Genomic DNA, 144,179 nt, shown 5'->3' with positions numbered 1-144,179 from the left:
ACGGAAGCGTGTTTTTGCATACCACATGGGTGTTTCCGTTCGTGTGACCAGTGCTGAAAACCCCATCTTTCATCCCCCATGTAAGATGAGTCACGCGCAACAACGCGCCACTTCTTAATTCTTTTATTGTATGGTTTATGAAAGAAAGAATATTATGTCATTTCAATTAAGCGCAATGAAATATATTAGTATGCAAGACTTTTAAACAAAATTGAAAAGAAATAATAGTTAAAACGCGGTTTTAGAAGAACTATTTAAGGTCAATGATAATTTAGAATTACTGCGTTTTATGACGTCAGTAAACAACGTCGCTCGCGCTTTTTGGTGAAATGTACAAAAGTGCGTTTTCAACGTCATTTTTTTTCACAAATTGATAATTTTATATATGCAAGAAAAATATCAATAATGTTTTTCCTGCCCGGGTCGAAAAACAGGACTCGTTACAGGCTTACGCGCGTGCCCTCGGGTCATATTTTTTAATCCGTATCGTAAACACATGATAAATACTTATATTCCTGCAGTATACTATTTACTACACCAAATACCAAAATACCTGCGGGAAACCAGTAAGAGAACATATTTTACTCATGGTAAAAACAATATTATAAACGTATTATGAACAATTTACTACAAATGTTAGTATCATCCAAATCAGCTGCAGAAATATGTCGCCAGTTTTATCATAAAGACGAATAACCAGAAAAATATTGATATCATTACACCGACATACGGAACTATTCTGAGTGCTGGTCATAAATAATTCAACACTCAGACTGTTATCTGTCCTCATACGCAACCCTGTCAACGGAGCGTAGCTAAGGTTCGTCCCTGGAGTATCCATTGTTTTTTGAGGTATTCAAACTGGAATATACATGTTGTTCAGAGTTTATCAAGGTCTGTCCGTGTTCATTGGATGAATTATAGATTGGTTCTGCCGTCTGCCCCATCACGACTTAAATGTCTTTTTACCAAGAGGATATTTGTAATATATCAATGGAGTAAATTCAACTCCTATTAGATATTATGTGATATCGTTTACATTAATACTTGCTCGAAGGAATGTGCTCCTGACCGGAAACTTTTAGAATAGCGATCGTATAAGGCAGCTGTATGATAGTATCGGATGAACTTATAAATGTTTTGCCTCACCGAAGGAGATGTCGGCATACAGGGCCAGGAATTGTTTAATGCCCGGAATACCTCCATTCCCAGATATTTTGACCATTGTCCTTGCTGATGGTACGAATGGGGCATGAATATAACGAATTTAACAAAGGTAAAGAATATGTCCAGAAATAATTAAAAATTCTGAAGATATACATAATCTCTGTAATTGAAGTGTTTACAACATTTTAAATGCAAAAAAAGGCATGGTTGACGTGTTTTAAAGTACAAGGAAATGGGACTTCATTTTGTTCTTACCAACAGTTTTTTGTTGGAAGGGGTACGTACATACATCCATTTAAACCCTTCAATACACAAAGGCTATCGACCACAAATCATACACAGTTCCCCCGTTTGCGAAGGTATGCTACACCTCTGAGGTTAAATTGGACAACACGTCTACAGTTGCCCCATCACTGCTGCTACAATGCCTCCCGCTGGATTAGGAAATTAAAAATTACGATGACGAATATACCAGAAGCCCGGAAAATAATAAGAGTATTATAAAAACAAGAAACAGATGATAAGCTAGTATTGAATTATCCCTATGAGCTAACGTTGCAGACTTTTATCGCTCTGTTCTGTTAAAAGGTAAATAGAATAGAGGAGTGCACAATGGATTGAATAGTAAAATAAACTTATTTACATGAAACATATATAGTGGCAAATTCAGTAAAAATACATAACTTTAAGATAAAGTGGTTGCAACGTCGATTTCTTGTGAATTATGCAAAAATTGTGTTTGTCTTTGGCTTTTGAAATGTGAATTGCACAATGAACAGGAAGGTAAACATCGATAACTCAACGATAGTGTGGAAGATTCGGCCATCGATTTCATCGAATGTTTCGAACCAAAGTGTAGTTAAACTAGACATAGGAGGAACAATATTTAAATGCTACCGGGAGACCCTGTACACCTTTCCAGAATCTAAGCTTGCTCGCTTGCAAGAAGATGACTTGGTACTCGAGACCAGTACGGACAGGAATGAATACTTCTTTGACAGAAATCCAGTCTTTTTCAATATCATACTGGACGCGTACAGAAAAGGTGTTGTCCATCTGCCGAAAGACATATGCGGGTTGGATTTTAAGAAAGAACTGGATTTTTGGGAGATTTCACCGGGGCATGTTGCCCCGTGTTGCTGGGAAGCCTACTACAGGTAGGGAACACCATTGTCGTATACACAGTACATTCGTACCTTCAATTGTTTTTTTTTTGTACTTGATATACACGTTATATTACACCAGACATTTTTATCGCATGCCTCTTTTGACGTCCGTAATGCATTTTCTTGTCCATGTAGCTATATTATGGCACATCACGGTTGTAGTGCAAGACAGACATGCCTCATTCGAGTTAAGACCATCTGGCGCTTAGCCATCGAAATATGATTTATGCACTTATACTTTTCTTTCTACAGGGGCCAGTCAGAAGAAGATACAATGACACGCCTGATGGACAACTACAAGAAAAACACAAACGTCTGTCTGATGCTAGGGCAACGAAAAAGCTTTAAAGAGAAACTTTGGCTTTTCTTGGACGAGCCACACTCGTCGAGGCATGCGTTCGTAAGTTGAGTGCGATGATTTTTATGATTCCGTTTACTATACTGATCCTACATAATTCCGTTTCACAAGCATATTCAATAACATTCGATACAAAGTGAAAATTGTACTTGTCATTTCCACTAACAAGAAGTTAGACGGATTGCATGAGTGTCATCGCTAAAATCGGGAGTTTTAAAGTGTGTCTATATGTCTTAATTAATAGGTAAAACATATCAAAGGCTTTAAGAGAAATGTTCACGATATTGGTTTTCCTTCTATAAATAATGAAATTATTCGTTTGGGGTCTCTTATATTTTCTGTAGAATGTTAACATTATGTGTAAAGTACTATTGTATACATGGGAGATTGCTCAGTTCACTTTTAAATATAGTATTTATTATTTACATTTTAAGGTTTTACTTTTGCAGTTCAATTTTGGTTATACAATTAAATGAATAGTTAAAAACGCCAATAGATGTTATCTTTGTCAGTTTTAATACAAAATGTATGCTCTTGATATGACTTTTAATGAATTAAATGTACGTCATGTCTTGTACTTTTGTTCATCTTTGACAAATAAATGCGTCTATTAAAATATTGTTCGTGCGAAAAAAAATCCAAAATGGCTTTGAGATTTGTAACTGAATTTTTAAATATATTCAAGACTGGTAAAGAAATTATTTTTCTGACGCAAATAGCTGGAAAAAATATATATTCCTACGTAAACCTCAACAATATTGTTGCCATTATTAAATATATCATATCAGTTATAATCTGCAAATGAAATTTCGTCGAAACAATAGAGCAAGCTTACGGTCTTGAAAGATTTGTTAAATATAATTTAATAGAATTAGTCCGATGAATTTGTTATGGTAGCTTACGTCTGCCACTTTGTAATTGTGTCGCATGCGCCAGAATTGTAAAGATCAATACAATGAAACATCAGACATGACTAAAAGGTATTTTAAATATGTATGGGTTGATATTTCTAGACCTTGTTATAGGCAATATTAGGTTTGTTCTTGCGCTGTGATGTTATGATTCTGTGTGCCAGTATACTATTTTGTTTCGCAAAACTTCGTTTGTCAAAAAATATTGCTTGCCATTTACTCATATACAAAATTAGTTAAACTTTATTGTAAATGCATTTTTAAGCTGATGCATCACTTACGAGTCCTTTTCTTTAGATAAAAGCAAAAGCAGTAATGTTATCAGAGGTAAATAATGCGCAACTATAGGGGATGGAACCCACGATCTATGTGTTCAAATGTGGATATCCACAACTAATAAATGATTACATTTGTTTTCAGATCTGGGCAGTGTTTATGTCATCCATTGTCGTACTGTCGACAGTTTTACTGTGCATCGCAACTTTGCCCACAGACTTTGACAAAAGTTCTGAAGATGAAATTAAACTCGTTCAAAGAATTGCTGATATTTTCGGCTTCAAAAACCAAACGGGTAAACAGTTGGAAGAGTTGAAATGGAATAATGCATTGTTAATGAGCATGGCGGCTTTTACATTAATTTTGACAGCAGAGATATTGGTCTGTTTCACCTTATGCCCGATTAAGAGACAATTCTGGAACACACGCAGAGTTCTTACCTTTCTTGGCTACATCTGCTTTTGGATAACTTTTGGTTTAGAGTTGAATCTCGAAATTTTGACTGCAAAACCAGGTATTGTACTATTTGTGATCGTGCGGTATGGAATAATTCTGCAGTTATTTCGACTTTTTGATTTTGCACGCGCAATTAAGTCGTTTAACATTATGGCACTTACCGTTCGTTCCTCAAAAGAGGAACTTATAATGGTTCTCTTTTTAACGGCAATACTTGTGTGTCTGTTTGGATTTTTCATGTTTGCAGCCGAATACTCATTTAACGAGAAAATGAATAACGCTTTCAGCGCCATGTACTGGGCCTTGATCACCATGACAACAGTCGGATACGGAGATTACGTACCAGAAACAGTATTAGGTCATGTGGTTGCTTGCGCATGCGCAGTATGCGGCGTAATAATTTTAGCTTTGCCAATTGGTGTCATTTCTTCAAAATTTTACACGTTTTATAATTATCACAAATATGCAGATAGACACGTGACCGAGTATGGAAATCATCTTAAAGGAAACGTATGCCCGTGTGAAACCAAATGAACGACTACAAAAGTACGGCTTAGTTACATCATGGCAGTCATATTTAACTACAAGACACAAAACATGATTTGAATAGTAAAATGTTCGATGCACCATGTTGTTTTTATAAAATTTAAACTTTAATAGATGCACATTTATCTTCAATTATATGTTCTCGTAAAAAAACTGGTTGTGAATTACTTTATCATTTGTAGTACTGTCAGATGCGTATATGCAGCCTTCTTTATTCAGTCCAATTGGGCTATGAACCTCGTTCAAAGTTCACGACTACAAAGACAAGATTTTATCATTTATTTAAATTTGCCGCGTATCGAATGCTTTCAGTTGCTTTGTTTTTCTAGAAGCTTATTGTACGAATGTTTGTCTGAAAGCGCGAAAAGGATTTGAAACAATTCTTTAAACAAGTATTGTAATATTTACTGACATTGTTACTTGTAATTTGTATGTGCTCTACACACTAAATCCATAGGAATCTAACACCTTTCAGTTGGAGTTAATACAATGTCCATCTGATCGGTATTAAAACACACTTTTACCGTTAACACATCGGTTGCCGTTACACTCGCACTCACTTCAGAAGTGTGTTCTGTTCCAGAACCTGACGTTTCTGATTTTGAATATTGTACTGCTTGCGTTGCCATATAAACAAAATTAACTTAATTTCAACAAAAAATACTTAAAAGCTTATATGTATGCATTCACTAATTGAGAGTATATATCTTGTTTGGAGGACTTATATTTATATTATTTATATTTATTAGGATTTATATACAATATAGACTATATGTATTCACATAAAAATCCAGATTGTAATTGAAACAAAACAATATTAAACAACTGCACACTGGTTTTGTTGCTAAATGGTTATCAAAAATTCACATTCACAGCATACAGTATGTACAGGAAAAAAATCAACATCAATTAGGCCAATCAGTTTTCTGTCATTTTAATCCCAAATGCAGCAACAAACACCGTGATAGCAAAAACGAAGCCGACGATGATGTTGTTAAGACGGTTGGCGTTACGTCTTCCCTCTAAATGCTTGCCTTCCATGCCATCAAGGACAAGCGGCAAAGCTCCTGTCACAATCTGGAAAGGAATTAAATACTTTTTTGACAAAACGCAAACAATAACAGCCAGCCTTTGGAATCTCCACCTACGAGGAGTACATCCTAAATAACAATCAGGAAAGGGGAATTTCATACAGCGGAAAATAATTTTGACAAGCAGACAACTTTATTCAACGGTGTTTTATCGCTGTTCCCATCCCATGCCTCCAAGGACAAGTAGTAAAGGCCATAGAACAGCCTTGAATTTAGAATGATAACTTCCCTAAGTAATGGAATACAATTTTGACCAGAAAACAACTATATTCAACGTTGTTTCGCTGGCTGTTCCCCAAAATGATTGCATTATATGCCTCCTCCAAAGACTAGCAGCGAAGCCCATTTCACAATCTTGAATGGGGAATTGGTTTTAAAGAAAAACAGGTATGAAAAGGCAAGACTTCCTTCTAAATGCTTGCCTTTCATGCCAATAATTAGAAGCAATACATCAGTAACAATCTGGGAAAAAGGAAGTGAAAACGGTTTTCGATATTCCTCTAAATGCATGCTTTCCGAACTTCCAAGAGCATAGCCACTGAATTGATGAACCGTATTTTTATCACGTATACCATATCAGGAGACAGAAACATTTTTTGACTGGTTTTTATATTAGCAGACTCGTTATAGGAATGCACACTAATGTCCAAATGATAGCAAAATGGTTTATATGTTCAATATTGTGGCTAATTTGTCCTTGCGATAGCCACGACAATGTTGACGGCGATATTTATGATACAGTTAGTATAATGCTGTTCCACTAAATGCGTATATAACATACCTCCAAGGACAAGGTGAAAGCCTAGAAAAAAGTGTTATTAGTCAAACGCTTAAGGGCAACGTTAAACTATTTTGATACAATCTATGTCTTGTTCATATCAAAATGAACTTGGACCATATCGAAGGACGAGAACACTAACTATATACAGATCAATTAGGAATTTCCGGAACAATAAAGAGACTGCATAACGCCGGTTGTATGTGTCTATACAGGTGAGGATTGCGAGTTACGTCATCCAAGAAGTTGTTTAGAATGAAATGAGTTTACAACGATTACAACGCATAACATTAATAAATTACCTTTTTAAGAATTTAAAATGTATAACCTTAAGTAAATGTCGCTAGTCCTTGAATAGAACATAAAAGCAATGTATCAGCATTACGTTGTGTAGTGTTTGTTCGTTTGTGTATGTCTTACAGTTGTATTTGTGCCCTGGAACCGTGCCTTTAGGCAGGGTTTGTACTTCATTATTTGACTTCTGTTCTTGTCCATGCAGTTTAGTATAGTATAAAAATGAGACACGAGATATTGTTTTCTACATAGGCATTATACCTGGCAATAAGAACATGCGCAAATCTTGATTACATATCACTCAAAACACCCAGTCGAACACTTACATGTACACGTACAATTGGTCTTATCTGAAGTGTTACAGAGAGACTTCTGAGCACCAGGTTTGGATAATAATACTCAGCGGCGGGTCCAAGACTAATAAGGGACTTTTAATTGGGTTGCATTTGCCACTAGAAGCCCAAGATCAAGGAGGCCCTCCGACAGGGTCTTCTTAGTGTTGTAGCTGCTGAATCCTAATGGGGAGATGCCGTCAGCCTGGTGAGGAATTGAACGTTTGCGACCAAAAGCTTTTTAGTAACTATTATAAATATGTAGGAGAGTAAAAAGGTCATAAAACAAAATATTTAAGGAAATAAATGTGTTCACGATAAGTTTGAAACATTAAAGATACAGGTGAAGCTTGATATAAAATCATTTTATTCTTTACAATAGTAAAAGCAAGTTTATGTTGTCGATTATGAAAGGTTGACAAAGCTAGCTGCACCACAAAAACTGAAAGATGGGAATCTTTTTCAAAGAATAAACCACTTTCACTTTAAGAATGTTTGACAGTTATAATACGTTTGTGTAAAGCACGATTATGTTATGAATCGCTCACGAACGAAAATGTGACAGGAATAGCTACAAACGTTTGATGTCAATAAATCATGATTGTTAGTCCGTAAGTCATTCCAGATGAGAGGCGTTAAGGTTTCTTGAAATGGTATATGCGTTTGTGTACTTCAACGTGTTTTGTTGTTTATCCGACCATACCTATGTCTGTATCTGTAACTGTCTGCCCGTACCTACTTTTACCTGATTTCAAATAGAATATATCGATCGTTTGTTTGGTCAAAATTAAAAGAACTTTCTGCTCTCTGCTCCAATTCCACGTTTGCTCCAGACATTTCTCGTCCAATTAAGGTTCCTTATAAAAAGGCTTTTAATTTAATAAATCCTTAGTTTTCGCAGTATTCTCAAGAAGTTCTTCTTGGTGTGAATAATTTAAACCATCAAAAACGTATGAGATCATCTTTTTTATTATCACTCTTTTCTTATCAAATACCACTGCGCAGAATGAGTTTGTCTTTATCAGCAAACTTGGTTGTTAAACAAACTGGTACTGACAAATGCCGTTTGGACAGGTTAGCATAAATCTAAGGCCTTTCTTCGAAATTTACAAGGGGGTGTAGGAGAGGTCGGAAGAAATTCCCCTTGATGTTCAATTTAATACTTCCCCGACTTCGAATTACGTGTATATGTAGCATAGACGTGATACTGCATCAAATGTAGAATTATTTTATAACTGCGTTGATTAATTGTATTTTTCATGTATGCCTTGTGTAGTACATTTTAAATCAATAAATATACAAAGTTATCTTTCTTTTGATTATCTTTCTCTGTGCGCATATCTTAAACCTTACCACGCTTTAATTTTTCTTTACAGACTGGATTAGCTGAAATGAAAACGGATATACAGGGGTGTAGCTTGGATGGAATCAATGTGTAGGCCGAATTCCACGGGGGTGGGGGGTTCTTGGGGCATGCTCCCCCAAATTTTTTTTTGACCCTAGAATGTCAGAGGTGCGTTTTGGCGTATATTTGGTACAAATAAGAATGTTTCATAGACCATATGTATCATAAAATATTACTTAGATTTAAGTCTCATGACTAGAATAAAGTTAATAGCAACTGCACGTTGATTTTATATTGTTATTTAATACACTTATTGCTGGCTAGTTTCCACTTGAGGTTTGTTTGCTGCATAAACATAATTATATTAATGAATTAAATAAAATGTTATGCTAGGCCGTTATGTTAAACAATATGTTTTAACCCTCGAGTATTTTGTAAATCTTATAAATGTTTTTGAAATTCATAAAATACCAGCGAGTATTGCAAGTAAAAAACAAGAAGAAAAACTATCGACACAAACTTTCAGCATCTGAATGCGTTTCAAGTCAATCTCAAAGTGACAAAATTCCAACGTCAATTTAGAAAAAGTCTAGTTTTCTACATTTCTCTGAGGCAAACACGTTGATCACTTGGAAAACATCCATGTTCATGTCCTTTTGTACTTGGATCAGGGCTAACGACGAAAGCCTGTCAGACGTCATTGTTGTTTGCAAATAGGACCCCGATGATGGTACAAATCATACAAAAATGTATTGGAGTATTGAAGCCTTTAAGTTTGTTATACTCCATCTAACTCTCCATCGAGCAATTTCCGACTTGAATGTCTCGTATGTTTGAGGGGGGTCGGGGGCAAAGGCGGCATATATTGTCGGCACCGAGTTTCCATTTCCTGAATGGTCCAGGATAACATTTTACAAAGTGACCCTCTAGTAATCGGACACCGTTAAGACATCAGGGCTAACTCTGTTCTGCTGTCGACCAGCTTCTCTCGGCATTGATGGTTGAATGTCTATATCAGCGCTAACATCTACGGCCTTGTCGTAAAGCGCATCCCATACATACTTATCAGCCCTTTCATCGTTGCACAGCTTAATAACGACACGTATTTCACTCACAGCATGCAACACGGTTCTACTCAGAAAGTGTTCCGCCACAAGGAGCGCAATTCTTAATATGCAACGCAATATGGCAGCCGGATATTGCCCTACCTTTTCGACTCTCTGCCTTTAATGTCTTCAATGCGTGAACCACTACAGGGAACGCATTCTTGAAATTTTAAATAGCGTCTGTCCGACTGGACCAACGTGTTTTAAACAGAGTTCGGAGCTTAGTGCGCTGGTTCATTTCCTCTTCGGTAGCAACATCGTGTGACCGTTCGTTCTGGAATGCGAGCAACCGTTTAGCAGAATAATCGAAAAGGAAGCTTTTGTCCTGAACAGACGACATCAGGGTTCTGACACAAGGAATGTTTGAAATATGTACCAAAGACAGGTTCAAACAATGCAATTTACAATGCACGTAATTTGCATGTAATGAACGTTCACGGAAATTTCGCAGACATGTTTGACGCACCGTCATAGCACTGAACTCTGATCTTAAGTAAATCAAGATTTGCTTCTTGCAAGAACTCCACAATGTTTGCGCAAAGTGTGACCCCTTGATCGATTCACACTCGACGAATCAAAGAAATTCTTCTCGGACTACGCAACTCCTATTGACGAAACGCACTCAAAAGACAATTGTTCTTTTGTCGATTTGTCTGTTGCTTCATTAATAATAATGGTATAAATATTGGCACGACCAACAGTCTTCCAACAGTTGTTTCTTCACCTGACTTGAGCAAATGCCAACTAATTCTTTTTGGATTTCTGGTGAAGTGTATACACTGTTATAGTGTGAGTTGTCTAGATTATTGATTTGCTTGAATTTGGACATTTTGTGCTAAGGTCCTCATTATGGCCAAGAAATTATTGTTATATTCGGTGTGTCCGCATAACGGTATATTTTGTTTTGCACAAAGCACTTTTTTTTAATAATTCTGGACAATATGTATCAATTTTTGTTTACCGATTCTTTGGATATGGTTTTGTTTATCGAATCATATTTTCTGGGCAAGATATCCATATAGCCTTCGACACGAATAGACGCATCAAGATGGGACTTTTCAACTGCATGCCGTTTAATTAGCATGAAAATATTTTTCCAATCCCATGTGCCGGCCGTAAAGGCTTTCTCTCGTCCGTCTCTACCTCCGAACAAACAGTAGTTCATACAAAAGACAGAATCCTTTGTCATGGAGTACCTCAACCATGGTGTTTCCATTAACCATTTTCTGCTGAGTTTTCGCAGCTTACTACTTGTTCCAAATGTAATGGGAAAAACTACAAAAATAAATAATTGTATTTTAAATTGTTACAAGACAAAGAATCGAACCCGATATGCGAGACGAGCACTGATCCCCAACGCTATTATCTCAATACAACATTTAATTTCATGTATGTATAGCAGGATGAAAGCGTGTGTTAAAGTCGCAAATGGTCTGACAGACTTCTTCGCGTGTAAGATAGGCACAAAACAGGGGTGTTTGAACTCGCCGATAATTTTTGCATTGTTTATGAACGATTTAGTTCATTATTTACGAACAAATACTAACAATGGCATCTTTATCTGTGATGAAGTTGATAAAATGTATGCTTTTATGTACGCTGACGACGTCTCAAGCTTCGCAGAAACGGCTGTAAATTTGCAACGCATTATCAATAATATAGCGGACTTCAGCGATAAGGTTGGCATGAAGGTTAATACAAAAAATCACAAGTTATGTTTTTTTGAAATGGCAGACCATTGCGATATTACGAGCGGTGGAAATATAAAGGGGCGCAACTAGAAGTGGTACCATGTTACAAATATCTTGGCGTTTTTTTCACACCCAAACTATCTTGGACAATGACGAGAGAAACATTGGCTAAGCAGGCTCAAAAGGCAGTTTATAGCATATTTAACTACTGTAAACACTTCGGTTTCGTTGGACCAGATGAATCATTTAAACTATTCGACGCGATGGTTGTATCTATTTAATGCAATTCGTCAGAAGTATGGGGTTATAAACTGTCAGACTGCACGGAAAGAACACATATTAACTTTTGCAAATATGTGTGTGGATTAAACAAAAATGTAGCAAACTTCTTTGCTTTAAGTGAATTGGGCGATTGCCAATTTCAGTGACCTATATGACACGTTGTGTTAAGTATTGGCTTCGACTTACGGATATGCCAGAACATCGGTATCCCAAACAGTTTTATAACTTGCTCAGAAACCATGACAATTCTAGTAGATCCAACTGGGCCACAAATGTAAAACGAATGTTATATAAGTATGGATTTGGATTTGCTTGGCTAGCAGATGGTGTTGGAGACTCAGTGATATTTCTAGCACAGTTTAAGAACAGGCTAAAGGATTGTGCATTTCAAGACATACATTCGAAAATAAACAGTTCACCCAAAGCATTGCATTACAAGGAATTTAAGACTATGCTTGACACTGAAAGATATTTAACATTAGAGTTGCCTTTCTTACTGAAAAGATCACTGTCAAACTTTAGATGTTCAGGGCATAACTTGATGATTGAAAGTGGCAGACATTTAAATGTTGACAGAGAATTTCGATTTTGTGCATTTTGTTTAACACGTAACGTTTATATCATTGAAGATGAGTTTCATATGCCCACTGTATGAATCGATAAGGCTAGAATGCTTTGAAACTGTATGGTTTGATAGGAATCGAACTCTTGCATTATTTTACTGTATGATGTCTGATGTTAGAGAGAGACAAATATTTTCATTAACAAAGTTTCTACATAAAGCAAACATGTTGAGGCAATCTTTTATTGAGGGTAATAGACGTGGCTAGTCTTGTCTGTACCTCTTGTATTTTAAACATTATTTAATATATGTTACAACGAAATGGAAATTGAATATGTTAAGACAATATATATTTAAAAGCAATAACATCTCTATATATGCATGTTGTATATTGAAGTTTGTAAAGATAAGTATACATGTCATTGACAATATGTTGTTGATTAATCGCTTCTGATCTATGTTTAAAATGCATATATATATGGAACCTGTGTATTTTGGGCCGATGGCCTTAAATTGCAAATAAACCCGTATTGTATTGTATTGTATTGTATTGTATTTAAATGTATTATATAATTTAATCCAATAAATTAAACACTGTCATTTGGAAACAATACGATTGCAAAAAATTACTGGTTTACATAGTAAATATATCTTTAATAATTGGTTTACATTTTAGTTTCTTACTGACAGGCCAAATCCACTATAACAATATACTGGGCTGTGAGTTATTGTACCAAGCACACAATTCAATATAATTTATTAAAACTTTGAAACTTGTTTATTTGCTTAAACGCCTATTTCTACATATAAATACATATTCAATGGCGATGTACAATAATGATTTATAAGATAATAAAAGCAATACAGCAATACAGACACAAGAATTAAATAACCAGTAATCAATGGAAAAAAAAAAAGAATTCGAATATTAGCACACAGTAAACAACATACATAGTTCAATGAATAGTATATAAATTATTTACAACATGATGGGTGTTCACCATCGTATAAATAGTTCATGGGTATACATTTTAAAACAATGCATAATAGTCTCTGAAAAGATGGGTTTTCAAATGTTTCTTGAATATGTTTACTGAATCAATTTGTCTTAGGTTCAGAGGCAGTTCATTCCAAAGCTTAGGGCCAATAGTTCTAAAACTTCTGTCACTGAAGGTCTTTTTCTTATTTAAAGGCACAACATAAGCATCCTATTAATAATTCCGAGGATCGTAGTGTGCGTTTTGAATTTTTTCTAGACAAAAGTTCAATAAGGTATTGAGGAGCATTTCCAATGGAACAGTTATACATATAAGTGAGGATCTTAAAATTAATTCTTGCCTTTATGGGTAACCAGTGCATGTCATATAATGCCTGTTTTGAACTATCACACCTAAAGCGGTTGAGAACAAGTTTGGCACACATATTCTGGATGCGTTGTAATTTATGTAGTTCACACTGAGCGACACCATACAGAATGACATTACAATAATCCAAGTGTGAAATTACTAATGACAGAACTAAGACCTCAGTTGCTTCTTTGGTTAGAAACTTACGGATAGTTTTTATCTTAAAATAGTTCAACATAGCAGTTTTACACTTTCTTTTAATATGCTCTTTGAAATTAAGTGTGGCATCCAGAAAAGCACCCAAATGTCTGATATAATTCTGCAGTTTGATGTTATCACCGCATATTTCAATTTCTTTGGTGTTACATTTATCCAACTGCGGGCGACTACCAAACATGATAAATTCTGTTTTGGATGCATTCATTTTTAGTTTGTTATTGTTCATCCAGTCGTTTATGACAATAGCACAGCTTTGAAGTTCCTGAATTGCAGACTCTTCTGCGATTGTTGTTGGTTTGAAACGAACGTTCGCTGTATGGTCGTCCGCAAACCCAAACACGGAAATGGACGGGGGTACAATGTCAAATAGAGTCCCAGCATAGGTCAAATAGAGCCAAGGACCCAAACAACTTCCTTGCGGGACACTACATGTAAGATGGCGCTGAGATGAAGAAATTTGATTCACCTTCACGCAGCAGCCACGTGGTCGCAGGTACGAATCCACCCATTCCAGCGCTGATCCACAAACTCCATACTGGCTGGTATACATGGACGAGAATGTCGTGGTCGACCGTGTCGAACGCCGCACTAAGCTCTATAGCTATTAGTGCCGTAACCTCCTGATGTTCCATCCCATCAAGGAAATCATTCACAAGCCGAAGTAAAGCGGACTCGCACGAGTGAAACTGTCTACCAAGCAGTGTTTGAAAAGTTTAGAAGACGGAACTTTACAATGAGCGATCGGTTCCAACTTAACAATATGTGGGCTACAGTCGTTCGAACTCTTCCTTGGGGTCTATTGACTATAAATCATTCCATACGTGTAGATTCCGACAAATAAAGCAGAGTCTGGTCTTGGAAAATTTTGAGTCTGGTGTCCCATTTACCCATACCCCCATACCACTCCGATTTTTATTGCATTTTTTGGCATTTTATTTTTTCGACTCTGTGGGAATGAGTAGGCCGCGGCCTACACGGCCTATAGGAAGCTATCCCCTGGTCACTGCAGACAATCTAGAATCTTTTTTTCCCGGGGGAGGACCGCCGGACCCCCGCCAATATCATTTTGCGTACACATCACAAAACCCTGAATTTAACGCCTTCTCGATCACGCCCGATAGCTACTGTACAAATTTTTAAAACATTGACTGGATGAGACCGGGACCGGGAAATAGTACCGCTTTAAAAATAAAATGCTTCAGAATTCTAACTTTAAGTGACACTCGTATTCGTAATCGATACTTGTAAACACAATTATAACAAACATAAATTTTGAGTTATAAAACTTTTTACTAAATAATGCATTTATGCAAAATATAAATAACTGATAACAATATTGTAACAGTGTATTCAAAAGTTGAATACCTAAAAATATTAAATGACTGGTGAATGCTAAAATAATTACTATCGTCACATGAGGTAGACATATATTCATTTTTTTCATCTCTTTCAAATTCAACACGGTATCCTATATAAGATATTTATTCATCATGTTTGGTAAGTTAAAAAACAACAACATTAATTGTGTATATATCATTTTGGAGTAAAAGTGCATCTTTAACTATTGATTGTGTTGCAGGAGATGCACGACCAGCTGTCTAATGTATTTCTGTCAACTGATTTGTGTTAGTTGTATTTGAATATTGTTCTTGAGTAATTTTATGTTTCACCTAAAATGTCAAAGTAATAACTGCTATCACTATCTCTGTTATAACTGAGGATGACTGTTGTTTCAAGGTCATTCATGTCGGAAAATAGCTCATATTGAGTTTATATTTTATTGTCAAAATGTACCCGACTTTAGATAACGATTCATGTTTCTTGTAAGATATATTTTATTTGTAAAGTAGCCTCCGAATATTTCAGTAGGTAATTAATTATTATACTTAATGAATTTCTCAAGGATCTCTTCATAACAGGTTTATGACAATACACAATAATGTCATATCATGAAAGGTGTCAATGCATTATACAACGCGTGTCAGAGATTAGGCCCTATCCTTAATTAAGGACATGTTAGAACAGATTAGCCAGTTTTATTACATACGCATACGATAATAAAGTTTGGAAATAATACGATTTTAACATATAACCAAATTTGAAAATAAATAATATAATCAGCATCATATTTTTTTAACAGTTAGAGATTCATTGCAAAGTTCCAGAAGACAAATAAAATATATACTACTAAAGTTGTTTAATAATGACGAAGGTATTTGAATTTATTTAATGTTAGCGAATAGCACAAAAATATAAACGAAAAATTCGGACGTATATAATTGTTTACACCTCTAACAAATTGCATATATTTACAGTTTACATCCATAAGATATTGCATGAATTAAAACATAATGTTTGTATATCTTATTTCATTTTGTTACATATAAAAGCAAATAAGATAAACATACATCGGCAACACAATCCGATGCGTGAGGCCATACGTTATGAACCGGGAATTATGAGACCGGATGAGACCGGATTTACGAAGAGAGACCGGGAAATAGTACCGCCGAATTGTCTTGTAAGTTGTGAAGTGCGCCAAAAAATTTTTGTCCCATCTTTTTGGTGAGTTTAAACAAAGTTATTGGTGAATCTCAATAGTCTTTAAAGTTTATCTTTAATAGTCACATCATTGTTCAGATACTTGTGTAATATTCTGATAATAGTTTTCATGTAATATGTTTTCGCGACATACGAACGAAATAATTATGGTCATTTAGTAACCTTTCTATTTCGTAAGCGCTCAATAATAGTAATTTCGTAACCATTGTGTTAACTAGTCATTTCGTAACCGTCAAGAAATCGAATGGTCATATCGTTACCGTTGGTTCATATGTTGTAACCACGGCCCCCCAGTAGTCTAAAATAATAGACATGTTAACTTATACGGGATTCTTCCAAACCCTAACGTCTAAATGGGAATGTGCAAAAAAGTTTTAAGTGAAGTAATTTATGGTTGAAATTGATCATAAAGAGTTATATTCATATTTTACCATGTAAGTGAAATGTTATTTTGCACTAAACAAGCATTTAATGCATTAAAACAAGTTGTTTACCTTTCCAATAAAACGAAAGTTGACTGACACAGACCACAATTATGCGAAGGGGAACAACTCGATACAATCATATTACCTCGGCCTCCTCCGACAAAGCTTCGAGATAGACCTCGTTATACAATCGTAACAACTCGGCCAAGTCCGAAATGTTCCGAGCGATTTAAAACTGTGCCCTGAAGCCTTGCAGGTGCCCTTCATGTATATATCGTTATGTTTTGACAGAATGAAATGAAGAAAAGCCGTCAAACTCATAATTATAAGTTGGATATTTATTTTTTGTGTACGGAACTAATATAAAATAACTTTATCTGGATTATTTCTTGTGTTTATGATAGTTTATAGACGCTATATGCTTTTACCCGGAATCCTGGTCGGAACAACTACCCACTTTTGATACTAAACAATTTGTACGTGAAGGATTTGCCATATCAAAATTCAAAAAAAAATCTGTCAACGTACAATTATTTGGACTTAAGGCCCCCAGGGCCAAGGGGTATACCGGGGTAAAATGCCGTGTTTTTACTTTCCAGGTGGCCCCGCGGGGCCGGGTGACTGCGGTGGTTTTATCATAGCGCCAAATTTAGCAGAGATTGGGCCTTATATAGAGTCTCTGGGGTGCGGGGGCATGTGGCCGGGGTTTAACCATCAGTTCGTCCTCGCAGGGCGGGGATTTTACCCGGGGTTGGCTGGACCGAAAGTCAAAGTCCCGGCTGTTCCCCGGAGCTGGGGGCTGTGGTTACAATTAATTGGTGCATTAGTCTAAAATGATAGCCGTGTTATACAGGATTTTTCCAATCCCTAACTTCTAAATAAATTGTGCAAAAACTGGGGGTGTTTTGAAAAATATTGAAAGTGTATAAAGTGAAGTATTTTATGGTTGAATTTGATCATAAAGGTTTATATCCATATTTTACCATGTAAGTGAAAAGTTATTTTGCCCAAAACAAGCATTTAATGCATTAAAACACATTATTTACCTTTCAAATAAAACGAAAGTTGACTGACACAGACAACAATCACGCCAAGCGGAACAACTTGACCCAATCGTAATAACTCGGCCACCTCCGACAAGCTTCGAAATTGACCTCATAAATACAATCGTAATAACTCTAAATGTTCTGATTGTTTTAAAATTGTGCCCTGAAGCCTTGCAGGTGCCCTTAATGTATATATCGTTATGTTTTGACTGAATGTAATGAAGAAAACCTGCCAAACTTAAAACTATTTGTTGGATATTAATTTTTTGTGTACAGAACTTATGTAAAATAACATTATCTGGTAATATTTCTTGTTTTTATGATAATTTATAGACGATATATTCTTAAACCCGGAATCTCGATCGGAATAACTACCCACTTTTGATACTTAACAATTTGTACGTGAAGAATTTGCCATATCAAAAATTGAAAAAATCTGTCAGCGTATATATTATATATGAGGAAATAATTTAATAAAATTGAGTTTACAAATATAAGTAAACTGTAAGTATGAAAATAAATATGAAATTTGAAACAGAGTAAGTGAGAACATTAAATGTTTATCAATACAATTAGCGTGACTGATTAACATTTAATTTAAATAATAAATTTATAAAATAATTTGCCAGAATGTAAAAAACAATGTAATTTATTTGTTTTACTGTTCATATGCTTTTGTAATAATTTGTGTCACTTTAGTTTTAAAAATGGATATGAACTGCAAATTTTGCCATATTCAAGAAAACTCTTATGAACATTATTAGTTTTATTTTTGAGTCAGGCCAAAAAAAAATAATTGTTTGTTTCGGGTAACCTTCCCAAAATTTTTAGGTAGGGTAGGTAGGGATTTTTTTTTTTCAAAATATGTAAGTTCAGAGTGTTTCCTTGCACATGGCAGTCTTTCCTACATTACTGTCATTGCCTAACTTTGTCTTATCATATAAACAATAATTCTGATCGTCCAATTTGCATTTATCCGCCCTTCGTAACTCTCTATTCGCTAACAAATATTTTTTTGCTCAGAAACGGAAAAAATTAGTTAGGGTCGGCGCATTTTTATAGGTAGGGTCGGGTTACCCGAAACATACATAAAATTTTTTTAGGCCTCAGCAACATACAAACAAATTTAACAACGTAAGCTCATGCGAGCTTTTGAACCGACTATTCATGCATAAACATATTGTATATCGTATAACAATTGTATAAAAGCTAAAAGTCAATGGTATATATAGTGTAATATTAGGGCACCTGCTAGTTACTTAGAAAATGGATACTGATAGATGGTACATTGAGTATATAAAGCTTGTGTGCTTAGAGAAAGGATCCATTGCCATTGGTGATGTCCCGGTAGTGCAAATAATTGTATGTGGACTGATTGTTTTTTAAATATTTTTTACATGGCAAAGCCTGAACGTACAAAATGTTTTCTTCAATTTGGGCCATTCATTCATTCTGATTTGGATTTGGGGCTAAAAGCATAATAATTTTGTCTATTAAAGATCATTCTCTTCTTCATGTTTCATAGGTTTTTCAACTTGTTATATAATTGATAGTTCACAAGTCAAATCATTCAGAATGAGATGCCTGAATCTGTCTGAATTTGTCCTTGAACCAAATCATTTGAACTCAGTGTCCATTTCGGCTGGCGGCCAGTTATTATTGATTATACCTTGATTTAATTTCTGCTAAGATACATTTTGCAACTTGAATGACTATTTTATGAGTTTCATGTTTATTTTATATTGAACCGGTGACCAGACTATAATAACTGATCATTTATGGAAAAGTGACCAGTGGTCAGTTTGAGTGACACTTTAACCCAAGTTAACAATTAAGTTGACACCAATAACTTTCCAATATTCTTACCCATATTCTATCCTTTGCACTGCCCATTCTTATTCATTTGTATGCTAAATTCCAGAAGTTTGTTATAGCTTAATACACATTAATACACATTATTTAAAGTTTAAAACAGTAATGGAGAATTTAACATAACAAGTTAATGTGATTCATGGATAAGGATATTCCTGGTATGCACTTGTATTGATATGTTACTAAGTATAATAACTTTTGAATTATGAATTTCATATGCTTTAATTGAATGAATTATTGTTAAATTTCTTAATAAATATTCTTTGTTATAGTACAATAATGAATACATTGTTAATTACTGATAACATTATCAGGTATTATTGTTATCCCCTGCCAATAGACAAAGGGGATATAGTAATGGTAGGCATGTGTATTTGTATATCTGGGCAATCAATGTAACATCCATACCCGATCCTGATCTACCAAAATAAGATTAGCCCCCAGCTCTTAATGATTTTTTGATAGGACGTGTTTTTATCTCATTATGATTGTTTAAAATGTTTAACAGTAACTGTTCTTGTTTTAACATTATATAGATGAAGGGCACTTTCAGTTCACGTAATTGACTGTCCTCGGAAATGTTGCACTTGATGAACTCTTGGACATTTTTAAACAGGGTCACATGTGATAAAAAAAATAAGTTGTGAGGTGAAATCTTATTTTTTCTGGAACCATAGTGTCAAAACAATATCTTGGTATTAATTGGTTAAATTATGTTCAAACTTGGACAGAATGTTTCCTTTAATCAAGTCCCAATCCCGTGTTAAAGTGGGTCACATGGGGAATTTTATCAGAATGTTTTGCCTTGATGATCTTTTGGACAAGCTTAAAACAGGTTCACATGTGATAAAAATTAGGTCACTTAGTAGAAAAAAATTCTAACCATATCGTAATTATCGGTCAGATTACATTTAAACTTGTACAGAACGTGACCTTTGATGAAATCTCTCTGCATTTCATGAGGGTCAAAAACTAGGTTGATAGGTCAAATCTTATAAAAGGTATTTTGAAAATACTAGAGGCAATATAATTGGTCCAATAGTAATTGAAATAAATGTTTTCCTTAATTAAATCATTGACTATATATATAGATAGGAACTTGGTCAATTGAGGTCAGAAACTAGGTCAGTAGGTCAAAACTTTGAAAATCATTTCTGGAACCAAATATTCGTATTGATGGACTAGACTTTAATCAAAATTTGGTAAAAATGTTCCTCTTGATGTAATCTTTGTAGTTTTTAAAAGTGAGGCAAATAGGGCCAAAAATAAGGTCATTGGGTCAAATCGTAGAAATTTTCTGAACAGAATAAAAAAATATAATAAATTATATTAGCTCCAAACCTATATATTTGAAAACTCCTGGTTCAGTTTTTCATTAATCAAGAGTATTTGCCTTGATGAAAATTTTTATAAGTTTTAAAATTGCTTATAAGCAACTGCATTGCGTGTTTTGGTTGGAAAATTTCACCAACATGTGCATGTATGCCATCTACATTGCGTAATCTGGTAAGGAATAGTAATTCAATGAAGTTGCTGGTTTAATTGTTTAAATGCCTATGTTAGTAACCTTAAATTGTTGTCTTCAGATTATGCCTGCTTGCAAGTTTGAACTGATGAACCTTTGTTGATTCAACATGGCCGGGTAATATAATCTCCTACATCATCAGCGCTAGCCCTGACAAATTGTTGCAGACACCACAGTATAAGTTTCCTTGTCCACCTCTACCCGACAACCATCACTTGCTGAGAGCTAAGTTTAATTTGCCAACTTCTCCATTTATTGCATTTTTTTCCAGCTCAACTCATGTTTTCAATTGAGGTAATTAATATGATGAGCATTAGTAATTACATTTTATTATGTTAAGCACTTCAAGTAGGAAGAACATTGTAAAAACTGTTGTTCTTTTTAAGTGATTATTTTTGCTGCCTTCTAAAGGCTGTTTCTCCTTGTATAAAAATGTCCATTTCCCCCCAAAATTGATCGGTTTTTTCCATTATGATAAATTCAGATTATGTAAAAGAATAAAATACTTTTAACAATAAATTTGTTGAAAAATAAAGAAAATCTTTACCAATCTAACCCTTTCACAGCAAAATGTATACATTTAAAGGTAGAAACATGTATATTTGCCATTTTATTTGCTATTTTGTTCTGATATTGCATTTTTTCCCAATTTCATTTTTTTTTCAAAATTTGCAAGGCACGGGGTAAAAATATTTATAACTAGAAATCACTGATTTATGGAGCATTTGTGTACATAATGAGTTCGATTAGCATTGTGCCCAAGTGATGTCTTTGCAATCAGTTTAATTAATTATTCCTGGAAATTACAAATGCAAGCAATTTGCTGATGAGTATTGAATATAAGATAATACATATCCTGCATTTGTTGCACACTATGCAGGGCTTCTTGACCAAAAATTGTGATGAGGCCTAGCCTTTTCATTTTGGGAAATATAAACGCGTGAAATTCTGCAAATTGGGAAATTTAAATGCGTAAACGTCTCAAAATGGGAAATTTCACATATGAGGATTGAAGACACCTTTTAAACACTGGTCAAGGTATCCATATAAAACTTGGAACTCATGTTACAAAAAAACAGGGGCATATCTTGTGAGTCTTCTTCTGTTTTTTTTTTTAATTATTACCTTTTTAATATGAAATGTGTACAAACACTCCAAAGGGTCAAGCTTGAAAGGTGTAAAATGTATGGACTTCCAATTGATACACATGTAAATCTTATTGGGGGAGAAATCATGTCTTTGACTTAGCTTTTTTAACATGACGCAATGACAAAAGAGGGAGAGAGATTAGTTTTAATCATCATGGATTTGATTCTAAATGGAGGGAAAGAATTTGATAACAATATATGGACTAATTATAATTATTGTTCCTTGAATAACGTTAACATTATACAGCATTCTTCTTATGTTAACTTTAAAGAAATAAAGAATAATTTGCTCAAACATAATAAATTTTTGAACTAAGATCTTTCTTTTTGGGAAAAATATCTAGGAATTGTGAAAGAAATATTTGGAAATTTGGAAAATATGCTGTTTTTCCCAGTTGTGATGTAGCCTTATTTCGGCCCCTAGCAAAGAAGGTGAAAAAGCCCTGCTATGAATAGGAAGATCATTGTTATACATTCCCCTTCTAAACTAGGGTAAGCCTTTAGCCCAGTTAGCATTATGTGTACAATGATATATCTGCAAAGGATTATGCCTGCCAATTCCAAATAAAGTATAAGTAGTGATAACTAATATACATACCTACTTCTGTCCAAAATTCTTTTAATTCTTAATGGCAATTTGCATTTAGCTCTTTGCTTTTCAAATAAGTTCGCTTGAGTGTGAAGGTAGGTATGGGACAGGTTTTAAACTTCCATGTACAATTTACATAAGCATCAGTTTAGTCTTTGCTAGTATGTCTGTATGAACCCTGGTATAAGAAACGTTTGATTTGCCTTTTAGGTCACTGAAAGTGGCATTTTTCAACAAAAAGTGGACTTTTGCTTATCCTTGGCTAGTAGACAAGACAATGAAAGTAAACACAAATCAATTGTAAACATTGCATAAAATAAATTGACATCAGTAGAATGGGCGCCATCTGCCCAAAAGTCTGACCCAAAGTTGAATAAAACACACATAACTCTGTGTACCAGTACCACCAGTTATACTTTGAAAGTCTGATAAATATCTTTGAAATATCGATGAAAACTCCTTGATTTTTTGCTAACAGGGCTGTATGAACCCTGTTTTAAGATTATATTTAGGATTTAAGTAAATGATATCTTTCAAATGATTAACCAAGGCACATTTGTGTTTATGTAAAAAAATGGTTTAAAACTATGAGCATAGTGACTTTTATGAGTCCAATACACATGTTTTGTGAATATTATCTTCACAGTCTCACAGTGTAACCTCAAGAAATGTTTGTCCGTATAATTTGCAAATGATTTACCAATGCTCATTTAAAAAACAAAACATGGTAAAAAATTATTAGCATTTTGCATATAATGTCAGTGTTAATGAGATTAACATTTGTGTTAGTCGTAGCTACGGTGACATTATGTGTAGAATAATTTAGACTTTCATGAGTCAGTTACGCATATTTTGTAAATATGATCTTTCTAATGATTATCTATAGATTTTTCAAATAGTTGACAAATGCACTTTTGTGGTTATGTGAAAAAACAACATGGTTTAAAACTAAGAGCATTATGCATATAATGTCATTGTTAATGAGATTAACATATGTGTTAGTCGTAGCTACGGTGACATTATGTGTAGAATAATTTAGACTTTCATGAGTCTGTTACGCATATTTTGTAAATATGATCTTTCAAATGATTATCTATAAAATTTTCAAATAATTTACAAATGCACTTTTGTGCTTATGTGAAAAAACAACATGGTTTTAACTAAGAGCATTTTGCATATAATGTCACTATTAATGAGATTAACATATGTGTTAGTCGTAGCTACGGTGACATTATGTGTACAATAATTTAAACTTTCATGAGTCCGATAAGCATATTTTGTAAATATGATCTATCAAATGATTATCTATAATTTTTTTAAATAGTTTACAAATGCACTTTTGTGCTTATGTTAAAACAACATGGTTTAAAAAGAGCATTTTGCATATAATGTCTCTGTTAATAAGATTAACATATGTGTATGTCGTAGCTACGGTGACATTATATGTAGAATAATTTAGACTTTCATGATTCCATTACGCATATTTTGTAAATATGATATATCAAATGATTATCTATAAAATTTTCAAATAGTTTACAAATGCACTTTTGTGCTAATGTGAAAAAACAACATGGTTTAAAACTAAGAGCATTTTGCATATAATGTCACTGTTAATGAGATTAACATATGTGTTAGTCGTAGCTACGGTGACATTATTTGTAGAATAATTTAGACTTTCATGAGTCCGATACGCATATTTTGTAAATATGATATTTCTAATGATTATCTATAAATTATTTAAATAGTTGACAAATGCACTTATGTGCTTATTTGAAAAAAAACAACATGGTTTAAAACAAAGAGCATTTTGCATATTATGTCACTGTTAATGAGATTAACATATGTGTTAGTCGTAGCTACGGTGACATTATGTGTAGAATAATTTAGACTTTCATGAGTCCGATACGCATATTTTGTAAACATGATCTTTCAAATGATTATCTATAAAATTTTCAATTAGTTTACAAATGCACTTTTTTCCTAATGTGAAAAAACAACATGGTTAAAAACTAAGAGCATTTTGCATATAATGTCACTGTTAATGAGATTAACATATGTGTTAGTCGTAGCTACGGTGACATTATGTGTAGAATAATTTAGACTTTCATGAGTCCGATAGGCATATTTTGTAAATATGATCTTTCTAATGATTATCTATAAATGTTTCAAAAAGTTTACAAATGCACTTTTGTGGTAATGTGAAAAAACAACATGGTTTTAAACTAAAAGCATTTTGCATATAATGTCACTGTTAATGAGATTAACATGTGTTAGTCGTAGCTACGGTGACATTATGTGTAGAATAATTTAGACTTTCATGATTCCATTACGCATATTTTTTAAACATGATCTTTCAAATGATTATCTATAAAGTTTTCAAATAGTTGACAAATGCACTTTTGTGCTAATGTGAAAAAACAACATGGTTTAAAACTAAGAGCATTTTGCATAAAATGTCACTGTTAATGAGATTAACATATGTGTTAGTCGTAGCTACAGTGACATTATGTGTAGAATAATTTAGACTTTCATGAGTCCGATAGGCATATTTTGTAAATATGATCTTTCTAATGATTATCTTTAAAATTTTCAAATAGTTGACAAATGCACTTTTGTGCTTATAAATGTGAAAAAACAACATGGTTTAAAACTAAGAGCATTTTGTATATAATGTCACTGTTAATGAGATTAACATATGTGTATGTCGTAGCTACGGTGACATTATGTGTAGAATAATTTAGACTTTTATGAGTCTGTTACTCATATTTTGTAAATATGATCTATCAAATGATTATCTATAAAATTTTCAAATAGTTTACAAATGCACTTTTGTGCTTATGTTAAAAAACAACATTGTTTAAAACTAAGAGCATTTTGCATATAATGTCACTGTTAATGAGATTAACATATGTGTTTGTCGTAGCTACGGTGACATTATGTGTAGAATAATTTAGACTTTCATGAGTCAGTTACGCATATTTTGTAAATATGATCTATCAAATGATTATCTTTAAAATTTTCAAATAGTTTACAAATGCACTTTTGTGCTAATGTGAAAAAACAACATGGTTTAAAACTAAGAGCATTTTGCATATAATGCCACTGTTAATGAGATTAACATATGTGTTAGTCGTAGCTACGGTGACATTATGTGTAGAATAATTTAGACTTTCATGAGTCCGATACGCATATTTTGTAAATATGATCTTTCTAATGATTATCTATAAATTATTTAAATAGTTGACAAATGCACTTATGTGCTTATTTGAAAAAACAACATGGTTTAAAACTAAGAGCATTTTGCATATTATGTCACTGTTAATGAGATTAACATATGTGTTAGTCGTAGCTACGGTGACATTATGTGTAGAATAATTTAGACTTTCATGAGTCCGATACGCATCTTTCAAAGGGTAATCTATAAAATTTTCAAAAATGTTGAAAAATGCGCTTCTGTGCTTATAAATGTGAAAAAATGACATGGTTTAAAACTAAAAGCATTTTGCATATAATGTCACTGATAATGAGATTAACATATGTGTTAGTCGTAGCTACAGTGACATTATGTGTAGAATAATTTAGACTTTCATGAGTCTGTTACGCATATTTTGTAAATATGATCTAAGAAATGATTATCTATATTTTTTTTAAATAGTTTACAAATGCACTTTTGTGCTTATGTTCAAAAACAACATGGTTTAAAAAGAGCATTTTGCATATAATGTCTCTGTTAATGAGATTAACATATGTGTATGTCGTAGCTACGGTGACATTATATGTAGAATAATTTAGACTTTCATGATTCCATTACGCATATTTTGTAAATATGATCTATCAAATGATTATCTATAAAATTTTCAAATAGTTTACAAATGCACTTTTGTGCTTATGTGAAAAAACAACATGGTTTAAAACTAAGAGCATTTTGCATATAATGTCACTGTTAATGAGATTAACATATGTGTTAGTCGTAGCTACGGTGACATTATTTGTAGAATAATTTAGACTTTCATGAGTCCGATACGCATATTTTGTAAATATGATATTTCTAATGATTATCTATAAATTATTTAAATAGTTGACAAATGCACTTATGTGCTTATTTAAAAAAAAACAACATGGTTTAAAACAAAGAGCATTTTGCATATTATGTCACTGTTAATGAGATTAACATATGTGTTAGTCGTAGCTACGGTGACATTATGTGTAGAATAATTTAGACTTTCATGAGTCCGATACGCATATTTTGTAAACATGATCTTTCAAATGATTATCTATAAAATTTTCAATTAGTTTACAAATGCACTTTTTTCCTAATGTGAAAAAACAACATGGTTAAAAACTAAGAGCATTTTGCATATAATGTCACTGTTAATGAGATTAACATATGTGTTAGTCGTAGCTACGGTGACATTATGTGTAGAATAATTTAGACTTTCATGAGTCCGATAGGCATATTTTGTAAATATGATCTTTCTAATGATTATCTATAAATGTTTCAAAAAGTTTACAAATGCACTTTTGTGGTAATGTGAAAAAACAACATGGTTTTAAACTAAAAGCATTTTGCATATAATGTCACTGTTAATGAGATTAACATGTGTTAGTCGTAGCTACGGTGACATTATGTGTAGAATAATTTAGACTTTCATGATTCCATTACGCATATTTTTTAAACATGATCTTTCAAATGATTATCTATAAAGTTTTCAAATAGTTGACAAATGCACTTTTGTGCTAATGTGAAAAAACAACATGGTTTAAAACTAAGAGCATTTTGCATAAAATGTCACTGTTAATGAGATTAACATATGTGTTAGTCGTAGCTACAGTGACATTATGTGTAGAATAATTTAGACTTTCATGAGTCCGATAGGCATATTTTGTAAATATGATCTTTCTAATGATTATCTTTAAAATTTTCAAATAGTTGACAAATGCACTTTTGTGCTTATAAATGTGAAAAAACAACATGGTTTAAAACTAAGAGCATTTTGTATATAATGTCACTGTTAATGAGATTAACATATGTGTAAGTCGTAGCTACGGTGACATTATGTGTAGAATAATTTAGACTTTTATGAGTCTGTTACTCATATTTTGTAAATATGATCTATCAAATGATTATCTATAAAATTTTCAAATAGTTTACAAATGCACTTTTGTGCTTATGTTAAAAAACAACATTGTTTAAAAAGAGCATTTTGCATATAATGTCTCTGTTAATGAGATTAACATATGTGTATGTCGTAGCTACGGTGACATTATGTGTAGAATAATTTAGACTTTCATGAGTCAGTTACGCATATTTTGTAAATATGATCTATCAAATGATTATCTATAAAATTTTCAAATAGTTTACAAATGCACTTTTGTGCTAATGTGAAAAAACAACATGGTTTAAAACTAAGAGCATTTTGCATATAATGTCACTGTTAATGAGATTAACATATGTGTTAGTCGTAGCTACGGTGACATTATGTGTAGAATAATTTAGACTTTCATGAGTCCGATACGCATATTTTGTAAATATGATCTTTCTAATGATTATCTATAAATTATTTAAATAGTTGACAAATGCACTTATGTGCTTATTTGAAAAAACAACATGGTTTAAAACTAAGAGCATTTTGCATATTATGTCACTGTTAATGAGATTAACATATGTGTTAGTCGTAGCTACGGTGACATTATGTGTAGAATAATTTAGACTTTCATGAGTCCGATACGCATCTTTCAAAGGGTAATCTATAAAATTTTCAAAAATGTTGAAAAATGCGCTTCTGTGCTTATAAATGTGAAAAAATGACATGGTTTAAAACTAAAAGCATTTTGCATATAATGTCACTGTTAATGAGATTAACATATGTGTTAGTCGTAGCTACAGTGACATTATGTGTAGAATAATTTAGACTTTCATGAGTCTGTTACGCATATTTGGTAAATATGATCTATCAAATGATTATCTATATTTTTTTTAAATAGTTTACAAATGCACTTTTGTGCTTATGTGAAAAAACAACATGGTTTAAAACTAAGAGCATTTTGCATATAATGTCACTGTTAATGAGATTAACATATGTGTTAGTCGTAGCTACGGTGACATTATGTGTAGAATAATTTAGACTTTCATGAGTCCGATACGCATATTTTGTAAATATGATCTTTCTAATGATTATCTATAAATGTTTCAAAAAGTTTACAAATGCACTTTTGTGGTTATGTGAAAAAACAACATGGTTTAAAACTAAGAGCATTTTGCATATTATGTCACTGTTAATGAGATTAACATATGTGTGAGTCGTAGCTACGGTGACATTATGTGTAGAATAATTTATTTAGACTTTCATGAGTCCGATACGCATCTTTCAAAGGATAATCTATAAAATTTTCAAATAGTTGACAAATGCGCTTCTGTGCTTATAAATGTGAAAAACGACATGGTTTAAAACTAAGAGCATTTTGCATATAATGTCACTGTTAATGAGATTAACATATGTGTTAGTCGTAGCTACGGTGACATTATGTGTAGAATAATTTAGACTTTCATGAGTCTGTTACACATATTTTGTAAATATGATCTATCAAATGATTATCTTTAAAATTTTCAAATAGTTGAAAAATGCACTTTTGTGCTTATAAATGTGAAAAAACAACATGGTTTAGAACTAAGAGCATTTTGCATATAATGTCACTGTTAATGAGATTAACATATGTGTTAGTCGTAGCTACGTTGACATTATGTGTAGAATAATTTAGACTTTCATGAGTCTGTTACGCATATTTTGTAAATATGATCTATCAAATGATTATCTATAGATTTTTCAAATAGTTGACAAATGCACTTTTGTGGTTATGTGAAAAAACAACATGGTTTAAAACTAAGAGCATTTTGCATATAATGTCACTGTTAATGAGATTAACATATGTGTTAGTCGTAGCTACGGTGACATTATTTGTAGAATAATTTAGACTTTCATGAGTCCTAAAGCATATTTTGTAAACATGATCTTTCAAATGATTATCTATAAAATTTTCAATTAGTTTACAAATGCACTTTTGTGCTAATGTGAAAAAACAACATGGTTAAAAACTAAGAGCATTTTGCATATAATGTCACTGTTAATGAGATTAACATATGTGTTAGTCGTAGCTACGGTGACATTATGTGTAGAATAATTAGGCTTTCATGAGTCTGATACGCATATTTTGTAAATATGATCTTTCTAATGATTATCTATAAATGTTTCAAAAAGTTTACAAATGCACTTTTGTGGTTATGTGAAAAAACAACATGGTTTAAAACTAAAAGCATTTTGCATATAATGTCACTGTTAATGAGATTAACATGTGTTAGTCGTAGCTACGGTGACATTATGTGTAGAATAATTTAGACTTTCATGAGTCCGATACGCATATTTTGTAAATATGATCTTTCTAATGATTATTTTTAAAATTTTCAAATAGTTGACAAATGCACTTTTGTGCTTATAAATGTGAAAAAACAACATGGTTTAGAACTAAGAGCATTTTGCATATAATGTCACTGTTAATGAGATTAACATATGTGTTAGTCGTAGCTACGGTGACATTATGTGTAGAATAATTTAGACTTTCATGAGTCCGTTACGCATATTTTGTAAATATGATCTATCAAATGATTATCTATAAATTTTTCAAATAGTTGACAAATGCACTTTTGTGGTTATGTGAAAAAACAACATGGTTTAAAACTAAGAGCATTTTGCATATAATGTCACTGTTAATGAGATTAACATATGTGTTAGTCGTAGCTACGGTGACATTATGTGTAGAATAATTTAGACTTTCATGAGTCCGATACCCATATTTTGTAAACATGATCTTTCAAATGATTATCTATAAAATTTTCAATTAGTTTACAAATGCACTTTTGCGCTAATGTGAAAAAAACAACATGGTTAAAAACTAAGAGCATTTTGCATATAATGTCACTGTTAATGAGATTAACATATGTGTTAGTCGTAGCTACGGTGACATTATTTGTAGAATAATTTAGACTTTCATGAGTCCGATACGCATATTTTGTAAATATGATCTTTCTAATGATTATCTATAAATGTTTCAAACAGTTTACAAATGCACTTTTGTGGTTATGTGAAAAAACAACATGGTTTAAAACTAAGAGCATTTTGCATATTATGTCACTGTTAATGAGATTAACATATGTGTTAGTCGTAGCTACGGTGACATTATGTGTATAATAATTTAGACTTTCATGAGTCCGATACGCATCTTTCAAAGGATAATCTATAAAATTTTCAAATAGTTGACAAATGCGCTTCGGTGCTTGTAAATGTGAAAAACGACATGGTTTAAAACTAAGAGCATTTTGCATATAATATCACTGTTAATGAGATTAACATATGTGTAAGTCGTAGCTACGGTGACATTATGTGTAGAATAATTTAGACTTTCATGAGTCTGTTACGCATATTTTGTAAATATGATCTATGAAATGTTATCTATAATTTTTTTAAATAGTTTACAAATGCACTTTTGTGGTTATGTGAAAAAAACAACATGGTTTAAAACTAAGAGCATTTTGCATATAATGTCACTGTTAATGAGATTAACATATGTGTTAGTCGTAGCTACGGTGACATTATGTGTAGAATAATTTAGACTTTCATGAGTCAGTTACGCATATTTTGTAAATATGATCTATCAAATGATTATCTATAGATTTTTCAAATAGTTGACAAATGCACTTTTGTGGTTATGTGAAAAAACAACATGGTTTAAAACTAAGAGCATTTTGCATATAATGTCACTGTTAATGAGATTAACATATGTGTTAGTCGTAGCTACGGTGACATTATTTGTAGAATAATTTAGACTTTCATGAGTCCTAAAGCATATTTTGTAAACATGATCTTTCAAATGATTATCTATAAAATTTTCAATTAGTTTACAAATGCACTTTTGTGCTAATGTGAAAAAACAACATGGTTAAAAACTAAGAGCATTTTGCATATAATGTCACTGTTAATGAGATTAACATATGTGTTAGTCGTAGCTACGGTGACATTATGTGTAGAATAATTAGGCTTTCATGAGTCTGATACGCATATTTTGTAAATATGATCTTTCTAATGATTATCTATAAATGTTTCAAAAAGTTTACAAATGCACTTTTGTGGTTATGTGAAAAAAAACATGGTTTAAAACTAAAAGCATTTTGCATATAATGTCACTGTTAATGAGATTAACATGTGTTAGTCGTAGCTACGGTGACATTATGTGTAGAATAATTTAGACTTTCATGAGTCCGATACGCATATTTTGTAAATATGATCTTTCTAATGATTATTTTTAAAATTTTCAAATAGTTGACAAATGCACTTTTGTGCTTATAAATGTGAAAAAACAACATGGTTTAAAACTAAGAGCATTTTGCATATAATGTCACTGTTAATGAGATTAACATATGTGTTAGTCGTAGCTACAGTGACATTATGTGTAGAATAATTTAGACTTTCATGAGTCCTAAAGCATATTTTGTAAATATGATCTTTCTAATGATTATCTATAAATGTTTCAAAAAGTTTACAAATGCACTTTTGTGGTTATGTGAAAAAACAACATGGTTTAAAACTAAAAGCATTTTGCAGATAATGTCACTGTGAATGAGATTAACATGTGTTAGTCGTAGCTACGGTGACATTATGTGTAGAATAATTTAGACTTTCATGATTCCATTACGCATATCTTTTAAACATGATCTTTCAAATGATTATCTATAAAATTTTCAAATAGTTGACAAATGCACTTTTGTGGTTATGTGAAAAAACAACATGGTTTAAAACTAAGAGCATTTTGCATATAATGTCACTGTTAATGAGATTAACATATGTGTTAGTCGTAGCTACGGTGACATTATGTGTAGAATAATTTAGACTTTCATGAGTCAGTTACGCATATTTTGTAAATATGATCTTTCTAATGATTATCTATAGATTTTTCAAATAGTTGACAAATGCACTTTTGTGGTTATATGAAAAAAACAACATGGTTTAAAACTAAGAGCATTATGCATATAATGTCATTGTTAATGAGATTAACATATGTGTTAGTCGTAGCTACGGTGACATTATGTGTAGAATAATTTAGACTTTCATGAGTCCGATACGCATATTTTGTAAATATGATCTTTCTAATGATTATCTATAAATGTTTCAAAAAGTTTACAAATGCACTTTTTTGGTTATGTGAAATGGTTTAAAACTAAAAGCATTTTGCATATAACGTCACTGTTAATGAGATTAACATGTGTTAGTCGTAGCTACGGTGACATTATGTGTAGAATAATTTAGACTTTCATGATTCCATTACGCATATCTTTTAAACATGATCTTTCAAATGATTTTCTATAAAATTTTCAAATAATTGACAAATGCACTTTTGTGCTAATGTGAAAAAACAACATGGTTTAAAACTAAGAGCATTTTGCATATAATGTCACTGTTAATGAGATTAACATATGTGTTAGTCGTAGCTACGGTGACATTATGTGTAGAATAATTTAGACTTTCATGAGTCCGATACGCATATTTTGTAAATATGATCTTTCTAATGATTATCTATAAATGTTTCAAAAAGTTTACAAATGCACTTTTGTGGTTATGTGAAAAAACAACATGGTTTAAAACTAAAAGCATTTTGCAGATAATGTCACTGTTAATGAGATTAACATGTGTTAGTCGTAGCTACGGTGACATTATGTGTAGAATAATTTAGACTTTCATGATTCCATTACGCATATCTTTTAAACATGATCTTTCAAATGATTATCTATAAAATTTTCAAATAGTTGACAAATGCACTTTTGTGCTAATGTGAAAAAACAACATGGTTTAAAACTAAGAGCATTTTGCATATAATGTCACTGTTAATGAGATTAACATATGTGTTAGTCGTAGCTACGGTGACATTATGTGTAGAATAATTTAGACTTCCATGAGTCAGTTACGCATATTTTGTAAATATGATCTTTCTAATGATTATCTATAGATTTTTCAAATAGTTGACAAATGCACTTTTGTGGTTATGTGAAAAAAAACATGGTTTAAAACTAAGAGCATTTTGCATATAATGTCATTGTTAATGAGATTAACATATGTGTTAGTCGTAGCTACGGTGACATTATGTGTAGAATAATTTAGACTTTCATGAGTCTGTTACGCATATTTTGTAAATATGATCTATCAAATGATTATCTTTAAAATTTTCAAATAGTTGACAAATGCACTTTTGTGCTTATAAATGTGAAAAAACAACATGGTTTAGAACTAAGAGCATTTTGCATATAATGTCACTGTTAATGAGATTAACATATGTGTTAGTCGTAGCTACGGTGACATTATGTGTAGAATAATTTAGACTTTCATGAGTCCGTTACGCATATTTTGTAAATATGATCTATCAAATGATTATCTATAAATTTTTCAAATAGTTGACAAATGCACTTTTGTGCTTATGTGAAAAAACAACATGGTTTAAAACTAAGAGCATTTTGCATATAATGTCACTGTTAATGAGATTAACATATGTGTTAGTCGTAGCTACGGTGACATTATGTGTAGAATAATTTAGACTTTCATGAGTCCGATACCCATATTTTGTAAACATGATCTTTCAAATGATTATCTATAAAATTTTCAATTAGTTTACAAATGCACTTTTGCGCTAATGTGAAAAAACAACATGGTTAAAAACTAAGAGCATTTTGCATATAATGTCACTGTTAATGAGATTAACATATGTGTTAGTCGTAGCTACGGTGACATTATTTGTAGAATAATTTAGACTTTCATGAGTCCGATACGCATATTTTGTAAATATGATCTTTCTAATGATTATCTATAAATGTTTCAAAAAGTTTACAAATGCACTTTTGTGGTTATGTGAAAAAACAACATGGTTTAAAACTAAGAGCATTTTGCATATTATGTCACTGTTAATGAGATTAACATATGTGTTAGTCGTAGCTACGGTGACATTATGTGTTAAATAATTTAGACTTTCATGAGTCCGATACGCATCTTTCAAAGGATAATCTATAAAATTTTCAAATAGTTGACAAATGCGCTTCTGTGCTTATAAATGTGAAAAACGACATGGTTTAAAACTAAGAGCATTTTGCATATAATATCACTGTTAATGAGATTAACATATGTGTAAGTCGTAGCTACGGTGACATTATGTGTAGAATAATTTAGACTTTCATGAGTCTGTTACGCATATTTTGTAAATATGATCTATGAAATGATTATCTATAATTTTTTTAAATAGTTTACAAATGCACTTTTGTGGTTATGTGAAAAAAACAACATGGTTTAAAACTAAGAGCATTTTGCATATAATGTCACTGTTAATGAGATTAACATATGTGTTAGTCGTAGCTACGGTGACATTATGTGTAGAATAATTTAGACTTTCATGAGTCAGTTACGCATATTTTGTAAATATGATCTATCAAATGATTATCTATAGATTTTTCAAATAGTTGACAAATGCACTTTTGTGGTTATGTGAAAAAACAACATGGTTTAAAACTAAGAGCATTTTGCATATAATGTCACTGTTAATGAGATTAACATATGTGTTAGTCGTAGCTACGGTGACATTATTTGTAGAATAATTTAGACTTTCATGAGTCCTAAAGCATATTTTGTAAACATGATCTTTCAAATGATTATCTATAAAATTTTCAATTAGTTTACAAATGCACTTTTGTGCTAATGTGAAAAAACAACATGGTTAAAAACTAAGAGCATTTTGCATATAATGTCACTGTTAATGAGATTAACATATGTGTTAGTCGTAGCTACGGTGACATTATGTGTAGAATAATTAGGCTTTCATGAGTCTGATACGCATATTTTGTAAATATGATCTTTCTAATGATTATCTATAAATGTTTCAAAAAGTTTACAAATGCACTTTTGTGGTTATGTGAAAAAAAACATGGTTTAAAACTAAAAGCATTTTGCATATAATGTCACTGTTAATGAGATTAACATGTGTTAGTCGTAGCTACGGTGACATTATGTGTAGAATAATTTAGACTTTCATGAGTCCGATACGCATATTTTGTAAATATGATCTTTCTAATGATTATTTTTAAAATTTTCAAATAGTTGACAAATGCACTTTTGTGCTTATAAATGTGAAAAAACAACATGGTTTAAAACTAAGAGCATTTTGCATATAATGTCACTGTTAATGAGATTAACATATGTGTTAGTCGTAGCTACAGTGACATTATGTGTAGAATAATTTAGACTTTCATGAGTCCGATACGCATATTTTGTAAATATGATCTTTCTAATGATTATCTATAAATGTTTCAAAAAGTTTACAAATGCACTTTTGTGGTTATGTGAAAAAACAACATGGTTTAAAACTAAAAGCATTTTGCAGATAATGTCACTGTGAATGAGATTAACATGTGTTAGTCGTAGCTACGGTGACATTATGTGTAGAATAATTTAGACTTTCATGATTCCATTACGCATATCTTTTAAACATGATCTTTCAAATGATTATCTATAAAATTTTCAAATAGTTTACAAATGCACTTTTGTGCTTATGTGAAAAAACAACATGGTTTAAAACTAAGAGCATTTTGCATATAATGTCACTGTTAATGAGATTAACATATGTGTTAGTCGTAGCTACGGTGACATTATGTGTAGAATAATTTAGACTTTCATGAGTCAGTTACGCATATTTTGTAAATATGATCTTTCTAATGATTATCTATAGATTTTTCAAATAGTTGACAAATGCACTTTTGTGGTTATATGAAAAAAACAACATGGTTTAAAACTAAGAGCATTATGCATATAATGTCATTGTTAATGAGATTAACATATGTGTTAGTCGTAGCTACGGTGACATTATGTGTAGAATAATTTAGACTTTCATGAGTCTGTTACGCATATTTTGTAAATATGATCTATCAAATGATTATCTTTAAAATTTTCAAATAGTTGACAAATGCACTTTTGTGCTTATAAATGTGAAAAAACAACATGGTTTAGAACTAAGAGCATTTTGCATATAATGTCACTGTTAATGAGATTAACATATGTGTTAGTCGTAGCTACGGTGACATTATGTGTAGAATAATTTAGACTTTCATGAGTCCGTTACGCATATTTTGTAAATATGATCTATCAAATGATTATCTATAAATTTTTTAAATAGTTGACAAATGCACTTTTGTGCTTATGTGAAAAAACAACATGGTTTAAAACTAAGAGCATTTTGCATATAATGTCACTGTTAATGAGATTAACATATGTGTTAGTCGTAGCTACGATGACATTATGTGTAGAATAATTTAGACTTTCATGAGTCTGATACGCATATTTTGTAAATATGATCTTTCTAATGATTATCTATAAATGTTTCAAAAAGTTTACAAATGCACTTTTGTGGTTATGTGAAAAAACAACATGGTTTAAAACTAAAAGCATTTTGCAGATAATGTCACTGTTAATGAGATTAACATGTGTTAGTCGTAGCTACGGTGACATTATGTGTAGAATAATTTAGACTTTCATGATTCCATTACGCATATCTTTTAAACATGATCTTTCAAATGATTATCTATAAAATTTTCAAATAGTTGACAAATGCACTTTTGTGCTTATGTGAAAAAACAACATGGTTTAAAACTAAGAGCATTTTGCATATAATGTCACTGTTAATGAGATTAACATATGTGTTAGTCGTGGCTACGGTGACATTATGTGTAGAATAATTTAGACTTTCATGAGTCCGATACGCATATTTTGTAAATATGATCTATCAAATGATTATCTATAAAATTTTCAATTAGGTTACAAATGCACTTTTGTGCTAATGTGAAAAAACAACATGGTTAAAAACTAAGAGCATTTTGCATATAATGTCACTGTTAATGAGATTAACATATGTGTTAGTCGAAGCTACGGTGACATTATTTGTAGAATAATTTAGACTTTCATGAGTCCGATACGCATATTTTGTAAATATGATCTTTCTAATGATTATCTATAAATGTTTCAAAAAGTTTACAAATGCACTTTTGTGGTTATTTGAAAAAACAACATGGTTTAAAACTAAAAGCATTTTGCATATAATGTCACTGTTAATGAGATTAACATGTGTTAGTCGTAGCTACGGTGACATTATGTGTAGAATAATTTAGACTTTCATGAGTCCGATACGCATCTTTCAAAGGATAATCTATAAAATTTTCAAATAGTTGACAAATGCGCTTCTGTGCTTATAAATGTGAAAAACGACATGGTTTAAAACTAAGAGCATTTTGCATATAATGTCACTGTTAATGAGATTAACATATGTGTTAGTCGTAGCTACGGTGACATTATGTGTAGAATAATTTAGACTTTCATGAGTCTGTTACGCATATTTTGTAAATATGATCTATCAAATGATTATCTATAATTTTTTTAAATAGTTTACAAATGCACTTTTGTGCTTATGTGAAAAAAACAACATGGTTTAAAACTAAGAGCATTTTGCATATAATGTCACTGTTAATGAGATTAACATATGTGTTAGTCGTAGCTACGGTGACATTATGTGTAGAATAATTTAGACTTTCATGAGTCAGTTACGCATATTTTGTAAATATGATCTATCAAATGATTATCTATAAAATTTTCAAATAGTTTACAAATGCACTTTTGTGCTAATGTGAAAAAACAACATGGTTTAAAACTAAGAGCATTTTGCATATAATGTCACTGTTAATGAGATTAACATATGTGTTAGTCGTAGCTACGGTGACATTATTTGTAGAATAATTTAGACTTTCATAAGTCCTAAAGCATATTTTGTAAACATGATCTTTCAAATGATTATCTATAAAATTTTCAATTAGTTTACAAATGCACTTTTGTGCTAATGTGAAAAAACAACATGGTTAAAAACTAAGAGCATTTTGCATATAATGTCACTGTTAATGAGATTAACATATGTGTTAGTCGTAGCTACGGTGAGATTATGTGTAGAATAATTAGGCTTTCATGAGTCTGATACGCATATTTTGTAAATATGATCTTTCTTATGATTATCTATAAATGTTTCAAAAAGTTTACAAATGCACTTTTGTGGTTATGTGAAAAAAAACATGGTTTAAAACTTAAAGCATTTTGCATATAATGTCACTGTTAATGAGATTAACATGTGTTAGTCGTAGCTACGGTGACATTATGTGTAGAATAATTTAGACTTTCATGAGTCCGATACGCATATTTTGTAAATATGATCTTTCTAATGATTATTTTTAAAATTTTCAAATAGTTGACAAATGCACTTTTGTGCTTATAAATGTGAAAAAACAACATGGTTTAAAACTAAGAGCATTTTGCATATAATGTCACTGTTAATGAGATTAACATATGTGTTAGTCGTAGCTACGGTGACATTATGTGTAGAATAATTTAGACTTTCATGAGTCCGATACGCATATTTTGTAAATATGATCTTTCTAATGATTATCTATAAATGTTTCAAAAAGTTTACATATGCACTTTTGTGGTTATGTGAAATGGTTTAAAACTAAAAGCATTTTGCATATAATGTCACTGTTAATGAGATTAACATGTGTTAGTCGTAGCTACGGTGACATTATGTGTAGAATAATTTAGACTTTCATGATACCATTACGCATATCTTTTAAACATGATCTTTCAAATGATTTTCTATAAAATTTTCAAATAATTGACAAATGCACTTTTGTGCTAATGTGAAAAAACAACATGGTTTAAAACTAAGAGCATTTTGCATATAATGTCACTGTTAATGAGATTAACATATGTGTTAGTCGTAGCTACGGTGACATTATGTGTAGAATAATTTAGACTTTCATGAGTCTGTTACGCATATTTTGTAAATATGATCTATCAAATGATTATCTTTAAAATTTTCAAATAGTTGACAAATGCACTTTTGTGCTTATAAATGTGAAAAAACAACATGGTTTAGAACTAAGAGCATTTTGCATATAATGTCACTGTTAATGAGATTAACATATGTGTTAGTCGTAGCTACGGTGACATTATGTGTAGAATAATTTAGACTTTCATGAGTCTGTTACGCATATTTTGTAAATATGATCTATCAAATGATTATCTATAGATTTTTCAAATAGTTGACAAATGCACTTTTGTGCTTATGTGAAAAAAACAACATGGTTTAAAACTAAGAGCATTTTGCATATAATGTCACTGTTAATGAGATTAACATATGTGTTAGTCGTAGCTACGGTGACATTATGTGTAGAATAATTTAGACTTTCATGAGTCCGATACGCATATTTTGTAAACATGATCTATCAAATGATTATCTATAAAATTTTCAAATAGTTTACAAATGCACTTTTGTGCTTATGTGAAAAAACAACATGGTTTAAAACTAAGAGCATTTTGCATATAATGTCACTGTTAATGAGATTAACATATGTGTTAGTCGTAGCTACGGTGACATTATGTGTAGAATAATTTAGACTTTCATGAGTCCGATACACATATTTTGTAAATATGATCTTTCTAATGATTATCTATTAATGTTTCAAAAAGTTTACAAATGCACTTTTGTGGTTATGTGAAAAAACAACATGGTTTAAAACTAAAAGCATTTTGCATATTATGTCACTGTTAATGAGATTAACATGTGTTAGTCGTTGCTACGGTGACATTATGTGTAGAATAATTTAGACTTTCATGAGTCCGATACGCATATTTTGTAAATATGATCTTTCTAATGATTATCTTTAAAATTTTCAAATAGTTGACAAATGCACTTTTGTGCTTATAAATGTGAAAAAACAACATGGTTTAAAACTAAGAGCATTTTGCATATAATGTCACTGTTAATTAGATTAACATATGTGTTAGTCGTAGCTACGGTGACATTATGTGTAGAATAATTTAGACTTTCATGAGTCTGTTACGCATATTTTGTAAATGTGATCTATCAAATGATTATCTTTAAAAATTTCAAATAGTTGACAAATGCACTTTTGTGCTTATAAATGTGAATAAACAACATGGTTTAGAACTAAGAGCATTTTGCATATAATGGCACTGTTAATGAGATTAATATATGTGTTAGTCGTAGCTACGGTGACATTATGTGTAGAATAATTTAGACTTTCATGAGTCCGATACGCATATTTTGTAAATATGATCTATCAAATGATTATCTATAAATTTTTCAAATAGTTGACAAATGCACTTTTGTGGTTATGTGAAAAAACAACATGGTTTAAAACTAAGAGCATTTTGCATATAATGGCACTGTTAATGAGATTAATATATGTGTTAGTCGTAGCTACGGTGACATTATGTGTAGAATAATTTAGACTTTCATGAGTCTGTTACGCATATTTTGTAAATATGATCTTTCTAATGATTATCTATAAATTATTTAAATAGTTGACAAATGCACTTATGTGCTTATTTGAAAAAAACAACACGGTTTAAAACTAAGAGCATTTTGCATATTATGTCACTGTTAATGATATTAACATATGTGTTAGTCGTAGCTACGGTGACATTATGTGTAGAATAATTTAGATTTTCATGAGTCCGATACGCATCTTTCAAAGGATAATCTATAAAATTTTCAAATAGTTGACAAATGCACTTTTGTGCTAATGTGAAAAAACAACATGGTTTAAAACTTAAAGCATTTTGCATATAATGTCACTGTTAATGAGATTAACATATGTGTTAGTCGTAGCTACGGTGACATTATGTGTAGAATAATTTAGACTTTCATGAGTCCGATACGCACATTTTGTAAATATGATCTTTTTAATGATTATCTATAGATTTTTCAAATAGTTGACAAATGCACTTTTGTGGTTATGTGAAAAAACAACATGGTTTAAAACTAAGAGCATTTTGCATATAATGTCACTGTTAATGAGATTAACATATGTGTTAGTCGTAGCTACGGTGACATTATGTGTAGAATAGTTTAGACTTTCATGATTCCATTACGCATATTTTGTAAACATGATCTTTCAAATGATTATCTATAAAATTTTCAAATAGTTGACAAATGCACTTTTGTGCTTATAAATGTGAAAAAACAACATGGTTAAAAACTAAGCATTTTGCATATAATGTCACTGTTAATGAGATTAACATATGTGTTAGTCGTAGCTACAGTGACATTATGTGAAGAATAATTTAGACTTTCATGAGTCTGTTACGCATATTTTGTAAATATGATCTATCAAATGATTATCTATAATTTTTTTAAATAGTTTACAAATGCACTTTTGTGCTTATGTGAAAAAACAACATGGTTTAAAACTAAGAGCATTTTGCATATAATGTCACTGTTAATGAGATTAACATATGTGTTAGTCGTTGCTACGGTGACATTATGTGTAGAATAATCTAGACTTTCATGATTCCACTACGCATATTTTGTAAACATGATCTATCAAATGATTATCTATAAAATTTTCAAATAGTTTACAAATGCACTTTTGTGCTTATGTGAAAAAACAACATGGTTTAAAACTAAGAGCATTTTGCATATAATGTCACTGTTAATGAGATTAACATATGTGTTAGTCGTAGCTACGGTGACATTATGTGTAGAATAATTTAAACTTTCATGAGTCCGTACCTCATATTTTGTAAATATGATATATCAAATGATTATCTATAAAAAATTCAAATAGTTTACAAATGCACTTTTGTGCTTATGTTAAAAAACAACATGGTTTAAAACTAAGAGCATTTTGCATATAATGTCACTGTTAATGAGATTAACATATGTGTTAGTCGTAGCTACGGTGACATTATGTGTAGAATAATTTAGACTTTCATGAGTCTGTTACGCATATTTTGTAAATATGATCTATCAAATGATTATCTATAGATTTTTCAAATAGTTGACAAATGCACTTTTGTGGTTATGTGAAAAAAACAACATGGTTTAAAACTAAGAGCATTTTGCATATAATGTCACTGTTAATGAGATTAACATATGTGTTAGTCGTAGCTACGGTGACATTATTTGTAGAATAATTTAGACTTTCATGAGTCCTAAAGCATATTTTGTAAACATGATCTTTCAAATGATTATCTATAAAATTTTCAATTAGTTTACAAATGCACTTTTGTGCTAATGTGAAAAAACAACATGGTTAAAAACTAAGAGCATTTTGCATATAATGTCACTGTTAATGAGATTAACATATGTGTTAGTCGTAGCTACGGTGACATTATGTGTAGAATAATTAGGCTTTCATGAGTCTGATACGCATATTTTGTAAATATGATCTTTCTAATGATTATCTATAAATGTTTCAAAAAGTTTACAAATGCACTTTTGTGGTTATGTGAAAAAAAAAACATGGTTTAAAACTAAGAGCATTTTGCATATAATGTCACTGTTAATGAGATTAACATGTGTTAGTCGTAGCTACGGTGACATTATGTGTAGAATAATTTAGACTTTCATGAGTCCGATACGCATATTTTGTAAATATGATCTTTCTAATGATTATTTTTAAAAATTCAAATAGTTGACAAATGCACTTTTGTGCTTATAAATGTGAAAAAACAACATGGTTTAAAACTAAGAGCATTTTGCATATAATGTCACTGTTAATGAGATTAACATATGTGTTAGTCGTAGCTACGGTGACATTATGTGTAGAATAATTTAGACTTTCATGAGTCCGATACGCATATTTTGTAAATATGATCTTTCTAATGATTATCTATAAAGGTTTCAAAAAGTTTACAAATGCACTTTTGTGGTTATGTGAAATGGTTTGAAACTAAAAGCATTTTGCATATAATGTCACTGTTAATGAGATTAATATATGTGTTAGTCGTAGCTACGGTGACATTATGTGTAGAATAATTTAGACTTTCATGAGTCCGATACGCATATTTTGTAAATATGATCTATCAAATGATTATCTATAAAATTTTCAAATAGTTTACAAATGCACTTTTGTGCTTATGTGAAAAAACAACATGGTTTAAAACTAAGAGCATTTTGCATATAATGTCACTGTTAATGAGATTAACATATGTGTTAGTCGTAGCTACGGTGACATTATGTGTAGAATAATTTAGACTTTCATGAGTCTGTTACGCATATTTTGTAAATATGATCTTTCTAATGATTATCTATAAATTATTTAAATAGTTGACAAATGCACTTATGTGCTTATTTGAAAAAACAACACGGTTTAAAACTAAGAGCATTTTGCATATTATGTCACTGTTAATGATATTAACATATGTGTTAGTCGTAGCTACGGTGACATTATGTGTAGAATAATTTAGATTTTCATGAGTCCGATACGCATCTTTCAAAGGATAATCTATAAAATTTTCAAATAGTTGACAAATGCACTTTTGTGCTAATGTGAAAAAACAACATGGTTTAAAACTTAAAGCATTTTGCATATAATGTCACTGTTAATGAGATTAACATATGTGTTAGTCGTAGCTACGGTGACATTATGTGTAGAATGACTAGAATTTCATGAGTCAGTTACGCATAAAATTTGGTAAATATTATCTTTGAAATGATTATAAAATTTTCAAATAAATTACCAATGCACATTTGTGCTTATGTAAAAACAACATGAGGTCTTAAGACAACCTACACTTAAGCAGTTCATATTGTTAAACTGTAAATAAATTCATTTCTACATATTGATATTAGCGTCTTTGAAGATTTCATTACTTGCAGGCCTGACTGAAATAGGTGTTTGGGAATTTCAAACTTATTTTTTCATGGATATTTCTTCTAGTTGATTTTGCTTTTAAACTTTGATGTCCCTATTTTAACATGGTCAAATCAGTATGTTAAAATTGTAAAACCGTATGGCGATTTCAGTACAGTTTCATTATATTTGTTGATGATGTGTTCAATAGCGTATTATTTTTTACAGCAAATATGTTTCATGTTACTATGAAAACGATTTTTTACCAAAATGCTGACAAATTAATGAAATAAAAGATCTCGAGTGAAAAAAATCTGAAATGGAAGATGGATATTTCAAGTTCAAATAAAATTGCTCTTTGAAAGAAAAAAATCATTTAATTATTTTTGATGAATCCAGTAAAAGATACACATTAAGAAATTATCAAGCTAATCATAGTTTGAAATGATGCTGATTTTGCCCATTAGGGTCTTACTACCTTAATTAAGTTATCTCCCCATAACCATTTTTTAACTCTACTATTGGAAGAATGTGATCTCCCCATAACCATTTTTTAACTCGACTATTCGAAGAATAGGTGGGCTAGATTCTACTCGCCCTGGCGTTGGCATCCGGTTAAAGTTTTAGAGCAAGTTGGGATTTTCACTTATAAGTCCAGTACCTTCATTCAATAGACTTAATACTTCACACAGTTGTTCAGGGCCATCACATGATGAGGTTAATTAAATAACTCCATATTATTCTTAACACAGATTATGGCCCCTGATTGACTATGGAACTTAGGTTAAAGATTTAGGGCAGGTGAGGATATTTATACCCCCGACAAACAAAGTTTGAAGGGAGTATATATATTGGAGTCACTCTGTGGTCGGTCGGTCGGTTAGTCGGTCGGTCCGTTGCAAGTTACCTTGTCCGGAGCATAACTTAAAAACTACTGGATGGAATTGGATTAAACTTCATACAACGACAGAGCATAATGAGAGGAAGTGCAGTGTACATTAACCATAACTCTATTCTTGCTTATTACTGAGTTATTGCCCTTTGTTACTTTTGTTTGTCAGGAGTATTACTTGAAAAGTACTGGATGGAATTCATTGGAACTTCATACAATGGTAAAACACAATGAGAGGAAGTGCAGTGTTCAAGAACCATAACTCTACTTTAGCTAATTACTGAGTTATTGCCCTTTATTTGTTTTTTTTCTGTCAAATATTTTTCCAGACATTTACTTGCAAACTACTGGATGGAATTTATTAAAACTTAATACAATGGTAAAGCACAATGAGAGGAAGTGCAGTGCACAAGAACCATAACTATATTTCAGCCAGTTACAGTAATACTGCCCTTTGTTACTTTTTCTTGTCCGGAGCATAACTTGAAAACTATTGGATGGAATTTAATAAAACTTCATACAGTGATAGATCATAATGCGAGGGAATGCAGTGTACAGGAACCGCAATTTTATTTCAGCTAATTACAGAGTTACTGCCCTTTGTCACTTTTTCTTGTCTGGAGCATAACTTGAAAACTATTTTAATTTAATAAAACTTCATACAGTCAAACCTGTATTAAGTGGCCACCCTTGGGAAATGATCAAAGTGGCTGCTTAAGACAGGTGGCCACTTAATCCAGGTTTGACATTTCCACCACTTTAGCTTTATTCAGAGATGGAGTATGTATCTTAACCACAACATTCGCCGACGTGTAATAAACATGATTTCTCGATGAGTAAACACGCATGGCAATCGTGTGATGCAATTATCATTTTCATTGGATGACGGAGATACCCGAGGCCGTCGTTCTTCTCCGTACACTTCTATACTTCTATACGCAATTAAAGCTGTGTATTGCAAAAAATATAAGCGGAAGTGTCAGTGACAAGGGATTAGTGGCCGCTAATTAGTGATTATATGGCTTCATGGAGACAAAAATTAGTGGCCGTGGCCGCGTTAGACAGTTGGCCGCTTAATGCACGTACATTATATAGTAAAAACGTACGGGGGGAATTTGGAGTGGCCCGTTAAGGCAGGTGGCCATTTAAAGCAGGTGACCGTTCAACCAGGTTTGACTGTACAGTGATAAATCATAATGAGAGGGAGTACAGTGTACAGGAACCATAATTCTATTTCAGCCAATTACAGAGTTACTGCCCTTTGTTATTTTTTCTTGTCAGAAGCATAACTTGAAAACTATTGGATGGAATTTAATAAAACTTCATACAGTGATAGATCATAATGAGAGGGAATGCAGTGTACAGGAACCACAATTTTATTTCAGCTAATTACAGAGTTACTGCCCTTTGTCACTTTTTCTTGTCTGGAGCATAACTTGAAAACTATTTTAATTTAATAAAACTTCATACAGTGATAAATCATAATGAGAGGGAGTGCAGTGTACAGGAACCATAATTCTATTTCAGCCAATTACAGAGTTACTGCCCTTTGTTATTTTTTCTTGCCAGAAGCATAACTTGAAAACTATTGGATGGAATTTAATAAAACTTCATACAGTGATAGATCATAATGAGAGGGGGTGCAGGGTACAGGAACCGCAATTCTATTTCAGCCAATTACAGAGTTACTGCCCTTTGATACTTTTTCTTGTCTGGAGCATAACTTGAAAACTACCAGATTGAATTTAATAAAACTTCATACAGTGATAGATCATAATGAGAGGGAGTGCAGTGTATAGAAACCACAAATCTATTTCAGCCAATTACAGGGTTACTGCCCTTTGTTACTTTTTCTTGTCCGCAGCATAACTTGAAAACTATTGGATGGAATTTAATAAAACTTCATACAGTGATAGATCATAATAAGAGGGAGTGTAGTGTACTGGAACCTTAATTCTATTTCAGCTAATTACAGAGTTACTGCCCTTTGTTACTTTTTCTTGTCCGGAGCATAACTTGAAAACTATTAGATGGAATTTAATAACACTTAATACAGTGATAGATAATAATAAGAGGAAGTGCAGTGTACAGGAACCCCAATTCTATTTCAGCCAATTACAGAGTTACTGCCCTTTGATACTTTTTCTTGTCTGGAGCATAACTTGAAAACTACCAGATTGAATTTAATAAAACTTCATACAGTGATAGATCATAATGAGAGGGAGTGCAGTGTATAGAAACCACAAATCTATTTCAGCCAATTACAGGGTTACTGCCCTTTGTTACTTTTTCTTGTCCGCAGCATAACTTGAAAACTATTGGATGGAATTTAATAAAACTTCATACAGTGATAGATCATAATGAGAGGGAGTGTAGTGTACTGTAACCACAATCCTATTTCAGCCAATTACAGAGTTACTGCCCTTTGTTACTTTTTCTTGTCCGGAGCATAACTTGAAAACTATTAGATGGAATTTAATAACACTTAATACAGTGATAGATAATAATAAGAGGAAGTGCAGTGTACAGGAACCCCAATTCTATTTTAGCCAATTACAGAGTTACTGCCCTTTGTTACTTTTTTCTTGTCCTGACCATAACTTGAAAACTACCGGATAGAATGTAATAAAACTATACAATGGTACAGCACAATGAGAAGGAGTTAAGTGTACATGAATCATTACACTATTTTAGCCAATTACAGTTATTGCCTTTTTCTGTGTTTTTTTTGTCTGTACAGAAACTTGAAAACTACTAGATGGAATTTCATAAAACTTCATACAATGATAAATCATAATGAGAGGCGGCGTTCGGGGGGTATTAATCACCTTCAGTGATAGCTCTAGTTATTTATAACTTCAATACCCTTTGTTCAATCGACTTAATACTTCACACAATTGTTCAGGACCATTAGCCAATGAGTTTACATAACTCCATATAATGGGCCCTGATTGACTTAGGTTCAAGTTTTAGGAAAGTAAAAGTAACAGGCAAGTTGGGATTTTAATAAAAAAAACTTCTATACCGTTCATTTAATGCACTTAATAAAATTCAAAATTATTATTTGCGACCATCTTACAACAAGAAACATAACTCCATTTTAACCCTAAATACAAATTATGGCCCTTGATTTTTTTTCCTTTTTTAAAATTTCTTTTGAAAGACATATTTGTATATTCTTAACCACATTTTCAAAATGGGAAATCAAGTTAGTTTAATGACTTGCATCATTGTTCGGGTGGGCTGGTAGGAGGGCAGGATCAAAGTCACCTTATGTATGGAATAATTTTAGTTATGTCTGACATTTGATAAAGAGACCAAACTTGGTAATATTACATCGTTATTGTATTCACTTCTAAGTTAAAGCAGCGTAGTCAAGCGCGCTGTCTTATGACAGCTCTTGTTTCAGATTGGTGCTTGTTCCGGTCATATCTTAGAAATTACTAAAAGGATTAAAATAAAAGTTCAAATATTATATAGATAGATGGCAATAAGAGAAAGTGCAATGCACAAGAACCATAATCCTGCCCTTAATATTTTTGTTACCTCCCTATACCTGATATTTTTCATAGATGCGTACTTCTCCACTGGCCCTATCTTTGAAAATACCTAATTTATTGTAATGAAACGTATATAGATGCCGAAATAAGAAGTGTATTTCAAAAGACACATTATCCTGCCCATCAATGTTTTCTGTTACCTCCCATTATCTGATAGATTTTTAAAATCTTAGTTTGTCTGGGTCATATCGGATATTTGTGAATTTCATACTTTTAATTTAATTATAAAACCTGCTCATATCTTACTATGTTTTGAATTCTTCCAACTGTTTATAATAATGCTACAACAACAACTGACCTTTCACCAGCACATTGTATTACAATTTCTGCCTTTTTATAGAAAAAGGGCATATATCTTCTAGCGATATTCTTGCTTAACTAGGAAATTTTGGCTGTTGTTATTGTTTGATCAATTCATATATTTTTGTTTTTAGATTTTGAAATGCTGACCGAAGATGAATGTCTATACTTCACCATTACAAGACTTTCCTGTTGCCACTAGATAGAACTGTCTTGGTCCATTTATCTGCTGGTCAGAATAAGCACAACCATCTCTAAAATGTCACCAGGGCGGCAACTCACCTGACGAAATATTATCATGACCACCTCATCTACTTGCCTGTCCTAAAGACCTTATCTACCTTAAATCCACCCTTCTTGCAATGGCTTGATGTTGACAACTCCACCAACGGTAATTGAGAGAGGTTGAAATCGCCAACTTTTCTGTATATTGCAATTTGTTAGAACTCAAACAATATGTTTTCAATTGTAGCAATTGATGTGGCGAGCATTGAGAAAATGATTATGTGAAGCATTATGCATATGATGATCATTGTAAAATTTAAAGGATCATGTGCATTTTGCATATTGTGAATAACATGTGAATGTCAGATGAGCATTGTGAAAACAATGGGATGTCACCCTCAGTTACTGGTGACCAGTATATGTATGATGAATAGTATGAGTATGATGACCAATATATGAGTAAATGATTTCTTTGAAAATGATTCTATTGTAGTATCCCTGCAGCATCATGCGTTTCACGGATCATTTAAATAGATGGAAAGCGTTGAAACTTGAAATGGAAAGGGAAATGGACAGCGAGGTAGCAAAACATCTTCATGAGAGGTTTGTGTCTTAACAGTTGTCACAGAACACCCCCCACACCCCCACACACACTTTTATTGTCTTAGTTATTTTCAATTTCAATATGAGCTACAATAATTAGCAATCAGGGTTACTTATTTATTATTTTGTCATTTCCTATGTATCTCTGTCTGCTATAGAAATTGAAACAGTCAGAAGACTTGTTGACGGCGATTTAGGTGGACTTATTTTAATATAGGAGAAAAAACGTAAAACAGAAGACCAATATGCACCATTTTGGACTAGAAATTGATGAAATTTTGAAGGGGGAGTACCAAAAAAAAACCTAATACTTTCAACCAGAAAGATTTTGGTTTTGAGGGAGGAGTGCAAGTGAAAAGGTTACGCCCCTAAGTTACGCCCCCTTAAATGTTGAATACTGGATCCACTTGGCAAGCTTTGGTGAAACATGCCTGGATTACTGTAAAATAAGATGACATGTAAAATGTTAAAGGACAATAGTTTGCATTACAAATGTATGTGCAAGTTAGAGTTATTGTCAAATCATCAAGCTAAAATAATTGTGACTTTTAAGTCATATAAAAAGAAAAAAAAATCAACATGAATTAGCATTTAAAATATTTTTGTGTTTTTTTCCCTGTCAACTTGCACAATTCCACTTTTAGCAAAATTAATGCTTGAGTCCTGTTACTGAAGGACCAGACCCCATCCTGCCAAATGTAAAAATACAGCCCTAAAATAAAAGCATTCTTTTGTTAAGAAAATCCATTCCTTTTGATCATTTTGATGTAAAGCAAAAAAGCATCTAAAAAATTCATTTTCATATCAATAATGTTAGAACCTGACCTAAAATAGAAATGTATAGGCATACCGCCTGTATATATAAATACATGTAAGTGTAACATTAAAGGTAATCCATCCATCATAAATCAAAAACAAATATATTTTCTAAAACAAAATACTAAGAGCTTGTTTAAAAAAAGATAAATGGATACCTGAAATTTCTATATAATCCCTCAATACAAAGTACATGTAACAGGGTTGTTAAGGAAATTGATGTATTCCTAGTTTTCAGCATATCTATTGACATCACACTTCAAGACTCTTATGAGGAGGCTGGTGGTGATCCAGATTTTGATTCCGACTTCAACATGTCAAATGTACTGTTAGTACAGTTATTGCCAAAAATATGGGAAAAAATAACATTAACTTTTCAAATATAGAAAATAATAGGTAGAACTTGACTAACTCCAACATCTCCCCAAAAGACCCTATTTTGTCACATTTTCAAGTATAACTTATAACAGAGGTCTTGTATGAATTTGAACAGGCGTTCATCATTGGACCAAGTATTTTGAATGATTTAACCCCACTTTTGACAGTAGAAAAATTGGATGATTCCCATTAAGCAATATCTCAAATTTCATTATTTTACTTTAAGTTATAATAACTTGTCCTCGATTGGAGGTGATTGTGCCAGAATTGTCTTCTGTTGGTGGCCATTCACACTGCAGTGTATTAACTAAGAATATTACACAGCACTGAGGGTCTATGACATAATAAGGACCGGCCAGTCAGTCACCTTCGGGGGCTGACTGGCCGGGCCTTATAATGCCATATGACTTGAAGTGGCGTGTTAATATTTCTTATATTATACCGAACATTTTATAGTACCATTAATTATTTTTAATGCACTTTTGCCGAACCTACCAGTTGCATGACGTCATCGGTCCATATTACATTTTTGGCGAGGTCCGGACCGGCCAAAAATATGATATGGACCGCTGACGTCATAAAACTGGATTTTCATCAAAATACAGTGATATACGGACCGATCGAGTTTATATATATACAAAGAAGGGTCACATTTATGTGAGGTATAATATATAGCTTTTCTTGTGTGGTATTTTATAGTCTTGTTCTGTATTTGATGTTTCTGTCACTTTTCAGTGATGTGATGTTTTTGCATTGCAGCTGGTGCCATGATGTGGATGTTGATAATGTGGATGCTGATGGTGTGGATTTCCTCCATAATCAACCAGGGACTAAAAATGGTACACTTATCTTTTTTTTATAATATGAGATAAATGGGTGCCTGACATTTGATGTTTTCATATAGATTTGCCATTGTTGGTAAAGAATTAGTCTTGGAATGTAGTTTTCATAACCGGTTCAAAGTGATTGGAATCAAGTATCTCCATTTGGATGTCAATGGATGTGTGACCAAATTAATTACTTTAGCAATTTATCAGTAGTGAAAGACTGTCTTTTGAGGTGATGATTATGTTTAATAAGTTACTTTGATATAATAAGAAATTCAAACAATCAGGGATATTAAAATCAGTTTGACATCATTCTAGTCCTAGGTTGAAGATAATTAAACAATATTGGTTATACATTGCATGTAAATTAGGGAGTAGTGAAATTGTTACTTGAGTACTCAGACAATCTTCTGATTGAGTACTCGGGTACTCGATTACTCTGATAACTTTAATTGATTTTCAGGAGAAACATTTTGTGTGTACACGTATCGTTCATGTTCTTTGTGCTTTGGTTGTAATGTTGGCCATTTTCATTTTTAGCTCTACTATTCGACGAATATGGAGAGCTACACTACTCACCCAAGCGTCAGCATCGGCGTTGGCGTCGGCGTCACACCTTGGTTAAGGTTTTGCATGCAAGCACACATATGTTAATATCTCGGCAACTACTTGAGGTATTGCATTGGGACTTTACAGAGTGGTACTCAACCATCCAACCTTCTTAATTAACCAAGTTAGAAATTCTTATTTGCATTTAATGCAAATAAAGGCCTTTATTATTCAACTTAGAAATTCTGGTTAAGGTTTTGCGTGCAAGCACACATAGGTTAATATCTCAACAACTTCTTGATGTTTTGCATTGATACTTGATACGAAGGTACTCAACCATCCAACCTACTTAATTGACCAAGTAAGATAACACTTGTTTGCATTTAATGCAAATAATTGCCCTTTATTATTCAACTTAGAAATTCTGGTTACGGTTTTGCGTGCAAGCACACATAGGTTAATATCTCAGTAACTACTTGAGGTATTGCATTGAGACTTTATACAGTGGAACTCAACCATCCAACCCACTTAATCAACCAAGCTAGATAACTCTTGTTTGCATTCAATACAAAAAATTGCTCTTTATAATTCGGCTTTAAATTTCTGGTTAAGGTTTTGGGTGCAAGCACACATAGGTTAATATCTCAGCAACTACTTGAGGTATTGCATTGACACCTTATACAATGGTACTCAACCATCCAACCTACTTAATTTACCAAATTAGATAACTCTAGTTGTATTTAATGCAAATAATTGCCCTTTATTATTCGACTCAGAAATTCTGTTTAAGGTTTTACATGTAAGCACACATAGGTTAATATCTCAGCAACTACTTCAGGTATTGCATTGAGACTTGATACAATGGTACTCAACCATCCAGCCTACTTAATTAACCAAGTTATATAACTCTAGTTTGCATTTAATGCAACTAATAGACCTTAATTATTCAACTTAGAAATTCTGGTTAAGGTTTTGCGTGCAAGCACACGTAGGTTAATATCTCGGCAACTTCTTGAGGTTTTGCATTGAGACTTGATACAATTGTACTAAACATCCAACCTTCCTAATTAACCAACTAAGATAACTCTAGTTTGCATTTAAAGTAAATAATTGCCCTTTATTATTCAACTAAGATATTCTGGTTTAGGTTGGTTAAGGTTTTGCGTGCAAGCACACATAGGTTAATATCTCAACAACTACTTGAGGTATTGCATTTAGACTTTATACAATGGTACTCAACCACCCAACCTACTTTATTAAGCAAGTTAGATAAATCTAGTTTGCAGTTTACTCAAATAATGGCACCTTTTTTAGACATAGAAATTCTGGTTAAGGTTTTGCTTGTTACCACTTTTTATAGTCAATACCTCAGCGAATACATCATGTATTGCATTGAAACTTTACACAGATGCTCCCAACCATTTAACCTTCTTCTTTAATCAAGTAAGATAACTCTATCTTTCATATTATGTAATGTTTTGCCCCTTTATTATGCGACTAAACTCTGGTCAAGGTCTTGCATGTTAGCACACATAGGATAATATCTCGGCAATTACTTGATGTACTGCATTGAGACTTTATACTATGGTATTCAACCACCCAACGTAATTGAATAACCATGTTAGAAAACTGTATTTTGCAAATAATGGCCCTTTAATTATCATTTGACTAAAAAATTCTAACAGTCTTCCATGCATGTTTTGTCAAAACTTTTCAATCCTTACACTGAAAAGAGGCAGAATAGTCGAGCGTGCTGTCTCTGTGACAGCTCTTGTTAAAGCTGCACTCTCACAGATATACTATTTTTACAAGTTTTTTTTTGTCTGGAAAGAGCAAATTTTTGCGTAGATATCTGCAAACCAATGATACATGATTGCTGACAAAAAAATCAGATAGTAGATTTTCATATTTCCGTTCGTAAAATTTATGTTTTATGGCTTATACCGTGACTTACAGTTTAAGAAATATGCATAAAACATCATTTTTTTTAACTTAAATATAAAAATCTGCGATCTTATTTTTTGTCAGCAGTCTTATATACCTGGTTTCCATGGATTTTTGCAAAAATTGGCTCGTTCGCAGATTATTTTTTTTTAAAGTTGTCAAAACGTTCAATTTGTGAGAGTGCAGCTTTAAATAAGACTGTTGTTATGAACCTTGACAAGAAAACAAATGTTGTTTCATGCTTTTAATTTGTCCAATTCATTTCATTTTATACATACATAATTTTTGTTTATATGCATCAATTTCATTAAATTGTCAAGAGACACAGGTCAACTCAAAGCAGTCATTCTTGCTGGGATTGGCACAAACCATGCAAGAACCATAAAAAAAATTAACAATTAGAAAAACTTTTCTTTTAAAGCAAATTTCATTTAATTTTTTTTATAAAAAATAAAACTTAGCCTATGTGTCATGTTACAGATCAGTGTAGGAAGTAACAGTAAAAAAAATCTAATTGTTCGTAACAGAATGGCCTTGATTAAATTTCTATTAATCAAATAAAATCCTGAAGTCAAACATGTTTAACATGGAATACAATGTATATTATATGGCATTGTAAGATATTTTGCTCAGGTCAGAGCTACAGAAAAGATGAGTTTGCTTACTTTGCCCATTTTATTGTACAAATTCAGTGAAAACATCATTTTGCATTCAGGTCATCTTTATTAATTGACTTGCAGTGGCAGAACAACCAAGTGCTGATGATGATGCTGATGATCATCATGTTGATTGTAGTCCAGATTGTTCCTCTGTTTGTGAATCCAGCACTGCTACAAATGAATCAACTGCCATTTCTGATGACAGCTCAGCAACGAAGTCTACAGTATTAAAAATAGACCTTTTGGTATGAAAAACTTGGGTTTTTCTTGCTTAATGTGTTGTAATTTAAAAAATTCTGGTGGCCACTTTTAAATCTAGTGTTATTCAATTCCAATATATAAGGAAAAATAAGATTCTGCCAAATATTCTCTTTAATTAAGAGTAAATTTAGGCCATAGAATGAGACAACTGATGATGATCAATAATTCTGTTCTCCACAACTTCTTTATGCCTATTAAGCTCGAAATTAAACTTCATATTGCTCTCTTTTCCAAATGTAGAAATATTAGAAAAGAAATATTCTTAATAATAATACCAGATTGATTGCTGTTGATTTCATTTGAATAACACTAATAAAATTGCATTAAATTAACAGCTTTATTTTAATGGCCACTTAAGCACTTTCAAGTCCTCCAAGATTCTCCCTATTGCAAATTCCTTCTTAGGCTACTTAAATTGATAAAACTCCCAAGATTCTCCCTATTGCAAATTCCTTCCTACTCTACTTAAAATGATAAAACTCCCAAGATTCTCCCTATTGCAAATTTCTTCCTACGCTACTTAAAATGATAAAACTCCCTAGATTTTCCCTATTGCAAATTCCTTCCTACGCTACTTAAAATGATAAAACTCCCAAGATTCTCCCTATTGCAAATTCCTTCCTACGCTACTTAAATTGATAAAACTCCCAAGATTCTCCCTATTGCAAATTCTTTCCAAAGCTACTTAAATTGATAAAAATTGTGCCCAAAATAGATGATATTATTGTGATTTTGTGGCTACAAAATAGACTGTATTTCTGTGTTTTAGGATAAAAGAACTGCTACAGTCAGAACAACTTGGAGCCGGGATGAAAAAGAAGTGATATAAAATGGACTTAACGCTTAATACTCCACCAAAAATAAGTGAGAATGTCTTAAAAGGAGTATCCAGTTCTTGCCAGGCGATCATGGGCAATGATGAAAGGATACATTAGAACAAAGCAACTAGCCTTGCAAAAGGCTCATGAAAAAGACAACAAATAGACAAAAAGACAGTTTAAATAATAGACTAGATTTTGATTTATTAAGCTATAAAGCTGAATACCGTCAGTGATGGACATGTTATTTCGATATTGTTCTATTTTGTTTGTTGTTCAACAATTGAAAATTTGAACTTGTCCTCAATTGGAGGTTATTCACACTGCAGTGTATTCATTTTTTTTCTTCCATGGTTTATACTGTTATGTATAGTATTGTTTTATATTTAATGCTTCTGCCACTTCTCAGTGATGTGATGTTTTTCACATAATGTGTTTGTTGGATAAATTTTATGAAATGCAAATAAAATTTCATTATATATGATTGAACATGTCAACAAAAAACCTATTACTATCTTATGTATCAAAATGTTAAGCTATGTTTTATTAACCAGGTTTTCAGTCGGGCGGGCGGGCGGCCAGGCGGTGTCAAACTCACCTATGAAACTGAATAACTTTAGTAAGGGTTGACATATCTTGACCAAACTTGGTCTATAGAAAGAGTTTATGGGTACCTTTCATGGGATTGCGTTTGAGGTCCCTAGGGTCAAGGTCACTGTTACTAAAAATAGAAAAACGGTTGAAACTGAATAACTTTAGTTATGGATGACATATCTTGACCAAACTTGGTCTATAAAAGAGTTTATGGGTACCTTTCATGGGATTGCGTTTGGGGTCCATAGGGTCAAGGTCACTGTAACTAAAAATAGAAAAATAGTTGAAACTGAATTAACTTTAGTAAGGGTTGACATATCTTGACCAAACTTTGTCTATAGGAGGAGTTTATGGATACTTTCTTGGGATTGTGTTTGGGGTCCCCAGGGTCAAGGTCACTGTTACTAAAAATAGAAAAACAGTTGAAACTGTATTACTTTAGTCAGGGTCCGCACATCTTGACCAAACTTGGTATAAAGGAAGAGTTTATGGATACCTTTCATGGGATTGCGTTTGGGGTCCCTAGATTTAAGGTCAAGGTCACTGTTACTAAAAATAGAAAAATGGTTAAAACTGAATAACTTAAGTTAGGGTTGACATATCTTGACCCAACTTGGTATAAAGGAAGAGTTTATGAATACCTTTCAATGGATTGCCTTTGGGGTCCCTAGGATCAAGGTCACTGTTACTAAAGATAGAAAAACAGACACAGGCTGAATTTCTTCTGTCAATCATTTAAAACCTGGTTTCGTCGAATTGTGGCGTTTCTTGTTTGTATCTATAGCCCAATGGATGAAGATTTGTTTATTTTTGAAATTTGATATGCATCAATTTTTGTTAAAGAAATCCATTTTTCAAAAATAAAATTCTTAGCACCTGTCATGGCTGTAGGTATCAAGCAGTCTTTTACCTAGGACAGTAACTAAATCACTTTTCAAAGATATTTAAATGAAACTTGTTTAACATGTTGCCAGGGACAATATGCATGTGTCCAGCAAGGGGCATATCTCTCACTTTGGTTGGTATTGAGTTATGCCCCATTTTCGACTGAGAAAACCCCCTAGAACGCGTGTGTTCTCTTCATGGCGCTCTTGTTGACCTTGGCAAGATTAAGGCTCAGTGTTAAAATGAAGATATGCCTTGTAGGTTATATTAACAAACGGGGAAGTCTGACATTCAAGTCGAGAATTAAATGGCTTAAATAGAGATTGATTGTGTAAATGGAAATTCATCATATTTTATGAAATAAATAGAGTACAAATTCTGCTGTTTGGAGCTAAATATTATCTACTTATTGTCTGGCTTTTAATAATTATGTACTTATTTCACAGATCCGGAACACGTTTATTATGTATTAGAGGTTCTTTTGAAAAGTATTCATATCCATGTGTCTGCATTATGCTGATTACTTCTATTTAAATATATTCATATTTAACACATTACTTCTAGTGATCAGCTATATATATGCATGCATTGCTCCGGTGTTATCCATATGAAATTGCTGTTGACACTCAACTATCACAGTATTACAATCGGACCAATAAAATATTTATGAAAACTTTACTTTTGTTTTTTTGCTGACATTATCCTTGGTTGATATATGCAAACATAAATCAGTGTCACATCCTTAAAGTGCGAATGATTCTAGTGTTGTTCGCACAAGATGATGCATTGTTCACATTACATTAATTATATTAGTCCCATGTAACACACTTGAGAGGTTCATTTTTAGCTTGACTATTCAAAGAATAAGGAGAGCTATCCTAGTCACCTGAGCGTCGGCGTAACAACTTATGTTAGTTTTTGTAAGAGTTTGTGTACCACCTCAAATACTGACATATGGCTTTGAAACTTTGCACACTTGTTCAACATCATGCCCCCAACCTGTACACAGGAGGAGGTAACTCTATCAAGCATTTTGACAAAATTATGCCCCTTTTTTTACTTAGAATTAACGTTCAAGTTTGCGTACCACCTCAAATATTTTCAAAGTCCAATGACATCTGGCTTTGAAACTTTGCACACTTGTTCACTATCATGCCCCAACCTTTGCACAGGAGACAACTCGTATCAAGCATTTTGACAAAATTATGCTCCTTTTTCAACTTAGAATTTATGTTAAAGTTTGCGTACCACCTCAAATATTTTCAAAGTCCATTGAACTCTGGATTTGAAACTTTGCACACTTGTTCACCATCATGCCCCCAAACTGTACACAGGAGGAGATAACTCGTATCAAGCATTTTGACAAAATTATGCCCCTTTTTCAACTTAGAATTTATGTAAAGTTTGCGTACCACCTCAAATATTTTCCATTCACTTTATGTAAAGATCTCAGCACATCATGTATTGCATCTAATCTAACAGTGATCCATGCATGTTTCGCTAAAAAAAATCAATCCATTCACCGAAAAGCAGCGTAATAGTCGAGCGCGCTGTCTCTGTGATAGCTCTTGTTTTCAGTACAGTCGTTATCATAAGCTGAAATGGCCATTGAAATTAACGGGCACCATTTAAGACTATGATCAGCTTGATAATTTCCTGGATTCAAAAACAAAATTTAAAATAAGTTTCCGTCAAATAACAATCTTATTTAAATTTAAATTACCCTACCCCCATTTCAAAATTGTTGATAAAAATGACATCACCTGAGAGAAGAAAAATCCTTTATTTCATTTATTTTTCAACATTTTGGTATCCGAGTAGCAATAAATCTATTTGCTTTCAGAAATAATACATAATTGATCACATCACCAACAAATATAATCATACTGTACTGAAATAGCCATATGGTGTTTCAATTTTAACATACTGTTTTGACCGTGTAAAATTGGAACATCAACGTTTAAAAGCAAAATCAACAAGTTCTAGAAATACTCCAGACCTGTTCTTTATTTATAATTATCTTATCTTTAGGGAATATAAGCCCAAAAAAATCAAAATATTTTACCGTCTCATTTAAACGATTTAAAAAAAAAAAAGTTTGAAATTCCCAACCACCTATTTCAGCCATGCCTGCAATTTATAAAATCTTCACAGAAGCTAATATTTATGTGTAGAAATGTGTTCAATTACTTTTTAATGAAAATACAATATGAACTTCTGTAATAAAAAATGTTCGCTAATGAAAACAATGAAGAAACAATAACAAGAGGGCCATGATGGCCCTAAATCGCTCACCTGAGTAAAAGAGTTTAACCTTTGTTATTAATATAGCTTGTTTCTCAAAGAATATTGAACAAGAGCTGTCAAAGTATGTGACAAATTCCCCCCAATGTGACATTGATCTATGAACAAGTACATAAAAAGTTGATCTTGCCTTTATGTGTCAAATACATATTGCAAGTTATATTAAATTGCCCCTGAGCATAGAAACTAGAGGCACATCAGTGCCTGTGCTCCACTGGCCAAAAGGTTCAAGCAAAGACCACCTAACGAACATTTTCGTCAAGTTTCATAGAAATACAATCATCAATTTTTGAGGAGAAGTTATTTAAAAAAATTTTTTACTTTAATAGCTCTGGCTGCCATGTTGTGCAGTGGACCGAAATGATTTGGGCAATTTGAGTAAAGGAGCACCAAACAAACATTTCTGTCAAGTTTTATCGAAAAAAGGTCATCGGTTTCGACGACAAGTCGTATAAAGTTTTTTTTATTTTTTAGCTCTGGCAGCCATGGTGTGCAGTGGACTGGAACCATTTAACAAATTTTGGTTAATGACCACCCAAGGAACATTTCTGTCAAGTTTCATCAAAATCTGATCATCGGTTAACATTTAATCTGAATAGATTATGAAGCAAATATCTAACCTGAACAAGAACTGACGAGATAGAATCAACTTGGTGTTTCACTTACACTTTTCGGCCATTTAAGTTACTAAAAATAGCTGTTTCATAAACTTTCAGAATGTCACTTAAACGAAAATTAATGTTCAGTCTATATATACTTTCCTATGTATAAATGTAAGGTTTTTAAATTGATCTTTTTGTGAGAACTTTATGCTTATATGTTTACTCATAAATTATTATTGTTTAAAAATTATTTAAAGATGCTATACGTGAAAAATTAAGACATTATTTTTTTTCTATTAAAGGGAGGTAATTCAGTAGTAAAATGTAATCAAAGCTATTAAAGCATGGCATTTCTTTTCTAACCATGTTGATATTATTACAGTCTATTCAAGCAAGATGCCTTTTGTTTTTACATAGTACCCATAGGTTCTGAAAAACAAGGAGCACTATTCCCAACAGAAGGATGTCACTCCCTATCACTGCATGAGCATCATAATAAAGAAATGTTTACTCAAACTGCAAGCTGCTCAATTGAAATAGGTATTTACCTCAAGCATACAGTTTTATAATGTGGCAAAATAGTCGGACTAGTAAAATATGCCATTATGCTAGTCCAACTGGCTAGTAGGTTAAAATGTTTTTCGTGAAGACTGCGGACGAGAAGTCCTTAAAGGTTTTTCTATTTTTAACTCTCGCAGCCATGTTGTGTAGCGGACCAGAACCATTTGGGCAATTTTGGTTAAAGGGCATCCCGATGAACATTTACGTAAAGTTTCATCAAAATCTGATAATCGGTTTCTGAGAAGATGTAGTTTAACGTTTTTTTCTATTCTTAGCTCTGGTGCCCATGTTGTGCAGCAGACCAGAACTGTTTGAGCTATTTTGGTTAAGGACTACCCAAGTAACATTTCTGTCAAGTTTCATTGCAATACGATCATCGGTTTCTGAGGAGAAGTCGTTTAAAGGTTTTTCTATTTTTACCTCTGGGGGCCATCTTGTGCAGTGGACCGAAACCATTGAAGCAAATTTGATAAAGGACCATCCAAGGAACATTTCTGTTAAGTTTCATCAAAATCTGATCATCGGTTTCTGAGAAGATGTTCTTTAAAGGTTTTTCTATTTTTTTGCCCTGGCAGCCATGTTGTGCAGCGGACCGGAACCATTTGAGCAATTTTGTTTAAGGACCACCCAAGGAACAATTCTGTCAAGTTTCATCAAAATCTGCCTATCCGTTTCAGAGGAGATGTCGTTTAAAGATTTTGCTATTTTTAGCTGTGGCGGCCATATTGTGCAATGGACCAGAATCATTTGAGCAATTTTAATAAAGGACCACCCAAGGAACATTACTGTCAAGTTTCATCAAAATCTGCCGAACCGTTTCAGAGGAGATGTCGTTTAAAGATTTTGCTATTTTTAGCTCTGGCGGCCATATTGTGCAATGGACCGGAACTATTTGAGCAATTTTGGTAAAGGACCACCAAAGGAACATTCCTGTGAAGTTTTGTCAAAATCCGCTTATCAGTTTCAGAGGAGATGTCGTTTAAAGTAAAAGTTTACGCACGCACGCACGCACGCACGAACTCACGACGGACAATCTGTGACGACATGCAAATTTGATAAAGGACCATCCAAGGAACATTTCTATTAAGTTTCATCAAAATCTGATCATCGGTTTCTGAGAAGATGTTCTTTAAAGGTTTTTCTATTTTTTTGCCCTGGCAGCCATGTTGTGCAGCGGACCGGAACCATTTGAGCAATTTTGGTTAAGGACCACCCAAGGAACAATTCTGTCAAGTTTCATCAAAATCTGCCAATCCGTTTCAGAGGAGATGTCGTTTAAAGATTTTGCTATTTTCAGCTGTGGCGGCCATATTGTGCAATGGACCAGAACCATTTGAGCAATTTTAATAAAGGACCACCCAAGGAACATTACTGTCAAGTTTCATCAAAATCTGCTGAACCGTTTCAGAGGAGATGTCGTTTAAAGATTTTGCTATTTTTAGCTCTGGCGGCCATATTGTGCAATGGACCGGAACCATTTGAGCAATTTTGGTAAAGGACCACCAAAGGAACATTCCTGTGAAGTTTTGTCAAAATCCGCTTATCAGTTTCAGAGGAGATGTCGTTTAAAGTAAAAGTTTACGCACGCACGCACGCACGCACGCACGCACGCACTCACGACGGACAATCTGTGACGACATAAGCTCCATGGCCTTCGGCCAGTGGAGCTAAAAAAAACCAATCATACTAAATGACAGCCAACACTCTTTATGTCCTCATATTCAGCATTCCATTGTGAATAAACACTTAGTGTATCTTTCACCTTAGAGGTAGGGACATGGGTCTTGCACACGACACGTTGTCTTGGTATTTCGAAAACATATGGCAAGTCATTTTAAAATCTCTCCATATAAGAGAAAGTCACAGCGCGGACACGACAGCCTATATTTTTCTTCAGGTTGCCATGGCAACCAGAGTTCTGCATGGAATTAATTTTTTTGAACAATTTTGAAAAAGCACCAACCAAGGATCATTCCTATGAAGTTTCATCAAAATTGTCCAAGCGGTTTAGGAGAAGAAGATGATTGTAACCAATTGTTGACACTTTTCCTTTAGGTTGCCATGTCAACCAGAGTCCTACATGGCATTAATTTCTTTGAACAATTTTGAAAAAGCACCAACGATCATTCCTATGAAGTTTCATCAAAATTGTCAAAGCGGTTTAGGAGAAGAAGATGATTATAACCAATTGTTGACATTTTCCTTTAGGTTGCCATGGCAACCGGGCCAAACAAAATTATGTGAACAAATTTAAGAGAGGTCCATGCAAGGACACTTAAAACCAAATTTGCTGAAGATCTATCAAGGGGTTCATGCGAAGAAAATGTTAAGTATTTTTTACTAATTTTAGCTCTGGTGGCCCTTAAAAGGGGCCAAACAAAATTATTTGAAAAGACCTGACAGAGGCCCATGCTAGGATGCTTCAGACTTGAAGATCTATCAAGCAGTTAATAAGATCAAGTTGTTTAAAGGTTTTTCTATTTTTTGCTCTGGTGACCCCTTAAAGGGGCCAAACAAAACCATTTAAACAAAGTTGAGAGAGGACCATGTAAGGATGCTACATATCAAGTATGGAGTCATTCTGACCTTTACTTTCAGAGGAAAAGACGTTTAAGTGACAAGACAATGTAAAAACAAATGACCCCTGAGCAAGGCCAATTTGACCCCAGGACAATAATTTGAATACCTTTGGTGTAGGTCCACTAGGTAATACTATATACCAAATATGAAAGCTCTAGGTCTTATATTTTGGAGAAGAGGATTTTTAAAGTTTTATTATATAAGACTATATAAAAATATTGAAAACCTAAGCCTATGAACACAGGGCGTGGCCAATTTTGACCCCAGGGCTAAAGTTTGAACAATCTTAATAGTGGTCCGATAAACAATGCTTCATACCAAATATCTAAGGCCTTTGCCTTTTGGTTTCGGAGAAGAAGATTTTATAAGTTTTCATCATATACATATATAAGGAAACCCATGACCGCCCGGGTTGGGCCATTTTTTGACCCCAGGGCCAAAGATTGAACAATATTGGTACAAGTCATCTAGATGATATATCATGCCAAATATCTAAGCTCTTGTCACTACTTGATTTTACGTGTGTATCTATATATGTATATTTGTTATTAATTGTTGTATGTGGCCCATATTGAAAATTGGTATGTGTACTAAATATGTTATCCAGTTTAAGTTAAGACGTTACTTGTCTTTGTGAGTTCGGAGAAGATTTTTTAAGTTTTCACTATAACACATATAGAGAAAACCCATCAGCCCCGGGTTGTGGCCAATTTTGACCCCAGGGCCATAATTTGAACAAACTTTGTAGAGGTCCACTAGACAATGAATCATGCCAAATATCTAAGGCCCCAGGGTGTGGCCAATTTTGACCCCAGGGCCATAATTTATACAAACTTTGTAGAGGTCCACTAGACGATGAATCATGCCAAATATCTAAGCTCTAAGCCACGTAAGTTCAGAGGAGATGATTTTTGAAGTTTTCACTATAAACATATAGAGAAAACCCATGACCCCCCAAGGGGGCGGGGCCAATTTTGACCCAAAGGCCATTATTTGAACAATCTTTGTAGAGGTCCACTAGACGATGAATCATGCCAAATATCTAAGCTCTAGTCCAAGTAAGTTCAGAGGAGAAGATTTTTGAAGTTTTAACTATAAACATATAGAGAATACCCTAACCCCCCAGGGCGGGGCCAATTTTGACCCCAAGGCCATAATTTGAACAATCTTTGTAGAGGTCCACTAGACGATGAATCAAGCCAAATATCTAAGCTCTAAGCAACGTAAGTTCAGAGGAGATTTTTGATTTTTTTTAATATAAACATATAGAGAAAACCCATGACCACCCAGTGGCGGGGCCAATTTTGACCCCAGGGCCATAATTTGAACAATCTTTGTAGAGGTCCACTAGACGATGAATCATGCCAAATATCTAAGCTCTAGTCCAAGTAAGTTAAGAGGAGAAGATTTCTGAAGTTTTAACTATAAACATATCAAGTATACCCATGACCCCCCGGGCCGGGGCCAATTTTGACCCCAAGGCCATAATTTGAACAATCTTTGTAGAGGTCCACATGACGATGAATCATGCCAAATATCTAAGCTCTAGTCCAAGTAAGTTCAAAGGAGAAGATTTTTGAAGTTTTAACTATAAACATATAGAGAATACCCATGACCCCCGGGGCGGGGCCAATTTTGACCCCAAGGCCATAATTTGAACAATCTTTGTAGAGGTCCACTAGACGTTTATCATGCCAAATATCTAAGCTCTAGTCCAAGTAAGTTAAGAGGAGAAGATTTTTGAAGTTTTAACTATAAACATATCAAGTATACCCATGACCCCCTGGGCGGGGCCAATTTTGACCCCAAGGCCATAACTTGAACAATCTTTGTAGAGGTCCACTAGACGATGAATCATGCCAAATATCTAAGCTCTAGTCCAAGTAAGTTCAAAGGAGAAGATTTTTGAAGTTTTCAATACAAACATATAGAGAAAACCCATGACCCCCTCGGGGCGGGGCCAATTTTGACCCCAAGGCCATAATTTGTTCAATCTTTGTAAAGGTCCACTAGACGATGGATCATGCCAAATATCTAAGCTCTAGTCCAAGTAAGTTCAGAGAAGAAGATTTTTGAAGTTTTAACTATAAACATATAGAGCATACCATACCCATGACCCCCCGGGACAGGGGCCAATTTTGACCCCAGGGCCATAATTTGAACAAACTTTGTAGAGGTCCACTAGACAATGAATCATGACAAATATCTAAGCTCTAGGCCAAGTAAGTTCAGAGGAGAAGATGTTATAAGTTTTTTTAGAGAAAACCCATGACCCCCCGGGGCGGGGCCAATTTTGACCCCAAGGCCATAATTTGAACAATCTTTGTAGAGGTCCACTTGACGATGAATCATGCCAAATATCTAAGCTCTAGTCTAAGTAAGTTCAAAGGAGAAGATTTTTGAAGTTTTCACTATAAACATATAGAGAATACCCTAACCCCCCGGGGCGGGGCCAATTTTGACCCCAAGGCCATAATTTGAACAATCTTTGTAGAGGTCCACTAGACGATGAATCATGCCAAATATCTAAGCTCTAGTCCAAGTAAGTTCAAAGGAGAAGATTTTTGAAGTTTTCACTACAAACATATAGAGAAAACCATGACCCCCCGGGGCGGGGCCAATTTTGACCCCAAGGCCATTATTTGAACAATCTTTGTAAAGGTCCACTAGACGATGAATCATGCCAAATATCTAAGCTCTAGTCCAAGTAAGTTTAGAGGAGAAGATTTTTGAAGTTTTAACAATAAACATATAGAGCATACCCATGACCCCCAGGGGCAGGGCCAATTTTGACCCCAGGGCCATAATTTGAACAAACTTTGTAGAGGTCCACTAGACGATGAATCATGCCAAATATCTAAGCTCTAAGCCACGTCAGTTCAGAGGAGAAGATTTTTGAAGTTTAAACTATAAACATATAGAGAAAACCCATGACCCCCCAAGGGGGCGGGGCCAATTTTGACCCTAAGGGCCATAATTTGAACAATCTTTGTAGAGGTCCACTAGACGATGAATCATGCCAAATATCTAAGCTCTAGTCCAAGTAAGTTCAGAGGAGAAGATTTTTAAAGTTTTATCTATAAACATATAGAGAATACCCTAACCCCCCGGGGCGGGGCAAATTTTGACCCCAAGGCCATAATTTGAACAATCTTTGTAGAGGTCCACTAGACGATGAATCAAGCCAAATATCTAAGCTCTAAGCAACGTAAGTTCAGAGGAGATTTTTGATTATTTTTAATATAAACATATAGGGAAAACCCATGACCACCCAGGGGCGGGGCCAATTTTGACCCCAGGGCCATAATTTGAACAATCTTTGTAGAGGTCCACTAGACGATGAATCATGCCAAATATCTAAGCTCTAGTACAAGTAAGTAATAAGAGGAGAAGATTTCTGAAGTTTTAACTATTAAAACATATCAAGTATACCCATGACCCCCCGGGGCGGGGCCAATTTTGACCCCAAGGTCATAATTTGAACAATCTTTGTAGAGGTCCACTTGACGATGAATCATGCCAAATATCTAAGCTCTAGTCCAAGTAAGTTCAAAGGAGAAGATTTTTGAGGTTTTCACTATAAACATATAGAGAATATGGATTTCAATTCTTTGAACAATTTTCAAAGGGGACCACCCAAGGAACATTCCTGTGAAGTTTGGATGAAATTGGCTAAGCCGTTTATGAGGAGATGTCGTTTAAAGTAAAAGTTTACGGACGGACGGACGCCGGACAAATTGTGATCACAAAAGCTCACCTTGTCACTATGTGACAGGTGAGCTAAAAATATTTGTGTGCTTCTGGCTGGATTCAAACCAATACCTTGAAACCCTCAAAACTTTGTAGTCTTGTGCTTAACAACATAGGCTAAAGTATTAAAATTGAAGAGTTTCAAGTGGAGGTTTTCATAAGAGGTGTGGTACCAATCGGAACACCTCGGCCAGTTTTCAATATTGTCCATCTCGAAGCTCGCCGGAGATGGCTGAGTTGTTAGTTTCAGTTTTACCTCCATATAAAGAGCTACAATATGCAGGGGTTATATTTTTTAGTAAAGAAACGGTGAGAAAGATTATACCAGCTTGACCTATAAACGCACCAATGAATTGCTGGATTGATACCCGTCGCCAAATTAGGCTATTTTCATGCATCACAAATGCAAAAAGTATAGTCGGTTTATTCCAGTGGATAGCAACAACATCATAATAAACGCATTGCACAAATCCATTTGTGCACCCTTTTCAAGTTCCATCAATTTGTAACCAACCAGAGCCTTCCCGGAAGCCCAAGACAGAAAAAACATGAGTATTTCGAAGTGGCAAAGAGCCTTGAGAATTTCGTTGATGAACCAATACTAAGATACATGAATGGCTCCGCATGATTGAAATTAAAACACCTAATAACAGAAACAAATAGTCTCAAATAAATAAATCAAACACATTTAATACATTTTAATCAATTAGCTAGATGGAGTATTCATGACATGGTGACCTGTATGTTAATCTATATGCGCGTTGCTTTATTTGAAATATGATTCTTAAAAAAATCGGTATCAAATATTTGCCGCCGAATTGCCTTTTTGTTAAACCTTGTTTTACTACCATCAACTTATACCTTTTAAGTAATTTTGATGGTGTTAATATTTGCAATAAACACACACGCATCGTATTTCTTTTTTTATACTTTTCATTCGAACTTCTCGGACATTTTTATCGAGGAGTTCCTATAAATGCGTTGTTACGAGATTTTCCATTCAGAACTACTCGGCCATTTTTATTGTTTGCGATAAAATTGGTCGAGGATTACCGAATGGAGATGGTCGAAGTGTTCCGATTGTAAACTGATGTAAAATACAGCCCATGCAAGACCCTATGATAATTGTATACAGGAAAACACGGCACTGACGGGGATATAATTATGGCGTGAGACCACAGTTATTTTTACTATATGTTTCATATAGACCCTAACCTGGCTTTTGACTTCATACACATCCCAATGGAAAAACAAGGACATGGCCTCTCTAGAACAATTCAAGACACAAAATATAATCACAAGAAAACACCAGGTTGACCATTGACCCGACTGTCAAAATTGAGTTCATATACATAACCCTTCCGCCAAGGAGTCAATCGGCTACAAACAACTAATTTTCAGACTTCCACAAGCTATGATTTTTCCAATATTTACACTGAAAACTATCAATTTCTGCAATAGAGTGTCAAATTCAGTCAAGTTCTCTGCAAAAAGAACATTTTTTGCTTCTTTTTCATTCAAAATGTTAAACTGCAAACCTTTGAAGGGCCATTATTTCCTTATGCATTGGAATAATTTGACCAAGTAAAGTTTTCATTGTAGCTTTCAATTGTGTCTATAGAACAGCACCACAAAACTGGCCTGCCTACTCTTTTAAGATTTTTTTCTAAGCAAAAAAAGGTTTTTCCACTTCATGGGCTTAGTGTTTTATATAAAAAATGACATAGAGCAAAACTGAAATGCCTCAACTTGTCAAAAATTTGCTTTTCTGGTCCACTTATATACAAAGGTAACAGAACTGTTCAGTTTAACACAAGAAATTTAGTGATCATATGTTAATAGACAGTCTAAACAACACTATATGCCAAATTGTTGGCTTCCGGGACAAATGGCGCAACAAAGGAAATGGCAAAAAACACCACCAAAACTTAAAAGATTCATGACAACTGCTAATGTTTTCATGTATGAGGTGGCTACATGATGTAGAAAATGCAGAGATAGCATTATTATGCCCATTTAAAAAAACAAAAAACTTTAAGAATCTGTTTTGAAGGCTAGATTTGGCATTAAATTCAGAGTACAGCACTTCACCATTGTCTATAAGATGCTTATTTACACCTAATTTGCTGTAAATCTCACTCATTGGAATCATTTACACACAAACAAGTACTACAGAGTTGACTAACATCTTCATTCTTCTGAAATATTGGATTCAGAGCTGCATCTCCTGGATTCAGATTGCAGGACTACCGCCTGGGGAAAAGGCCGCAGCTAACTGGAGCTTATTGGCACATCATGATCTGCAAGCAAAACACAAAAGCAATGTTTTACACAAACTAGAACTCCACGAGTCGGATGTGTCGCCTGACGAATTATTTACTGTCGACATTATAGCTGTTAGATTGGCATTTTATTCATTTATAGACAATGATGTTGCCATTTAACTTTCAAGTGTAGATGGCATTTGAACTGAAGGTAACAACGTTAAGCCAGGAGCAAGCAATTGGTTATATAAGCAAATATGAGCACAATGAATACTGAAGTCAATGACAGTGAGAAATAATTTGAAGATAATGGATTAATACGTTTTCAGGTGTGAAATGAGCATCTCTGTCTTGCTTCTGTCTAAACTGCTATCCAGACCGGTTTATGATGGCTGAAGTAAGACTCCAATTCACCAACAGATTTGTAACTGTCAAAGTTCACAAATATCAAATCAATGGTTGTGTTATTGTTCGTAGTAACACCTTTTACGATTTGTGTGAACTGATATTTCTTCATTATTGAACACAGCTGCTGGTAAGTTGTACTGTCTGTGTTGAAGTCTCCTATGACAATTGACTTTTGTGAACCACAGAATGATTTCAACTTTTGTACAACAGCATTGAATTTGGCCAGGTAGTTTCAGAGGAGATGTTCTTTAAGCAATTGTTGACGGACAGACGACGGACAAAGACCGATCACAATAGCTCACCTTGAGCACTTCGTGCTCTGGTGAGCTAAAAAAGTGTGCAAGGTAAAGTTAAACATGAAAATTAACAAAGGGCAATAACTCTAATATGGAAGCAAGAGATACAGTTTTTGTGCACTGAGATCCCCTTCAATAAGATCTATCTATCTGTAAAGTTTCAAGTTGATAACTCTTATAATTTTCGAGAAATGCCCAGGACAAAATTTAAGCTTGAAAATTAACAAAGGGCAATAACTCTAAACATATAGATGCAAGAGTTACGGTTTTTATGCACTGCACTTTCCCTCAATCAGATATACCTACAGAATAAGTTTCAGGTTGATACCTCCTATAGTTTACGAGATATGGCACGGACAAAACCTAAGCATGAAAATTAACAAAGGGCAATAACTCTAAAAATATGGCAGCAAGAGTAACGGTTTTTGTGCACTGCACTTGCCCTCAATGAGATCTATCTAGCTATGAAGTTTCAAGTTGATACCTCTTATATTCTTCAAGATATGCCCCGGACAAAACTTTAAGCATGAAAATTAACAAAGGGCAATTACTTTAAAACTAAGAAAGAAAGAGTTACTGTTATTGTGCACTGCACTTGCCCTCCATGAGATCTATCTACATATAAAGTTTCAAGTTGATAACTCTTATATTCTACAAGATATGCCCCGGACAAAACTTTAAGCATGAAAAATAACAAAGGGCAATAACTAAAAATATGGAAGCAAGAGTAACAGTTCTTGTGCACTGCACTTGCCCTCAATTAGATCTATCTACATATGAAATTTCAAGTTGATACCACTAATAGTTTAGGAGATATACCCAGGACAAGCGAAAATGGGACGCGGATGCCGCCGACAAAAGTAACCCCTATATGTCGTCTTTTCAGGCGACATAATAAAACTATCTGCCACTACTGCTAAAGTTTGAAAAAGGCCTGTAAACACTCATTTGAGGCATACACAACCTTTAATATAGTCATAAATGTGATAAATATGCAGAAAATTTCATGAATTCAAAGATTTCAGGACAAATTTAATAAAATATAATTATAGTCTTTTGGACATTTTGCAATCAGTTTTTAACAACTCAAAGGTAAATCTCATCTTATTGAGTACCCAGATGCATTTTGAAAGCATTCAAACCAGACATGCTTAGAATTTCTTCTTACTTGGAGATGGTATTCCTTTCTTGAAAATCCTTGCCGAGAGCCGGTATGGAAAACCACACGAAACCAGTTTTACCAGCGCTGGTTCTTGTCCTTGAAAATTCCTCTGTGGCTACAGCAACCAGGCTGGCTATTAAAATAAGCAATAAATTAGGGTTTTTAAAACATTTATAATGTATTAAGGTTGTGTTTTTTTAATGCATGAAGTGAAAAGGCTCTATTCTTTATGAAAGCTGCTCACTTTTTATTTCTTTTGCCTTGAGAAATGTCAAGTTTTTTCAATGAATAAACTAAATAAATGAATGAATTAATGAATATATATAAATGATTGATAGAATGAATTAATGAAAGGTGGCATTATTTCTTTAAAATTGGGATCTCATTGTGTTGCTGAGATTGTTAGTACATGTTTTCTTGTCCATAAGCTGAAAATCATATGCACACTAAATAAAACATCATTCTGCATCCTATGTGCAGTAAGTTTTGTTTAATTGCTTATAGAATTTGCAATTAATGTAATGTTTGCTTAAAAGAGCAAACAAAATGTGTGAATAGATGCACAATACAGACCAAAGACTGATACAAGTCAGCAGTTTCATTAGAAAATAATATTATTATCAAAGCCACACCAGAAATGATTGACAACATGAAAGAAATTCATTTAGGAATGGAACAAACAGTCTCAATGGGCTTATATGACCAAACTTACTCACTTTGTACTTCAGTTTTGATACAATTTTCCATTATATAATCTTGAAGTACTTACAAATTACAGCATGTTGGCAAACACCAAGTACAGCTCGGCCTGGTGGGCAGCTTGGTGGGAGGGGGGGGGGGGGGCTGTCTGGCTGGCTGGTTCTTCAACAGTTCCTCGTGGGTCTGCTTCCTATGTTTAAAAATCCCTCCATTTATACTTTGGAATTGAAAGTGAGGCTTACATTCATTAGTTACCATCATTTGGAACTATTTCCAAACATTAAATTGAAAGTGAAAGTAGTTTTTTTTAAAAATGTCAAAAATATATAAGAAAATTATATATTATTAATTTATATTATGTAATATAAGATTTTCAAATTTCATACTCATACACCAATATTCTATGGCTAAGCACTGTCAACTGGCCAAATTTCAACCAGATAGCTGTATAAATTAAGACATTATAACAATTTAAAATAGGCCACCCCTCCAAAAGCTTCCTCTACACTAACCTGGCTTTTGACTTCATACACATCCCAATTGAAAAACAAGGACATGGCCTCTCTAGAACAATTCAAGACACAAAATATAATCATAAGAAAACACCATGTTGACCATTGACCCGACTGTCAAAATTGAGTTCAAATACATGACCCTTCCGCCAAGGAGTCAATCGGCTACAAACAACTAACTTTCAGACTTCCACAAGCTATAATTTTTCCAATATTTACACTGAAAACTATCAATTTCTGCAATAGAGTGTCAAATTCAGTCAAGTTCTCTGCAAAAAGAACATTTTTTGCTTCTTTTTCATTCAATTTTAATAAAATATTGATACTTGAACACAAGCACTCTTTTTTCTGTATTCACATCCGGATCTTGGTCAACGGGGGGCAGATAACTGTGGTCTTGAGCCATATACGACCCTGTAGTATTCGAGTTATTAATTTACTCATTGTTAAATTTGGTTTGGGCATTCCGATCGTAAACTTATTTAGTAAAAGTGTAAAATCCGACCCCAAGTGCGACACTTGAATAATTGTATAGAGTTAAACACGGCCCTTTTGGGGTGAAATGCGACCTCAATGTATTAAAAAAATCTGTATTTATTGTTGAATTTTGTCGAAGTTCGGCCTATGAAAAGGAAAACGAAATGCAAACGAAAAATACCCCACCAATACAGCTACTATAGTCCAGTTTAAACATATATAAAAGTTAGAAAAATGACCGTAGATTTTACAGTCTTGGGCGATAAAGTATTTCCGAATGAAGTGGCTTTATTTATTTAATTTAAAATTTGATTTCAAAATTTAGAAAGAACAAGAGCTGTCACAGTATGTGACGAATGCCTCCGATTGTGACATTGACCTATGAACAAGGTCAGTACATGAAAAGTTGATCTTGCCTTTACATGTCAAATACATATGGCAAGTTATTTTAAATTGCCTCTAAACATAAAAAATACCACCCATACTTGACAACCGACACTGTTATGTCCTTATATATGCAGCATTCCATTGTGAATAAACACCCAAGTGTGACCCTGACCTTAGAGATAGGGACACGGTTCTTGCACGCGACACGTCGTCTTGGTATGTGGAACACATGACATGATTGTGGCAAGTTATTTTAAAATCTGTCCATACAAGGGAAAGTGACAGCCCGGACACGACAACCTATACTCTATGTCCTTATATGCAGCACTCCATTGTGAATAATCACCCAAGTGTGACCTTGACCTTAGAGGTAGGGACACGGGTCTTGCACGCGACACGTTGTCTTGGTATGTGGAACACATGTGGCAAGTTATTTTAAAATCTGTCCATACATGGGAAAGTTACAGCCCGGACACGACAACCTATACTCTATGTCCTTATATGCAGCACTCCATTGTGAATAAACACTAAGTGTGACCTTGACCTTAGAGGTAGAGGCATGGTTCTTGCACCCGACACGTCGTCTTGGTATGTGGAACACATTTGGCAAGTTATTTTAAAATCTGTCCATACAAGGGAAAGTGACAGCCCGGACACGACAACCTATACTCTATGTCCTATATGCAGCACTCCATTGTGAATAAAGACTAAGTGTGACCTTGACCTTTGAGGTAGGGACACGGGTCTTGCACACGACACGTCGTCTTGGTATGTGGAACACCTGTGGCAAGTTATTTTAAAATCTGTCAATACATGGGAAAGTAACAGCCCGGACACGACAACCTATACTCTATATCCTATATGCAGCACTCCATTGTGAATAAACACTAAGTGTGACCTTGACCTTAGAGGTAGGGACACGGGTCTTGCACGCGACACGTCGTCTTTGTATGTGGAACACATGTGGCAAGTTATTTTAAAATCTGTTCATACAAGGGAAAGTTACAGCCCGGACACGAGTTATTGAGCCGGACACACGGACGGACGGTGCGATTTTAATATGCCCACCTTTGGGGGCATAAAAAGGGTAATACATGTAAATGATTCAAAATCTTGGAACGCAGGCGAAGTCGACCATATATAAGAATATTTATGAAGTTGACATGGGTCATTATGTCGTGACCCCAAAATACCCGACTAATGTTTTTCTTTGTGCGAATCAATTCTTAATCACACAATCTCTAGGAATCAATTTTATGATAGCCTTTGGGTCGTTCTGATGTCTTTTTTTTTTAAATGGTCACCACATTGTAATTACCTCCCTTGTTGAAGACTTGTCGTCTGTAGCATCAAGGAAATCTTGTCTTATGGTAATATTTAGAACGCTAATTAATTATTTCTCGCTTCTAATGTCACCTTAAAACAGTTTTCACGCACCATTCAAGAAATAATGCTTCATTCTCCTTAGAACTATTTAATGTCATCCAATACCTTTTTTGGGGGTGAAAAAATAAATAACAAAATTAAGAAATTGTACCACTTTAATACATTTCTTTGAAAAATATGTGCTCAGCTCAACAGTTTAATAATCAGTTAAAGGGCTAATTTAAAACTTTTTAGATTGAAGGCTTATAACAACAAAATAGATCCATCATAGACAAATAACAAGAAACCATTGTAGGAAATTCAGTACATAACTATTTCTAAATCCACTCAGCTGAACAATATAATAATATACAAGTATATACAGTTATTCTACATGAACATTTTTTCTTCAATGACAAAATAGCTATTTACCTAACAAAAATGAAAAAGAATGCTTTCCTGGCTTTGAAAAAAGCTAATTCAAAGTTATTGAAACTCATTACAAGAATATATCCTTAATTTTAACGTCACACTATCCATTCAGCTGAGCATTTTAATAATATACCAGTATGATCAGTTAGTATTTTGTTAAGGATACAGTTTTTTTACTACTAAAACAAGTGTTGTTTTTTTTACCTAATTCACAAAAAAAAAAAAAATTCTTGCTTTACATGCTTATAAATTGAAACAGATATTAACGAAAAAGAACCATCGCCAACAAACTACTAGATGACATTGTTGATACCAGGTAAGTTTAACTTAAAATGAAAATTCTGGCTAAATATGAGCTAATTAATTGATCCTGATACAACAAAATAGATCAATAATTATCACTAATAATTATCAAGAAAGCATTGCTTGAGTATATAATACATAACTATGTATACCAGGGTAATCTACCCTGGGCTGAACAATTCAATAATATACATGTATATACAGTTACTAATACATATTTTAACTGCAAAGATAAAATAGCTGTTTTCCTAACAAAAAAGAGTAAGTATGCCTGCCTGGTATCCTATGTTTTTTTTAAATAAATTTAAACAGATAAGGTTGCAAATTTAAATTAATTGAAAAAGATTACTATGAAAAATATCTACCTTTGAAAAAAATAAAAAATTGAATGCAAACGATTTACTGACTGCCATCTTTCTACTAAGTATATTTAACCTTGTAACAAGAGCTACATACATGGACATCAAGGATGTTCTATAGTAAATGTGAAAATATTGTGACCCTCAAATAGATAAGTTCAATGCTGCCATGAGAAAATCCATACGAATAAGAGCACTCCAAACTAGAAACAAAATAATACTCGTCTGTTTTTTTTATCGGTTAACCAATAGATGTAACTGGTCTCTTTGAACATGTGTAACATTCATTTTAGTTTTCATTTTGAACGGATCGAGTAATGGCTGCATAATATTACCGGTTGTCCATTAAGCGCAGTGGTTAGCACACTTGCTTCTCACCAAGGTGACATGGGTTCGATTTCCTGCCTTAGGGCATGTGAGTTTGGTTAGTGGTCACCAAGCCGTACAAGTAGCCTTTCTCCCGGTACTCTGGTTCCCCCACAACACAAGACCACACTCTCGCACAACATCATGCCATTTACGAGAGTGATTAATATAAGTTGTAATAGCTTGTTTCTCAATCATTGTAAAATTAAATAAGTTTTAAACTAATTAATCTTTATATGAACATCAACTTTTGATGCATATTTCATATTGATTGGCTCAACATTTTGATTAATAACAAAACAACATTATATTTTACAGCCCTTTCTGCCAATAAGAGATCCTTTGTTCAATAAAATTGCGATCATAAATCTTTTTTCATGTTTTTTTTAATAAGTTGAATGAAAATCTATCATATAAGATCATAATTGATTCTTGCCACTATAATTTGCCTGGTATTATTCAAACATCCCAGTAGCACTAGATTTTGCGGTTAAGTAGAATAATCCACAGTTCATTTTGTCATGTGCAAAATTATAAATTCATAATAAATATCATGAATTAATGTATAAAAGAAAATGTTCTTTCTCACAACTAGACTGTTGATTCTTTTTTTTTTAAAGCAGACAACACTAGAATGGGTAGAAGGCATCCTCATGTGTGCCATCATGGTATTGAAATCAGCGACATAAGCATTGGTATCTTTCATAATTATTATTTCATTTATTTGTTTTACAATAAACCAGTATACCAGTTTGATTTCTTGCCGGCCAAATGTTAGCCCAATACAATTTGATGATACTTTAAATAAAACAATACAGCCATTGTATGCATTTATCATAATTTGCCAAAAAAAGATTGTTTACATCAAGTATTTGAAAGAGAATATATATCTATCTAACCAAAGCAATTGACTTTAATGTGGTTGCATCTGATAGCTGATATTCTGTGAAATGTGATTCATAAATGTTTATGGATTTGCTCAATGAATTGTTTTGATACTGGTACGTGTTACTGCACGAGTACCAGCCTTAAAGAAATACTTTTGGAAATATTGACAAATGCGAAAAATTATTGTGGTACTTGTAATGTAGCTGGAAAAAGTGGGCGTCACACTGATGAAACTTGTATAATGCTTCTTGTTGTTTGTCAGTAAAAGATCATTTTCATTGTCATCTGATTCAATTGTAACCAGAAAGACATTTATAAAAAAAATATTTGGGTAAGAGAAATGTTTTATTATTGTAGAAAAACCTTCTGTTCCACGCACATGTAGAAGTAACTGTATTTACATGTACATTTTTATTTTAATCAGCTGAACAGTTGTGTAATTGTTATGTATTACACTCATTCTAACCACTGAATAACGGTTCAATGTATTATGTACCTCAAATATACATCATTCATGTGGTGGGAGGGATGCTAAGAAAGTGAACATTGAAGAAATACAAGCTGTATGAAGATTTGCATATCAGGTGTTGTTAAATTTAATATTTGAGAGAATGTAGGTTCTTCCAATCAACCAGGGCAGAAGGTTTCTGTACCACTCTCCTCCTTAGTGGCATGTACCACTCTCCTCCTTAGTAGCAAAGTGGAGCAATGTAACTCCCTTGTTTTATTCCCACTCCGCACAGCTCCAGTTCTATGCCATGGTTGATTAAAAAAAAAAATCAAGACATAATTTCATTAAGAATGTTTTAGGTGTTTTTAGTCTATTTATGCTATTTATTATTGACATCTGATGGGGTATGGGGGCATGAGTCCCACTTTAAGGTCACTCAGTTTTCCAGAAAAGAAGGCTTGAAGCCCATCACTAGCTACAAATCCAAACAGGAGAATAACTTCCAGCAGGCAAGTCAACCGACATCTAAAGATGCAGTGGCCAATGCATTCTGCCTCCCAGGACACACCACAAAAAGGGAAGATACCTAATGTATTTTGCCTTCTGGGAATGACCACAAAAAGGGGGAGATACGGAATGTATTTTGCCTTCTGGGAATGACCACAAAAAGGGGGAGATACGGAATATATTTTGCCTTCTGGGAATGACCACAAAAAGATGTGGAGATACCGAATGCATTCTGCCCTCTTGGAAAGACCACAAAGAAATTGAGGAGATTTGTAATGCATTCTGCCTTTTTGGAATGAAGTGGGGGAGAGAACTTGTGCGTTCTGACCTTGGTAAAGACCACCAAAAATGGGAAGATACTTGATGTATTCTGACTTCCAAGAAAGGGGAGATACCAAATACATTTTGCCTTCCAGAAAAGAACACAAAAAGTTGGGGAGATATGAAATGCATTCTACCTTCTTGGAAAGACCACAAGGAAGTTGGGGAGATATGGAATGCACTCTGCCTTCTTGGAAAGATCACAAAAATAGTTGGGGAGATACGGAATGCACTCTGCCTTCTTCGAGTAAATGGTTGGCCTCTGTGTGGTAGCTGTCTCAGGAATCTGATTTTACGATCAATTCACATGCCAATTTTTTTAGAATGTCCCAGTTTAGATACGCTATTTCCATTCTGTAGTCGAGGAATGTTTTAGCAATAAAATTTCCCAATTTAAGGGATGCCTAGTAGTATTTATGATGTTGAGAAGAATACCTTTGTGAAACTTATTGAGAATTTAACTCACTCAGTCAAGACTGTCTTGAGGTCAGACAACATTTAGTTGTTGTGTATAATTTTTTTCATTTTTTTTTTTAGAAATTCTTGACAGAAGTTCCTGAAGTTCCTGAAACATGAACAAACAGGTAATTCTAGACCAGGGTGTAGCCAGCTGTACGCAATTACGCATGTGTACAACAATTTTAAAAATAAAATAAATATGGCCAAAAATGGCATTGAATTCGAGGGCTAAGCTAAAAAATGATATTAGAATAAAAGAAAGATCAGCTAAAGTAAGCATTGCTTCTCTGTACCATATAGCTGACTGAGTCCAAATTTATCACTTGGTAACTACAGGGTTCGAATATAACTTTGAGGAGCACTCGCAAAATTTTGCGAGTGGTTTTTAAGGCAACTCGCAAAATGAAATATCAACTTGCATATTCATGTATTCTTACTTGTAATTGTTCACAGACAAGAGGTTTAAGGACCGTTGGCCTACTGCTGACCAGGGAGGGGGAGGAGGCCATTCTCGCCTTCATGAAAAATGCTGGGATACCCATTATCCGAGGTGGGCTACTTTTAAAAGTGTACATTGTGAAGGTATTTGAACAGATTTTTTACCCAATCTGGCCTTTTTTTAATGACGAGGGAGTGAGAAAAGGTTCATAGTTTGGATAGTTTTTTTTTACTCAAGACTTAACATTTCTCAACACAACTGTACAGAAACAGATAAAGAATCATTGGGCAATTGTTGTCTAGTCTTTGGTATTACTTGCTTTGTGAATTTTTGAGACAGAGCTTTTTCTAAAGTACCCAGTCTGACTACAGACTCATTCCGATAGCAAAAAATAAATTATTTGCAATCTTTAGAAAAAAAATCCCCGAAAGTGTTTTTTGTTTTTATGAACGTCTTATAACCAGTACTGTTTCACATTCTTACAAAATGTGATGTAATGTTTATATGTGATGTAATGTTTTTGGGGGTAATTGAATTTATGATGGCTTATTTCATCACATTCAGAGATCATATGTATTATTACACAAGTTATAATTTATTGTTACATCTTTTATAATTTATTGCAATAGATACTTAACCCCAAGGATTGATATTTTAGCAGTTTCATGTTTTTTTGAAAGGAAAGAAACTAAGCTTGTTCTTTGAACTTGAAATTTTCCCAATTCGGACAAATTTCATTGGAATTATTAAAACCGCCTGTGCCTTGCAAATTGGGAAAAAAAGTTGACTTTGGGAAAAATACAAAGTCCAGCCAAATGTAATGTGCATTCATCGAATTGGGAAAAATATATAAAAAATTTGGAAAAATGGATAGTTTTTCGGAAGGGGAAACAGCCCTTAAAAGGCAGTAAATTGCACCAAAAAAAATCACTGAAATTGTGGAACATAGGAAGTATGCTTTTCAACAAATTGACATGTGTAACAAAACAAATGTGTTGTATTCTAAAGTAAGTTATCATTGTTAATGTTTTTCAAAAATAAACATTCATGTAAAACAAATGGTTAGTTCATAGAATTAGAATACCCTTCTAAGTAACCATCCACCAATTGAATTCTTGTAACAGTTATTGCTCGTCATATTTTGCCTGGATGTACTGGATGTAAATGGACTGGAACCACCTTCCAACAGAACATTTAGCTACGAACTTTCAGAGCTGTCTTGTCAACTCATAAATCTCAAACTATGTTACTTTGCCATTAAATGCATGATTTCAAATTTTGTTGAATTTTACAACAATTAGCGATTTATGAGTAGTCTGCTGATGCCCTGATGACAGCTTAAAATTGAAAATGGAAGTTGGGACCACATAGATATGTTTTAGTGGTTGCCATTATAGTTGGTCCAGCTGTTAAGGTTGAGCAATCAAAGTTTTGTTCATTATCATTGTGTGGCATTATAACTGAAACATATTTATAAAAACATTGATTATTTTTAAAGAAATAAGATGTTGTTTTTAAATACCTTTTTTATTTATTGACAGCTGAAGGCGAGGTGGCCAATGAGTCCTGCCTCCCTGGTAAGAGGGGCAGGAGCCCATCACCAATTGCTCCTGCCCCAAAGCGGAGGAGGGCCAGTTAGTACATTTATCTTTCTTTCTGTCATCTCTTCATACAACCCATCAATATGTACATTTGTTGTCAATGATATTGTGTAAGAGTTGAATAGTTATAGTAAGCTTGCATGTGAACAACAAGTACAATAAAGAATGAAGAATAAGAAATCAAGATAAGCTCACTTCTGTTAACTGTCCTCTCTCTAAATAGTGGGAGTTTAGTGTTTATAGAAAGTTTATTTCTCATTTTTAGCTCTATTGGCCAAAGGCCAAAAGAGCTTATGCGATGGTAATGTGTACGTAGTATGTGCGTCTTTAAACAATCCTCGATAACACGAAACAGCCTTCAGTTTTGATTGCAACACGAAACAGCCTTCAGTTTTGATTGTATCTTGATGAAACCTGTATAGTATAACCAAGAAAAGCTCCAGATTATTTTTATTTGTTCCTTTCATTCTTTACTCATCATTAACCATGTGCTTTAAAAACAAAGAGCGATTGTAACCAGCGATTTAAAAAAAAAAAATTACCACCGGAAAAAAAGTTAATATAATGGTAAATATACATGTTCTGACATTTTTATGTATATATTATGCTGTGAAAGAAGATCCTTATATCAGGAGCTCTGCTTAAGTGACAAATTTTAATTGTATAATGAATATTGTTTTTCATTTGGAATTTTTCTTGCAGACCCTGAACCATTAACACCCATACGCCGCTCCAAAAGGATTCAGGAAAGTAAGTTGACTTCGCCTTACATGTTCTATATTTGTGTGTCTAACGTCATGTAAACATTTCAACCTTGTTTATAAAAATCATCATGCGAAGATTAATGTATGTTACCAATGGTATTACCTAATGTTTGTTACATTTAAAACTTTGTGCCAAGTTGTTTTGTTTTCATTTCACATTATACTCTGTTTAGAGAAAGAAAAGTCGCTGCCAATCGTCTGGGCGCTACCAGCCCCTAAAGCAGAAAGGAGGCCGAGCAATCGCCGGGGTCCTCAAGTCCTCCCATCCATTGAGGTATGTTCAAAACAGTTATCATATATATATATGTTCTTGTTTCACATTATACTCTGTTTAGAGAAAGAAAAGATGACACCAACTTCCCGGGCCCCACCAGCCCCTCGGCCCACCAGCCACATGTTTTTACATTTAAAACTTTGTGCCAAGTTTAATGTTTGTTACATTTAACACTTTGTGGCAAGTCCGCCCATCCATGGAGGTATTTTAAAAATAGTTATCAAATATAATTATATTCAGAAATGCATTATACAAGCTTACCCCAGAAAATAAAGAATGACAAGGGATCCAAGAAAAAACAATGTGACAGAGAAGGGAATATTGTTTTTCATTTATACTCTTTCTTACAGTTCTGAACTGACCACAGGGCACTCAGGCATGTTGTCGGAAACCAAGAAAGTATCAAGTGATAATAAGAGAAGTGAATTTTGTTTTTCATTAAGACTCTTTAAACCCAAAACCATCCCGTCCACTGCAGAGATCCAGTCGTATTCTTAAGAGTAAGTTGATCTACCTTCCAATATGTTTTTCATGTGTGATATAGCCCTTGAATCATTATTTAATATGGATGTTACTATTCCAGCCTTGTTTATATATTTGGAATCTTATTTCAAAAAAATAATTAAGTACCATGTTACCATGGTATTACTTCATTGGTGTCATATTTAAAATTTTGTGCAAATTTTTGTGAATGTTGCCATTTTGTATTGAAGTACTTTATTAATTTTACAATATATGCGGTTTTGAGAATGACCGTTCAAAGAAGGCCCCTAAAGAAGCTGGACAGGTCCCTCAAAAAAGGAGAGGAGAAGCGCCCCAAGGAATCACCGGGATCCTTAACATGAAATTATAATGTCATGTAATTGTATTTTGTCCAAATATATGATATAGGATCCAATCTGTCACATTGAGCCAGGTCCAGTCAGGTCATGTTGGGTCAGGTCAGACCTCATTTTGAGTGAGGAACGTTGGGCCATGTTGGAAGAGGCGTGGCTATAAATTGGTCTCAAGTCTGATCAAGAAAGGGTATGGTAGGAAATGGGGAGTGGAGGTGAGGGGGGGAAAGGAATAGAAAGGGATGGGGGTAGACCAGGAGGTGGGGGAGAGGAAAGGAATGGATGGGGAGGGGGCAGGAGAGTTGGGATGGAAGGGGGTGGGGTGGAATTGGGATGGAGGTAGGGGGGGAGGAAGGGCTATTGAAGGGGAGGAAAGGAAAGAAAGGGGCAAACTGGTGGAGGGCGAGGGAATGGTGAATTGGAAGGAAGGAGGAAATGGCGAAGGGTATGGGGCAAGTAGATTGCAAGTTAGGGAGGGAAATGTGATAGAGGGGTAGAAGCAGTAGGGGGAGGGTGTGTGGATAGAAATCCTCCTCTACCCATTTCCCTCTCATTTCAGCTACTGCCTCTTTCCTCCATTTCCCGTTATCCCTCTTTACCAGACTTTAGACCAATTATAACCAGACCTCTTCAAACATGACCCAACGTTTCTCACTCATTAGTCTGACCAGACCTCACCCAACATCACATGACCTAACCTCACTCAAAAAGAACTGACCAGACCCAGTATAGTAGGTTTGAACAAAATAGAACTTCACATGATCAAATTGGTGAACTATGATAACTGACAAATTGCATGATCTGACAGAACCACATTTAAATCAATTGAACACTTCTTAGACCAAAATTGACTTGACCATCTTGTGATTCAATGATTGCTGGCATGTGGTTGGTGTCTCATGAGTCTGACAGATATTCTGATATTTCACAATGGCAAAATTCTTTAAGATGTTCCAATTTTGATCAGATAACCATGCTATTTCCTACTCAATGACTGTTTGGCAATAACATATCCCAATTTAGGGGCAAATAAGTTCTTATTTTACCTAGTAATATTAATTGATGATGAGTAATTTTGCAAAACTAATATTAAAGCTAAAGCATTTAACCAACTGTCTTGAGATCTGAGAACATTTAATTGTTGTATTATTTGTTTTATTTTCAGAAAACCTGAAATCAAAGAAATAAGGAAAGATGATCTCACAGGTAATTCTTGTTAGACATTTGACTTTTTATGAAGAAACAATTGTTTTTTAATCTTCTTGTTATTAATGCTTAGATTCAGGGTCTAAGCCACATCAAACATAACGCTGTATTTGTACCAAAATTATACAAGGATAATTTATATGAACTCCTATATTTGAAGACATTCTTGCAGTGATATAAGGTCCCCTTGAGATCTTTTCAATATAATTCTAAGGATGCAAGACATTTCAGTCATAGCAAACCAGAGCATTTAGGCTATTTGGTATTTCATGTTTGTCGTTGCATTTGTTGAAATATTATACTAACCATTGCATTTTTCCCCAAATTATCATTTGTACATGAATATTCTTAATTGAGAGGGATAAACTGTCTTAACAGGACAGACAGATAAAGACATTGTGTTAGAATGACAATGTTAACATTTTGGAAGGAGACGCCGAAGAATGGCGACTGCAGTGGTGGCAAAGAAGCTGAAATCAAGGACAGGAATCAGTTATGACTTACTCAAATATTTTTCAACACAAATTTTAGCATTGATTAATAGAAAAAAACCTACACATTGAATCAGATGATGAGCTGCTTGACATTTTGGTGAAGAATCTCATGCCTTACAGTAATACCAACAAAAACAGCCGCAGGGGTTGTACGGGACCTGCAATAGGACAGGTAACTGGAAGCCATCCAGGGATCCTCAAGGTTCTGGTTGTTCAACATGAGTTTCAGCTTTAATGATGGTTAATACTGGTTTTAATGATGCCATACATGTTTGTTTCCTAAGTTAAAAGGCAAACTTCATATCCAATTCATGATCAAGAGCATCAACTCAGATATTTGAATCCAAACCAAGGATCAAATGCAATTATTATTTGGGTGTTTCAGACATGGAGATGCCAGAACATGACTCCATCCCTCCATGTTGAGTTATCCTTCCCTCTCGGGAGTTGTGAGAGACTGGAACACTATGCAGTCAATGTAACAGAGTGGGGCTAGCTAGGACAGATGAGCCCCAATGGTTGAGTCATCCTTCCCTCTAGGGAGTTGTGGGAGACTGGAACACTATGCAGTCAATGTAACAGAGTGGGGCTAGCTGAGGACAATGGGACGTTACCTTGACATGTATGATTAACAGTCATCCTTCCCTCTTGGGAATCCTGAAAGACTTGACATTGTTTCCTGGAGGAAATCCTTCAAGGTCCATGTTAGAGAGTGTGTAGAGATAGATAGAACAGAGGTTACCCTGACATATATGAGAAACAGATCTCGAGCTTGCAATTTTAAATTTGTTCATATATTATGATAAATATATGATAAGCTCATGAAATATGAAGTGACCTACTGACTAAAACATTCATTTAAGCTAGTTTGTTTTAAACACTAAAATATGGAACAGCATAAGCAGACTTTAAGAAGTTAGTTTAAACATAAAGGAACTCCTTTTGATCTTTAACATGTTTTTATCTAAACAATTTGTGAATATTTTTGTGCAACTCCAGCGCTAAAGTTAACCATTTTTAGGAATTTGTCTACCAATACATTTGAAGGGGAAGCATCAGCCTAATCTCGGGCAGCATTTACTCCACTTGTATACTGGTAGACTTCCTGGTTGCCTTACGCAGCTGGAGTATCCACAAAGTATCCATATTTCTTGGAATATGCTTTTAGCAGGAAACCTAGCTTTCTCAAGCAGACACTATTAATAAACATTTTCATTCTTGCCTTTTGTCCAAACCATTCCTATATATTTCACTCCCTGCTTAAAATCTGCTTATTACTTCTTCCTTTTGTGGCTGCTTGACACTATTAATTTGGAACTTTAACAACCTTCAAAGAAAATAACAAAAATACAAGCTTTAAGATTTTGGGGTATAAATGTCTTGAGGTGAAAAAAGTATGTGTGTTTTTTAATATGAAGTTAAAAAAGCCTACATATCATTAATGTTTTTGAAAAGGATGTTATTCTAACCAAACCTTTTTTTATTTTAAATGGTCATGATATTGGTTTACTTTGCTTGGATTAACTCCAGTTTATTTTGAGAAATCCACTTAAACATATACATGTTTGTCATTGTCATAGTAAATATATATTTTGATACATTATTTTTTTTTTGAATGTAGACCAAGTTTAACAAGGACATCCACAAAACCTTTCCCTTTTTCTATTCAGGCTCCAATTTCTCGAAACTTCTTAAGCTTAACAGGCTTAAGTTGCTTATTTCAATTTTAGCCAAAATACAAACTGAAAATGAATTCTGATAAATGAAAAATAGTTTATTCTGATAATCATAGATTATTCCTACAAAATTTCTAAAAAAAATTGAAGAAGTAAATATAACACATTTTATAGATCATCAAAAATAGTGAGATTAGCTTAATCCTGTTATAAGGGACTTCAGAAGTTTCGAGAAATTGGGGCCAGAACAGAAACAAAGTTATGGACACTCCAAAATACTAACATTCTGCCACCATTTCCATTGTTTGCAAGCCGACAAAATTAAGGAAGAACAACAAAAGAACAAAAATCTTGAACACGGCCAATAAGAACAGAAGAAGATCAATTAATCTTTTCAAACATGGCTGTTTGTTTAGGACATATCCGTATTTTGAAACAGTCATCAGTTGTTTGCTAGTGATTGTTCTGGGCACACTATCTCCATCCCCATCAAAACTCTCACTGTCCATCATTCCATTGTTGATGTCATCGTCTTGACCATTGGCAGTTTATTAACATTCTGTGGGATTGTATCTGTAATCTGGCAGGATAAGGATAATTTTGTCCATTTCCGTACTGCTATACATATAAATAATCAAACTTGTTTGCCATCTGATGAAAGAATGCAATATCAACTAACATTCTTCTTCTATTTCCGGTGTTTACAAGCCAACAAAATTAAGGTGGAAAAACAAAAGAACAAATATTTTGCAACAGTCATCAGTTGTTTGCGAGGGATTGTTCTGGGCAGCCATTTTTACTGCTCTTGTTTCACAAAATTTGCAATCAAAATAATATTTTAAATACTGTAATAGTAGTTTTTTCACATGTTAAGATTTTTTCCATTAGAAATGACTATTTTTGTACAACATAATCCAGCACACCCAAGCCACAAAGTAACCATCAAAGTTCAATTCTGGTATTAAACAGTCACCAGAGAAAACAACAGGGTTGCTTCAAGCTGAATTCAAGCAGTGTGATAGAGACATGTTTGTGTTGGCAATTGTCCAGCGAAGATGAAATAAATCTGGCACATACTAACATTAAATAACCCAAATTAAACAATATACGAAAATCTATCCATGAAAAACTAAGGAAAGCTATGGGTGAAGATACTGAATATGATTTGTGAACATGCAGAAGTTTCTGCCTTTCCCAAGATATTAACAGGGACCTTATTCACCCTAGTAAAAGGGATGGAAGGCCTAATGGATATGTGTTGGTGAAAAACAAATAAAAAAAAAACACATATCAAAGAAAAGCCCGACATAATGTGATCTAGGGATGGAGATGCTAGGAAAGACTCATGCAATATGATCATTTTGTAACTTCTGTATATATATTGTTTTGCTTGTCACTGTATAGATTATTTTTTTCATTGTTGACGGCCATTTACATTATTTTTAATATATCATACAATATCATAGTTATTTTATATATAATATATATATATATTAAATGATTTTATGAAATATGTTCTTTGTTCATTCCATTTTTTTTTTGCTCAAGTAAAAAGTAACTTCTAATTCAAATCAAATATTTGACCATACTAACTAATATTTAGCCAAGTTGTTGCAGATATTGACACGCTGACTAATCGACATCAAGTCGAATAAACTATAGAAAAGAAGCATTCAACAGATTTTAATTTGGAGTCAATTAACTCTGGAATTCAATAGTAGAAATCAATCCTGTATATGAAGCCCTAAAAAGATGGAAAAAACCAACACTTGATGCAGGGCAGACACAGACACCGATTTGAACCACCAGACTGGCCTCTTAGACTAAGTCCCAACCAGGGCGCAAGCCCCTACATGTGGAAAACATAGCCACAAGCATTACTATAAATACAGCAGGTTGTGACAAGGAGGCACTGACAGGACATACAGCAGCAAGTTTTCATTTTACACTAAATCTTTGTTTTTGATTGTATTTTTGGTTGAATATAGATATATGATGGTGCAATTTGTTTACATCATAGGCAGTGCATCTAGAATAATGCAGGACTATAAAGTACTTATCAAATAGACAAATATCCTGAATACATCTATATTATATACACAACGGTAACACTAGGCAAACAAAGAAAGGAAAAAGAATGAAATATTTCTGGGCTTTGGCTTTGCAAATTTGTTATATTAAAACTTATATTATATTTGAATGTTTGCTTATCTTTGATAAAGACATAATGCAATAAATTCTTATTCTACCTAGAGCCAAAAGAGTGATGGCATTATCATCGTACAAAAGGCACTCTGAAATGAAGGTTCTTCAGGATGTACTAAGTATAGTTAGTTTAAACTTATTATTTTACAATGTTTATGGAACGAGTTATTACAAAATGATATTGATAATTCTTGTTGGCATCGTGTTATACCAGAGTGTGGTCTTGTGTTGTGAGGAAAACCAGAGTACCTTGAGGAAACACACTTGTCTGGCATGGTGACCTCAAACAACTCAAATGTGCCCAGGCAAGAAATCGAACCCGGGTAGCCTAGGTGAGAATAGGCAAAGAACTGCCCTTACCAGACAAGCTAAATAAACTAGTATAAATAAAACTCAAAACAGCGAAATGTGTAAAAAAAAACATTCAAAGATATGTTTGACAGGATCGAAATGCCTTAGTCATGAATTGCCATTTAACTATGAAGGTGATATTGTTGTCTAAACATATGAAGCAATTCACTCCACACACCTTTGCCAGGAGGCTGACCATTCACTGTCATAGAAATTATTAGGCTTAATTTAAAGAGCATTTAATCAAAATGTTGCATGTGTTATTCAACTTAACACTATTATAACACTCACTATACCAAACCATTTGTAGTCTTAACACTTGACACTTCTCCTATCTGACACAATTGACAAGGTCAAACAGGTTTACAAACGGCGCCTTTTTTGTAAACAAATTTGACCATATCAAAAAGCAAATAACAAAATGCGGCAAATGAAAGACTAAAAACCAGTTTGAGACACTCGCAAGACCAAAGGTAGGAATAATGATTTTGAGCCAAAAAAATTATTTACAAATCTGAGAGATTTTTAGACAAATTTCTTTTGCTGGATGGTTTCCATGGTGAATTGACTTTGAAACCTTCAATGAGAAATAGTTTTTAATCCTACTAAGGAATTGAAATTCAGGACTTTTGTTCGTAAGGAAATCTCATTATAACCTGAACTTTATCCGGGCCTCAACATTTATGTATAGTTAATCAAACAATTTGGTATTACATTTTAAAGTATGAACAATAATCATTAATATAATATAGATCACCTTCAATGGCAGTCAGTAACCTCAACCTACAATGAAAATAAAGTTATGACAACTACTGCTGATTGTACCATTATTAATTTAGCCTAAAAAAAGAATGTCCGACATGTATTACTGTGTTAAATGTGTTGCTGATATGAATACCTTCCATATGCAAGGATGGTAAGGATAGGACAGTATGTAACGTGACAAACGAAAATTCCTATATTATCGCCAGATCATCCTTTCTTGATTCAGCTAACTGTATGTCGTCGCCATGGAAATAGGAGCCTCATAGGTGAGTGTATGTCAGGCTGCAGCCTCCTCCACCTGTAGTGGTTAGGAACACAATAAAGTTATGCAGACTAAACAAAATAGGTTAAAGCTATATACATACATTATACATGTTACTATACAACATAGATCCAGCATCTGCTTACACTTCAACAGTGGCTGGCACAACAAACAAGATCCCCTGACTTCAGAGAAATTATTAAAATAAAGTAGTGAAAAATTATGTAAACAAGAGATGTTTGTCAAACATTATGTTATGTTTTTATGTTTTCAGGGCTATAGTACACAATACACAATTGATGAAAGGCATACCATTTTCTTATACTGGTCGGCACTGCTGTAGAACACATGTACCCGGATCCTTAAACTGATAGGCAAATAGCGTTGTTGACGTCCCAACTCGAGCTTGAGCTTCGGCCAGGGCGCGGAAACCACCATAGTCAAACTGTGAGTTGGTGTTGAATTGGTTGTTCCTTAAAAGTAATTATTAATAATAAGCTTATTGTTACTGTAGTTGAATTCTAAGAGTTGAAATGCAAAACATGATTTTGATGTTTAACAGGGTTTGTATTCACTAAAGTCTTAATTCTGAGTTTAAGACTCAGATTCAGAGAAGGGCAAATTAAAATTTGTTGTAAAAATGCTAAATTAGGAGCAAAAATTGTAAATATTGTTGTTTCTGTCACAAAACAATCAATATACAATCAGACACAAGTGTTTGTAAAACTAGTTGTATTTAAGTTATTTTGCAACATTTAAAAAAATTCAATTTTCAGAGTCTGAGACTAGACTAAGATTAAAGACAACAGTGAATACCGACAAGGGTCATGATTACGAACAGTCTCAAGTCTGAGTTCAGTCTCGAGTGGAAAAACTTCAAATCTTCATTTCATTGAAACTTTCAGTCTAACTTTCTAGGTTTCTGTAGTTCTGATGATGAAATTAACTGAATTTTTATACTATTATTATTCACATTTACTTTTTGTAAAAGGAATAAAATAAAGATGATTCTTAATTTAATAAAAATGCTTTTCTGATAAAGAGTCTAGACTTGGACTTGAGACTGCTCAAAATCATAACCACAGGTCTTGAAATTTTTCTAGAGCAGAGAAACCAACAAAGTGGAGTTGTTTTTTGCTATACTTATTTATTTAAGCATGACAATGACCTTAACATATCTTTTGTTTGTGTCTATTCACTCAACTGTGAATTGAAGTGCTTAAGAGAGCTTGTGGGAGAGTGTGGTCTTGTGGGGTTAACTGGAGTACCCCAAGAAAACCAACTTGTCTGACTTGGTGACCACAAACCAGGTTGGGAATCAAACCAAGGTGGATTAGGTGAGAAGCAACACACTAACCACTGCGCTAACGGGACACCCAAAGCTTCCAAGAGTTTGTTCTGTTTTATAATTATTTAACTGAATGCCCCAAAATAGGGATTTGTTTTTAGTATCAAAATATGAAAGAAACTTATAACAACAAAGTCAGTGAAGTTAAGAAAGTGCAATGCTTTACCTGTCGTAGATTGGATAGTTATTATTATCAACCGCCCACATCATAAAGTCAGCATACTCCAAGCATACAATCGGGTTTGCGATTCCTGTGTAGTTTACGCCTGATAACATAGTTGTTGCCAATAAACGACTTTGACCAGTGTGATTGTAGGTACTGTCCTGTGTTGCATTTCCGGTTATGTTTGTCTTGACATTATTGTCGATAAAGGCAACTAAGGCGTCAGGGTCAGGCTCATAAACTCCTGCAAAAAAGTTAAATTGGCAATGAATACTTGGACCTACAATATCATCCCAAGATGTCAACACTACATCATTTCCCAAGGATCATGAAGGGACACCACCAGTTGAAATCAAGTGTTCCTACCTTAAATCAGTTGCCCCTCCAAAAACTTGTCTTGGCACCTTTCCGAAAAATTGTCTTTAGTACATGTTTTAGTATGGGGTTTTATTTGCCTCGTTTTGTTTTACACAGAATTCCACATGACATAAGGTGTAGATATATATATATATATAAAGCTGCTTTAATGTAAGTACTGTATTAAAACATGAAGAAACCCAAAATGCTTAGAATCCATATGTTATGGATGAAATGCTAGGAGTGCGAATCATAGTGAGTATTCAACAGAGTTTGTTTGCATGTTTTGACATTGATGTTCAACGTTATTTTACTAGGCTTCAGAGGTCAAAATCTAGTGTATTGCTATTCCTCAAAAATATAAAGAATCAGTTACAAAGTATAAAAACAATTTGCCTTCAAATAACAACAATGCATAAACCTTACCCATGAAACCTGTGTCTGTACTGATCATGAAGTACACAGAGTGTTCTGAATTGTCCGAGTCATCACATTGGTCTGAGTTTAAGGCATTCTCCGAGTTAATGGTGGCTGTCATCGAGGATGATACATTCTGTTTCTGTAAACATGATAAAACCCACATATATACAAATTGTATACAAAACGTGAAGTATTTCATGATATGTTCAAATATTTTTTAAATACTGCAGATCTTAAGTGTATCCATTAAACTTCCAAATCATCAAAAATTTGAAAGTTAACAACAATCACGTTTTAATAACATTGTTAACACTAAGTTCTGAACAATTATTTCACAGATTCAAAAATATGTACATACCACAACATTTCCATCAGCGTCTGACAATTGTAGATGTGGCTCATCAGGGGCGTCTGCACATAACCATTCAAGACGGTGCGCGGAGGCCTTCCTACAAGCCACGTTACACATCGCTTCAAGATTATCCACCTTGCGAGTCCATATCCGCTTTTGGGCATAGAATCCTAGGTACTTTTCTTCCCCACAGTACTGAAGTTAGAAAAAAACAACATCAAGTTTAATCTTAAAGGCAAGATTTAAAGACTGGCAACACTTAAGTATATTTCAAAATCATCTGGCCGACACAGGCGTATGCTCTTCTAAAAAATAATAAATCATTATGGTTTTTCTACTAACAGAACTGAGATTTTAAAAAAACACTTCAGCTTCAATTTAGTTCTGCTTGGTAGCCATTTCAATAAAGGATTTAAGTCATAACTATAATAATCTAAAATCTGTATAAATGTCACTATGGAAAAACATTTTCTCATCTTTCTATTTATCTTGGTTTAATTCACTCAAATATGTAGCAAAATAATGGCACTATAAGATCTCTATTAAAATGCCCCCCTTAAGTTTTATATACTGAAGACCGCGTCTATAGGGATACATGTTTGCAATTGTCAATGGGGAAGTGTATATGGATAAATTTTACTGTAGTGTTTTTGTATTGACTGGTCACCGGTCATACGAGTTCATTATTTTATAAATTTACTTTCTGTGAAAACGATTTATATACACGCTGTGGTATTAAATAAGCATGTGAGAATTTAAGGGCATATTGTGAATATAGTTTAAATTATGCATTTGATAACAAAAATAAGTGCCTTAACACGAAATTAATTGACTAATTTAAATTTAAGTGATATAAAATGAAAGTAAAAAGCTTAATTCACACAATTTTACTAACAAATATAAGTTGCAATAACGAAATTAACACAATTTAAAACAAACATTAATGAATCAAAGTAGGCCGAAAAATATCAGGTCGAAATGATATCTCGGCCGAATCGACCCGACACCAATAATTTCATCGGTGATGATGCAAGGTACCAGTCTAAATAATTTGGGCATGCCGGAGATGACTGAGTAACTACGATCTAGAACGTTGATTAAACTGTCATAGTTCAGCTATGTCCATGTTTATTCGGAATGTTAACAATTGTATATATTGTCACATGACTTTATTGAGCCAATTGGGTATCGATATTTTTCACGTATTATATTCAATAAAACCCATTCAGCCGCGTCTTTAATGCCTAGCATCAACATTCGTCTTGTTTATATATTGAAACAGTCCTAGTAGATTGACCCTATCCATGATTATAATAATGATGAGTACATTGCGTTATACAAATTAATAAAAATCTAATAAGTGATAAGCTTTTAACTGTATTATCCTGTATATTTCAAAATAAGCTTGCCTGCTCAAGAGGTACAAAACTACACCAACACAATATCAATAATTTCTCCTACACAGGGAACGTAATAGCTAATTAAGTCACAATTAGTGTGTTTTTTTTTAATTAAGCCCCCATATACCTGATATTTGCAGGTATACTCGAATTCTGCAGCATTCTTACAAGTCCCATTCTGGAACCTGTATTCATCATTTTTACAGTTTTCCATAACATCTCTTTCACAATCATTATCTCCAGATATTTCCTTGAATCCAGCAGCACATGGGCATTGCCTGTCTGTTTCCTATAACAGAAAAGGTTAGTAAGTAGCTATGCTTTGATTCATTAAAGTGAGACTCCTATTCAAAATCAATACATACACATGTAATAACAAACATAAATTTTGACTACCGGTACTTTCTAAATAATGCATTCATGGAAAATATTGATTACTGATAACAAGATTGTAACCATGTATTTAAAAGCTGAAAACGCAAAAATATTAAATGATTGGTGAAAGCTAAAAGATTTACTGCAATCTTCTATGTCTCATAAGGTAGAAAAACCCTGTTTTCTGCACCTCTCTTTCAAATTAAACTCGGTATCCTTTATAAGAACCATTTAAGAACTGTTTTCTACATTTATTCATCCTTTTTAACATTATTATATCAAAACAATTGTATATATGCTGATAAAAAAATCTTATCCTTATGTGAAAATCCCCTGGAATTCTGAACAAAAAATAAGACAAAATCTCACGTAATGGTCTCACTATCTTAAAGGCATGTATGCACACTACAGATCTGTTGATTGTCAAAAAATTATCTCAGGCCAGTAATGGCCTAGTTTAATCCTCCTATACTATAAGTGACCCCCCCCCCCCCACAAAAAAAAAAAGAAAAAAAAGAAAAGGGTATTGTACACAGAGCTTTTTCTGCCCATTTTGGGAAAAAGACCCTAGACATTTTCGGAAATTTAGCGTCGTGAAAATGCCAAAATTGGGAAATTTTACAGTTGAACATAAAAGCGGTCTAGTCTCCTACAAATTAGGAAATGATTTAATATTAGTTGATTTTCCCTTCAAAAGACCCACAATGGCTGAAATATCAATCCTTGGGGTGTAAATATATATTGCAACTAGAACTCCGCGAGTCGGATGTGTCGCCTGACGAATTATTTACTGTCGACATTATAGCTGTTAGATTGGCATTTTATTCATTTATAGACAATGATGTTGCCATTTAACTTCAAGTGGCATTTGAACCCTCAATCAGATATACCTACGGAATAAGTTTCAGGTTGAAACCTCCTATAGTTTACGAGATATGCCACGGACAAAACCTAAGCAAGAAAATTAACAAAGGGCAATAACTCTAAAAATATGGCAGCAAGAGTAACGGTTCTTGTGCACTGCACTTGCCCTCAATGAGATCTATTTAGCTATGAAGTTGATACCTCTTATATTCTTCAAGATATGCCCCGGACAAAACTTCAAGCATGAAAAATAACAAAGGGCAATAACTCAAAAAATATGGAAGCAAGAGTAACAGTTCTTGTGCACTGCACTTGCCCTCAATTAGATCTATGTACATATGAAGTTTCAAGTTGATACCACTAATAGTTTAGGAGATATACCCCGGACAAGCGAAAATGGGACGCGGACGCCGCCGCCGACAAAAGTAACCCCTATATGTCGTCTTTTCAGGCGACACAATAAATCATGACAGATTATATTTCATATTTCAGATCTCTGAAAGTGATGAAAATCAATGATTTCTGAGTTCAATTACCAAAAATACTTCACATAACATAATTTATTAGGATGATAAAAATGAACCAGTACAGGTTAAAAGGATTTCTAAAAAAAATTATTTTTTTTTGGATTGGGATTTTTTTTTCCTGAAGATTGGGAAAAATATCTTATATTTTGCTTTGGGAAAGGGTCCGATAGTCGGACCCGTGGGTACTATAGAAAAAGCCCTGGTACATAACGTCTGTGTATTGATCTTAATCTAATTGCTTGAATAATCTGCTGTGATGTTTTATTTTAGAAATGGACCCTAAATGGCATTGTGCCAACAAAAAAAACTGGAAATTAGCCCATACTGTGACATCAATGCAATTAGCAGGAGATGCACAGGAGAGGATTGTCATGCCAAACATTCCTTAAACTAGGCCTATAATCAAGTTCAGACTCGAAGAGTGTTCGTCAAATTGGAAAGTTTGATAAACATTCATGCTTCTCATGTTATGACCTGGGATGTTTACCAACTTGGACTCTTTTCAAGACCTGTTCCTTAACTAAATCGTTGGCAATTCATTTATGTATTTTAATTCTTGATATAGGTGTACAAGAAATAAATGACATATTATGACAAGCCTGTGTTAAGACGGAACACCACAACATCGACCAAGAAATCATCACCTTAAAAATAGCTAAACAGAATAAACTGTCATACCTGGAAATCTCTCCCATTTCCTGAACACTGACAAGTTGGTTGTCCAGTCAGCGGTTGTTGCGCCTCTCCTCCACAATAGAAGCAACCAGTTTGACCAGTCAGATGGTTGAAGTGGTTAATCGGGCAGTTTTGACAGTCACTAAGGGCGGTCATACCTTCCTCATAATTGTATGTGCCGGTGGGACCACCAGTCTCATAGACGGAGGAATCTGTGCAGTAGTAGCCTATGCAGACATATTTTTCAAATTAAAGTCTGTATTTTATTAAAAGCAAGATACATGTAGAACACCATTATACATGATTGTGATTTTTTCTATTGTTAAACAAAGTGAAAAAGATTGTTATCAAGCAGCAGGTGATGCTGATTTTCCTAAAGTTTTTTTTTAATCTATGATCTATGTAAGAAATGAATATGAACTTTTTTAATCTGTGTAAGAAATGAATATTTACGAGAGCTGAAATTGCAGTTATAAAATTTAAATGTAAACCCACATGGAATTTATCATTTTTTAAACATGATTTTTACCTGGTGGGCAAAGATATGACTGTCCCATTTGGTCCAAAGCTATATGCCAAATCGCTGTTGTTTGCAACGGGGTTATCGGACATTGCCTTGTCAAGACAGACAACTCCTGCTCGACAAGGGAGACAACCGCTACCATCTGCCACACTATAGTACCCTCCATGACATGGTTCACATGTGTCATCAAATGTTACATGCAGGGCGCCAATTTTCTCCCCGTAGCTGGCAGGGCACATGACGGGTTCAATGGCTCCTGAAAAGTGAAACGGCCATCAAAATAAAACATCTGAATTAAAACGCTAAAATTCACAGTATAGTGCTTAACATCAGACATTGCAAAACACACAGCTAAGTTTAAATCTTAACCAAGCCCATAAAGCATTTAACCAGAGGGCAGAGCTTGCAGCTAGACTCCTGTTAATTCTGACCTGTGACTCATGAATTTTATTTATATTTATAACTTGTTAAAGTTAAGGTTTTTCATACCTCATTTGCTTGTGACTTAAGGCTTAATACATTACATTTCCACTTAAAAAATTGTAAAATTCCTTTGTCTATTTTTTTTTCAACAATGGATATGCTCCACATCGGCAATGGAATCATTGATATTATGCTTCATGCACCTAAATAAAAGCAAAAACTCTTACCGGCATCCGTACAATTGCAAGTATCGAAATATTGTCCAGTACAGTAGCTACCAGGCGGACATTTTGTAGGCTGTGTGGCGTTTTCAGGGCAGTAGTATGCAGGTGGACAAGAGATCTGAGTCTCAAGAGTTGTTGCAGTGGGAACCTGAAATTTAGAGCATACATTCCTAAGGCCTTAAGAAAAATACATTTGGTCAGGTAATCCGACACTACCTACAAAATATTTGCAGACCCTACCGTTTATAAAGGCATTTGGTAAAAAATATAATATATATATTTTTTTATTTTTTAAGTGAGTTTTAATATGTACCATATTTCCCAGACTATAAGGCGATCTGTTTATAAGACGACCCTTAACTTTGCCCATGAAATCTGGTGTTTTTGTCTAGACTCGGTCAATTTTTAAAGCAAATCCAGCACTTAAATATCATCAAGTCTGAGATAATGTTCCAGCTAAACAGACAATTATCAACTTTTTTTTTTTGTACAGCCAAAAGTTAAAAACATTTAAAGCTTTATATTGATTACTTATCACGACATTCTCCAATGATGACAATTTCGTTCTTATATAAAGCCTTAAAAAAATAACCACCCTACCTGTTTTTGTAAAGATGTTACCCTAAATAAACCATTTTTGATTTGGCCTATTAAGGAATAAATATTTTTATAATAATTACAACTCATGTATACACTTCATTATTCAAGAGACCTAATTTTCATGTATAACACTAAGCCAAAATTTTCAGTATTCTGTTTCATCTTTGCTTATGAAATTACATTATTTATTTTAATTTTTTTTTGGGGGGGGGGGGGGGGGGGGGGAATGTATTAAACTAACCAGAAAACATTCAAAATGTTCAGTACTTTACAAAACAAAGCCAAAAACATAAAATCTCTCACAGGTCTGAAAGAGTGCCCTAATTTAAGAACTAGTTTTAGACACATGCAGCCAAAATTTGTATAAAACTGGATAATTCTTTGGTTTCGTTGGTTACTCTAAATGTTTATTGATTGGTCAATCTTACCCAGTAATGACTATTAACCAATCAAATTGTTTGCATGCGCAACCAAAAGATTACCTGCGGATTATAAACTCATTCAGATTTTTAAAATAATTTACCCGGCTGGGGCGGCATTCAATATCATTCTTATCCTTGTCCTTAGACATGTATTAGTATATCCTTTCAGTCTATTGGCTAGTTATTTTTTTAGTCCAATCAAAACACTTTAAAAAAAATTAAGTTAAAAATAAGGTGGTTATAGAATAACGGCCCTGATCATAATTACATACCAAGCTAAATACATACCAGCTTTGCATTGCCTGACAAGATCAGCTCCCTCTGGACAATACTGGCCGTCTTCACAAGGGTATCCCCCAAATGTCATATTCGTGTCAGGACAATACGATCCGCTGGGACAAGGGAAGCATTCTAGCTCACTGGAGGCAGCAGTTACATCCCTTGAAATACACAACATAAATTGACCATGAAGTTTAAAGGTACTCTCTCATGTTTTGGGAACAAACATGTGCATCTGAAAACACTTTTTTTATCATTAATTCATTGTATGACATCAAAATTGTGGAACAAAATACAGTTAAAGTATAAAACAGTTTTTTTGGTTTTAGTGGCGTGCCAACGCACACCAGTATAGTCAAGAAAAAACAGAAAACCAACACCACAAGGACTTTTATTTTTTTTATAGATATTTTGACTTCTTAACAATACATTGACAACACCATGTGAAAATGTCTATCAACCAATGAATCACACAACAACAAAGCTGAAATTAAGCAACAACAAAGCTGAAATTAAGAGATCGTTAGCGTTGTTAACACAAATGAAAATTTGGGTCTTTAAAGAAGACATTTGGGCCAATAACAATATTGCTGAAGGGCTCCAGCTTTTGGAATCTAAGTTTAAAGACTCCTCTTGACTTACAAAAAGTTCATTTTACCAAATCAAGAGCAAGTACCTTTAAGCTGAATGTGTAAAACGGGTCAAGTTTTTGGTTTTATTTATCCTTAGAGTTTATTGATTGGTCAATATTTATCCAATAATAACTACAAACCAATCAAATTGTTTTAATGAGTAAACTTAGCCAAAAGATCAAAAGATAACCTGTGAACAACTTATCCAAGTTTCATACAAATGGCTACGTAGCAGGAGGGTTACAAGCTTACACCATAATATTTGTGTCAGGACAATACGATTTGTCTGGACAACTTAATTCAAAGGGAAGTAATCTATCCAGGTATTACTACAAGTCAATTTGCAATAAAAAAAGGAAGCACATATGCTTAATGACAAAGTATTTAATCTTCCCTTGAATTATTCATGAGGTAAAATGAAAGCTTTAAAAGCCAGTATACAGCAGAGCTTAGCTCAATTTAATTAACGACAGTGATGTTTAAAAAAAACACACCAAATGTTAAGAAATTTAAAAATGTTATTTACATACAACACAAACCTGTATGTTCCAGTCGGACATGGCTAGGGATAGATTGAGGCGTTGACGCAGAAATATCTGAGGGGACATGGTTTGGTTGTGTAGTTAGCAATGCCTTCCTCATCACAGAAATAGCCAGCGAGGCAAAGGAGACTGGAATCACTCATCCCGGTTTGATCATTGTATGTGCCGTTGGGACGTATTGCAGAGTCCATTGTGACCTGTGGAGGTAGTGAAAAGTAAACATTTAATGACTACAACGAAATAATGAACTTCTTCTCAATTCTTTGAAACGCCATTACCGACTGCACGACATCCATGAAATAATGAACTTCTTCTCAATTCTTTGAAACGCCATTACTGTCTGCATGACAACCATGAAATAATGAACTTCTTCTCATTTCTTTGAAATGCCACTGCTGTCTGCATGACAACCATGAAATAATGAACTTATTCTCAATTATTTAAAATGCCACTGCTGACTGCACGACAACCATGAAATAATGAACTTCTTCTCAATTATTTGAATTGCCACTGCCGACTGCACGACAACCATGAATTAATGAACTTCTTCTCAATTCTTTGAAATGCCACTGCTGACTGCACGACAACCATGAAATAATGAACTTCTTCCCAATTCTTTGAAATGCCACTGCTGACTGCACGACAACCATGAAATAATGAACTTCTTCTCAATTCTTTGAAATGCCACTGCTGACTGCACGACAACCATGAAATAATGAACTTCTTCTCAATTCTTTGAAATGCCACAGTTCACTAGTTATTCAATCAAGGCATGCAATTGTTAAATGTACGATAGTATATCTTTAAATATTGGTTCAACAATGTACCGTAAATAATTGTGTATAGGACGCTATGATATTTTTTTGGACGCATAAAAAAACAAGACAAAAACAACACTCAAAGCATATATTGGACGCAGGAAAAAAATGTCAAAATCGGCAGCCGCCATATTTGTTTTGAGGAATTTTATTGATTCGTGAAAATGGCAAAGGTTATTAATGGAACAGGAATAACAAATAGTAGGAAAACTTTTAATCAATCTGTGAGATGCCAAATTGTACAGTTCGTTTATTATGTGCTTTTCTGTGGTTTATAGAAATTTAACAGTGATATACTTTATATCCCACTGGTTTATTTACTGAACACCAAGCGTTGATACCGGTATATCATTTGTATATCATTTGTGGCTGGCCACAAATTATAGGATAATATGCCATTCAGGGTAGACTAGTTGATATATATTACAGGGGCATAGCTAGAGCCAATTTGATTTGCAGGCGCAAACATAGGGGGTCAGGGATCACCTCCCCTCCCCCCTGAAAAATTTGAATGTTTAGAAAGTAAACTGAGTTTAGGTGTATAACCAGAGTGATAATAAGCTTTAAAATCGAAAAACAAATGTAGGGAATTCACATAGTTTATCCAAATCTCTTCAACAAAATCTTCTTTTTATTACATCACTGATTTGTTGTACATTCATTTAAATTTATATCACTGAACATATAAATGTTTTAACGTTCTAACGACAACATCAGATTAATGGTGTTCAAATGTATACATATAGGAAAAAGCAACTCATTTTACCATACAATAGTAGCCTCTCCAGCATGGCTCGGACACTGTAGAATTTTCCGGACAAATCCTTCCACCCGGACAAGGCTGGCATTCAGCCTGGCTTATGGCCCCTTCCTTATCAACAAAACTGTTTGGTGGGCAGGTAGCAGGCGTGGTCACCCCTTCTTCGCAATAGAATCCATAAGTGCACAGCCCACCATTGGGCAGGTAGGAATTGTCGGGGTCAGATACACCAATCCCACTTAAGACAGATGTGGCCAGCCTGGCATGGGCCTCGATCTGCACACCGGTACAGTATTTGCCTGTAAAAAATTAAAGGTATGTAAATTTTCTTGAGCTATACATAAATAATCATTTTATTAATAATAATAACAGATGGAAAATAAGAAATTATATAACTTTAAAGCAGCAGCATCAATGAGAATAGAATGGCTATAGATTGCTTTTTAAAATATGTACGATATTAAGTTTTTTCATGATTCATTGGCTTTGGCGAGGTTTAAAATTTATTTACAATACCATCACTCCATCATTGCAAAAAATTAGTCAATTAATGTTTCTCAGTTATAATTTCCAGTCCTTGCCCAGTATTCAATATTTATCCTATCCTTATCCTTAGACATGCCCCAGTTATTCCATTCAGCCCATTTGGTCAGCTAAATATACAGGCCAATCAAAACACTTAGTTTATAATATTAAATTTAGGTTAAATCTAGCTTATTGAATACCACCCCTGGTCATTCCTAAAGGAAAACCACCCATCCACAACAAATTCTTCAAAAAACTTACCAGCAATGCAGGCTGAACAATCTACCGGCTTTTCCAGGTTTGTTGAGGCGTCATTTAAGTCCCATTCAAGCACAGCGTCGGGGCAGCCGAACTCTCAGGGCAGTATGAATAGATCGGGCAATCAATGGGCACAGATGTATTAGACAGGCAATAGTACCCTGCTGGACACGCGTCACACTCGAACTTGCCCACGTTTTCTTGGTAGGTGCCCGGGTCACATGGTATGGGATCGGCAGTGTCTGAAAAAGGGAATAAAAATGGAAACATTCTTTTAATAAAAGTTTAAAGCTTATAAGATCATTGGGTGGTCATACTACTGAAAATGAGCATGTTTATGAAAGTCTAAACTCAAAATAATCGCAATTTTATTACCTAATAGGAAATGATATGTATTTTCCCGTGTCAAATATATGTCAATTGAAAACAACAATATGACTTATATTTAATATCACATTTTAAGACAAAACAAAATTTTCAAGCTGGACATATTTACCCTGCCGCAAGAATGTTCCTAATTGATAGGAAATGGTTCCCCAACATGTATTTACCCTTGGTTAATATATTTGTCAATCGAAAACAAAAATATGTCTCATATTTCATATGACATTGATAGAAAAAACAGTTATTACTGGCTGGACATATTGATCCCGCTGGACAAAGGTATCCGGTGAGAGGGGATGCGTCTCCGATATCATCTGCTGCAGGGCAGTAGTACCACTCAGCACACGGGCCAGTTGGCTCAGTGAGAGCTTCACCTCCACAGTATTTTCTTCCTGTGAATGTAAAATAAGCATAAATTATCATTTTTTATGACTTTAATCTTTAATTTCAAATGTTACCAAAACATCAAATTACATTACCATCGCATAAGCTCTTCTGGCCTTTGGCCAGTAGAGCTAAAAAATAAACATAAATATGAAAACCTGCGGATCCCTGCACATTTACCTCAACAATCAAAAAAGGTTTGTCATAATTGTTTTTGCAATTCACACAATAGTAGCCCGCAGGACAAGGTAGGCGGCTAAGGTCCATCTAATGTCTTAACAATGTGTCCTATGATTACACAGAAAACTCACCAATTGGACATGGTTCGCCATCATTTTGGGTGCCACTAAGACAATAGTAGCCTGCAGGACAAGGCAGTGTGTAGTTCATTCCCAGGTCCGGACATGACCTTCCTGCAGGACATATGTCACAGGAATCTGGAATGAAAGAACAGTAACAGGATGTTATAAGAGAACTTTTTTTATTACATACTAGGGATAATCCAGCAATTTGTACATTTTGCTTCTATAAGCAATAATTTTTACTGTGAGACCAAATTAATATATATATATATGCCTTTCACTTCATCATTACTATAGGAACTTTGAGAAATATATATCCAGTCTATGAACTTCTAGACCAACTATCGGGCCTAAACAAAAAAAAAACTTTACTCGACCCTTCCTACCAAATAGGCGCTGTTGTTTTGTTTTTATAGTCGGGTGTTAAATAAAATATAAAATGAAAAAAAAATGTATATTTTTTGTGCGTTTTAATATGAAGTTAAAAACCTTAAGCTTTACACTGAAAAACTCTAAACACCATTCTCCAAAGATGACAATAACGTTCTTTATCAAGCTTAATAAAAAAAAAGAATAGAAAACAGTCTACATACCCTACCTGTTTTTGGTAAGGATGTAACCCTCATTATACAATTATTATTTTGGCCTCGTACATATCATTAATGTGAAAATAAAATATGTTACAGGAATCTGAGAACATAGAAAAATTGTGTTATTCATAATACAATTACCTTGTCCCTGTTGGATTTGGTATGTGCCTGGGGAACAAGGGGTTTCTTGGATGTCACCAGAAAGACGGTAGTGACCGGCTGGACAAATGTAACCAATGATATTGTCTGTAGGCGTGGCTATATCGGATCCCATCAAACAAATGTACCCAGCGGTACATGGAAGGCTGAAACATATATGAAAAATAAATATAAATAAATTATGTTGTTTTTTTACCTTTCAACTTAAGAAAAACATACCATTTTTACATGTGGACAAAATCGAAAAACTAAACCTCAGTTATGATCAGGAGTGCTTAGAAAACTAATAAAAACTAAGCCCTTGTCATTATCATTACCTTTGTTTGCAGTGGGTTTCCATATATATTTTATTATTTATATAACTTTTTTATTTTATTTTATTTCTTAAAAAGGTTAAAAAAATAAAATATTTTACTAACTTTGCTATTTAAGTACTAATTATTTTGTAAATTAAAGCATTAAATCTATCAATTACATCAAAGCAAATACACCCAATTCCAAGCCAAACAACTTGTATCACTATAGCTTAGCTCTTGCAATTAATAACATAATCACACAACAGTAGCTTTATGTTAGCAAACAGCATATCATCATTTTATTGCATCATAAAACCACATTGTTATGGCCGTCCATTTAGAGCACTCGCTTTTCACAAAGATGATCTGGGTTCAATTCCCGGCCTGGGCGCATATGAGCTTGGTTGGTTGTCACCATGCTGGACAAATGGGTTTTTTCGTGTTCGACTTCCTCCACAACACATGACTTACGAGTGTGACTTGGCATATGTCAATATAACTTTCTTCACAATCGTTGTAAAATAAATAAAGCTTAAACTAAGAAAATTATATGATAATATACTGGAACTAAAGATGCCTTGAAAAAGTGATAATTATTGTTTTTTTTATATATATATCACCTGATTTGATAGGTAGGTTACATTCAAACAAAACTAGAGCTGTCACAGGAGTGACGAATACCCCAAATGCCGCCTGGACACAGGAATGGCTAACCATTCCTTTGAAAAGAGGCCATAACTCCAAGGTTACTGCACACTGCATCTTCTTTTATCATGCATGTATTGTTTTATTTAAATCTGTTGAGTAATTTAGAAGTTACACTGCTGACAAGAAAAACTAGCTGATGCTCTAGCTGATCTCTTCTGGAATAAGACATCTAGAGCATTCACTAGCTTTTCTTCCAACACGATCATCATCAAATTTTACAAGTACATATTTGGGCTTGAATGCATCTTTATTCACCTGCCGGAAACCGTTTTTCTTTTTTTAGTAACAGTGACCTTGACCTTGGCCCCACCAACCCCAATATCGAACTTGACCTGTATCTTCTGATGTTACACCTGTGTACCAAAAATTTTTCAAATCTGTCAAGCCTTTCATGAGTTATTGTCCGGAAACCGTTTTTCTATTTTTAGTTACAGTGACCTTGACCTTGGCCCCACCAGCCCCAATATCGAACTTGACCTGTATCTTCTGATGTTACACCTGTGTACCTAAAAATTTTCAAATCGGTCAAGCCTTTCATGAGTTATCGTCCGGAAACCATGAAAAACGACCGACCGATCGACCGGCCGACCGACAAGCTCACTAACTTGATCTGTATCTTCTGATGTTACACCCATGTACCAAAAACTGTTCAAATCCATCTAGCCTTTCATGAGTTATCGTCCGGAAACCGATTTTCTATTTTTAGTAACAGTGACCTTGACCTTGGCCCCACCAGCCCTCAAACTTCGTTTGTGGGGGTATAAAAACATGCATTACACTAAGATACTACTTACTCAGAGTGCCCCCTAAGATTAAAAACACAATGTAATAAAGCGCTTTTTATACTCAATCAACCTTTAGCCGGCTTAGTGTTTGGCATTATATTTTGTCTACTTGCCTCTTCTGTACATTCACATAAATAGTAAAGTAGGGAAACTTTAAATTAGTCTTACAATGTCTTTTAAGATTCAAATTGCGAACATTTTTTGAAGTCCAAAATTTTCATACACATATTTATCGAATATCTCCAATATTAAAAAAGTCACCAGCTTTTAAGGTGAAAGTAATTCTCACCATTTTGTGAACTGATGGCCGTGCAGTAGTTTCCTGACTTACAAGGCTCACAATCAGTCAGGTTCGAGTAACTGGTTCCCTTTGCTATGGTACCTGAGGGGCATGGGGTTGGCTCATAGCTTCCTTAAGGACAGTAGTTGCCTATCGGACAGAGTCAGGGGGGTTGGGAAGGAAGGTGCTTCCGTTGCAGAAGAAACTGGAACAAAATACAATTGTTAAGTGTCTTACTTTGAAATTCTCCCCAAAGGTCTTATTTTTCACAATTTATTTTAACGCCATCCTAATTATCTTAAATTCAAAGCATTGCTAAATGTTACATATTAATCAAGCATGAATATGAAAGAAATGCAAATCTTCATGGGTCACAAGTGCAAAACCTTGCAGAAATGGTCACAATATAAAATTCCCAAAGAAATGACCATCACAACCAAAAGCAACATGAGCGCTGCAGAGAGAATACTAGTCTGTTCTTGTTTTTTTTAGAAAAAAAAGCCTAACTCTTTAATTATTAAAGCCTAAGTTATGCACCTTGCTATAAATGATAATTATGCATAAAGTTTCTGGCAAAACATTTAGCAAGTTTAATTGAAACTCTTAAATGCTTTATAAGTTTTGAGCCAAAGTGACCTTTTATCATTTTTACATCGACAATGCAGATACAGACTACGTCAGGGGTATGACAAGAGTTTGACAATTGTTCTTTAGTTTTTGTTGAAAATCTTATAAATTAATAAAATATTTAACCAACCCAGGATAGCAAAGTCCCTCGGGCTCAGGAAGTCCTGCATTCTGACAAATATCCCGGCAAACATGGCTGACACTGGGTCTCGGCCACCAATGCTGTTTGGTTGTTTATGTTGCTGAAAGGCACGGGTACTCATTGGACCCATTAACACCACCAGGGCAGTAGAAACCTCTGGGACATTCGTAGTTCGAGATTGCCGATTGCGACGAAGGCATGGTCACAGAAGTAACCTTAAAAAATATAATCAAACATGAAACATTAGACAATGGATAATAGTTTTCAATGAAAGTTGTCCCAAGACAGTGCCATCCACTATAAGCCGCTTTGTCATTGAGATATTCACTGATAAGCATGCATTATAGATGATATAGTACAGTACTGTTAAGACCAAACTTGACAGTTTGTGCACTTCCAGTACTCTCATAGTTCACTAGGAGTGCACTCCTGGTGAACTAGGGTAAGACAAGGGAAAGACTATAGGTGCTATATATGTATATTCAGGATTATAAAGAGAATATTCAAAAAGCTTTGAAAATTAATTCATAGCCCAAATGGGAAAGGTTAAATTATAAAATCCTACCTGCTGGGCAAAGTTTGCATGTGTCTTTCTGGTATTCATCCTGGTAGTAGCAGTTTTCCACTGTGTTAGCTGGACAATAGTAGCCAGGGGTACATCTGTAGATGTTAGCTGGACAATAGTAGCCAGGGGTACATATGTAGATGTTAGCTGGACAATAGTAGCCAGGGGTACATCTGTAGAGGTTAGCTGGACAATAGTAGCCAGGTGTACATCTGTAGATATAGGGGTCCGGCTGGGATTGACCCGCCGGGCAGTAGAAACCTGGAGTATATAAAAGAGTGATAATGTTTCATTTCAAAACGACCATTACAGCCTTGTTAGTTGGAAAAAAAGTAGCCAGGTACCATCTGAAGATCTAGGGGATGGGCTTCAATTGACCTGCTGCGCAATAGAAACCTGGAATACTGTATGAAGTCAGTAAAAAATGTCTGTCAAGTAAAACTAAAACTCATAATTAAAGGTCACACTAATATAATGCTGAGCCTTTAAATCAACTATGGCAGGGATTATGATGTTGACTACATATGACTGCAATAATATGAATTAAGTATTCTGTAGTTTCTTAACATAAAGTAAACTTTAAAGAGCAACTTTACTTTTTCATGAGGGCTATTCCAGTAAAACATATGTCCCACCCCAGGAAGGCACTTTCAAAATGGACCATCCCCCTTCAGAAGTTTATTTGATGAGAAAAGAACCCCCTTTAGAATATTTTCTGAGCAAATTCGGACCCCCTTGAGAAGTTTATTTTTTTATACGTCTATATGCAAAGATTATTTGCAATTACTCTTTTGTAACTCTTTGATCAGGTGAGCTATATAGGACCTTATAGCTCACCCTAGTTTCTAAGCCAATCATCACCCAGAGATTTTCAAATCTTTGCTCGAATAGGTTTCATATAAGATCACATCTGCACCCAATAAGTTAATTATTATAACTAGGTCAACAGACATGGCGCGCGCCAAATGAACTTTGAGCAGCCAATGGGCACGCTGTATACGGCCTTGTTCGATGATTGGCTTAGAAACTAGGGTGAACTATAAGTCGGTTACAACTCATGTAATGGAAAATAACCAAACTTATTACTGGGCTTTGCTTGTAATAAATTTTGTTATTTTCCATTAATAAATTTGGTTATTTTCCATTATATGGACTATAACCTACACACCACGGTTCTCTTGTTTCTTCATATGTTGCTATAAGTGCATATTAAGCCACATGAGGCTGAAACTTTCACCCATGTAATTATATACAACCTAAAAATACCTTGTGGTCGAAATGTTAAGGGGACGAAACATTCGGATTTATAACATTTACGCAATACGTACAAATTATGATTTCTAATAAAATTCTAGACAACTGTTGTCAATTTCAGGGGTCGACACTAACCATTTTTCCAAGGGATCCCGAAGGGACACCAACATTTGAAATCAGGTGTCCCTTCCTGAAATTAGGAGTCCCTTCCACTTTTTACATTTTTTCATTGTTGAGCCTGTTTTAATATTAAATTCAACATCCTTTTACTTTTCAATTTGTAATGCAAGTATAAACCACCATAATTATTATACATGTTTTCAGCAGCATGTAATGACAGGTTAGTAGCACTGAATGGCAGTGAGGTATATTTTGGTCTCTAAGTTGGTAGATTGGGTTCAAAAGCGGGAGAATGTCTAAGTCCCTTTTGTTTTCAGTCAAAAACAGAGATGGATACAATGTAAACAAAAACTTGATGTTGTTACTATTTTTAGATTTTTGGAAAATACGCATAAAATACATCATGGTTCAGGGTCTTGTCAAATGTCGGTGCTTTTCATTAAGAAACTGTAGGAATATTACATCTGGCTTGTGAAAACTCCAATCAATATTTAGTAGAGCTGTTGATAAATCAACCAGACTGCCCAACAGTCGTAGCGCATACTGGAAGAGCAGACGACCAAAAATTGTGTATACATGTTAATTTTCGCGCCAAAAAGTCATAAAATTTTATAAATTTATTGAATTAATGAATAAAACCCTGCAAATTTTATTTCTATTATTTTTTATCAAGGCATAAAATATATGTCTTTAAAATTAACAAAGAATATTGATAAGTTGAATGCCAATTAACAAAGAATGCTGAATGTAGGATGCAGTTCTTTTGTGTCGTAAATGTTAGTTGTAAATACTCAAAGGTCACATCATATTATATAAAAGGTATCATCAGAGTTGGCATCTTTTTGGGCGGTTCTGACACATAAGCAAAACAATTCCACATAAGTATTTTACCGATAATAAATCTCTATCAGCTCTGACCTTGTTTAAAATGTAAACAACAAAACGGAAGCGTTAACCTGCATGCGCCTGTGAAATGACCTGTTTATTTATAGATTCATGACGTAACTATAGTCAAATAGTCAGCTATACTTTCGCTTTGATGAGTCCGATAATGATAATTAATAATATTGTTTTGACATGTGCTGTCAAGAAATTTAGGGAGCCCGAATTTAGGTAATAAATTAATTAAATGCTACTTATTTATTGATATTTAGCGTTTATCAGTCAGAAATTTAAGTGTCCCGACGGAATACCGGACTTCGAAGTTCAGGTGTCCCTCCTGAAAAACTGGTGTCCTCGGGATCCCGGGACCCCGTTAGTTTCGAACACTGCAATTTGGTATACTTACCACGAAACGTATCCACACATGCGGCGCAACTATTGGTTTCTAGCCAATTTTGTAGGTTGGTCTTCGACCACGACTTTACAAATTCTGGCGCCTCCGCCATCTTGTTGTCAAGGGACGCAACTTCTTCTGATTTCCGGTACCGCGGAACCGACTCGTAATATCGCGAAAATTTGTATCCAAACCAATTCTGTACACGACGTTCGGTAAAATATGTTATATGGATAAAAAAAACGGTATTTCACCATCAGGCAGTGAATATAAATGAGCAGATACGGTCAGAAGCAAAAAAGAAAATGACGCCCCCCTATAGAAGCGAAATTGGACCTATCACCACCCCCTACAGTAGCAAATTAAGAAAAAGACCTACCCCCTACAGAATTTCTTTATTTTGCCGTCCTGGGGTGGGACATATGTTTAACTGGAATAGCCCTGACCAAGACATACAGAAATAATTCATTAATGAATACTTCAAATACAAAAAAAACACAAATACATGAAACCTACCTGCGTCACAAGGCCCAGATACCGCAGACAATCCTGTGCCATTACAATAGAAGCCTCCATCACAAAGCAGGCACTCAGACTCAGCCTTGTAGGTTGTAGGTTCCATTGCTGCATGCCTGTAGGTAGCCAGTAGCGTTTGGACAGAAGTGGCCCACTGGGCATTCTATCTCCTGTAGAAAGAATGATAAATTTATGTGAGTACAAGTAGTATATCAATAAGTGAGAACCATTCATGTAGTTTTGTATGTACATTTTACAACTCAACAGGCAGATAGTTCAGAGCTTTGTTCAAGTTAACAACGCTGTTAAAGTCATGGTTGTTAACTTTTATATCTTTACTTCAGTAGATGTTCCATAGACACACTTGTAATCTGCTGAATTACTAACAGTATTTGAGAATATTGTTTCAGCTGTACTTGTTTTATTAAAAAATATTGGCGCTTCATAAAATATTTCATCTTTGAAAATTAATAATGATGTCATTAATAACACTGTCAACTTTAACATTGTTTTGAATAATTGGCCAATGATCTATAAGCTTACAAAAATCTTAACAATAAGCGCACCTACACTGTTCATCATGGAAATAAGTCACAAGGGGAATAAATAAATCTGTTAACATTCTATTAAAAAGTTAAGGAGAGGAGAACTCATGTAATTATATTTTACGGAACACAATGATACTAAATATGGCAAGAATTTACATTAAGGTATGAGACTTTGAACACTGATCAAAATAAATCTTATCCGAAGTACACGTTAACAATAAGGTTAAATAGGGTAACTAATGCACCAGTCAGTCAATTTTACCCCCCTACCCTGCTGGTAAAATCCCTGCCAAATGCCCAAGCACCATGAGGACATCCTAGGTAAGGCCCATTCCCCACTATTTTTCGTGTGAAAAACAAAACCACTGCAATCACTTGGCACTGTACAGCCACCTGGAAGCTAAAACATTGGCCCATTTCTCCCCTCTATCCCTGGTATGACCCCAAACCTGGTGCATAAGGATTACATATTAACTATTATCATGCCATACCTGTGGGCTTGTGGCGGCTCCTGGGCAATAATATCCTTCATCACAGAAGCCTTCGGGTGTGTCTAGCTCAGACTGACTACAGTACATTCCCAGGGTACAGTTGTAGGCATAGGTTGCACCAGCTGGACAGAATGTTCCTGGTGTACAGTGACCTCCCTGAACTGTTGGCTGTGAAGTTTGGGGGAATAAAACAGATGCATAAGATATAGTACAAGTACATACATGAACATTTTTGTGAGTACAGTATAAAGAGTTATCTTATTGAAAGCCTTAGAAATTGAATATAGGTTAACATTACAAAAACTGTGGATGTTCAAATCCAATCAATTAGTAAAATATTTTTAGTAAAAATGTAAAAGTAAAAAACAAAAACATTTTTATGTTGATTCACAAAGAGACTGTTGGTTAGAATTGTAATTCTTCAAACAAAAAGAAAAAATCCTTGATAGTATCTGTTCGTATGAAAATTATTACAATGCAGCAACCAATGTCTTAGTATTTCAGTAAAAACAAATGTACATTTAATACCAAAAAATGCCTTCTCTTTTTTGTAAGTAAGTTCATCCAACATAAATATATTAATTATGTGAAAAAAGTTAGGATAATTAAAAATCATTTCATGGAAAAATACAACACAAAAACAACAATAATCAACAGTATTTTCGTGAAGATATGAGTTAAAAACACAGTCATTATAATGTTAAATAATGAATGACATCTAAAATTTAAAAAAAAACCATCAAAAACACATATACAAACATTTAAATTGAGCATTAAACAATCTGGTTTTAAATCAGAAACACATTTTGTTAGAAAAGTGCATTGTTTTACCAGAAATAGTGCCTGTACAGTAAGAAATGTTATTGTTTTTATAATACATTGCATTTCAAAATAAAATCAGCTCTATACAATATCAAACTTATGACCACAGAGTCAATTAACCATTATATGAATACTTTAATTAATTTAACCCTTAGGCTGCTGATGGCGATTTTAAAGGCTTTGCAAACAGCTTGGAACCAGACCAGATGCCGAGTAACTCGGCGCCTGGTCAGGTTCCAAGCTGTTTGCCACTCAGTCAATATATGCCCAAAGTTTTAAGTAAATTAAAAGGAATTTAGAATAAACCAGACAACATCTTTGAGCAGACGACAATTTACCCAGCATGCAAAGGGTTAACTAGCCAGGGTTCTCAATAAGTTTCAGTTAAACCGTCTCACATTGTAAAGTAACCGACCAGCTGCTACTTATTCTACATCATATTTAATTATTTTTCCAAATTAGAACTGGCCCAATTGCCATTTGAACTGTCAATTTTGGCCCGCAGCCGGTTCTTAGTTTAAACTTATTTAATTTTACAACGATTGCAAAACAAGCTATTGCAACTTATATTAATCACTCTCGTTGGCATGATCTTGCGTGAGAGTGTGGTCAGTGAATTTCACAGTCATCTAGGGACTGACCTGTAAATTGACCAATAATTAAGCATTTTTTTATCCATCCTATACCTTGTTTACGGAGTAATTTAGCCATCACATATTTTTCTATATAGTAATAAACCTTTGTAATATAGAACTGCTCTATTCTGTCCAGTATTCATAAACCAGCTTAAGTCATTTCCTAACTGAAAGTCATTTTCTTAATTATCATATTAATTTATACTTGCTTTATAGGATTAGTAATATTAAATTTTCGTAGATTTGATTAAAAAACATGTATGTAAAAAACAACAAAAAAAACACTTAAAACTTTTTATAATTTGACAATGAACATTTTATGAAATTGACTTAAGTAATGATTTTAGAGGTTTTATAATAACTCCCCCCCCTCACCACCACCAATTAACAGACATTATATAATATGTAGCAGTAACTTTATTCCTGACAGTACCAATAATAATTCTAAATCTCTTAAAATGTAAATTCCATTGACAATGCTATTTTTCAACTCAAAACCTGGATATAAAAATATGATATTTAATAGAAATAACTTCAGCTATTATGCAATCTTCTCATCTGAGGTAAGCTCTAATACATGCTCTAAATTATGACTACATACCATTCGTGAGGTTGTTGAATGTCTGCGGTGGACATGGGTATTCTGTAGCATGTGTGGTGTTAACTGGACAATAGTGACAAGCCGGACAGTCAAACACATTTAAGGTGGTGGTATTGGCTGGACAGTAGTAGCCGGATGGACAGTCCTGCAGTTATCATGGAAATAATTTAAGGATTGTGAACCAGAAAAGTAGATAAAATAAAGCTAATGTAAACTTGTCAAAGATTGATGTTTTATAATTCTTAAGGTATCAAAGTCGGTCAAAATTAACATAATTGCATGATTTTATAACATTTTATAGTGTAACGAAGCCTGATATTTGAAATCTTAAGAAACTCAGTAGATTGGGTACTTTTAGTGAGTGTGTTTGAGAAAGCATGTTAAAACAATAACCATTTAACCATATCCAATTCCTTCAACATAGGACATTGTATGTACCAATTCATGTGATTCTCAAAAAAAGAAATTCAAACAAATTATGCCTCTGCATTGATTCAGGTTAAATTGAAACTTGACTTTACCTTACAGTGGTCCTGTGTGGTCAGATCCTGGTAGGTACCAGCGGGACAACCAATGGGATTGTCCGTACCTTCTGGACAATAATGGCCAATAGGACACACATCACCAACAATGGGGTGAACTGTACCGGCAGGGCATTGGCTAGCGCTTAGCATGGTGGGATTAGCAGAAAGTGCGCCCGATGTACAGTAGTGACCGGCACCGCAAGGGCCTGAAGGGCTGGTCAAGTTGTCAGCTAGAAAAGAGAGAAATACGTTTGATATCTTACTGTACCAATTACATTTTTAATGGGTTAATGCTATGAGGGATGTGTTACCTTAAAAGAAGGAGGTAGATCGATGATCAAGATACAATATACAAGACAGGAGATACAAGAATCTTATATAAGTTAACAAGAAACATTAGCTCAATGAGCTGTTGTCTGACATGAATAACCAACATCGAATACTTATCAAAACACAAGATGACCATTTTGAATACTTACAACCACAATAGAATCCACCAATGCATGATGTGCACTCGCTTTCCTTTGTCAAGACCCGTAACTGCGATTTAAGTTCCAGCTGGGCAAGGCTGCCAGTTGTAGCCAGTGCCGAGGGGCAAGCAGTATTCACGGTGCTGATGTCTCCAGCCACCACATTGGCCGCCACACAGTAGAAGCCTTGAACATAATAGAGCTAAATTTACTCATCTGTCATATGTTCAACAACTCATTTGCAACAACAGCTAATACAGTCAAACCCCGTTGGCTCGAATTCCTCTTTGGCGTGAACTGGATGTAAATGACCAATTTCTTTATACTGAATGTAAGTGTTCCTGCTTGGCTCGAATGTTCCAAGGCACGAGGTACTTTCGCTGGTTCCTAGAAGTTTGAGCCAACAGTGGTTCGACTAGATGTTTAATCCCCTGCTCGAAAATATTTTATTCACCCTGGTGAAAAAATTCTTTGAAACAAATTGAATAATTTGTTTAAACAAACATGCTATTTAGTGTTTACTTAAAGTAAAGAAATTCCAACTTATGGTACTTTATTTCCAATTTGTAAGTTTGATGTTCACCTGAACTTTGTGAACTAAATGGTAAATAACTAGTCTTAGTTTTGTGTCCATTTACCTTCAGGGCAGATCTGACACTCTTTTTTTCTGTCAGATCCCGTGTAGTACCCAGCAGGACAATCTTGTGGGACCGCAGTGCCCGTGGGACAGTATTTGCCAATGGGGCAGATCACTTCTGTCTCAACAGGGCAGTAGTAACCTGGGAAATAATAAATTTGTATTATTAAGGTAAATTATCCCATGGGGTAATTATATCATGTGAGTTTTTTAGATTAAGGCATTATTTCCTGATTAAGGCAAATCATTTAAGTCTGAACTCTGCTACCCATGGGCGGTTGAAACCTGGGAAATATTTAAGTGATATTAAAAAGGAAACATCAGGCTTTTACATTTAGCCAAATATTTCCCAGTAAGGCAAATCACCTCAAGTCCCAACAGTGCTTCCCACTTGGTATAAGTAGGCTAGAGAATACATTTAGCTCAAGGCAAAGATATCATGGATGTTGACAATGGGCAATACTTTCACTGAAAATATGGGATGGCTTTTCTGCAAAGCTGTATGGATATTTTGATGTGCAGTATTTGCAAAGAAAGTATAGTATCTCTTCCACATAAACACAAATTTACAAGATTTCTGTGGTTTTGGTGGTCTAAAGGTGCAAAATGAAAGTTCAACTTATGTGCAGTTTCACTATTAGATTTTTAAAGATTTTAGTTATGTCAGTGAATCAACTTGGAAACCATTATGTACTATTTTAAACAGGGAAACACAGACAAGACAGAAGCATGGTTGTTGTGTTCATTATTTCAACCATGTAAAGTGATATATTATCGGCCTACTACTAGCTCACATTAACAATTCTGGGCATATTTTTAGGAAATACTGTATTTGCCGATTTTGGACCGTCTAGTGTCTAGTCCCTTTAAATGGTTGAATGACAACAAGCATCATGTTAATTTATTAAAGGTTACAGAACCAGTAACAACTCTTTAATATAATTAAATCCATCAATCCATGTGAGTAGCTTCCCTTTGAAGTGAATTGTAAACAAACATTTTTTGGCCTGCAATGGACTTTGGGAAAAAATGTCAAAAGCCCAATACTGTACATAAGACGCAGGAATTTTATCTATAAGAAATCTGGGGAAAAAAAGTGTGTTCTTTACACAATGACTTACAATTATAATTTGTCTTCTTTACTCTAGACTAACATCCAAAACTTTACAATATTGTGGTCCATACCTTCTTTGCATTCTCCAGTGACATTGGCGAGTCCTTCTCTGTTACAATAGTAGCCTGGGTTACACTGGCATTACCCACGTTGGAGAAGGTTGCATAGGGGCAAGGTGTGGGATACTCAGAACCTATAAAATATTATTAATATTTCAGATTTTTTTGGTTAAAGGTGCTAACGATTGGTTGGTGCCAAAAATATAGGTTTTAAATTTAAAAATTTAATCCATTATCATGTTTTACTCATTTGATTTTTATGAACAAAACAAAAATACTACTACATACTTAAGGTGTTCAGCAGCTGTACTACCAACTAGATGACTTCTGACAGATCATTTAACATAAATCTTCTAATGTGAGCATCAATATTTAGGTTCAGAATTCTTTGAAAATGCGAAGCAAAAGATCCACTGCACGTCTATTACGATAAATATGGTAATAAAATCATCAATGGCTTGGGCATATAAACATCAACATTTTCGAAACCCCTCTTACCTATTGGGCAGTAGTTGCCGACTGTGTACTGTTCCTTGGTTTGGCTGTCGCTTCCCAAAGGACAGTAGAAACTAGCGAAACACGGACCAACTACAGCACTTAGGCCTGAAAATAACAATAATTAGTTACCATATGTGCCATATTTTTTAAAGGATTGAAAATGAGCTGGATAATGAGGATTACCAAATATATGCATTTGCAGACACCAGTAGGTACTATTACACTGGCAGTTTTATTGCTTAATTCAGTTGGAGCAAATATATCCAAACTTATCCTCCATAGGATCTCTAACTTTTCAGTTTACTAATAAGACGATGCTCGTCTTTTTATAAAATTCAAAATTGTAATATATCAAATAGTGAAAGCAAACATTTCCAAGTCCTCCTACAGTTGATCCCTGTGGGCTCAAACTTGCATGAATCAAATTCTTCATTGACTCTAAATGGATGAAAGGGACTGATTTCTTTCTACTGAAGGTAAGTATTCCCTCTTGGGTTGAATTTTCCGAGGTATGAGGTATTTTCGCCTGTCCCAATGAGTTTGAGAAACAGGATTCAACTGTATTTATATTTTATGTACAAGGTTTTGGCTTTAACAGCTCAAACCAAACTTACCTATTTCGTTACAATGACTTTCTCCAATACAGTTTAGAAACTGATCTTCCGAATGCAGCGACAGACTTGGATTGAATGTTCCGGCAGGGCAAGGCACTGGGTCTGCTGTTTGGTCAGGACAATATGAGCCAGTCAGACATGGGTCAGCATTCGCCCCTGAAGTGGACAGAGCTGACATTGCAGATGATATAAAAATGGACATTATAAAGTCATCTAAATAAATATTATTGGGCAATAGAATGTTCACATGATAGTGATTACAGGGTCAGTGATAGGTTTTTCATGTATCTACACAAGATCCAACACAATGCAATTATTAGTATTGATACTGTATTTTAGTCTGAGGGGTTGTATTCAAATTGAGCAGAGTAATGCAGATTCAGATTATAAAATGTGTAAAAAAAAACGGAGTCAAATATGATGTTTCCGATCAAAACACAGTACTAATAACCTTGTGGTTTCTGATCAAAACACAGCACCAATAACCTAGTTATTGAATGCATATCTGGTATAAATCACACAGTAGAAATGCTATAACATAATGAATGACACTTTAATGCCACTTTTTTGTTTTCTGACATAATTTGAACATTGGCATTAACAATCTAATGATGTTACATCAGCAGAGTGGAATAGCCCCACATTTGAAACTAATACAAATGCTAAAACAATAATGAATCTTACCTTGGCTTGGTGTCTGTGATTGAGCTCCTGTGAGACAGTAATAGCCGACAACAAATGCTAAAACAATAATATCTTCCCTTGGCTTGGTGTCTGTGATTGAGCTCCTGTGAGACAGTAATAGCCGACAGAACACGGGTCTCTTAGAATAGGTGCGGCCAGTTTCATCACATGCCATACTGCCAGAACAAGATTTACAGTTGTCTTCATGGACAAGCCCTGTCAAAGGATATCAACTTAATAGAAATATGGTTAAATGTTTTGTTGTTGAATTAAGCAACATTGTGAACAGAAGTGTTAACTTTTAAATGTGAAATATTTGATGATGTGCTCATATTTGTATAAAACACCTACAGCTTAGTTTTCTCAAATCTTGATAAAAGGTACTGCAGATCGCAAGTGTATCCATTAAGCTTCTAGTGAAGTAACGATTTTATCAATAATGTTAACAATAATGTTAACAATGTTGTTAACTTTTAACACAGTTCTGAAAAATCAACCCTATGTTTAACTTCTAAATAATCATTACCTGTGGCATTGTTAAATGTTCCAAGTGGACAAAGGTGCTGGTCAGCATGTTCTCTGTTGCTTCCAGACAGAAGCTACCTTCTGGACAAATGTATTGGGAGTAGTTGGAGATGGCTCCAAAAATACCAGCATCGCAGAAGTAGCCTGGCGGGCAGTTTATGCAGCTTGACTGGATAGGTTGATCCTAGAAAGACAGATTATATTAAGATTAGGTATAATTCTGATCCTGTTGGAGATATAGTGGGCAGTTTATATTTATGGCAGTATATGCAGCTAGACTGAGTAGGCTGGTCCTAGAATTGCAATGTTTGCTTTAATATTGACTTAAATGTAGTAACATGCAAAACCTTAACCAGAATTTCTACGTTGAATAATAAAGGCCTATTATTTTGCATTAAATGCAAACTAGAGTTATCTAACTTGATTAATTTAGTAGGTTGGATGGTCGAGTACCATTGTATAAAGTCTCAATGCAATAACTCAAGTAGTTGCTGAGATATTAACCTATGTGTGCTTACACACAAAACCTTAACCAGAATTTCTAAGTCAAATTATAAAGGCCTATTATTGGCATTAAATGCAAACTTGAGTTATCTTACTTGGTTAATTAAGTAGGTTGGATGGTTGAGTACCATTGTATCAAGTCTCAATGCAATACCTCAAGTAGTTGCTGAGATGTTGACCTATGTGTGCTTGCACTCAAAACCTTAACCAGAATTTCTAAGTCAAATTATAAAGGGCCTATTTTTGGCATTAAATGCACTAGAGTTATCTTACTTGGTTAATTAAGTAGGTTGGATGGTTGAGTACCATTGTATCAAGTCTCAATGCAATACCTCAAGTAGTTGCTGAGATGTTAACCTATGTGTGCTTGCACGCAAAACCTTAACCAGAATTTCTAAGTCAAATTATAAAGGCCTATTATTGGCATTAAATGCAAACTAGAGTTATCTTACTTGGTTAATTAAGTAGGTTGGATGGTTGAGTACCATTGTATCAAGTCTCAATGCAATACCTCAAGTAGTTGCTGAGCTATTAACCTATGTGTGCTTGCACACAACCTTAACCAAGGGATGATGACAACGCTCGGGTGAGTAGTATATCTCTCCTTATTCTTCAAATAGTCGAGCTAAAAATGGCCTGGTGCTGCTTACATATTCATTTAAACTGAATTGAGACATATTTATTTAAAACAATTGTACATTTGTAAAACGAAAAATCATTAGTTAGAAGTTACACCTTTTACTTTGCTTAATTGGTCTTTTTAGGCTAAGTCTATATGTTTTTTGAAAGTAAAAAAAATTCTGTAATTCAATTAACATTAAACTGAAATTCTTGGTATTATCGGACAATGGCTGATAAGATAAACCCATTAAGCCATTTGGCAAATAGTTAGCCAAGAGAGTAAAGAATAATCATATTTTTAAGGAAATCAACAAGTCACGCTTGAAGACTACAACCAATTTTTTATGCATCCAGGAGGGAATCAAATCCATTTTGCATTGATAAAAAATACCCTAATATGACATCTTCAGGTACATGTATGAAGTTCATGATTTTTTTTTTAATTAACATGAAGTCATACCTTGGGAGCAGTCTCCTTCAATAGCGGAGAGTCCTGATTGGCTACAGTATTTTCCAGCAGTGCAGGACAGACAGAACGAGTTAACAGTGGCTCCCTGGCTGAGCAGGAATGTTCCAGGATCACAGGGCTCTGTTGGAAACACAGAAGTGGCCTGTGGGGCATCGGTCACCTGTAAGGACAGATAGGAGGTAACTTATATAATGATATAACTGCCAGACAGGGAAGCATTATAGCTACCCGCATACATGGCATGAAAGCTGCCCAAGAAACAGAAGTGACCTGTCGGGCATTCGTAACCTAAAATGGTAGACTATACTTTACAATTATATAATAAAACGCCGAAGGTTGTCTCTTGTTATCCGTACATGAAGAGGAATAACTCAATAACTAAAACCAGATGTACTGGCCTTGCTATACACACCCATATTGACAATGATAACATGCTTACTAAGTTTCATGAAAATATCTTTAACAATGACATCAATACTAGTCTATGATATCTAGTCTTCTATTGTTTGAAAAACAGTTTCAAGAGAATATCTTTTACAAGTACATTAGCACTATGATGCTCTTCTGTTGTTGGAAAAACAGACAAACATAATTGTTTTATCCCTTGCATGATCAATTTCAACAGGTATTATAACAATAAACATACCTCCAGTGCCTGTGGGTTGGTCGGTTGTGAAATTCCCTGTGCGGTAATATCCCGCACTACAGTTACCAGTGACTGTATCTAGCATGTCTGTAGAACAGTAGGAGCCTGGGTCACATCCCGTTGTGTAGCTTCCCTGTGAAGGAGATAGCAAGTTATTCCTTAGACATAAGAAGAAACGTTACACAATGAATTTCCTGTGTTGTAATATCCTCCACTAAAGTTGCCTGTTTCTAGCATGTTGGTTACATAGTAGGAGCCTTTTTCCAGCACACTGAATTTCTGGTACAAAAACATAACAGCACTACAGTTTCTTGACCATATATCCAGCTTTGCTGATAACACTTTTTTTGTGGTAGTATCCAGTTCCCCAGGGACACTTCAAGAACTGGGGTGGAGAGTTGTTTACTTCTGGCTACTAAGAACCAGGGAAAACAATCTCAACAGCTACAGTTAAAACCCATTGGCTTGACATTTTGGGGCTCAATGTCCTCTTTGGCTCAAACTTGATGTAAAGGACCAATTTTAATTTACTGTATGTAAGAATTCCTGCTGTGATATTCAGCAAACAGGTTTCGACTGTACTTCAATGTTTAAGACCCAATTATATCTTGCCTGTGGACAATAGGTGCCAGCTAGGCATTTTCCTCCCTCTGGACTAGTGGGTTGAGCCAATAACGAGCCTGATTCGCAGTAACAGCCCGGATCGCACATTCTTGTGGGTGCATCGAGCCCCGGGGCAACACAGTAGTACCCAGGGGTGCAGGGCAGGCAAGAACTTTCATTGTGGACTCCTGGAGAAAAAAGTGAATTCAGGATAAAATATTATACATATAAAATCCCAATGCCACATTAAAGCCAGAATTTTCATTTTACAATGCAATTTCGCAAACCTAAGATTTGAGCTAGTGACCTAGTTTTTTTACCAAGAAGACCCAAACTTATACTTGTCAGGGATATATCATACAAATAACCTGATCAAACTTTATGAAGATCAACAGAAACTATTCAATTTGTGCGAGTGACCTATTTTTTTACCTGAGGTGACCCATATTCACAAATGTTCAAGACAATATATGTAGATAAGTATTCTGACAAGTTTCATAACAATTGGATAAAAACTATTGACTGAATGACATGAAATTCAAACTTTAATGTAGAATTTTTTAAGCTATCCTGCCATTTTTTTGCAGTTCTATAACCTTGTAATTTTTCAATGAAATGTCAGGCTACTGGTAATAACAATATATTAAAAGAAGTACATTTTTTATGACATAACCATACTGTAAATAGGCATGCCAGGACGACTTATGAAGTAACAGGCATTTACTTTTTTTAACAATTACTTTCAAAAGTGATAGAAACAATATATGAGCCGCGTCGCGCGATTTGGGGCCTTCAGACATATTTTTTCTATTACAATGTTAAGGTATTTGAATGCCATGTAATTTCAGTAAGATATTCTGAAATTTTCATGATAATATCACATAAATTGCGTAAGTAAGGTGTTTACAAGTGAGATCATGTATTGCGCATTTTGAATACTAAATTTGACGTCATTCAAATGACGTTGTAACAAAAGTGCATTATTCAAATGACGTGCAAAATTATTGTATCAATATTACAACTAGCTCATAATTTAAATTATTTTCTTATCACAGAATCTTTAAGGAACATAAATTCAGATAAAAATAATGAATCATTTTTGTGTTTTTAATACATTTGGCCGTTTTAAACACAGACTATCAATCCAGTCAAAATATGTGAAGACGAAATCCATGGAAACATGAGTAAACCAATAGTCATAAATTATCGAGAAAATGATGCACCAATGACAAACCTTAAAAAGAAAGAAGTCAGGAAGAAATTGTTTACATAGAAAAAATCATTATCTTTGGCACTTTTTATTAATGATTATTTCATTTGTAATAATTATGTCCAAAGGCCCAAAATCGCACGATGCGGCTCATATCATTTTTGGATTGATCTATTCATCAACATATATCACAGCAAAGTCTTTGGTGCCAAGCTTAATCTTGTATGGAAGATTGTCTCTAACCAAACAAATTTTTACCATTTCGGTTATAATTGACAATCTAAAACTGATTTAAACTTATAACATTGGTGTATAATTGTGTATAATTATGAACATTTACACCACATACCAGTGAGGTTGTTGAATGTTTCAGCAGGACACGAATACTGGTTATCCACTGTGGTTCCATCGAGGCAGTAAGTGACCGCTCGGACACAGGCTAACTGTGTAGTTTGTACTGCCGGCCAGGCAATAGTAACCTGATGGACAAGTCTTGCAGTCAGCCTGGTTGTCTAGGTCCTAGAATGTTAAAGTAGGATTGTAAACATTTAAAAGAAAGTTTAGGATGATTATAAGTGATTCAAAAGTGAATGAGTAATAATTGGGCCCGTATTCAGTTACCACCTTTGATTAGAATGAGTGAAATCATTGAGGCATATTGAATTCTGTCTGAGGAAATATTGTTCTCCCACCTCAGATAAGTAGATGAATAATTTAACCATGCTAGATATTCTTATCTTGCCCACAGACAAAGAAAAAATGCCTGAATGACACTCCTTTTTAATGGTCACCAGTGCAGGGTTCTCAATAAGTTTCAGTTGAACCGTCTCAAAGAGTAAAGTAACCGACCTGCTTCTACTTATTCTATTTAAAATTAATTTATTTTTCAAAATTTTAACCGGCCCAATTGCCATTTGAACCATCCATTTTGGCCGGCAGCCGGTTCTTATTGAGAACACTGCCAGTGCACATTGCAATTACCTCCCTCGGTGAAGACTGTCATCTGTAGCAACATGAAAACCTTGTCTTGTGGCAATATTTAGAATGCTAGTTAATTATTTCTCGCCTTGAATGTTACCATAAAACAGTTTCCACGCACCATTCAAGAAATAATGCTTCACACTCCTTAGGACTTTTTAAAGACCGATTTGAATATTAATATAATCAGAATCACTGTGCGCATATCCATGACAACCACAAATTATCGCATATCCATACGCAATTATTTTTCTTGATATTGTAGATCAATTCCGCCATAAAAGTTAAAGAAGCCTGTTTTATGCTATTACATAACTTTTTTTGCAATACCGCCAAGAAGTTTATTAGAACTATATTATTGAACTTCAAAGAAAGAATTGGACAAAGGAGTTAAAACATGTTTATTTGATTGTATTTACTTGCTAAGTGCCTGCGAGACAACTTCCTGGTGTCGGAGAGCCTGTGGGACAAGGTGAACCCTCCAGGGAGCAGATTCCACCAGTCCCTGTGTTCGAAACGCCATCAGGTTGGGAGGTGTCTACACCCAAAGTGCAGAAGTACCCAGCATCACAGTCTGCCACGGGGGGCAGTCAGGTTTGTCACATCACAGTGTTTCCCGCCTAAGCATTGCTGGCAGTCAGATGTCGTCAAGCCCGAGAACATTGGAAAAGGTGCCTTCAGGGCACCAGGACCAGTTTCTACCATGTGTCTCGGGGCAGTAGAAACCCTCCGGGCAGAGAGAGTAACCCGACGGTGAATCACCTGAATAAACAACAATAAATTAAACAATGTTAACACTAAGGTTTGTCTTCTCATATATAGTGACAAGTTGACATGAAAACTATTTTTTCTTAGAAAGGACTTCCATTTTCTTTTTATTTTGGGCTGACTTGATTCACTTTTGACAGATAATTTCTAAAAAACAGAACTTGTAAATCTAAATTTAGGGTTATTGGAGAAAAACAATAGGTAAATATTTTTGAAAATTGTTAATTGATTTACACTTAAATTGATAACAATATAAAATCAATGGTCAAGCACAATAAGTTGTTGTTGTTTTTTTTAAAAATTACACACCATGCAGAAAGAGAATTTGAATGGATACAAAACATTAATAAAATCAACACTTCAGCCACAATGGGTCTTCCAATGAAGGTGATATAGAAATAAACCTAATCTTGCTAAACAACATACATAATAATGTGCATTTAACTAAATTAAGAAATGTAATATAATCAACATACCACTAACAACTTCCTCCGGAAAACAGTAGAATCCCGGTGAACAAATCAGACACGAGTCCTGTTGGGCAAGGTTGGTATAATATCTGGGCAAGCATGGAGCAAGGGTGCCCGTACCCAATGGACAATGGAGCCCGATGGGGGCATGGGTATGCAGCGTGGTTACGTACAGATTGCCCACTTGGACAGTAGAAACCAGGGTCACAGTCATTGACATTGCTTGTAAGGCCTGGAAAAGAGAAAAAAACAATCAGTGTATGTATATCAGTATATCTCAATTCCAACATAATTGAAGCTATTGAATTGGTCCAGAGCAACCCAAGTTGAGGAAGGTATAATCCCTAAACCTCTTGTAATTTTGTAGCCCCACGAACAAGAAAACAAAATGGCGACCAAACAAAGTCCTTGCTTTACACTTTCTATGTGTACTCGGTGAGATATAGTTGTCACACTGTCTGTAGTTACACTTTGCTCTCTCATGTTATGAAACTGAACTGTTACAAATGTTATATAGGTTATATTTACCATTAAAACACGATTCTGCTTTATCAACAATTGTGTCATCATTGGCTTGCAAGTCTTTAAAGGTGCACAATAAACAATAGGTTATTGCAAACATTTTTTTTAATTTTAATGCATTAACTCATTTGAATATGATTATACAAACAAACAAAAGCAGTGATTTTGTTACAGATAAAAAATATCAACCTTTTTAAAAATATCAATTTTCATATTTATATTAAATGTTTGTTTTTTTTGGCTACGTGGCCAAAAATTGTTTGGTAAAAAAGCGCTAAAATATTTCTAATATTTCTCAATCTGTACATAAGTCATATGCTTAATTCATTTTCATCTTTAACTATTAAATTCAAATAAGTTAAACATTATATTGCATTAAAATAAAAACTTAAGATTTTGGCATCAACCTATATTGTGCGCCTTTCAAACAACCAAATCAAACTAACATACATGTCCTTACATATTTCTTTTATTGACCATCCAATAGACATAACTCTTACAACCTACCTGTATCGTTACAGTATTTCCCAGAATCACAAAATGTACACGAGGTCTGACATTGATCATGCCCTGTGTGTTACTCAAGGTAACCGCGGGACAAGGTGTCGGGGCTGGGGATCCGGCGGGACAGTAGCTTCCCGCGGGACAGAGGTGTTCTGTACTCCTGTTGGATCCAATTTCACAGTAGTATCTGAAAAACATGGCACTGACTTGATTAAAACATTGATCATTCCATGGGTATTACTGACAGTTCCCGCAGGACAGGTTGCTTTGGATCTTTCGGGGGCAGTAGCTTCCCGCATGACAGAGGTATTCTGTACACATCTTGGATCAAATCTAACAGTAGGATTTGAATATCACGACATCATGGCATACATGCCATATCCCCCGGAGGGGGATAAAATCCCCCGGAATTTCGACCCATCCCCCAATCTCCCGGAGGGGGATGAAAATCCCCCGGAATTAAAAAGTGTTTAAAATTACGCAAATTTATCACAGGGTTTAATTATATATGCCTGTTTACAGTTATAATGCCCTTCCTGTCCTGAAGCTTAATTGGATTATCAACTGATGGTGTGTTTTAACAACACCTATTGGGTGACACTTAATAAATCAGCAGGGCACATTTCATGCATTGTTTTGATTGAAAGTGACAGAATTTGCGTAAGAAATGTCAATTAGACTGGTCAGATAAAAGGTCGATTTTCATTGGTTAAAACTATAATTTTTATCCAATCAGAGAGGATGTAACAAATTAAAGCGTTCTTCATAACATGTGTCATTGTCATCAAAAGAATTAATAATTTAAAGGTGACTGTAAATTATTCAGTAAAGAAAAGGATTAAAATAACTAATAGACAATGCTGTTCTTTGTTATGCCTCACTAATATGTTTACATACATGACATTGACCTTCATCGCAAATATCGGAAAATAACAGAACTTCCAGAAGAGAAACTGAAAGTAGACAATTCGGATGAAATGACTTTTATTTATTTATTATGGTGATGTTGTTTTTGTTTTTTGTTTTTTATGAATGCCAAAAGAAGATATGTTTATGAACTTAATAAATTATGCGTTTGCTTTTTATCAGAAGCAAACAATTCTGACTATTTGGGAATTGAAATGAAAAATATTGATAATTCATTCCATTCTCTCTATTAGTCTGAAAGTCATCATTTATGATCATAGGCTGCAAATTTTGTATCCAATTTTAGAGGAAGGTAAGCACATTAAATTGTCTCTGAAACATATTTTTCTGTGAAGTATTCTATTTTGCAAGTGAGTGATTTTATTATGCAATATGGTTGTGTCTTATAAAAATATAGATGAAGTGCTGGAAAAAGGGGTAAACAAGGTGAATTGGCATGTGTGTCATGTCCGTAATGCTACATGGCGATGATGAAAATCCCCTGGTATGTGACCAAAATCCCCTTAAATTGTGGACATAATCCCCTCGGGAGCCTTTCAAAATTATGGCAATTTGTTGTTTTTTTGTACTTGCATCTTAAAATACTTCGAAATTTTGCCAAATTAGATCTGCTAAAAAATCCCCCTGAATACTACCAAAATCCCCCTGAATTTTCAGACTTTTGAACAAATCCCCCTGAATGGTCTCCAGAAAATATGGCATGTATGATCATGGTTTCAATTAATACATTGATAAATCTTTAGATTTCTTTTATTGTGTAAAAGAAAACATAGATCAAATTTAATTTTCCTTTCTTTATGGATAATATTAATTTGTGATCAGTTTCCTTCTGAAATCGTTGTTTTTGTCATAAGTTGAACATAAATGACTTTCAGACAAAAAAATGAGTCAAATGTCTGTGTTGTTTAACAGCAAACAGCTCACCCTTCATCACAAGGCCTGTGTTGTCACAATATTGTCCTGGGGGGCAGTCCTGGCACTGGGATACATCATGTAAACCCGTGTTGTTACTGTACGTTCCCATGGGACATGATATTGGATATTTCCCATCTGGGCAAATAATAGCATCAGATCCTGAAATTATTGATTACAAATTTTATACATATATGTCTGTGAAGAAAACCTATTACTTTTTACCCTGTCAAGAAAAAACATACTAAAAAATCTTAATTTAATGTTATACATATATTCCAAAACAGATTTTAAATTTTTTACATCATCATGTATAACACATCATACATTTTATAGCCTTTCTTATTCGAGGCAAAATATTTACACTTGAATTTCGTTTAAGATAACATTTGCATTCATTTTGTATGAGCCAGTCAACGTCTGTGACTTCTGTAAGTGGAGATTCACAAGATAGACCTGAGTCATGCATATTGAAAACACAAATTAAATAATCTTGATAATTTTCTTGATAAACACGAAAATTATTACACCCAGAATCATTATTACCACTACTGTACTTAAAATAAAAATCAATCCTTAAATGTAGCATTGAAAGAGGTGTATTTCAACCTACCTTGGTCTGGAGTGGTGGTATTGGCCCCCTGTTGACAGAAGTATCCAACTGCACACTTGTGTATGTCCAACATCTGTCATTCATGTGACGGGACAGGCGTACCCTCCAAGATAAAGCATATAGTCGCTCTCCTGCTCAAGGCCTGGGTAAAAGCATAGTTTATTTTTATTCAGCCCTGGTCAATGCATATGAAAAATGAAAGAATTTTATTTTAGCCCTTGGCAAAGTATATGAAAAATCAAAGAATAATTTTTAATTATTTCAGATACTTAAAAGTTCATTTTGGATTGAAGCCATCAATAAAATTGCTAAAAAAAATAAGTTTAGTTAATAATACTTTATTTGCACAGGCAATGCAAAGGTATAATAGCTGTACGTATAAATATCATACAGTTGTCAAACAAAAAACATGATCTTGACTTCGTATAAATATCATACAGTTGTCAAACAAGAAACATGATCTTGACTTAACAGCTTGCTAGTTTTACTGCTAAAAGCAAAAATCATTTACAAGACACAATTCTCTACCAACCTGTGAGATTGTTGAATGTTCCTTTAGGACATGGGAATTCATTGTGGAACCTTGTTCCGGCCGGACAGTAATACCCTCCAGACATGTAGATGTGGCGTTGACGAACGCAATATTGGCAGTGTTGTCACAGTAGTAGCCCGCATCGCAGATATCACAAGTTGTCTGGGTGGTCAGCATCTGGTAGTAGCCATTTTCGCACTGTATAGGGTCATCAGTGTCTCCGGGGCAGTAGTGTCCCACGGGACAGCTGGAAAATAAGAGGGAAAATTAAAATACTCACCAATATCACATGATTTGTAGATGATAAGAGTATTTGAATGCAAAAATATGAAAATTGTGGTCTGTTTCTCATTCTGCAGTCTTAGATCACTAGTTCTCTGACATTTACACAAAAATTGGCTTATTCAAAGACAAAACATAAAAAAGTCAATGGGAGTGCAGCTTTAAGACTAATAACATGTTTACTTTTTTAACATTTTAAGTGAAATCTTACAAATATCAACAAAAGAGCATTGGATGATGGAACTCACTTGTAATCAGCAGGAGCAAAATCATTCTGACCAATCGGACAATAGTAGCCTGAGTCACAAGATCCCGCAGGTTCATGATTTCCTGTTCCTGGGCAATATTTCCCTCCTGTGCAGATTAAACAGTCTGAGTTGTCATCTGAACCAGTCACACTGAGGAAATAACCAGTCTCGCATATGGTGGGAGTGGAGCTTCCCTCGGGACAAGAGTGGCCCATGGGACAGATATTTCCTGTGGTGTTGTCAGTTGGCATGGAGCTTGAGGCCTCTAGTGTACAGTAGTTACCTGGAAGATTTACGTATGGTGAGAAAATGATAAAAATAATGATATAAACACAGAAGAATATCAAGGTCTGGTATTTTATTTAGTGAACAAGTAACTCAATAATGAGCATCGTAATCACTCACACTTAAAATGCATGGGACAGGAGAATATTGGTCGCATAAAATTCTAATCTCCTGGAGAGGAACAAACTTGCAAGCCCCCTGCAATAAATGCCACTAGGAGTAAAATCATGTCCACTTTTTTGACAGAGCCAGCTGGGAGCCCCAAAAAAAGATTGCTTAACAAACCCACATAGGGTTTAAGTTGTTCCACAACATGGGAAAACATCAGAGCTACAGATAACTTTTAATTAAACGTGTATTTTACGCCCTTATGCAATCTATTAAAGTGTATGGTACACCCTTGGGTCATTCATTAAAGTGTAATGGAGATTTCTAAAGTGTATTGGTACGTTAAATTTCAATGTTAAATTCACAAGTCCTGATTAACTTAAACATCTTTACTAATTTGCTTTCTTGGCTTATAACCTTCTGTAAATCTCTTGGTTCGTCTCCTTTTTTGCGTGCCATAGCTGAACGGCTCATTTGGTGTCAAATGTTTCAAGTGTTACTCCGACAAACATTCATTTTCATTTTTTTCCTGCAACTTATCACCAACATGCTTCTTTTTACTTGAATTTGCAACACAAATATTAACAGTGTCATGAATAACATAATGTATTATTGCTTTAACAAAAAGATGAAGTGGATTCAATTGTTTCTCTGGTAACCAAGTTTAATAGCGTATATTTCTTGGAAGAAGGAGCTTTTTTAGCTGGAAAACAGCTAGCCTCGGTTACCAGACCTTGCCATTTCATTATCGGCTCTTGTTGTGCAGAGTACGCTGGGTACCAGACAAGAAAACGGCCTTGAGCAGACATGTTTACTGGCGACTTGATTTACACAGAATATAATTGATTAAATAAAACGCTCTGCATCGGTTACCTCCCCTAACAAACATTGCATAGGGAAGTTAATCGAGTTTAACAAATTGGTTCAACATTTCAGCAAAACGGCTAGCGTAAAAACAGACAAATGTACTAAGCAAAGCGGTAATCATAAAAACGGTCAAAAATACTCGGAAGAATGTTACGTCCTTTAATTTATTTTAATCGTACCAGTACGAACAGCTGTTTCATTTGATGTTGTAATGGGCGATATTTAAAGTGTATAATTTACACCCACTACGACCCTTATCTGTAGCTCTGAAACATGTTTATTACCTTTGTATGTGTAAATAATTTTCAACAAAATTTTAAACATTTCTATCATACTAATCTATACTCATATTATAAATGTTTACACACCAGCAAAGCAGTTTCCTGTGGGTGCAGACAGTGTTGCAGTTTGGCAGTAGGTTCCTGGGTCACACTGAATCTTAATGGCCGATTCTTGGGGCAATAAAATCCTGGGTCACATGGCCCACCCATGACCCCTAGAGCTGGGGTTGCAGTGTCACTGGCGTTGGAACAGTAGTAGCCTGAATAATGAATATGTAAAGTATTAAAATTTGTGGATATTCAAAACTGAATGGTGTCACTGGCAGTGACTCGATAGACCCGAGTCATGCATATTGAAAACACAAATTAAATAATCTTGATAATTTTCTTGATAAACACGAAAATTATTACACCCAGAATCATTATTACCACTACTGTACTTGAAATAAAAATCAATCCTTAAATGAAGCCCTGAAAGAGGTGTATTTCAACCTACCTTGGTCTGGAGTGGTGGTATTGTGGCCCCCTGTTGACAGAAGTATCCAGCTGCACACTTGTTTATGTCCAACATCTGTCATTCCTGTGACGGGACAGGCATACCCTCCAAGATATAGCGTACAGTCGCTCTCCTGCGCAAGGCCTGGGTAAAAGCATAGTTTATTTTTATTCAGCCCTGATCAATGCATATAAAAAATGAAAGAATTTTATTTTAGCCCTTGGCAAAGTATATGAAAAATCAAAGAATAATTTTTAATTATTTCAGATACTTAAAAGTTCATTTTAGATTGAAGCCATCAATAAAATTGCTAAAAAAAATAAGTTTAGTTAATAATACTTTATTTGCACAGGCAATGCAAAGGAATAATAGCTGTACGTATAAATATCATACAGTTGTCAAACAAAAAACATGATCTTGACTTAACAGCTTGCTAGGTTTACTGCTAAAAGCAAAAATCATTTACAAGACACAATTCTCTACAAACCTGTGAGATTGTTGAATGTTCCTTTAGGACATGGGAATTCATTGTGGATCCTTGTTCCAGCAGGACAGTAATACCCCTCCAGACATGTAGATGTGGCATTGACGAACGCAATATTGGCAGTGTTGTCACAGTAGTAGCCCGCATCGCAGATATCACAAGTTGTCTGGGTGGTCAGCATCTGGTAGTAGCCATTTTCGCACTGTATAGGGTCATCAGTGTCTCCGGGGCAGTAGTGTCCCACGGGACAGCTGGAAAATAAGAGGGAAAATTAAAATACTCACAGTCACCAATATCACATGATTTGTAGATGATCAGAGTATTTGAATAAAAATATGAAAATTGTGGTCTGTTCCTCAGTCAGCAGTCTTAGATCACTAGTTCTCTGACATTTACACAAAAATTGGCTTATTCAAAGACAAAACATAAAAAAGTCAATGGGAGTGCAGCTTTAAGACTAATAACATGTTTACTTTTTTAACATTTTAAGTGAAATCTTACAAATATCAACAAAAGAGCATTGGATGATGGAACTCACTTGTAATCAGCAGGAGCAAAATCATTCTGACCAATCGGACAATAGTAGCCTGAGTCACAAGATCCCGCAGGTTCATGATTTCCTGTTCCTGGGCAATATTTCCCTCCTGTGCAGATTAAACAGTCTGAGTTGTCATCTGAACCAGTCACACTGAGGAAATAACCAGTCTCGCATATGGTGGGAGTGGAGCTTCCCTCGGGACAAGAGTGGCCCATGGGACAGATATTTCCTGTGGTGTTGTCAGTTGGCATGGAGCTTGAGGCCTCTAGTGTACAGTAGTTACCTGGAAGATTTACGTATGGTGAGAAAATGATAAAAATAATTATATAAACACAGAAGAATATCAAGGTCTGGTATTTTATTTAGTGAACAAGTAACTCAATAATGAGCATCGTAATCACTCACACGTAAAATGCATGGGACAGGAGAATATTGGTCGCATAAAATTCTAATCTCCTGGAGAGGAACAAACTTGCAAGCCCCCTGCAATAAATGCCACTAGGAGTAAAATCATGTCCACTTTTTTGACAGAGCCAGCTGGGAGCCCCAAAAAAAGATTGCTTAACAAACCCACATAGGGTTTAAGTTGTTCCACAACATGGGAAAACATCAGATCTACAGATAACTTTTTATTTAACGTGTATTTTACACCCTTATGCAATCTATTAAAGTGTATGGTACACCCTTGGGTCATTCATTAAAGTGTAATGGAGATTTCTAAAGTGTATTGGTATGTTAAATTTCAATGTTATATTCACAAGTCCTGATTAACTTAAACATCTTTACTAATTTGCTTTCTTGGCTTATAACCTTCTGTAAGTCTCTTGGTTCATCTCTTCTTTTTTGCGTGCCATAGCTGAACGGCTCATTTGGTGTCAAATGTTTCAAGTGTTACTCAGACAAACATTCATTTTCATTTTTTTCCTGCAACTTATCACCAACATGCTTCTTTTTACTTGAATTTGCAACACAAATATTAACAGTGTCATGAATAACACAGTGTTCGAAATTCGCGGTAGCCCGATAGCCCGAGGCTACGAAATTTCAGCTGGGGCTACCGATTTTCCACAGAAACTAGCCCGACCGGGCTACCGTTTTTTCCTTGTGATTTTAAAAAAAAACCTGCCAATTAAACGTGTTATGCATCGTGTTTTTTATACGCAAAGCCTTATTATTCAAGAATGCGTCCTTCAAGGCGACTGGAGTGACAACGGCGTAGTCGGATTCGCCGAAATTTACGATGATAAAAAAGCTAATTGCTCTGCTATTCAGGGCTCAAGCCATGTGCCCAATGTTTGTTAATTTAATAAACATGTCAAAATTAATTAACGCCCAAAGTGACAAGTAATTATCGATCAGTTTCTAACCAGTAACTGCGTCTAATAGCAGCAGTCCAACTCTATGACGTCATTTAAACTCCGCCCATTATGTAAATTAACGGATAAAGTCGGCAGTTTTTGACAACAGCGATGGCTATGAAAATCAACAATGCTAAAATAGCAATATCAACATTGATATTTTGTTTATTTCATTTAAATATATTTTATTTATTAGCTAAAATAAAAAGAAAGATATTTAAGTTTTTAATGCGAACAGAACATAATCATTCTACAAAATTTGTCTGAAATGCGGAGGAAACAGGTGCCCGCTTACTTCCTGACAAATTTAATCAAAGTGAAAGGAGAACTGTCGGATATAGTTAACTCGTTGTCTGTGTACAGTACAGTAGGGTTCTACATGTTGTATTTTATACCTTTAAATAGCTTTGCCATTAATTTTTAAAGAACAATTATAGGAATATTGGCAATATGAACATCCATATATTTTTGTTGTTACTTCTGAAACTTACTTTAAAGTGAAACTGAAAGTTGAATAGAAAAATGTCATTGCACAATCGCTGGTGCATATCGGATTTGACAAGAATGCATTGGATAACAAAACTTACAGTACATGCATAACTCTTTCCATTAAATAAATGATATGTTCAGAAAATATTTTTCTCTTTTTTCTCGTAATACCTTTTTGAAAACTTTTTAAGTTACTGAAGTTTTGATGACTACACTAATATATAAGTATGACTATAATTTATTATTGACACATTGTTCAGATTGGGAAGCATTTATTGAAACTGTATGAGCGTGCTTGATTAGATGATCGGACTCGTTGCGGAATCGTAATTAAACTTCCAAAAATTATTCCGAACAAGTGAAATTTTTAAAGTGTTTAAGTTTGGGCTAGTGAAATTGGTTTCGGGCTAGTAAAATTTCCTATCTGGTAGCCCGAATGGGCTAGTGGATTCAAAGCCGAATTTCGTACACTGATAACATAATGTATTATTGCTTTAACAAAAAGATGAAGTGGATTCAATTGTTTCTCTGGTAACCAAGTTTAATAGCGTATTTTTCTTGGAAGAAGGAGCTTTTTTAGCTGGAAAACAGCTAGCCTCGGTTACCAGACCTTGCCATTTCATTATCGGCTCTTGTTGTGCAGAGTACGCTGGGTACCAGACAAGAAAACGGCCTTGAGCAGACATGTTTACTGGCGACTTGATTTACACAGAATATTATTGATTAAATAAAACGCTCTGCATCGGTTACATCCCCTAACAAACATTGCATAGGAAAGTGAATCGATTTTAACAAATTGGTTCAACATTTCAGCAAAACGGCTAGCGTAAAAACGGACAAATGTACCAAGCAAAGCGGTAATCATAAAAACGGTCAAAAATACTCGGAAGAATGTTACGTCCTTTTAATTTATTTTAATCGTACCGGTACGAACAGCTGTTTGATTTTATGTTGTAATGGGCGATATTTAAAGTGTATAATTTACACCCACTACGACCCTTATCTGTAGCTCTGAAACATGTTTATTACCTTTGTATGTGTAAATAATTTTCAACAAAATTTTAAACATTTCTATCATACTAATCTATACTCATATTTATAAACGTTTACACACCAGCAGAGCAGTTTCCTGTGGGTGCAGACAGTGTTGCAGTTTGGCAGTAGGTTCCTGGGTCACACTGAATCTTACTGGTCGATTCTTGGGGCAATAAAATCCTGGGTCACATGGCCCACCCATGACCCCTAGAGCTGGGGTTGCAGTGTCACTGGCATTGGAACAGTAGTAGCCTGAATAATGAATATGTAAAGTATTAAAATTTGTGGATATCAAATTATTTCATGTTTCAAAATTAACACAATGCCATTAATCACTTTGTGACCTTTAACAGAAAACTAAACAATCGGCACAACAAATGACAATGGAACCTGTAATCAAAGAAGCCATGTCGGTCATATTTTCTGTGCCTTCCACAACAATGCCTCTTCAATCTAGCCAACAGGGCTTCCATTAAAATTGAAACTGAAAGTAGGAATTTCCTTGCTATCTTTTTGGAAGTTTTTCTTTATATATGTGGAAGTTGATTTCACCAGAACACTTGCGTTTATATGCGGAACATCTGCCAAAACATTTGGCCCTAGGTGCCAATTATCCATATGAGGGCAAATCCTGGCCCTCGCGTTATTTTTGGATGCATTTATATGGCAACTGAGAATAATGAATATCTTTTGGTTAAGTGCCAATAGTTTGTGTTGAAAGAAAGATGAGTTTGCAAGTATAACATTCCATTGTGATCGTATTACCGGTAGTATATCAATCTCAAAGAAAGGCAAAATCGCTAAACTTAAAAACAAAATAGTTATAATACGTAAACATGATATTACAATTATAAGTCTTTTGTACAGTCTGCAGAGAAATTTTACAAAAGTTTGATAGAATAAATATAGTTGTTTTTAAAACAAAATCTTCCTTTTAATTCAACATTTTGTCTACTTTTATTGTTGGACCCTGCAAATAAAACAAAATTTTAAACATTTCTATCATACTAATCTATACTCATATTTATAAACGTTTACACACCAGCAGAGCAGTTTCCTGTGGGTGCAGACAGTGTTGCAGTTTGGCAGTAGGTTCCTGGGTCACACTGAATCTTACTGGTCGATTCTTGGGGCAATAAAATCCTGGGTCACATGGCCCACCCATGACCCCTAGAGCTGGGGTTGCAGTGTCACTGGCATTGGAACAGTAGTAGCCTGAATAATGAATATGTAAAGTATTAAAATTTGTGGATATTCAAAACTGAATGGTGCCATTGGCATTGAAAAGTAGAGGCCTGAATAGTGGATATGTAAAGTATCAAAACTTGTGGTTATTAAAAACTGAATGGTTTCACTGGCATTGAAAAATAAAACTTATTCTTTTTGGATGTACCTTGAAAACAATTGGCAATTTGCTGATATACAGTACACAATTGTTTCAAAATATTAATGAATCTTGAACAACAAAATATCATCAAAGTTTCATTCCAATAAATTAAGATAGTCTAGGGAAACAAGAGGCCCAAAAGGGCCTATGCTCTACTGGCATGGCTCTTGTGGTCATTTTTAATCCAGAGCATGTATGTATAGGTAAAAGGCAACAGACTATAGTTCACATTTTGTGTTAGGGTTACCTGAAAACGTTGCACATTCAACATTTTTCGCAATTCGGCAATGAAATATTGAATTTTATCGGAGGGGTATTTTCATTTTTAGGGTAAAAACTAGGCTTATTTTCTGATATATATAAAATTAAAAAAACCCTGTAGTCAAAAAGATGTGGCGGAAAACCCCCACTGATCTTACCATTTCCTGAGTTCCAAATGCTGATGCCCAGTTGAGGAGCATTTGTCCAACATTGTCCATGAAGTTCACTTCAAACCCACTATCCACAGCATCAATGAGAGCGTCAGTATCCTTGCTGCGTATACAGTCGATCAGCTGTCTGTGTGACCGTTCCCTGAGACTGTCCATGCGACGGAGCCCAGGAAGTCATCACCCAGTGATGGGGGCGGCACCTGCCTTTGGTAGCGCTCCTCAACCCTTGAATAGCAGCACCAGCAAGAGATCAACGAGTCGCATGGTGTCCAGTCAACATCTGCAAAAATGGTTATCAAAATTCAACAATGATTTATAGGGACCATTTACTGATTATTTACTGATCGATGGTCAATTGATATGTTTAAATCAGATAATCGATAAATACCTATTTGAAAAAAGAATAAAATGAATCAAAGTCCATTTGCATTTATTCATCCAGGATAGTGTGACTATTAAATCACTCCATTGGTTTAACAGTAATGAATATTAAAGGTATTTTGCCGTAATGTCAATTAGAAATGAGATGAATGACGATGAGCCAATTGTTAGAAACTTGTTGAAGTTCACAATGTAGTTAACATCATTGTTGTTAACTTTCAAATCTTTACTGCTCCAGAAGTTTAATGGATACGTTTGTGATTTGCTGTATTTATAACAAGATAATTGAGGATTGTTTCAGCTGTACTTGTTTACATTTATTTTAAATATGTGAGCACTTCATTCAAATTATTTCATGTTTCAAAATTAACACAATGCCATTAATCACTTTGTGACCTTTAACAGAAAACTAAACAATCGGCACAACAAATGACAATGGAACCTGTAATCAAAGAAGCCATGTCGGTCATATTTTCTGTGCCTTCCACAACAATGCCTCTTCAATCTAGCCAACAGGGCTTCCATTAAAATTGAAACTGAAAGTAGGAATTTCCTTGCTATCTTTTTGGAAGTTTTTCTTTATATATGTGGAAGTTGATTTCACCAGAACACTTGCGTTTATATGCGGAACATCTGCCAAAACATTTGGCCCTAGGTGCCAATTATCCATATGAGGGCAAATCCTGGCCCTCGCGTTATTTTTGGATGCATTTATATGGCAACTGAGAATAATGAATATCTTTTGGTTAAGTGCCAATAGTTTGTGTTGAAAGAAAGATGAGTTTGCAAGTATAACATTCCATTGTGATCGTATTACCGGTAGTATATCAATCTCAAAGAAAGGCAAAATCGCTAAACTTAAAAACAAAATAGTTATAATACGTAAACATGATATTACAATTATAAGTCTTTTGTACAGTCTGCAGAGAAATTTTACAAAAGTTTGATAGAATAAATATAGTTGTTTTTAAAACAAAATCTTCCTTTTAATTCAACATTTTGTCTACTTTTATTGTTGGACCCTGCAAATAAAACAAAAGGGCCATTATAATGGCAAAAAATCGCTCACTGGATTGAAAGTTTTAAGCCATTCTTTTAGGAGAATTAATGAGTTTATTGGTGCATGATATGAAACTTGGGATTTAACTATGATTGAATATTGTCAAATATTGTAGTGGTCAAGGTCATCCAAGCAAAACATTGATATTTATTTTCAAAACTATACACATGGTTCAAATTGTATTGCCGAGGCTTCAAAATAAGAAAGTATGTTACAATGTCACAGTGAAGGTCATCAGAGTACAACATTGATACTTGTTTTCAAAGCAAAACACATGGTCTCAATTTCATTGCCAGGGCTTCAAAAATAAGAAAGTAGGTCATCCAAGCACAACTTTTATATTTATTTTCAAAACTGGACACAGTCAAAAAAAGTAGGTCAAAAGACCGCTCAAGTTCATCCAAGCACAACTTTTATATATATCTTCAAAACTGGACACATGGTCCAAATATAATTGCTGTAGCTTCAAAAATTAAGAAAGTAGGTCAAATGTCAAAATCAATGCCATCTTAGGACAACATTGATACTTGTTTGCAAAACTGTACACATGGTCCAAATTTTATGGCTGTAGCTTCAACAAATATCTGGGCCATATGGTTTGATCACTGGGTGGGGACATTTATGTTTAAGGAGTACCAATTTTAACAAAATTGATGGAGGAATACTGTTTGATGCTACATACAAAATATCACAGGTCTTGGCCTAGCAGTTTAAGACAAGAGTTTTTTAAAAGATTTCCCTATCTCAGTACATGTATCGGTATGTAAGAAACTTGTGACCCCTGGGGCTGGGCCAGTTGTGACCACAAGGGCATAGTTTGAACAAACAAAGTAAAGGACTAGAAGAAAAAGAAACACACGAAATTTCTATGCTCTAAGCCTCATGGGTTTTGTAAAGAAAAAATTCAAGTTTTTCCTTTCGGTTATCATGGCATCCAGGTTTTTAGATGGAATTCATTTCTTTGAACAATTTTGAAAGGCAACCATCCCAGGGACATCCCAGTAAAGTTTTATCTAAATTTACCAGTCAGTTTAGGAGGAGATGTCATTTGAAAAGATTTTAGACAGATGACAGATGGTGAGCAAACGGAAAAGTTCAGCTAGAAAACTACATGCTCAGGTGAGCTAAAAATACCATGATGTTTATCAATCCCTGAAGAAACACTAACAACGATGAGGATTATTGATAACATCACTTTATTTACAATGTGTCTGCTTTACCATGACAGTAAATAAATAAAAACAAACCAACTATGAACCAACCTTTCGTCACCTTTCAGGCCGCACTCTACAGCATGTGGGAGGTCAGACCGCAGTAGATCATGGGTGTTTGAAGGTGAACCTCTACACAGTGTGGACAGCAGGCTGATAATGGTGGAGACACTGCGACTTGACTTCACTTCTGGCGTAATTGTCACTTTCCCTGGCGTGCTTGATATGGATGTATTCTGACCTGGCATGGACATACATTGCTCAAAACTCATTGCTCAGTAAGATGTAACAATGTTTCTTACATTTGTGACAAGATCAAAAGTGAGTTATTGCATAAATAATTTTATGGCTAAATAAATGGAGTTTTCCCACATGACACATTAACACTTCCTAATCACTGAATGAAGTATATCGTTTATTAAACAGTGTCCAAAAGCACATAATTTGTTATAATATCAATTCAATCAATGGATAAACCTGAAAGGTAATTACACTGAAAATACTTATATACAAAAGAGAATCTATTTATTTATTACCTGGTTCACCTGCCTGACACAGCCTTTGAAGGGGAACATTAATAAGGCCTTAAGCCGCTAGCGGCGCTGGGTCCTCCCCTTTGCGAGTGAATCTGTCAGCAAGGGAAGCAAAACACGGCAGGGATCCGTCACTCACTAAATGGTCCTCATAATGGAGCAGGGCGGAGAGAGAGCTTACACACTCCTGCTGGGAGCTATCCTTGGGTTCCATCTCGCCACATAGCTCGGTGACAACGGACATGCATGAGTTGAGTGTGTCTTTATGAACCCGGCAGCCATGTTCCCAAATGAATTGCAAGACACAGTTCAGCCCACCTGATGTAAACACTGCCCCGAATTCTCCTGTGCATACTAGTTTTAGCACCTGCAGATAAAAAGTTATTTGACTGTCTTGTAATGTTGTATACAAAATGAAATGTTTCAGGAGTGAAATGACTCAAAGAAAATTTCCCTTAGCTTTTCACAGAGTTTCCAGGGGGTTGGGGAGAAGGGAAACACCCAAGGTTCAAGACAGCCCCAGGCCCCCTTGGTGGCAGTTTCAAAGGTCAAAGTTTTTAAAAAGCACCTTGGTTGTTAAAGTGGAAGTCATGGAAGTAATTGACCTTACAGCTGAAAGGCTGGAAGTTTCAAACTATTTCAACAAGGGGACAACTCCTCATTCTTTGGGTGAAATTTGGTCCATGTTGTTGTTGAGTTTATAAAGGTCTGCCCGCGCCCTATAATGGCTGCATTATGGCTTGACCCCGTCACATCCCCAAGTGTGACTTAAACAGAATTTTGAAGCCAAAAGGGGAGTTTTACCCCCATCGGTTGATGGGATATTCGTCAAAGGAGTAATTTTTTAAACAAAAAGGCCGCGAAACCTGCGATGAATGACATCTAGGGAGGTCCCACAAAAAATTTGGTCCAAACTGAAGAGTCAATTTTTATAGCATGAGGTGCAGATACGGAAATGGATTATTCCTGGAGCCATCTGATCTGCAAATATCCGTAAATCAGCGGACAAATCACATCCTGGGTTACTTAATATAATATCAGGGAAATAGTCAAAACCATGTTGTTTCTTCTTGGTAGTTTAAAAATTCTTGAAATGGACAACTTACCTTGATACACTGCTCTGCTAGGTCTTAGCTTGTCCGAGACTCCATGTAAACCAGCACAAGTCAGATACACAGTGCCTTCACAGCCCCCTCAACAGCCACAGTCTGTGGAGTGCACTCGGCTGATACATCAAGGTAGTAGGTGATTGCCCGTGCTGCACCTCAAGCACATTGTCTGGGGCATTCTCTTCCAGGAATATTCTACACAGCGCCGGTAAGAATGTAGGTGGTGGGCAACTGAAGTATCAAACAGGTAAAAGGTCGACTAAAAACAGCTAATTTTCAACACATGGCAACTAGCATCAGGAATCAGTTGCCAATTATTTCTCATTGCTCTTTCAAAAGTTATACCAAATCATTTCTTAAAAAGTTCATAACCAATTATAAATGGATGTTATGTTATTTTTTCTTATAAAGTCCATGTCTTACAGGAGTGTTTTAATGGGAAAATATATTCTTATTGACTGTGGGAATAGGGTCAACGGACATTTCTGTATTTTTATTTTTAGATCTTACAGATACAAGTCTTAATATATTAGCTAGGCTTTGTCACTATGTAAGCAAGTATCCAAATGTTAATGCTTAATTTGGATAAGAGTAAATTTCCATGTTTTATAACTGCACCTTTCAAACACCCGATCCACGTCGTCAGACATGAGCAGCAGCATGCACAGTTGTTCAAGGGTGATATGCTGTATTTCTCGCATCTCCCCGCTGCCCATCTGCAGCCATTCCAGCAATATCTCAGGGTCACAATCCGCCATCATCACAGTCGTTAGTGCCTCAACTCACCAGGTCAGTTCATACTAGCCACTGAAATCATGAGACAGTATTTTAACAGTTAGTCTATTGCTTATACTGGATGTGCCTCACAAGGCAAAGGTACAATCCATGTTATTCTCTTTTGAGTTTATAAATACCGATAGTAGCTGTTATTGTAAAAGATAGTTGAGGACCATGGCTTATCAGTGAAGTCTATAAGAAATTCATAAAGAATTAGAGTCAGAATATTCAATATAAGGTATTCGACTGATTGATTTATTGTCTGTTGCTCACACCCCAATAAAAGTGACATGATCACACCCATCGGATTAAGACGACCATCTGCTTTGTTTTACTACGATGACAGACAATGCGAATGTCCGTCGGACAGTCGGACATGTCCGGTATATTTCAATTTTGACCGACGAAACTTTTGTTTTGATCGGTCACAATGTCCGGTGAAAAATTAAAGTCAGCACCGTTTAATTTTCGGAAAATTTACTTTCAGTTTCTAAATAAATGTTCAGAGTTATTTTTATATCATGATTATTCAGCGTGTTAATCCGTGTTTCACTATTTGTAAACCCCGTTTCGACATGTTTCCGTAAAAGCCGATAAAACGCGTAAGGTTCCGATTTCAGCTGGTACTCTAATACTTTTATTTTACGGAAATGTTCGGAAATTACAAAATTCCGTATGTAGTGGTTCCCGGCAATCGTGTTAATTTAAATATGATGATTAATATACCGAGCTGACTTTCTTTCCACTCTGTTTAACATTGCGAATAACAAGAACTCTACTTTCGTTTTTGCATAAATGTTGTGCCTGAGTTTGACTGGTAGTACAATTCGTTACATTTTATAACCCTATTGTATCTTTAATTTAAAGATGAATTAAAAGGGTAAGATCTAGCTGTTTCATGGGTAGACGAACCAGATATGAGTTTTTTTGGGAGGCAAGGG

General features: G+C 34.4%; 4 protein-coding genes across 4 annotated transcripts; 3 read left to right on the top strand and 1 right to left on the bottom strand.

Moving 5' to 3' along the window:
* The first annotated feature begins 1,157 nt into the window (after window positions 1–1,157).
* Window positions 1,158–7,562, top strand: LOC128215978 (potassium voltage-gated channel protein Shaw-like). The gene is made up of 6 exons (XM_052922577.1): window positions 1,158–1,239; window positions 2,090–2,324; window positions 2,586–2,733; window positions 4,023–4,392; window positions 4,582–4,718; window positions 7,500–7,562. The coding sequence occupies exons 1-6, from the start codon at window positions 1,158–1,160 to the stop codon at window positions 7,560–7,562; spliced, it is 1,035 nt and encodes a 344-aa protein (XP_052778537.1).
* Window positions 7,563–48,606: 41,044 nt separating this feature from the next.
* Window positions 48,607–55,456, top strand: LOC128215977 (uncharacterized). Its single transcript, XM_052922576.1, has 5 exons — window positions 48,607–50,008; window positions 50,336–50,445; window positions 51,500–51,589; window positions 52,399–52,478; window positions 55,440–55,456. Exons 1-5 carry the CDS (start codon window positions 49,988–49,990, stop codon window positions 55,454–55,456), a joined length of 318 nt encoding a protein of 105 aa, XP_052778536.1. The 5' UTR covers window positions 48,607–49,987.
* A 24,286-nt stretch (window positions 55,457–79,742) lies between these two features.
* Window positions 79,743–83,190, top strand: LOC128215976 (uncharacterized). The gene is made up of 5 exons (XM_052922574.1): window positions 79,743–79,754; window positions 80,083–80,179; window positions 81,610–81,702; window positions 82,372–82,419; window positions 82,607–83,190. Exons 1-5 carry the CDS (start codon window positions 79,743–79,745, stop codon window positions 82,876–82,878), a joined length of 522 nt encoding a protein of 173 aa, XP_052778534.1. The 3' UTR covers window positions 82,879–83,190.
* A 17,458-nt stretch (window positions 83,191–100,648) lies between these two features.
* Window positions 100,649–125,153, bottom strand: LOC128215975 (multiple epidermal growth factor-like domains protein 6). The gene is made up of 26 exons (XM_052922573.1): window positions 125,061–125,153; window positions 124,051–124,171; window positions 122,452–122,630; window positions 121,840–121,972; window positions 121,588–121,595; window positions 121,185–121,353; window positions 119,075–119,290; window positions 118,391–118,546; window positions 117,777–117,881; window positions 117,291–117,412; window positions 116,438–116,510; window positions 116,107–116,247; window positions 115,478–115,654; window positions 114,996–115,228; window positions 114,475–114,619; window positions 114,307–114,371; window positions 112,417–112,584; window positions 111,378–111,462; window positions 108,212–108,472; window positions 107,801–107,861; window positions 104,791–104,954; window positions 104,069–104,194; window positions 103,622–103,765; window positions 103,085–103,231; window positions 102,213–102,505; window positions 100,649–100,825 (listed from the first exon to the last, which is right to left on the bottom strand). Exons 1-26 carry the CDS (start codon window positions 125,151–125,153, stop codon window positions 100,649–100,651), a joined length of 3,762 nt encoding a protein of 1,253 aa, XP_052778533.1.
* Window positions 125,154–144,179: the final 19,026 nt, after the last annotated feature.

Source organism: Mya arenaria, chromosome 14, assembly GCF_026914265.1.
Source record: "Mya arenaria isolate MELC-2E11 chromosome 14, ASM2691426v1".
NCBI lineage: Eukaryota > Metazoa > Mollusca > Bivalvia > Myida > Myidae > Mya > Mya arenaria.
The sequence above is the reverse complement of the archived record's forward strand: the minus strand, read 5'-3'. Positions and strand labels throughout refer to the sequence as shown.

Bases quoted from the DNA above. Each gene is read 5' to 3' on its own strand.
- LOC128215976 (XM_052922574.1), top strand. The intron at 80,180-81,609 runs GTGGGCTACTTT...ATTTATTGACAG, and splicing joins TGGGATACCCATTATCCGAG to CTGAAGGCGAGGTGGCCAAT. The intron at 82,420-82,606 runs GTAAGTTGACTT...TACTCTGTTTAG, and splicing joins CTCCAAAAGGATTCAGGAAA to AGAAAGAAAAGTCGCTGCCA.
- LOC128215978 (XM_052922577.1), top strand. From the start codon at position 1,158: ATGTCGGCATACAGGGCCAGGAATTGTTTAATGCCCGGAATACCTCCA. The intron at 2,325-2,585 runs GTAGGGAACACC...TTCTTTCTACAG, and splicing joins TGCTGGGAAGCCTACTACAG to GGGCCAGTCAGAAGAAGATA. The intron at 4,393-4,581 runs GTATTGTACTAT...TCATGTTTGCAG, and splicing joins AATTTTGACTGCAAAACCAG to CCGAATACTCATTTAACGAG.
- LOC128215977 (XM_052922576.1), top strand. From the start codon at position 49,988: ATGTTGACAACTCCACCAACG. The intron at 50,446-51,499 runs GTTTGTGTCTTA...CCTAGTTTTCAG, and splicing joins GCAAAACATCTTCATGAGAG to CATATCTATTGACATCACAC. The intron at 51,590-52,398 runs GTTAGTACAGTT...TTTGCATTGCAG, and splicing joins TTCAACATGTCAAATGTACT to CTGGTGCCATGATGTGGATG.
- LOC128215975 (XM_052922573.1), bottom strand. From the start codon at position 125,153: ATGGCGTTTCGAACACAGGGACTGGTGGAATCTGCTCCCTGGAGGGTT. The intron at 122,631-124,050 runs GTGGATAACCAG...TTTTTTCTCCAG, and splicing joins ACTGCCTCGATGGAACCACA to GAGTCCACAATGAAAGTTCT. The intron at 112,585-114,306 runs GTACTGTCAGGA...CAAACTTCACAG, and splicing joins GAGATTTAGAATTATTATTG to CCAACAGTTCAGGGAGGTCA.